General features: G+C 40.4%; 4 protein-coding genes and 1 long non-coding RNA gene across 11 annotated transcripts; 3 read left to right on the top strand and 2 right to left on the bottom strand.

Annotated features, from left to right (window-relative positions):
- Positions 1 to 2,489: 2,489 nt before the first annotated feature.
- On the top strand, positions 2,490 to 21,592 carry DHTKD1 (dehydrogenase E1 and transketolase domain containing 1). Its single transcript, XM_032985859.2, has 17 exons — positions 2,490 to 2,667; positions 4,395 to 4,550; positions 5,316 to 5,527; positions 7,308 to 7,502; positions 7,821 to 8,090; positions 9,966 to 10,137; positions 11,707 to 11,905; positions 12,803 to 13,115; positions 14,190 to 14,274; positions 14,934 to 15,073; positions 15,470 to 15,620; positions 16,871 to 16,977; positions 18,085 to 18,249; positions 18,661 to 18,743; positions 19,838 to 20,007; positions 20,493 to 20,578; positions 21,055 to 21,592. The coding sequence occupies exons 1-17, from the start codon at positions 2,514 to 2,516 to the stop codon at positions 21,154 to 21,156; spliced, it is 2,760 nt and encodes a 919-aa protein (XP_032841750.2). The 5' UTR covers positions 2,490 to 2,513; the 3' UTR covers positions 21,157 to 21,592.
- Positions 21,593 to 22,591: 999 nt separating this feature from the next.
- On the bottom strand, positions 22,592 to 27,462 carry LOC116959933. The gene is made up of 2 exons (XR_004406089.2): positions 27,076 to 27,462; positions 22,592 to 24,020 (listed from the first exon to the last, which is right to left on the bottom strand). It is a non-coding gene; the product is annotated as an uncharacterized LOC116959933 (long non-coding RNA).
- Positions 27,463 to 27,556: 94 nt separating this feature from the next.
- SEC61A2 (SEC61 translocon subunit alpha 2) lies at positions 27,557 to 44,607 on the top strand. 3 transcript variants are annotated; one of them, XR_006165259.1, is made up of 12 exons: positions 27,557 to 27,645; positions 28,843 to 28,910; positions 32,772 to 32,837; positions 34,638 to 34,716; positions 38,692 to 38,823; positions 38,968 to 39,077; positions 39,684 to 39,837; positions 40,747 to 40,907; positions 41,980 to 42,177; positions 42,397 to 42,588; positions 42,729 to 42,972; positions 43,077 to 43,483. XR_006165259.1 is itself a non-coding variant. In XM_042791889.1 (12 exons), exons 1-12 carry the CDS (start codon positions 27,639 to 27,641, stop codon positions 43,682 to 43,684), a joined length of 1,431 nt encoding a protein of 476 aa, XP_042647823.1. In that variant the 5' UTR covers positions 27,557 to 27,638; the 3' UTR covers positions 43,685 to 44,607. The 3 variants fall into 3 exon arrangements, 2 of the variants coding, with proteins under 2 accessions (XP_042647823.1, XP_042647824.1); XM_042791889.1 differs by lacking the exon at positions 43,077 to 43,483 and adding an exon at positions 43,498 to 44,607 and having other exon boundaries at positions 42,729 to 42,805; XM_042791890.1 differs by having other exon boundaries at positions 42,729 to 42,805; positions 43,077 to 43,482.
- Positions 44,608 to 45,453: 846 nt separating this feature from the next.
- On the bottom strand, positions 45,454 to 59,168 carry NUDT5 (nudix hydrolase 5). 5 transcript variants are annotated; one of them, XM_032985819.2, is made up of 11 exons: positions 58,911 to 59,168; positions 57,021 to 57,126; positions 54,722 to 54,830; positions 51,031 to 51,098; positions 49,820 to 49,872; positions 49,023 to 49,130; positions 48,386 to 48,481; positions 47,280 to 47,381; positions 46,853 to 46,861; positions 46,078 to 46,131; positions 45,454 to 45,796 (listed from the first exon to the last, which is right to left on the bottom strand). In XM_032985819.2, the coding sequence occupies exons 3-11, from the start codon at positions 54,782 to 54,784 to the stop codon at positions 45,687 to 45,689; spliced, it is 663 nt and encodes a 220-aa protein (XP_032841710.1). In that variant the 5' UTR covers positions 54,785 to 54,830; positions 57,021 to 57,126; positions 58,911 to 59,168; the 3' UTR covers positions 45,454 to 45,686. The 5 variants fall into 5 exon arrangements, with proteins under 5 accessions (XP_032841710.1, XP_032841711.1, XP_032841713.1 ...); XM_032985820.2 differs by having other exon boundaries at positions 58,954 to 59,168; XM_032985822.2 differs by having other exon boundaries at positions 58,979 to 59,168.
- Positions 59,169 to 59,196: 28 nt separating this feature from the next.
- CDC123 (cell division cycle 123) lies at positions 59,197 to 98,075 on the top strand. Its single transcript, XM_042791891.1, has 13 exons — positions 59,197 to 59,369; positions 60,633 to 60,704; positions 62,794 to 62,848; positions 63,664 to 63,696; positions 67,228 to 67,323; positions 68,020 to 68,126; positions 75,892 to 75,940; positions 78,330 to 78,405; positions 81,360 to 81,482; positions 85,170 to 85,198; positions 90,607 to 90,735; positions 92,533 to 92,670; positions 93,459 to 98,075. Exons 1-13 carry the CDS (start codon positions 59,296 to 59,298, stop codon positions 93,483 to 93,485), a joined length of 1,008 nt encoding a protein of 335 aa, XP_042647825.1. The 5' UTR covers positions 59,197 to 59,295; the 3' UTR covers positions 93,486 to 98,075.
- The last annotated feature ends 12,143 nt before the right edge of the window (positions 98,076 to 110,218 follow it).

Below are 110,218 nucleotides of genomic sequence, written 5' to 3'. Positions count from 1 at the left end.
CTTTTATTTTTCTCCCAAATTGGCTGTTATAAATCTGCATAAAACCAACCATACAGGCCTCAAGGAACACAAGTGGCCACTCTCCAAGAACTGTGAATATCATAAAATCCCTGGCCAACTGTGGTGTCATAACGGATTCAGTTGCAAAATCCAGCTCCACCTGTTCCAAAAGCATATAACCACAGTTTCATTTGAAAGAAAAAAATACTCTTCGATTTCCACATTGTAAAGGCAATCTAAAAAGTAGATTCATGGGCACAGCCAAGTCTGTGGAAAGATAACTTGCCAGCACCCCTCCTGCCTCCCAGGACTGCATTCACACAAAGTTTACAGAATCACAGAGCGGTTGAGGTTGGAAGGGACCTCTGGAGGTCATCCGGCCCATCCCTCCCTCCTCAGCCCGGGCTACCTAGAGGCAGTTGTCCAGACGGCTTCTGAATATCTCCAAGGATGGAGACTCCACAGCCTCCCTGGGTATCCTGTTCAAGCGCTTGGTTACCCTCACAGTAAAAAGATGTTTCCTGCTGTTCAGACGGAGCCTCCAGTGGTTCAGTTTGTGCCCATTGGTTCTGTCACTGGGCACCACTGAAAAGAGCCTGGCTCTGTCCTCTTTCCACGCTCCTTTCAGTTACTTACATACATTGATAAGATTCCCTTGAGCCTTCTCTTCTGCAGGCTGAGCAGTCCCAGCTATCTCAGCCTTTCCTTATATGTGAGGTGCTCCAGTCCCTTCATCATCTTCGTGGCCCTTCGTTGGACTCTCTCCAGTCTGTCCATTGTCTGTCTTGTACCGAGGAGCTCAGAACGGGACACACTACTCCAGGTGTGGCCTTACCACTGATGAGCAGAGGGGAAGGATCAGCTCCCTCAATCTGCTGGCAATACTTTATCTAATGCGGCCCAAGATACCATTAATCTTCTTTGCTGCAAGTGTACATTGCTGGCTCCTGTTCAACATGGTGTTTGCCAGGACCTCCAGGTCCTTTCCTGCCAAGCTGCTTTCCAGCTGGGCAGCCCCCAGCATGTACTGGTGCATGGAGTTGTTCCTCCTCAGGTGCAGGACTTTGCACTTCCCCTTGCTGAACTCCATGATATTCCTGTTGGTCCATTTCTCCAGCCTGTCTGGGACCCTCTGGATGGCTCTCTCATGAACAAGCCACTCCTCCCAGTTTGGTTGTCATCTGCAAACTTTCTGAGCGTACACTCTGCCTCATCATCCAAATCATTAATGAAGACATTAAACAGGACTGGCCCCAGTGTTGACCCCTGAGGTGCATTGCTAGTTACTGGCTTCCAACTAGACTTTGCAACGCTGATCACCAACCCCCGGACCCAGCCATTCAGCTTGTTTTCAACCCACCTCACTGTCCACTCACCCAGCCCACATGTTACCAGAAAGTGGGAATTAATTCACTCGCTAAGACTCAATAATGTGTGTGTGTGTGAAAACAAAACCAACAAGCATTTATATTACCTTAATCATACATATTAATTGCATTTTTATCATGTTCCTAACTTTTCTGGGAACTCATTAGCATATGTTAATATCTCTTGCACCTGTCTGTTGGAGTCTTCAGGTGGTCGTCAGGGGTCTTTAGATGAAGGCTCATAGTCTTCTTCACTGTGTTCGCCAGTTGACCCTTCCTTCTGCACAAACTCAGTCCTGTGGTCACATCTATCTTGTCCTCCAAGGATGGCCTGGTCTGGTTTTGTTTCTAATTTACAGTTTCCTTATCTTTATGTTTCTTTGCAACTGCTACTACAAGGCCAAACTGTCGCAAACAAGATTATTTATGAATTCCTCACCCTACATTCTAACTGTTCCTCAAAAGATCAGTATTTGTTCTGCAGCACAATGGTTAAATGGTTAAAACAGCTTAAAATGATCATAATAATTCTATTCCACAAATATCTATTTTCTAATAACCTTAGTTCACAGGTATCACACACATGAGCAGTTTGTGAGGGTCTTATGGAAGACAGTGTCAAAGGCCTTAGAAGTCCAGGTAGACATTATCCACTGCTCTCCCCTCATCTGCCAGTCCAGCCATATCATTGTTGAAGTTTATCAAGGTGGTCAAGCATGATTTCCCCTCGGTGCATCCATGCTGACTACTCCTGATGACTTTTTTTGTGCTTGACGTGCCTGGAAATGGTTCCCGAGTGCATAAAACTTCAGGGGAAGCTTTCAGATTTTGTTAAAACCTCGTTTCTCTGTAACTCATGTATTTTGGGGGTAGGTTTTCCAAAGGTGACGAGGTTACTGTGTCTTTCCCCAGCCTAACCACAACAAGGTTAAGCTTTGATCCTTTTCAGGAGGGGCTGTTTCATGGGAAATTTAGGCAGCTTTCCGCTCGGGAATACCAGAATACTGGCGCATACAGCAGAAGCGGCTGAGGGGAGCAGAGAAAGGCGCCGGGCGCCTCGGATCGAGAGGGCCACGCGCAGGGCCCGTCCGCGCCGCCACAGGGAGCGGCGGCCCCACCCCGCGCGGGGGAGGCAGCGGGGCGGCCATGGCGGCGGCGGGGGCTGCGCGCTGCGCGCTGTGGCGGGGCGGCCTGCGGCGCTGGTACCGCACCGAGCGCGGCGTCTACGGCTACAGGCCGCGGAAGGAGGCGAACGGGCGAGCCGCGGAGTCGCGCGGCGCCGGGGCGAGCGGTAAAGCAGGTCGGGCACCCCGCATTACACCCCCCCACCCCCCCACACCCCCACACCCCGGGCTGCGCTGCGCTGAGGGGAGGGCTGCTCGTCCCGCCGCGGCGGCCCTGCGGGCTCTGAGGGGCCGCAGCTCCCGGGTGTGTGGAAGCGTCGATCCGAGGCGCTTTGTGTTTTGCCTTCGTTGCCTTCCTGAGCGCCGGCCGGGGCCTCGGCGTCTCCTCGGGGCGCTCGGCTGGCGCGGGGCAGAGCTCGCCCGCTGTGCGCGGCGGGGGGGGGGGGGGGCTGCCGGCCGAGCGGGTCTCCGGGGAGCCGGCTGGTCCCTCCCAGCTCCGGGGGCTGCAGCGGCTCTGAGCGCATCGGCCGCCGAAGTGCTTTCAGTGATGTGCACTGATGGAGTTTTACTGCTCAGAAAAGCACCTGTGCCACACGCCTGTGATTTTCCTTTTTTTATATTATAGTGCTTGAACTAGCTGAGTACAGATAACTCTCCTGTAGCAATAACTGTGATTCTTTTAGCTCAATTTTATAGCGCAGAAAAACAATTTCAAGCAGAAAACACTTTGGGGTAAGAGTGTTATCCCTGCCATAACACCTCAGGAGACTCCAGTAGAAATTAAGCCCGTTGCACAGAAGCAGGAGTGAAAGCAGTTTGTTAGCTCCTGGACACCGATTCCCACCGCTAAGTAGCCTCCTTGTTACGCAAATAAAAAGTTAATGTATTTTTACGTTATACTTAAAAAATAGCTTTTAAATGGCTTTTATGCTGAGAGCGTTGTGGGAGATGTCAGGGTTATGTTCATCTGTTGTAGAACCCATTAGAGAAAAGGACCAGATTTCAGCTGAATGTAATAGCAGAGTGCCAGCAATGGAAATGCAAATGTCAGAGAAATAACTTTGTGAAATTGTCTCAGAAATTGGAAGATGAAAATCTTCAGACCTGAATATTGTCAGCACTATGTTTTTATAAGGGCAAATCCCCTCAGCTACATACATTATAAACTGGTTCATATCATTACTTTGTGGCAGACTCTGCTTGCAATATATCTTAGTTTACAGTTTGTCAGTCTGGTCTGTGGCATGTGTGGGAGGACAGTAATGTTGTGGGCATGACATTTCAGCTGGTCAAGTTTGGCTTATGTCAATTTTTTGACCTCAATGCAAAATGCCTGCAATAGCGTGTTGCTTGTATCTGTTGAAAAATGTGTTCAAACATTTGAATTTCTAGTATGTCTGGCTCAGCATGTGCATGTGTTGTTGTCTAGTGGCTCCTGCATACACAGATATTTTTTGAAGTTGTAGGACCCAAATTATTAAGACCCTATCTTCCTGTCATTCCAGAGAGGAACAGGGAAGCACAAGTGGTACGATTTGAGTTGACTGAGGAAATAAGATTTTGCACACTGGTACCGAGCCATTCTCGAGTTGGACATACCTGCTGTTGTAAAAAGATTCAAAGCTAAACGAAGTAGCTTTGCATATGTCAGCAGGAGCCTAACTGTGAAGGGAGCTGTGGGAGAAATACAGAGTCTACTTGCTTGAAAATTTGGTGGGTGAGAAGGTTTAGGAGTTTGGTGGTGAGAGCTGTTGTGGGGTGATATGGTAAAAACTGCTTAGAAAAATCACTATTCCAGCCAGAACCTTGATTACTATCAATGGACAGAATGCTTCTGTGTTGGTGCTGTAAATGTATTAAATGTGAGCGTGTGTGCGATACTGTTCTTTCTTTTTGTTTTTAGTTGACCATGCTCTTGCTCGTTTAATAACTGCATATGCTGAACATGGCCACAAAGCAGCCAAAATAAACCCACTGTTTGCTGGCCAAGCTGTTATGAACATGGTACCTGAAATCAAAGAGTTGGCAGAAGTTCTTCAAGGGCCTCTTGTTACTACAGGTAAATTCACAGCCTTATCACAGCCAATTGTCTTCATGGGTGATTTATTAAGAGGCTGTGTCCCTTGTGGAAGAGCCAAATATTGAGTGGTGGTTCAATCAGTAATGAACTGTTGGATGGTAAATTGTTAACTTCAGCCCACTTATATGTTTGTTGCAGAAGTCATTGTGTAATAAGTGGCTACCTTCTAGCATCTTTGGAAACCATGAAAATTTTTACTTGTGGTTACAGCTACGGAGGTTATACATTAATTTCTTGTATTGCTGTAATGTTCTGTGATTTAGCATAATGCTTAACACTGTAGTGAACCTGCCAGAGCACTGGGCCAGAAGTCAAGACTTGTCTTTGCTCAGATCTTGTAGACTCTCACTGTGGCCTTGAGCAAAGGCAGGTCTATATACTTTATTTTCTCAGTGTGCCAAACGGGTGCTTATTTACTTGTGATGCAGCTGGGATTGGAGCCCATCTTTCTGAGCCACAAGATATCAAGTGCTATACTGAGTCAAAAAACCAGCAACTTTGTGTTATTCATGGTAAAATCTTTCAAAAAGGCATTTTGAACACCTTACAAATAAGCATGAGACTCTCATATTAATAACAGTGAAGTGTGCTTATAAAAAATGTTCTTTAATTTTGTCTTTAAATGAAGGAAAAGACATTAATTTGTACTCTCAAAAGGCTAATGTAACTGCAAGATAACAGTTCAGGTCTTAAGTGCTTCCCAGTCCTCCTCCAAAGTGGCTAATAACATTTATTTTCCACCAGGGCTTCTAAACATGGGAAAAGAAGAGGCTTCCCTAGAGGATGTGTTGGCTTACCTTGACCATATATACTGCGAACATATTTCCATAGAAACAAGCCAGCTTCCAACTTTGGAGGAGAGAGAATGGTTTACTAAAAGGTTTGAAGAGCTAAAACAAGAAGCATTTACACCTGAAGAGAAAAAGCACTTGTGCAAACTGATGTTAGAGTCTCAGGTACCTTGTTCACTATTGTTTGACTGTACTAGTTGTGGAGTCTGTCATGAGCCCTTTACTACTACAGACATTATTCATGCAGAAAAAGAATGATCATTATCTTAAAAGGCTTTGACAGTGTGCAAGAGGAAGAAATACAAGGTTTTGCCTGAAAAAGTGCAATACACAAATGCATGAATCTCATCGGAGGTTGTTGATGAATTTACTTAGCAGCCATTATTCAAACAAGTAGTGATACTTTTTGGTTTGCATTGATTACTTTGGAAATTATTTCTAGGAAAGTGTTTCCAGCCAGTTCTAAACTCAAAAGGCTTTTAGAATTAATTAGAGCATAGATTGTGTGGTATGTATTCTTGTATATTCTTTATCATGTGGAGACACAAACAATAACCCTACAAATCCATGAGTAATCACTCTTCCAAAGTGAGATTCTCTTAGGCTAATGATCTGACAGCTTATATTAAGTGTTACTGATAGGAATGTGAGGTTGGGCAGAGCTCTGAAATTTTGTGCTCTGGTGCAGCTGTTCTGGGTTTTCCTTTCAACCTTGTGCTGATCTGTTTTACTAGCTTTACAAAACAGAGTTGGACTGAGGTGTTAGCCATGTAGCACTGGCAAATTTGCTGCTTTTCAGTGAAGTAACCTTTGTTCAATGCACTCTGTAAGGAAGTGAAAGATTTATGTACTTGCAAAATGTATAGAGAAAATTTATTTCAATACTTCTGTACTGTGAAAAAATGTCTTTTTTTTTTTTTTCCTTTTCTCCCTGTGTTATCCAGAAAGATTGAAAGGTAGAAGAGCAGGATCTGTGAAGGTGTCCCTGTTTCCAGTTTTCCAAGTGGAAGGAGTGTTAAATGGAATATTTAACAATGACTAAACAGAAGTATATGGCACATTTTGTATTTTTCTTGCCGTTTTGGCAGTTAGAGGAATTTGATAGTAACACAGAAGATTGAAGTCGAGACCTTGACATACCCTATTTTGATTTCAGTATAACCAGAAGTGTAGTTAGAGTGTAGAATTTAACCTTGACAGGAAAAACTACTTCTGTGTGTGATTAGTTTTGTCTACAATATTCCTTAGAACTAAATGTTGATGAACTAGAAGGTAGTGTTCAGCAGTTGGCTTGGATCTATGGCTGTGGCTCAGTCTTCCCTTCTCAGTTACAGACTGTTTATTTTCAGTCTTCAGTTGCAAAACACTACAGACACTTCCAGTGCTTCCAAAACTTTGTCACTTACGAGAGCTGTCTAGGAGTAGATGGAGTGAAGTGGGAGGAGTGAGAGGAAAATGAAATAAATATCAATTTGTTTATTTTCCTTCTCTCAAGCATTCTTCTACCTGTGTACTAAAGACTGTGTTTAATAATAATCAAAAAGAAATGCTGTGCTTCTGCAGCACTTTGCATCTCAGGATAGTTATGGTTTATACTGTAAAAGAACACCATTCCTTATTTTCCACCTAAAATAGGTAAGCTATCAAGGAATTTGCAAATTGTTCTGGTGTTATATTTCTTCATGCATCTCCTTCCATGTTTGATAGAGAGAGTTTGGTCCTCAGTTCAACATTTTTTTGCTTAAGAGGAGATAAGACCTGCTTTCTTGTAGTCATCATAGCTTCTGGTCTTAGACTGTGTGGGTGAAGAATGAGCTGGGACTTTCAAGGGGCATGCTTAGGTTTGTATGCCTTAAAGGTACAAGCATAAATTATATTTTAATTTTATGAACAGAAGACTGCTGCTTAAAATAGCCCAATACTCAACTTCTCCTGTTTTCAATAGGAATTTGATCATTTCTTAGCCACAAAGTTTGCCACAGTGAAGCGGTATGGTGGTGAGGGAGCAGAGAGTATGATGGGTTTCTTCCATGAGTTGTTCAAGATGTGCGCGTACAGCGGTGTGACGGATATCATTATTGGAATGCCTCATCGTGGAAGACTCAATCTTCTCACGGGTTTACTTCAGCTTCCACCCGAGGTAAGAGACTTAAAATCTTATTGGCAGTTGCTCTACAACTGGTTTATTTGCAATAAAATAAAACCCCAAAACTTTGTCATGTTGCAAATGCTAGAGTAATAAAAAAGTTACCTGCATGAGAGTTTTCCCCTCCTGTCAGCACTTCAGCCAAATGTCCCCAAGAAACTTTAAAAGAACTCTAATGCGGGGGTTTATGTGCTGTCATCAGAAGCATCCTCACAGTTTCGGGAGTAGGAGAGCATACAGTCTTGTGAATATTTTACTTTAAATGTGTTATTGAATCAGAAAGGGGTTTTAACCAAATTTGTTTCCATGCAGCTCATGTTCCGTAAGATGCGTGGTTTGAGTGAGTTTCCAGAGAATTCAGCAGCCATTGGGGATGTTCTCTCCCACCTGACATCATCTGTAGATCTCGACTTCGGTTCCCACAGGCCTGTGCATGTCACCTTGCTACCTAACCCCTCTCACTTAGAAGCAATCAATCCAGTGGCAGTGGGCAAGACACGAGGAAGGCAACAGACTCTTCTCGATGGAGATTACTCCCCAGAGAGCTCTGCACAGCCTGGAGACAAAGTTATTTGCCTGCAGGTATTTTGCTCACAACTTGTAACTGAGTGGTGTATATAGAAGTATCAAACAAAACTGAAATTAATATAGAATATCAAGAACTGGGATCCTCTTTATGGAGAGAGGAGGGCAAGGAAGATTTCCAGGAGACATGTGATGATACTGATATTTAAACAGTTCTAAGGTTCCTGAAGAATTGATTCTGATACCTTTCTTTATTTTAATAATACTCTGCATTGAGGACTATGTGTGCCTTTCTTCACAATCCAGTTTTGCATTTAAACCACCACCATTACCCTTCTTTTAAATTAAATGGGTTTGAAGAACAGCTATCAACTAGATTTCAAAATTTATGAGAATATTTAGAATTTTGTTGTTTTATCATGGTACTGTTGAAGAGTCTGCTGCAATTAGTTTTTACTCCCTGAACTGTCTTTTATAGCTGTGGAGGCAGTCCTAAATAGTTCCTTGATATAGTTTATTTTCTTGCATTGTATACAAGTGAGTCAGTCAGACACACTTTTAAAGCTGGGAGTAAAACTTAACTGGGGCAGAACTGTTCTCCTATAAAGAATAATAAACATGGAGGAAGCTACAGGTAGAAGTGAAAATGTATTTAAGTTAAATAAATGTTTTGCTTCCTTCCGGAGGTATGTGGATACTGAGAAAAGGCGGAAAGGAGAATATGAAATACTGAAAACTGGAGGCAAGCTGGGATTTTTATTGGGTTTTTTTTTTTTTTTTTTTTAATTAAAAAAAGAAGGCTTTGGGGCATGCAAGTGCAGGAGGAAAAGTTTCTTGTCCAATGCATCTTCTCCTCATCTTTCAGTGCAGTTATGTCAGTTAGTTTGGTAAGATATTATTGCTTCTCTGACTCTGTCTCATAATGTTAGGTCTTCACTGTGTAGTAATTAAACTACAATGACTCTTTAAACAAAGTTTTTTCAGGATAAATGGCCCCTCCCTATGCAAGAAAAAATGAACTTTCTATTTTTTGAAGGGGTAAGTGGTAGGGAGGGTTACGTAGTAGAGAAGAACAACATTTAACTCCAAGCTAGCCACATCCATGTTAGTAAACTGACTCAAAGTATTCCCAAAAGAAGGAAAATGTTTAATGTAGCGTGAACATCAGTACTCGTGATTGTGTCCTTAAGAGGTCCAAGAGTTAGATTAAAGGGGGGTGGGGGGAGCGGAAAGGCAAATTTTTAGAGTTGTGACTGTTAACTGATCATATTCAGCTAATTGAGAAGAAAGACGAAAACAGACACCTTCTCTTCTAGAATCTTGGTTTGGAAGTTTCTCTTCGGGCTTTCTGTTTTCATAGTGCTTTCTCTCCAGAAATGTAAGTGTAGAAACTCTGAACTGAGGTTTACTCTGGCATTTGTTCTATTCTTCCACAAGACTGAGTGCCAGAGCTTGAGGGTAAAAAGTAAAAATAACTGAAGGTGCCAGTGTCATTGGTGAGCCTAGTTGTCCAAGGTCTGAAGATCTTCTTTTCTGGAACTTCAGTGTTCTCAGAATATATGAAGACTGTAAAACTCTTTTTGATTAACTACCATGGACACTTCTGCAATGTTTAATTTTTCATCTCTGCTGAAGAGTGGCTTATTTTTCATCTTCTCACACACCTTAACTCTACTTCCTGAGCATCAGGCAACTACTGGCATTTACAGTTTGAACTGAAATCTGAGATGACCTTGTGTAAGTGAAAAGACTACATAGACTCTCAAATCATGAAAACAGTCAACTGAAAGGGGTTAAGAAGTGGATCTGGCTGAAACTGTATCTGTTCTACCTACTCAATTTAAACGGTCTTGCTTAATGAGGTATGGTTTTGATTTTGCTGTTCCTCCAGTGTTTTCTAATGAGACTTTTCCATCTTCTTCCCTAATGTAGGTTCATGGCGATGCTGCTTTCTCTGGGCAAGGGATTGTTCCTGAAACACTGACCCTGTCCAATCTACCACATTTCAGAGTGGGTGGGAGCATCCATTTGATAGTTAATAACCAGCTAGGCTATACCACTCCTCCAGAGCGAGGAAGATCATCTCTATACTGCAGTGATATTGGTATGTATAGTTGAATCAGAAGGAAGATTGTCTGTTGTGTCATAAAGGATTTTTAATTCCAGTGTGAACATATGCAATGCTATGGGCTTTTTATAGCAAGTGCCTATCAACTGTAGGGAGTTAGATTAATATATCTCCATTTTCATGACAGAGTAGAAATTAAAATTATTATTGATTATTACCTCCTACTAGCAAAAACTCAGATGCTAAAAATATGCCCTCCCCCATCTGCTTTGTGGCAAAGACTAAACATCAAGGGAAAATCTTGTCACATTTGCAGAATGTTATGAAATATTTGCAAGATTACTGTGAAGTCTTTATAACACACTTAATTTCTGCCATGTCATTGACAGCTTTTAAAAACATATGGTGATGGAATGTATAATAGATGTATTTTAAATGTAACAAGATATATTTAATCAAGATCATTCCAGCGTGTTTTCTGAGCAAGATTTATAAGTCAGATACTCCTTCATTTTTGTTTTGTTTTTTTGTCATGTGAGCTTGGTGAGCTTTTAACTGAAAGATGAGGCTCATGCCATTTCTAAGCTTAAACTAGAAGTCTTTTGTTTTGGACTGGTCTTTCTTAGCAATAAACAGATGTGTTATAATCAGCAAGAGCAGAGACACAGTAGTTAGTTCCCTTGTGTATGTCTCCTATAATTAAAAATGTATGTTTTTAAGACTTAACATCAAGTGTTTGTTTGCCTTATTCGTCAACCAAACAGGTAGATTCATTAAATCTGATCAGGTAGATAGCATATATTATTAATATATTTTCCCTATATTATTATTATTAATACATTTTCCCTGAGCTGGTTTTGTGTTGTGGACTTTTTTTTTTTTTTTTTTCCACTCCATCCTTAGTTTTCCTTTCTTCTTACCTCATCAGTGAGGAGGGGACGTTACCCATTTGAGCTTCAGGATTTTGCTAGGGAGGGAAACTTGATGTGGGTCAGGAATAGCTGAAGTATCTTAATTTCCCAGAATTTGGGCAGATAAAGTACAAGAGGAACACTGCTGGGAAGATTAGCAGCCAAATTGCCATACAGGAGAGGGTGTTAAGACATTTGAATTTTGTAGTGCTCTCTTTAATGAGGAGATCTTTCTGCCTGGAGGAGCCGTGGGTAGAATGACTAACAATGGAGAAGATAGTTTCTGGCCTGTATGAATTCATAGTAGTAATAGCTTAGGATGACAAGGAAACAAAACTCAGTTTTTCTTTGAAAGAGAATCAATCGAGTAGTTCTCTCCCATTCCCTGCAGACTTTGATTCAGATTAATAAGATGCAGGAACTGTGTATAGAAAGTCCTCTGGGAATTTAGTGCTGGTAAAGAAGTTGTGCTCAAACTGTGAGAAATAAACAGGCTGGGCTAATTGCACTTTCTCTCATGGAAGACTCCTACTCCTTACCCCAGCTCTCCTCACAAAGAGCATCTTCTATAGACTTGTTTTTGTTAAATACACTTCACATGAGTTGTCTGTAGTTTCAGCAGAGTAGGTATGTCTGCTTCCTTTGGAAGGGGTTGGGTGTGATTACTGTTGTTACGTTTTGAATCCCTGGGCAGGTAAAATTGTTGGATGTGCAGTTATCCATGTGAATGGGGATGATCCTGAAGAAGTTGTTCGTGCCACACGACTGGCTGTCGAGTACCAACGCCAGTTCCGCAGGGATGTGATAGTAGACTTGCTGTGCTACAGGCAGTGGGGCCACAATGAGCTTGATGAGCCGTTCTTCACCAACCCCAGCATGTACAAAATCATCAGGTAAGGGTAACACCACCTGATGGGGGGACCCAAAATGTACTTGTGTCTACACCAATTCAGTATTGCCTGCTACTGCAAGAAAAATCTCTATATAACGAAGATCCTTTGCCATGCCAATGAGTCTTTATGTAAGTGTAGCTAAGCTGTTCAGCAGCCCTTGACTAAGGTGAGTCTGATAATAAGATCTTAATGAAGGTAACCACTAGTGTTGGTTCTTGAATATGCGGCTTGATGCCTCTTGGAGAACAATCTTGCACATAGCCCTTGGGTTTCAAGTTCATGATCACTAGTAATCAGAAGGCAAAGTTGTCTTCTATGTGCCAGAGGGAAGTGTAGGTAATGTGGGAGAATGGGCAGGAAGCCAGTATGACATTTGTCTCATCTTCGCCTGGTCCTGCTGATTCCAGTGGGGACTCATCTTTATGAGCATTTAAATGTATTCAGATTCCATCCTTATCCCCAAAGAAAAATACACATTAAAATTTACTGGCAAATAAATTCTGGTATTTTAGGTGAAGCATTTATGGAATGAATGGCTTGGTTCTCAGATAATACTGAAAACCTACTGTCAACATGTTTGAAGAAAATATGCACGATAGCACAAAAGCAGTCTAACTGGGAATTTTTTTTTACTTGCTTTTACTTGTAACTGTCAACTATAGGCACTTTTTTATTTTTTTTTTTTTTTAAATAAAGGACTATAAAGCACTTATCAAAGATAATTGTTATCTTTTTGGAAGTGGCAGGAAAGCAAACTTGATGCAAATGAGTGTAATGCACCAGGACATCATTTATTTTAGTTTTCCATGGTACCTGACAGTAGTAAGGTGATATTTCCTTGTTCTGCAGTGACACTGTTTTCAGGCTTAATGACTATGGGGTTTCCCTCTCTGACAGATCCCGTAAGAGTATCCCAGACACCTACTCAGAACACCTAATAGCTGCTGGGCTCATGACAGAGACTGAAGTATCAGAGATAAAGACGACATACTATACTAAGCTGAACGATCATCTTGCCAACATGACTTTGTATAGTCCACCTCCTACCAACCTGCAGGCTCACTGGAAAGGCTTTGTCGAGCCTTCTGCTAAAATCACCACTTGGGACACAGGGATGCCAGTGCCACTTTTGCAGTTCATTGGAGTCAAGTCTGTAGAGGTGCCTGAAGAACTCCAGATGCACGGCCATCTTCTGAAGACCTACGCACAGGTCAGTAGAGCATAATGATGCTTCTAGTCCCATTGCTCAGAGATGTGACCTATTATAGGAGAGACCTCTAAAGACAGCAAGGCTGCCAGTTAGGGAATAGTATAGTGTTCTCTAGAAAAAACAGCTCGCTCTCTTCTTGAAGGCTGAGATAATGCCATTTTTCCTCTAGTTTTGAAGAAAGTCCTGTCCCCCAAATCTTACCGTATACTTAATTTTGTCATTTCAACAATATTTTGTTGTAATGAAGAAAAAAGCTTAGAGAAAATACAGTTTATTATTCTTAAAAGTGATAGAAACTATTATGATTAATTACTATCACTTATATGCTTTATGATTATAATGAGTACTTTGTGAGAGAATGAATGAGGCACTTGGTAATAGTGTACGCAGTTTTAAAGCCAGTAGTGAGTGTTTATGTTTTATGTATATAAGCATAAGCATCCACATGTGGCCATGTTTGACAGTTTTTGATAGCTCATAAGTTTGTGTGCAGTGATTTTATTGGTTTGGGTTTGTAAACATTTCCCTCTGATGAATGATGACCATGTGCAGGTGTCTGGTTGGAAGCCACAGAAAGGCCAGGAGTGGAATATTTTGGAAGACTGATGTCCTTGTCTTCCCAGCCTAAGGCAGGAACACCATAGCTGGGTGTGATCATTTGTCTGCAGTTCTGCAGGCCAGAACAGGGGAGAATTCTGGAGACCTGAAATACTTATGCCTGGTATCTTTCATCACTGCTAACCAGACAAACTAAAAGTCTGTTGAGTGTGCTCTGTGCTGTTCTAAGATTTTTAGTATTTTCAGTTTAAGATCCAATTTGTCAGTCCACAGGTTGTTGGCTGATAAGTGAATGAGTGAGTCAGCCATGGTTTGTGGTCCTCCGGGCAACCTTCTTCAGGATGTGCTGAAATAAGACTGTGTGTATTCCAAATCAACCTAAGCTGGCTGCAGGAATATAGCATTTCTCTATACAGTGTTTTTTTTTCTAGCTTCTAATATTTATCTGTGCCACCAAAAGAGCTACAGATGGAAAAAGGCAAAATAGTAACCTTTCCATGTTGTTTCCTTGTTTAGTCAAGAGTTCAAAAAATGGAGGAAGGAAAAAAGCTGGATTGGGCAACAGCTGAAACTTTAGCGTTTGGTTCCCTGTTGAGCCAAGGTAAGAGGCAACTCAACAGCAGACAATAAAATATTTCTGCTTTGATGTCAATAAAGTGTAATGTTAGACTCCTTAGGTGTTTCTAAGTCTAAAGATTGTTACGATGTATAAATTTGACAGTTTACATTTGCATGGCACTAAGAGAAGGTAAATATGTATCCCGTATGTCACTAATATTTGTAGATTGAGTACTAAATGTCTTCAAAGAATTGTTGCTCCCTCCCACTTCCCAAAAACATTCATGCGTAGAGCTAAACACGAGCAGTGCAGCTGACATCAGTGGGTCCTCACAAATAATTTTGGAGTGTGTTTCATGCTACTATTTCTTTTCCCTCCTTTAGCCTGAATTCATATCTCCATTTACATATGATACAGAAGACACATTTTTTGCTGTTTGCTTTAGTAAGTTGAACCATTTACCACAAAATAATCCTTAGCTGCAGAGAGGAGAAAAGAGCAATGTCTGAGCATCTCTGTGCTTGTGAGTTGGAGCTGCTGCTGGTTAAGAATTCTATCTCAGATTTGATGTTGCTGATGAGGGGAAGTTCAAGATGAGACAGAACAAGAGAAGTAATATTTTAGAAGTGGGGAGTTGTTGTCCTGCATGTTTTCTTTTTACATGACTTGCTAATCCAGTGTTTTGTTAACTGTTTGGCAAGGATTCAATATCAGACTAAGTGGACAAGATGTTGGCAGAGGAACCTTTAGCCAACGACATGCGATGTTGGTTTGCCAGGAGACAGATGATACCTACATTCCTCTGAACCATATGTCTCCAGACCAGAAAGGTTTCCTAGAGGTAGGTTCTGTGGTCCACAAGACAACCTTCTTCAAGTTGTGCTGAAATAGAATGCATATTTTAAAGCTGCTGAGTCATATGTAGGTAACCTGTGTATCCTGGCAGACACCAGATACAGAAACATAAAAACTGTCAGGGCATGTCCGTTCTTTGTAGTTACTCTCTTTACAAATTTAACAAAGGGTTTTCCTTTTCCTTGAGAGACCAGCTATTATTCTTTTCCCTTCAGTGTCTTTGTTCAAAAGCAAAAAAAAAAAAAAGAAGAGGTGACCATCAGTTGCCTTTAGAAGTGCACCTCCTCAGTGTGCCTAGCACTGATATGCCTGGTTCCAAAGGTTCTTAACCCTGGGTTATCTTCTTCCTCACCCACCCCTCCCAACAATTTCCTTTTGTTAGGTGAGTAACAGTCCCTTGTCTGAAGAAGCTGTGCTTGGTTTTGAATATGGAATGAGTATTGAGAGCCCTAAGTTACTGCCAATTTGGGAAGCCCAATTTGGAGACTTCTTTAATGGAGCCCAGATAATATTTGACACTTTCATCTCTGGAGGTGAGTGTGCAAGGAGCTAATATTCAAAAATGAATCATTTCTACTAAGCACATTTTTAGAGAATCCTTCATCTTTAAAGTAAAAGGGCAATGTCTTGAGAAAAGAATTCTGTTTTCTCAAGAAGTCTTGTGAGCTTTCCTGTGTGGTCCTGACTTCTTTGCAGCTTTTTTCTGAAGACAATCCATCTAAAATGAAAGACACCCCACCCTTGGCAGAAGACAGTCATTCCAAAGGACATGCCAAAGGACAGTTGAATATATTAATGGCCTTTCTTCCCTCCCTACTCCCTGCCCCCTTTTTTTCACTGTGTGTATATATAGTTCATAGCTTTTTAGGATGTACCTTTCCTTCATGAGGCATCTGAAAAATTCCTGAAGCAATACAGAAGGTAAATCATGATTACTTAAAACAAACAAACAAACCTACAACACCTTATAGCCAGCCTCTAAGTTTGACGCTAGCATGGTTTCTGAATGCTCAGATAAAAGACGTCTCTGAGCTGGAACATGATGAGAAGATGCTAAGATGGATTTCTGGAGTAGGATTCCTTGTATGTCAGCATCCAGATTTTTGGCATCTACCCTCATTTAGGCCTCTGCACTCCCCCTGTAATCATATATAGAAATTCAGAGTCCCTCTTATCCCACCCATCCTCAACATGCATTTGAGGTTGGGATGAATTACGTTCTGGATTCGACTGTAATCCCTTAAATAGTGCAGGAAGTTTGACAGAGCTCAGGGGAACTAGCCTGTGGCTAGCATTGCTGTGTTAGCTAGGGCTGGCTCACAGGGCGCTGCCTGGCTCACACCTGCAGAGGACCAGAGGACAAGGTATGCAGAAAATATGCAGTGAATTATGGTTAGGGGTTTTCTTACTGGAGAGTTACCTTTGAAGACCTCTGTTAGTCAGGAGGACAATTCCATTAAGAGGATTCTTACATACTGCGGTGATATTTTAGACTAAGTTTTAGAATCTTCACTGTGTCATGAGCTCCACGTGGAGGCTTAAGTCTTCTGGAAGCCCAAAGTTACATAATAATTTTAGAATCTTCAGATCATCTTATGTGTGCTGTTTCACTGTTGTGAATCTCATGGCAAAATGCCAGCAGAATGTTTCAGGCTTGTATTTAATGATGTGGAAGTTAGCTTTTATTTTTTTCCTGAGTAGTTTGTGCAAAGTAGTATGTGTTTTGGGGCTTTATGTTCTGTGGAAATCATTCTTTCCTTCCTCCTCCTTGTGTGTTTTTTAGGTGAGGCCAAATGGCTTCTGCAGAGTGGGATAGTAATTCTTCTCCCTCATGGCTATGATGGTGCAGGCCCTGAGCATTCGTCCTGCCGGATGGAACGGTTCTTACAGGTACCCCGCCACACCTCTTGGATTCACATATCCCCCATCACAGCACCGGTGGTCAGAGATCTGGGAGTCTTGCCGCAAAACACCCCATCCCTGGTGTACCCACTAGTGACTTCAGAAGCTGGAGATGTACCGAGGTGTACCAGGATCATGCCATCATGATGAGATAGGAACGGCCTGGGCTGAAAGTGGAGGAAGAAAGGGTGCTGCGGTGAGAAGGTGTAGGTCTAGAAGTGGTGAGGAAGCAGTTTTGGTTTAAACGCTGCCACAACATATCTGATGCAAGACTGTCATTGAACCTTGCAACAAATGCTTGCTGTTCCTGTCACATCTCTGTCACCTGCCCAAGTGGGTGTGTGGTAACATGCAGTTTCCTAACGTGAGATCTGCATAGGGCTTGCAGAGGCCCTGTGCCCTCTGCCAACAGCCCCAGTGGGACATGCTTCAGTCTTTTTTCTGATTGCTGCTCCTTGGCAATGCCACTGTACCACAGAATGAGTCCAGCAGCAAGACAGAATTGCTGAACTGCAAATAGCAGACCCCTAATGGACATTTCTTACAGAGAACAGTTTGGGGTTTGGCATCAGAAACAGTCAGCCACCCTCTTGTGAAAACCACTCACAGGAATATCCACTAGGCATAGAACATACAAACATAATTCTGGACACTATGAAATATCAGTTAGTAAATCTGTGGCACGTTTTTACCAAAAAAAAAACAAACCCAAAACAAAAAAATTCCACTGTTGTGCCCTTGTGACTGTAGTAAAAGAAAATGATTTCATCTGAGTAATGGCTTAAGGAGGGGTTTGCAACATATTTAGAGGGATGTGGCCACTCTGATAGTCATGACCTCTCCACTGTTGGAAAAACTGTCATGCTCTGGTTACAATGTGCTAGAAGGAGGCAGTTCTGACACAATCTTACCAGTTAAATGCTAAAGCCATTTCTTCTCTGAAGTTGTTCTTCCCTTGCAATCAATGTCTGAATTGGTATATTTGCTCTTCTATTCTTACACTAGTCAGCATGCCTTATGTGCCTGGATTCTCTCTTGCATATTTGGCTCACTGCTTGCTTCTTGACAATGTATTGCTGTGTTTCTCTTATATAGATGTGTGACAGCTCAGAAGAGGGAGTTGATGGGGACCAGGTCAACATGTCAGTTGTGCATCCCACCACCCCAGCACAGTATTTCCATTTACTCCGGCGGCAAATGGTCCGAAACTTCAGGAAACCTCTCATTGTTGCTTCTCCCAAAGTTTTACTGAGGCTCCCTGTAAGCTGAAAACTTTATTTTCTTTTTTCCTTCCCTCCTTTCCCCGCCCCCCCCCCCCCCCCCCCCCCCCTTCTGTGTTCCTTTCTTCTTTCTCTTTGTTTTTCCTCTGTGTGCTCCGATTTCTGTTTTGGGGCCAAATGGATGGAGTTTTCCCTGTTTGGGGCTGGATAGCTTGAGGATTAAAGCTGGGTGGAGGTATGCTAGAAGTAGCGTTGATTTTAGGTCTGGTGATGTTCTCAGAAATCTTGTCATCCTGCCTTTTTTCAGTGGGAGTGGGAATGGGAATATAAGGGAGTGGGAAGACTGTATCTTCTGTACTTACCAAAACCCTGTCTCTGTATCCTCTCCCCAACTCTGGTCTGAGGGGAAAAGGCAGCGAGGTTTGGTAACTTCCAGCTCTCCCCCATGTAGGCTGCTGTATCAAGTTTTGAAGAAATGGCCCCAAGGACAACATTCAAGCCTGTCATTGGTGACTCCTCTGTAGATCCTAAAAGGTAACTCTACTTTCTTAGAGGACAAGCTCAGAAAGGTTGTCCTCTCCCTTCCTCCTACATACAGCTTAAGTTTGAGGTGATAGTAAAGAGGTGAATTTGGGGGGAAAATGTTGTTTTTTGGTTGGTGACTTAGTTTTACTTGTTTTTCTCATTTTCTTCTGCTTACCTGTTGGTAGTTAACATATCTATCTCCATAATAGTAAAGTGCTCAGGCTTTCAGATCTTGCCCTCACAGGGAGGTTGTGACCACAGTTACTAATCTGATGGGTCTGTTCTGTGCCATGCCCATAAGCTAACAGTCACTGGGAGAGCAGCTGTTACATGAACTAGATGCAGAATTTTTTTTCTGGTGTTGGAACACCTGAGCTGATGAAGTAAAGTTAGGGCAATAATAAATCATTTGTGTGTGTATTTCCCTCCCTTCATATATTATAGAGAATCCTGTTCACAGTGGGCAATAATGGCCTTCATTTTTTTTCCCTCCTAAGGTTCTTATCTGGTCTTTGTCCCAGTAGTAGCCAAGTCTGACAGCATCCCTGATGTTTGTATCCTTACCCACAATCAAAAGGCTGGAAGTATCTTAGCGTCTTGTTTTCTTTTAAAGTGGGATGGTGAGGTTTATCTCCTTGCCTTTGTCCAGTAATATTAGGCAGCCAAGACCTCTCTGTTTGATGGAGAGTATTGCGTATCTCCAGCAGGCAGTTCCTCTTTGGCATGGGAGAGAATTCTCCTCTGGAGGTACTTCTCTCCCTCTCTGGTTTATTCTTTACAGAGAGCACATAGATGACTGCTTTGACTAGGTGTTTGTTTAATTTTTAGATAAAGGTAAGAGATGAATCCCATTGTAAGGTAACTTTCCCAGGATTACTGAAGAAGCAGGAATTCTGGGATCTGGCATACTGTGCCCAAAGGTTAGTTTGCTAACTGTTGGAGGGAAAGAAAGGCAAAGAGGAGAAAATATGGTCTAGGGTAGCAGTTTAGCTTCATAAAGTTGTCTTTGAAGATTGGCTGGTTGTTTTTGTTTGAACGTGTAAAACTGTTCTGCATAGTTTCTGTAAAATGCTAAACTTGGAAACATTCTTATTCTTCTTCAGTGTCACCCAAGTGGTGCTCTGTTCTGGTAAGCATTACTATGCTTTGGTGAAGCAAAGAGAGACACTAGGAGAGAAACAGCACAACACAGCCATTCTAAGACTTGAAGAACTGTGTCCTTTCCCCCTGGAAGCTCTACAGCAAGAGCTGAGCAAATACAGCCGTGCAAAAGGTCAGACATTTTTACCTTGTGTTTGTAGACTCTTTGAAGTACTGAACTAAATCTATCTCCTACCTTTTAGGAGGAAGAGTTGTAATGGCTTTTTCCTCTTTGCTCTTCCCCTTATCCATCTAGTGTTTCTGGAGTGGGATAATACCAATGTTTAATGCTTGTGCTAAAAGAACTTTTCTCTCTGCTATTGTTAGTTTCCATAAAGCATTTCTAAACATCAGAATGAACCATTTGGGGCAGTTTTTGCACTGGTCTTTGCAGTCCCGTCCTTTCAGTAGTTTTTGAAAATGGCAGTAGAAAAGCAGAAAATACCCACAGTATCCCTAATGGTGGATATACTTTTGGTTTGTCTTCAGCAAGCTGTGACCTGCAAGGTCAGAGATAGTGCTAAGACAAAAAGTGTAGAGGTGCTACAAAAGAAAAAACTCTGAGCTGCTGAAAAGATAAATAAGTGCATTTGTAATGTACTCTTATCCTTCATTTAGTCTTCATCTGGAGTCAGGAAGAACCACAGAACATGGGTCCATGGTCCTTTGTGTCACCACGGTTTGAAAAGCAGCTAGGGGTTAAGGTAAGATGTCACCATGGTGTTTTAGTCTTTAAAATGAAGTTTGAAGTTCTCCTTGAATGCAAAATTCTGTGGTACTTACACAGAAAACTAATGCTGGTGTCTAAACCAAATGTGCGTTGTAATTTAAGCTACTTACGCTCTTTATAGTGCCATTTATTGGTGATGAGCAGGACTGCAGCTTTCTTTTACCTGGTGTTTAGTAAAGTAGACATGATAATGAAAGATCTCAGGTAGGAAACAGTGTGCTTGAAGTCAGTTGGGAGGAGAATCCAAAGCTGCTCTTGGCTCTGGGCAGATTGTGCACTGTGATGTGCTTAGAGCCATGGTCTTTGGGAGGTGGAGGATAACTTCCTGCATTAGATCCAGCTGGGACGGCACAGTATCTGACAGTAGATATCACCATGGCATCAGAGGACCTCAGGATGCCATCCTGTGCTTGTGCTTCATTAATCATTTCCTCCTGACTCAAATTTCAGCTCCGCCTTGTGAGTAGACCTCCTTTACCTGCCCCAGCAGTTGGCATTGGAACCCTACACCACCAGCAGCAGGAAGACATTCTTGCCAACACCTTTATCTAAGTTTTCAATGGACTGACTACTTCTGCTGTCAATGTTTCGTGCCTCCTCCTGCGAAGAACAACAAAAGCCAGACCCTTAAGACTCTTAATTCTCCAAAATGGAAAAAAAGAATGGAATAAGTTCTGTAATGATGAAGTGTTTTTTTCATGTAGGGGAACACCTAGTGATGAGAGGTGATGCCTGTTACTCTAGATATACTTCTTGCTCTCTTGTAGTATTTTCTACAGAACATCTTTTTAAAGTTTTAAAAAAAAAATCCAGTCAGAGAGCAGATGGTGAGGTGTTTATAAAATACCTTGTATCAGGTTGCCTATCTGCACTTGACAGTTCCCTGGAATGGTGGATGTGTGGAAACAGTTTTTCTTTCCACAGAAGTGTTAGTGCTGACTGGTTGAATAAATGCTTCCCTGTGCCTGGGAATGGCGCCATTTCTATAGCAGTGTTGTAGATTTTCTCTTTTCTTTTCCTATGGGCCAGAAAGGAAATCTGTTGCAGCTGTTGGTGCTCTTCTCAACTTGTGACTTGGTAAAGTAGGATTCCTCAGTGGGACCTTGCAGCATGGCTCCAGAAGGCTTCAGGCACTACTATTTTTCTTGTCTGGAGAAGCAGTGCTTTCACATCAAGCTTGCAAAGTGGACGGCATGCTGCAGGGATCATGACATATTTCAGAACTGTATTTTGTAGAGGCCTAACCAATTTCTAGAGGCTAGCCTGAAGAGTGACACTACCTCCTACCTGAGAAATTCTTCTTGGTGTCCTGGCTTGGTTTGTTGTTGTTGTTTTTTTTTTTTTGTTTTGTTTTGTTTTTTTTTTTTTGTTGTTGTTGTTTTTTTTTTTTTTTAATTAACCCCAAGTTTGTACTGTTAAATTGATCCATTGGTTTAGTTGTTTGTGTTGACAAGGAGCGTGTAACTTCTCACTAGTAAAGCCAAAGGGAAGCACATTTAGGAAACTCTTTTTCAGTCCCAGGCTGCTGTGCTGTTTCACCAGTTCTCATGAATGTGGCACATTTTCAGGGGCTTACTTCTGCTCTGTTTCTTCCTTCAGTAGTCCTTAGTTCCCACACAAAATCTTGCTCATGCTGGAAGAAGTTGTGACCAAGTAAGAGCAACAGAAAAAGAGTCCAAAAATATGGCAAGCTAAACAGAAAAATGCAGTAAGGCAGGCTGCAAAGAGTTTGAGGGACAACTTGCTGAAAGGTGTAATAGTGAGACCTCTTTCAAATACATCAGAAGCTGGAAGGGCAAGAGGTGGGAGAATTAGGAGGATGAAGGGACTTAAAAAAAATCTGCTATAGCAAAACCCTCAAATGCCATGGCTTTTTATGGTTTTGTTTTCCTGTTGGGGGAGTGTTATGACCTAGACTGGGAGCCTAGGGAGTTGTATAGGTTTTGTGATTCCTTTGGGTTAAATTAAGGTGAAACAACACCAAACAACCAGTTAAAATGTTTTACTTGCTGTAGAAACAAACTTGGAAAGAATAGTGAGCGATGTGGCCCCTTACTGAAAAATCTGTAAGAAAGAAAAGAAAGGAAATGTAAGGAGAGAAAGAGAGTCAAAGAATCTGGATCACCATCCCAGGTTTCAGCGTTGCCTTAGGGTCCGGTAATCCTGGGTGGTGGGTGCACACCCAGCAACATTCTTTGTCAATTTTTAAGTTTGTCTTATCTGCTGATTTGCCTATTAGACAAAGAGAGGCAGGTTCTCTACAAACTCATTCGCATGAGAGTCGAGGAAAAGGTGGATCATGGTTTTCTGTGCATGTGTTGAGGGGGGACAGGGCGCATTAACCCTTTCATCCAGTTGAGTTGGTGATTGTGATCTGCCCCTACCACCTTTACCTTTTCCCCAGTTCTTGCTCCTTGGGCAACCATCCAGTCTTTGGCTCCATCTGGTGCTGGTTGTTCCCTCTTATTTGTCTTTTAGCTCTTCTTCAAGGGTATAGTCCTTAGCAAGGCCTGCATCATTTATGCCAAGTATCGGGCTTATACAACAGAGCCAATGTTTAGCAGTCTTCCTCAGAAGATCAGGGCAGCACATTTGATAACTCAGCAATACAACTTCAAGGAAGTGGAGCCGTGCACCCTTCAAGGTGTTCTGTGCTTCCTTAGGCAAACAGTTTGTTCCTTTGATGAATGTTTGAGGCATTAACTCCTTCAGTTCCTCAGAGGGAGTTCCTCATCTGGAGGCTTGTTGGAAATTTCCTAGGCAGAAAACTTTGCAGTGTAGCTATCGCAGACTTTGTCTTGAATAGACATGTTAATAAATCAGAACATAGAAGAAATCAGTGAAAGGAAGAGCAGCAAATGACAAAACAGGAGGGTAATCAGCCAGGTTTTCTGAAGGAGCTCAAACAGATACAGGTATTCCAGCCATTTGAAGAAGTTTCCAAAATGCACCTTTGCTCTGGCAGCAAGACAAGGTGAGCAGGAGAGGGCAGTGACTCTAAGGAGTTCAGCTGGAGCCCTCACAAGCAAGGAGTGACCACAGGTCTTCCCCTTCTTGCAGCTTCTCCTCAGGGCCCTGGGAGGGCTTCTACTAAATCTTATCTTCTCCTTCTAGCAAGAAAAATTCTTCTTCCCTCCACAGTGTGTGGGAGCTCTGCTTCCATTTAGAGGACTAGCATATCAACTATAGCTCCAGAAGGAATCTCTTAGGGCGCCCAGAGGCTTTGTTACACCACTGCTGTTGCCTTTCTGCTCGTGTGGCTTTTCCAGCTAAACGTATTTGGAAGAAATGCAAAAAAAGCCCTTTAACCTCCATTCCCAACTGCTGAGACATTTCTGTAGCCACATGCTCTGTATCCCAGCATCCAGCTCCTGGACAGAAAGCCCTGGCAGTTCCTGCCGGAGGGTTTCTGTCATCTGGGGAAAGGAAAGAAATCAGTCTTTATTGTGAAGCAAAGGATAAATGACCAAAATATTAAGGTTAAGCAGGAGAATAATGAAGCCACAGGGCAGAGGGAGGTAAAAGTTGCCCAGGCAGACCCCAGTGTTGCTGCCCTCCTGCTACCCCACGGCAGCTCTCCCATCACTGTGGGATTTTTCCCAGCATTTTAAGTTTTTTTGGTCTAATTGTCAGTGTGAAGTTGGCACCTACCTAATCCTCTCAAAATTATCTGGAGGAGCATGCTTGAATAAACCAAACCCACCACAAACCAAAGACCTTTTTGAAAAGAAACAAGTGGCGTTTAACCAAATCCAGCAATTCCAGATGGAAAGTCATGGTAGGTGAGGAAGGGCAGCTCACAGGTAGGGTGTGCATTCACCTGGGGAAATGGCTCCCAAAAGCATCTCTGAAGCCTGCTTTGGTATTTTATCCTTATTAATTCACACATCCATCCATTAACTCTACATGACTCAGAAGTAACCTCTGTAATCTATGTTCTGTAGTCTGTTTCATATGACTGCTTTAGCACATTCATCACAGTGAAAAGAAACCATGTTTCTTCCACTTTGCCCTAGCAAACTTCACAACTTGTTATGTGTTCTGAACAGCTTTTTCTAATCAAGACCTATTCCAGTTTAAATTTCTGCTCTGAGATTTCCAACGATTTCTTGCCATGCTCCCTGGGCAGTAGACTCTTCCAGGTTGAAATCACCCTTCCTGAGAATGGCTGGAGCTCTTCTTGTCCTTTACTGTTTCTAACCATGAATCTTGTCTAGTAACAGCAGCTGCTCTTTCACAGAGATACGATTACATTTTGTTTGGATATAATACTTGGGGTGCGTACTTCAGCTCATTAGAACTTTGCCCAAACAGGCACTTGTGTCACACACTGTACTTTTGGTACCATTTATCTCCCAATGCTCTGCTGATGATGAACCTCTGCACTGGTAAGTTGAAAAAGGAGGCTGAAGGGTAACACTGCTTTGGCTGCAGCTGTAGCTAAGGAAGTTGTGGAGAACAGTCATCAGCCTTGACTCCAACCTGACAATTACATAAAACCACATTTTTTTCACTATCATTATACGTACAAGGGAAGAACAGACCAAGTATTTTGAGTTTCACATGGCCTGAACCTGACCCTGTTACACACCACTCCCACACAGGCTGTGCAGGTTTGATTGTCTAGCCAAGTAAAGGATGTTGGAGCATTCAGAGTCTATTTTATCCTCCTGCTGGGAGACACAGCCATTGCTGTAGTGCTGCTCAGCTGAATGTCCCCAGCCCGGTGTTGCTGTGCCCTGGAGCCCCCAGGGATGCCGGGGTAAAGAAGGGAGAGCTTCAGCACAGCTCTCCTTGGCATGGCTGCTGCAGGTTGCCCGCAGAACACTTCTCTGCCACGACAGCTGCCAGCAGTGAGACAAAGCACTTGCTGAGGTAGGAGTTAACGCTGTTTCTCCCACCACTTTTGGATGCCCATAAGGCTGTTTTCAGTTTGCGTGCCTTGTGCTGCTCTGCACGCAGACTTGCCTCTCCCTGCATGAGTGCTGGATTGTTTCTGCAAAAAAGCATTTTGGAAAAGAAAAGCAGAAATGGCAAAAGCCCCAGAGGAGGGTGCTGCTTGGCAAGGGGAGCCAGTTTCCTCTGTGTGCTGGAAACTTAAATCAGGAAAATGACAGATTAAATAGTATAAAAGTTGGGTGAGTGGGTAAGAGAACAGGTTCCAGACCTTGGACAGGAGAACTCTGTGGGTCACTAACACAAGCAGAAGTGAAGCTTTATGTGCTGCTAGATAGACAAAACAGTAACTAGAAAGAGAGGAAGCGTTATGGCACTTGTGCATTGTGGCATGTTCAGGATTTTCACGGAAGTGCAAAACTAGAATTAAAGAAGTAAAGACCCTGAAGGAATGAGATGTAAAGACCCTGAAGGAATGAGATGTTAGGTTGAGCAGTTCATTAAAGACAGCAGTAACTGGCTGACAAGAAGAGCACACATCAGGAAATCAAATATTTTAAACCAAGTATTTTAATGTTATTTTATATATATTACATTATATAAATAACATAAAAATGATATTTAAAGTGATGTTATTTTAGATTTTTAAAGAAAATCTGCGCCTTCAAAATTCAGGCTAAAGTTTTGAACACAACAGTATTCGTTTGGAATGAGTAAAGGAAATAATACTGCATTTTTATTTTTGTACTTCCCTCACTGAGAACTCATTCATCGGTGACCCAGTAACATTTATTCAGCACACTTGTAGTGGTGCATCTATGTTAGTGTGGGTTGAGGAAACCTCCTGGACCTTTATCAATCACCAAAACATGGGGCAGCAATTTACAGATAGGATACAGATCACAAGCAAGCTAACAAGACCTGTAATTTAAGGGACTTGTAAGGTAAGTGCAGATAAAAATCTGAACAAAAGGTAATTACAAGAAACTTCCTTAAGTTTAGCTATTAACGAAGCTATGAATTTGTAGATTATAATCTACAACTAAGATACCAGGACAATTAATTATGGGCATTTGTCAGACTATTCCGGAATCTAGGTGAAAGTAACTTCTGAAGGGTAACTCCTTAGTATTTGTAAAATTATGGCTATACAAACTGTTAGAAAAAGCCTTTCCTCAGTGATTTCAGATGAGGGAGGCTATTGAACAAAATTCTTTAAAGATATTGTAGCAAGGTCTTGGTAAAGAGGATTTCTTAGGGAATGCAGAATAAAATCCAGTATATAGGTTCGAGGCTGGGGAGGAGCCGTAATCCTTCACGTCTCATATTCTTTCTTGGTAACTTTGTCTAAAACAGGAACTGTACAAGCCTATGTGTAATTCAGAATAAATACTATTTTAAATTATCATATATAAATCCTACGCTAACTTCTGGTAGCCCTGATTTTACGGACCATTGCCCGTTGGAACGGAGAGCTTTGAAAGTGGTTTGATAGCGGTTGGGGATACCCGTTCTCAAGCCAGGCACTCTACCAGCTTCTCTCCTCCCCCGGACCTCTGATTTTTATCAAATTACCTGTGAAATCGTCACATCCCTCCAGCGGCACGGGCGGGTGGAGGGTGCTAGTAACACGCACCGCTAAACTTGTGCTCTTCAAATCGATACTAATGCATCGACGGCGTTAGGGATGCCTACTCCGAGCCCCTGAAAGCTAAGGAGAACGAACCGAGGCTGCGGTTCGGGGTGCTTGAGGGGCGCTTCCCCCTCTCCGCGCCCGCCGAAACGAGCCGGCAGGCCGGGCACGGCGCCACCCCCGCGCGCAGAGCACGCTGGGAGGGCGGTGGGCCCTTCGCCGCTGCGGCTGCCCGCCGGCAGCCTGACCGACCCGGCTGTTCCCCTCACCCTCCAGCGCCGATCCCCTTCCCCTCGCCTGTGCGGCAAGATCGCTTGCTTTTTTTTTTTTTTTTTTTTTTTTTAATTATTCCCCGCCGCGGTAAGCTCTGTCCCTTGATGTTAGAGATAGTCGTCCGGAGCGATGCCTGCGTGGAAGGGGAGGGGGCGGTGCTACGTGAGGGCGCCGGGCGGCTGTGAGGGGCGCGGCGCCGGCAGCGGCGGAGGCAGGCGGGTGGCCCGCCGCCATGGGCAGTGAGTACGGGCGGCCGGGGCTGGAGCGGCGGCATGGCGGGAGCGGGGAGCTCCCCGGGCAGCGGGGTCGCTGCCCGTGTGAGGGCGGGACGCCGCTGCTCGCCGCCACCGTGAGCTGAGGTGCCCGAACCGGGGGGGTGCGGCGGCAGTGGGGCACCCTCCAACCGAGCAGGGTTCCCTGCAGCCGGGCGGAGGGCGTGAGGCGAGTCACCCCTTGGCACCGCTTTGTGCCGGGGGTTTTTTCTTTTCCTCCCCCCCCCTACCCTTCCCTCCATATTTTAGTAATTTAACGCGGGAGATGTGCCGCCTTCTGCGGAGCAAGGTTGGACCTTCTGAGCAGGCTGAGGGCTTGAAGTAAATAAAGGAGAAATATGTCAAAGTAAACATGACATTTCGACCAAAATTTGACTTAACTTTCAGTGTAATAGATGCGTTTTCTTTGAGGAGGTACTGATTGTTTTCTGTGGCTCTCTGAATACGTTGGGGCTGAGAATAATGTTCAAATTTTGGAGGACAAATTGCCCACCAAACACACGTGCTTTGATTTTTTTTTTTTTTTAATTTTTCTGTTTTTCCAGGAAAACAGCTCAAACTGTTGAGCTTTTCTTTGTTTTTAAAGGAGAAAACATGGAGAGATATATCAAAAGTTAAAATAAAATCCCTGAAGTTCTGATCAGAATAAGTGTTGCAGTGATTTAAATTAACATTTCTAAATATGTTTTAGAGTTAGAATTATTTTTCTCAGTTAAATACTTACTTAGAACACAAGATGTTATCCCTACATGGATACTTTTTGATGTTGATATGTGTTGCTTCTGTGTTTAACTAGCACAGACTGATACTAGGTCACTTATTTTTAGATGGAGTACAATTTAGTTCACTTATGGTGATACATACAGTGTTGGTTCTCATCTAAAATTATTCCAGCTGTGGAAAAAAAGAGTGGGCCAAATCTGATTAGAACAAGTATTGTCTTTAACACTTTTGCCCTGTTTTCAGCTGCTTTAAGAAGAGGGCATTAGTTTCCAGACATTGAATTAGAATGTGTGGTGATGAAATAATTCACTTACAAAGTATTACTTGCACTTTATTTCCCCTATAGAAGTTAAATAAAGTTGTACGAAGCTTTATAAATTCATAAAGGTTCATTAACTTTTTTTTTTTTCTCTTTTGTGTGTGTGTGTTTTTCTGGAACAGTAAAATTTTTAGAAGTTATTAAGCCGTTCTGTGCAGTGTTACCTGAAATCCAGAAACCGGAAAGAAAAGTGAGTGCCAAATTATTTTCTTTGGTTTATAGGCTAAAAGATAAGAGAATATTCTGATATTTAAGTCCATGCTCCAATATAAATACAGACAGTGGGCCCTAAAGTAGGGTGTATCCTATGAAGGAGAGGGAGCCTGTGTTAAGGTAAAATATTACCATGACAGTGAATTCTTAACAGCCTTCTGATAAGTTGTCCACTTGGTAATTATGATAACTAATTTTTGTTAAAAAGTCCCGTCTCTACACTAAGTTTATTTAGTTTTAGCTCTGTATAGTTGGATCTATTTGTATATAGTAGAACAGAGTTTTCAAGGTTTTTTTCCCCTGTGGATACCACCGTTGGCTTTGAGCACTGGTCACAGCTCTGGGCTTTGAGCTGGCTTGTATGTTACTTTGAAAAGGCTTGTGCTGTAATTCAGGAACCACAAATTCAGTTCTTCCTTCTCCACTCCCATAGCCATGATTCAGCTTGAAGAGGGAAAGTGATCTGTGATATAGTTCAGATAATTTCTCCCTGTTCTCCTACTGGATGTGACACTTTTTGTTTTGAAATCAGTGAATTGGATAAATTTACATCTGATCTCTCTATTCCCCTAGCCGTAGAAGCTCCTCCCATTCATTGGCACATTTTCTAGATTAAAATTAGTTTATTTCTGCAGATCAGGAAGAGGCCTGCCTTGTCAAAAAAAAAAAAAAGCACCATTGTTTTTTACTTCCAAAACTCAAGTAACCACATATCACCTAGGTGACAAAGGTTCTAATTAGAGTAATAAATTTACCTAATACTCATTGTCATGACTGTCATGAAAATTCCTTAAGAGCTAAATGTTGATTTTTAGGTTCTTAAAAGGAAATACATAGCTAGGAACATGACACTATCCAAGAGAATCCTCTTTTGTTGATGAGAGATTACTGAAGGTTAAGATTGAATGCAGAGACGTTTGTGCCAGAAACCATAGATAAGCCTGCTGGATTGGATGGAGAAGATACAGTAAAAACTGCTGATTATTCCCCTCTGGGATTGACTTTTAAAAAAATAGGGAACTCCATCTGTCTTTCCTTGTTGCTTTCCTGCATCTTTCCTTCTTGGGACAGGTTTACAAACAAATTATTTAGGTCAGAAAAAGGCATCTTCAGGGCGGGAATCTCCAGAGCCAGACCCTGTGCTAAGGTCTAGATGTTCCAGGTGTGGGTGGAAGGTATCCCCCTTCATTTCTGCAGCTGTGAAGCCTTAGTGCATTCTTCTGGTGTTGATTTATGGCATATCTGTGATTAGTTGGTTACATCCATCTCATTTTTGTCTAGTGCAGTGGAAGAAGCAGCTAAGACAAATCTACTAATACTGATGTTTCTGTAAAGCTCATCGACAGTTGTGATTTTTCTCTTGTTTTTTTTCCTCCTCCCTTTCTATTTGCCAGAGAGGAAGAGGGGCTTAATCTGTCCATGTCCTCCTCCAGCAGGTGAAGGATGCCTAGAGGGGTGCTGAGATTCCCGTTCTCTCTATTTGGGTCACTTTGTCTTTATTACTATCTAGGTCGCTGTCTAGGCAATGACTGTCAGTTGCTAGCTTTGTACAAATATGAAGTGAACATATAATTGGGAACATCTTTCCTAGACTGAAGAGCCCTTTGACCATTTTCAGTTATGTTCCTTGCTTGTGTGTAGTTTATCAAGTGACGTAGGTCATTCTATATAACTGTAATTCTTTGTTATTTACTGTTTTCTTGCAAGCTGTCACTGGCAGACATCATTAGTAATGGTCTTAGCAGATTGGTTAAGGCTGGTACAAGAAATGAAGATAACAAAATAGAGAAAGAAATCTGTTTTCTCTAAACTTGTTTAAGTGAAGATGAAATTTTGATTCAGTTGGGTTTTCAGTGAATCATTTTGCTATTACTGTTGATGAGGGAAGTGGTATTTCTCTGTCATTAGGGAGTGTTGCTTTTGTGTTTTGGCCAACTTGATTAACAGAAGCAATCTCTACTTTTGTAGTTAGTAGTATCAGTTAATATTTCCATCATATGCACAGATTTTTCTAAGTAGAACACACTGTTCAGAACACCAAGAGGATGATGCTTATGTCCCTTCATTTTCACAGGTTTTAAGCAAAATGTCAAAGAAATAAAATGTCCAATTGAATCTGATCAGATGATGAAATGTGCTGTCCCTGTGCTTGTTATCGTTAGTGGCTGGAATATTTTGGTAGCAATTTGTATTTTCCTGTTGCTGACATACGGACTTGGATGACTCCTTTTTCTTTTTTGTCTTTTTGAGTCATAGAAACTGTTTTCCTTGTGAATAACTGTGATTTGGGTGATGCAGAGTTTTTCTAATGTTCATATTCACTGTGGTTACAGAAAGAGCCAGAGCAGTTGTAAAGCTTGATGGATGCCTCAAAAACGAAGGTTAACGGTTGGGCTGCAGAGATAATTTGGTTAAGCATTTTTCTTTTTAAAAGTCTATACTTAAAATCTGAATTCTGGAATTCAAACAGCACCTGGTAAAGTGGGTCAGCACTACATAAAGTCTAACACAAGATACTGTTTGGATTTATTTGCTGCTGTCACTATTTTTCTTTTTTTTTGTCTTTGTACTGTAAGTATTTTTAGCATCTGTTCTCTGAGAAAGAGTGGGGCAGTATCAATAAATAAATTACTGGGATTACTTCTAAGTAAGTGCATGTTTTCACTTATAAAGGTACAGACTACTTCTGGGTTTTCTTTTGCTTGAGAAGCTGTGCTGCTGCATCGGTTTGTAGTTTTTTGTTTGTGGGTGTTCAGTACTTATCAAATCAGCCACCAATCCTTGTTACCTCTCTACAGGCAGATTCAGTGACTGGAGGCAGAAAGCTAGTATTTCTGTTGTATCTGTCTTACATGTTAGTTCATGTTGTGTTTTAGTAGCTGCTGTACTTTTGCCTACAGTGAACACACTTTTCCTGATGTTTATGGTCCATGGAGGAGAGGTGGGAACTTGAATATAATGCTGCATGTTATCTCTTACTAGTCTCTTCAAATGCGTTTCTTTCAATCTCATGCTTTGACTAATCATCTGGTTCAAGATTAAATGTTGTGATTCTTCTCTTGCACCTTGAACTAGTTACAGTTGCCTCAAATGCTCTGACCCTGAGATTCTCTTCAATTTGTTAGTGACTAATGATCATTGATCTGACATTCTTTTTAAAGTAATGTATAATCTGCATCGATAAAAATATTTTGGAAGGGAAAAAAAAAGTCTTTAAAAATTATTTTCTGGTCTGTGTCCATGAGCGTAATGGTGAATTTAAGCTTCAGCTAACATGCTATGAATAATTTAATTCTAAATATTTTGGATTGCTATCCAGAACTCACGGTTCTTCTGGTCTTTATCACTTGTATTCACAGCAGTTTAATTTATTTGAAAACTTTACAGTGCTTTTGTTTAATAAGTTCCAGCCTTACAAAACAGTGCCTCCAATCTGTTGAAGCCTAGAGCACTAATCACTGAAGATAAATTGTTGAGGCTTTTTTGCGTTAATCTTTCATGATTGTTCTGGTATGCTCATGTTTTTAGCCATACTGTTGCTCTTCTGTAAATACCCATTGTGTTAGAATACTATATATAAAAACATTCTACTGACTGAATGTCAGCTATGCTGTCTGCCAGGTCTCATGTAAGCTTTCTTTAACTACACAGAAGTCCATGACCGTCTCTCTCTAAAATCTGAAGTCATATTAAAACTATGTTCTAATGAGAAATGATGCCTTCTGGTTCAATATCTTCTCATTAAATTCTGAATAATATAGCATTTAGTACTAATGTGAGAGTACAGTGAAAATTGTACATACAATGAACACATTAATCTCTACAATCTATTCTGTAGATCCAGTTCAGAGAGAAGGTACTATGGACGGCTATCACGCTCTTCATTTTCTTAGTATGCTGCCAGGTAGGTATTGATGCTTTCTCCATTCAGAAAATCTGTGATCTCTACATTTAAAATATAATGCAAAAAGTGTGAGAAGTTCTTGTTTCATGTTGACCTACCAGTTTCAGTTACGTGGTTTTGTGCTTAAGTATTTAAAGTTCAGTTAAAGCAACTTGGTTCTCTGAAGCAGTCTTTATTACTGATTGTATATGTTTTCAGAACCTAATACTTCCTATTTAGTCTAAAATACATAATGTTTTTTCTTGTTATGTGAAGGGTCCTATCCAATGATGATACTGGCTGCAGGGTAAACAGCTGAGCAAATGATTCATCGAGTAGTATAAACAAACTGAGCAATTTTATGTGTTCTTTACCCTCTGTTCATAACTAAATTTAAATTTTAGCAGTGACAAGTTTGAAAGTGAAGTAGAAGTGACTGTTTTTACCTGATTCCTCTTGAACAAGCTGATTCATTGTAAAGGTTGCAGGAAAATTATTTTCTGAGGTGTTTATGCTGACATTTAGAACTAGTTTTTCATGAACATACTGGCAAAGATGTTAGCTAAAACCTCTTTAAAATACAGGTGGTTGTGAACAGATAGTTGTTTTGTTTTTTTTTTTTTTTTTAAGACTACTTAGGTATTGCAGAAAATGAGAATCCATTTATTACTTGATATTGTTTTAGAACTTGTAGACCTCTTAGAAGATTTAAAATTAACCATACATCTTCAGAATCAAGCTTTTTATGTTATATTTATTAACTTACCCATCCAGACTTTGGAGCAGTAGTTGAATAATTTTTGTTTACAACTCTGAAGAACTGTTGAAAGGCTAAAACCCAGCTGTTGTACTTACCTTTTTTTTTGGAAGGACGAGGTAGGAATGATACTAGAACAAGGGGAACGTGTGGTTCATCCATGTTTCCTAGCTGCTGGATATAGGCCTAATTAAGGTTTTGAATCTATACAAAAGATTATAGTAATTGAATAAGAAAATCAGATTGTGCAGACTGCAGTTTTCAGGAATTAATCTATAAGATTTCCTGGATTCCCAGTCTACTGTTTTTGTGATTAAGAAGAGTTTTAAAGAGCTAAAAATCCCTCAGTATTGGCAATGGAAGGTTTTGTATAAACTTGGCTAACTATGACAGTTCCATATGGGATATTTTAAAACATATTCCCAGCTGTAGAATTTGAATATTTAAACTTGATGGAGGAAGATATTTCCATAGTAGTTTATGCCATGTCTTTTAATTTGTACTGAAAATAAATTCTGTTTAGGACCATTTTAAAAAAAAAATAGAAACCTGCTTTCCTCTGTCTTCTCAAAGGTATTTTGCTTCAGGTTTTTTTTTTTTTAACTCAAAATTGATGCAAAAATTTTGGTGAAATAAATAATGAAATATCATCTAGTATTTTTTCCCTGTTCTATTACTGACTTGTGGTGGCTAACCTATTTATTTTATGCTTTTTCTGTTCTTATGGGGGGGTTGTAGTAGTCTGGAACCACATATGTCAGGCATTTACATCTTCAACTTCAGTCATCTAGTTTATGTACACTGACTCTTCTTTCTAGGGGTTTCTGCTTTTTCCTGTAAAAGGGTCTTAGTTTATACAGTTCATGAGTCATACCCCAGTTGAAGGATTAAAATAGATGGTGCCAGTATCTCTGTTATTGTATGCTCTGGTTTAATTAAAAAAAAAAAAAGTTGGAATAAATTCTATTAAACAGTGTAACAGCTGAATTGTTACACGTGAAGCTTTTTGGATTAATGCAAGCTTTCTTTGTATACCTGCTTAATACCACGGTGCACTTTGACAGATACCTTTGTTTGGAATCATGTCATCAGATTCTGCGGATCCGTTCTATTGGATGCGAGTCATTCTTGCATCAAACAGAGGTTAGTATAGTAATTTCCTTTCACTCTGTTTTGTAGTGGTATAAACAGACCAGGAGAAAAATGGCTGGCTGTTAAATTTCATACCACCCAAATGTCATCTTGAAACATTTTGTAAAGTTCTTAACACAGATGTAATTAAAATTGACTGATATTTGAGGGTTATTTCATTTTAGGAATGGGGTTTCCTTTGATGTGCAGATGAGATTAATCTTGATTCTTAAGTTTTGGGATGATTCTGTTTCAAATTGTAGAGCAGTCTCTGATTAATATATGAGACAGAGAATCTTCTGCCCTCCTAGTTGCGAACAGCACTAATGTGTAATGTGAGAGTGTTGACTAGAAAATACCTTGTGTGCAAGTCAGTTACGCCTCATAATGTTTTGGCAGTGTTATGAGTGAGTAATTTTACAGGTGGGAAAGCTAAGGGCAGAGATGATTAGGCTTATAGTTTATCAAAGCCAAACTAATTTATTTTAGAACAGACAAGTAGATCCCAACCAAATGTGTAAGAAGATTTCAATGCTAGAAGTCTAAAACTTAAGATGTGTGAGCTGGCATGCATGAATCTAAATGAGGACACTGACCTCATCTGCATCTTGGAAAATTGGCTGCAAGTAAGAAAATCAGTGGAACCCTTTAATGTGAAGGTACAAATCACTTCGGAATGGCAGATTTTGTCACACCAGTGAAGATAATAAATTAAGGTAAATAAGGTACCTGTTTCAAACTCTCCCGCTGAATTTGCATATAAAATTCTGTGTCTCACTAGCAGCATATGATCCTAAATATGCTTTCCACTACTGTTGTGGTTTAAACCTGGCTGGGGCGGGTGAGCGAGCAGCCAACCACCACGCAGCTGCTCGCTCACCCTCCCCGCAACCTGGGAGATGGGGGAGAGAATTGGAGGGGTAAAGGTAAGGAGGCTCGTAGGTTGAGATAAAGACAATTGAATATTTTAAATGAAATAAAATTAAAATAATAATGATTTTAATAATAGTCTATACAAACAAGTGATGCGCAGTGCAATTGCTCACCACCCACCGACTGATGCCCAGCCTGTTCCCAGCTAGCAATCCCAGAGGAAGGAGAATCCTGAAACTGCAATCCCAGGGGAGAGAAAGGGGCCAGCTTCCTGGCCAACCTTCATCTATATACTGAGCCTGCCATCATATGGTGTGGAATATTCCATTGGCCAGTTGGGGTCTGGTGCTCTGGCTTCCAGCTTCTTGTACACCCAAACACTGGCAGGACATGGGAAGTTGAAAAGTCCTTGATTTCTTAGCAACAACTAAAAACATCGATGTATTATCAACATGCTTCTCATACCAAATCCCTTACTGAATTCAAAGCACAGCACTATTCTGGCTACTAAGAAGGACAATTAACTCTATCCCAGCCAAAACCAGGGCAGCTACTCAGTCAGAATGGTACCAGAGGCCAAGACAAGACTAGAGAGACTGTGAAGGCAATAAAAAGCAGGAGTGGGAAAGTTAATTTTCACTTACATCCACTGACTGGATGTCATCAGAGGATGTGAGGTAAAGATGAAACATTTTGACATCCTAATTTTCTTGCTGTTGGAGAAGCAGAGATTTTTGAGAGAGAGGACATATTTAACACGGTACTGAACAGTGTGCAGACTCTAGGATGCAAGTATGAAAGAACCACATTATTACAATGACTTTAGTGCTTTCACACTTCCAGTAGCAAGGAAAGCACTGAAAAAAATAATTTTTTTTTTTTTTTAAAAAAAGCTTAAAAATTTTAAAAATGCAATAATGATTAACATTTAAAAAGAAATAGAACTGAAATGGGGACTCTGGCAGTTAGGCAGAAAAGAAGACTCCAGACAATAGGGGAGGTGCTCAAAACCCCTTCGTTAAATTCAGATTACTTATTAAAGGCTCTTTAGGAAGTTAAGCTGTTGCAGGGTAAAAGGGAAGACCTAGTAGCTTAAAAACTGGTTGTAAAGATCAGAAGAAATGTCTGTACAAATCTGTAAGGTGCCACAAATTGAATATTGCATGCAGTTTTAATCTACCATGCTACGTGGGATATAGTGGAACTAGAAAAATACTCAGGAAAAGGCACCAGGGAAAATTTAAGGTAGATAGCAATATATAGAAAGATCTTAAAAATAAGGATTCTTTGCCATGAAACGTGCATATCCCAAATGTCTTTTAAGTCTTCATCTCTGGGAAAAAAGTGGATAGGGAATGGATAGTCACTTTTTCCTTATACTGTAAGAGGGAAGGGGCAGCCAATGGTATTATTAAGCAGCACGTGTAACTCCAAGTTTCTGAATAAATTACTGGCAAGAGTTGCCAGAAGTAGTTTCTGATAAATGACTGTTATATAGGAAAAAGGAAATCCAGAATGATACTTCCCCCAAAGAAGGGGCCCCTTTCGGAGACAGGGTGTGAGGATAGATTAGCTTCTAGGCTGATCAGCTATGGATATACTGTTACCACTAATTTTCATCTTCCATATGACTTTACAGACCATGCTTCGCTGTCGCTGGTTCTTGTTGAGACTTTACAAGCCCACAGTGGCTAAACAGGTTTTTTTATTAATTTTCATGGTATTTTTATGATGGAACACCACTGTACTAGATATGAGAGCAGTGACAGTTCCACTTAAATGTACAGAATTAAAAAGAATTGTAAACTGATTCTCTTTTAAATCTCCCTGGTGGATATTGTGACTTAACAGCAGAAGAAATGTGCATTATTTAAGTCCCTTGAGTGACCATGTAAAAGATGGTGATGAAGTAATTTGATGTGGCTTAACTGAATACTAAACTTATAAAATGTGTCCTTACCCAAACTTCTTTTCTTTAAGGTCCCAGCTTGGGAAATATAGAAACTTCTGGTACTTCCAGTTTCCTAATTTTCATCCAAATTTTCAACATTTTGTTTTTTTAAGCTTTCATCATCTTCAGACAGGAGAAAATTTTCTGGTATTAGCTGAAGGACAAATTAAATTTCAGAAAGCAATATCTCTATTATGCCGTTGCTCAAAAAAAATTATGTGGAAGAATGTTTCTGTATTGAAATGGGAGAATATATTGGACAGGCAAGAGGCAGGCTGTTTTCTTGAGTTTAATTGCTTTGTGTACATCCAGTTGTTCTCCCATACTGCATTATACTGTAACTCAATCAGGTGTCAGTACTCGATCAAGACCTTGCTGAGAATATTTCTCAATTAAGAGTATCGGGTGGTAGTTCTGGTTTTGCAGGTGCTTGATTCTGAGGATACAAGCAAAGTGAGTGATGCCTCGCTTTTTATTACACCAGATTAAGTGACCGGGAGAGAAAACCAGGCAGGTTTTCTGGCAGATACACCCATTTGGTGCAGCAGTGGTGTTTTATGAAGTTACATCACCCTGTTTGAGTTGTATACAATTGGAAGTTGGTACTTCGGTGACATTGGCAGAGTAGACCATCTTAATGTGTTTGTTTTGTTAAGAACTAGATTAATCCTGAACTTCTGTGCTCTTAACTAGAGCCAGTGATTCAGAGGGTTGTATTATCAGCCATTGTGGATCTGCACCATCTTTATTGTCATCTTCAAAATTAAATTTTTTGAAAATGTGATGTTGAAGCACTGAGAAAATAAACAACCAGGGGCAAGATGCTTTCCAGCGAAATGTTCCTTGATATAATATGCCAAAATGCTGAGCTTCAGTGTGCATTGACTTTTCATGTTAGCATGGTTTCACAAAAATGTTTGAAGTGAAAAGCTCCATAGGTTTTTCAAGCAGCCTTTAAAATTACAGATTTGAACACAGCAGCCTTCTTTTGGGTGGAGATAACGGCCTTTGTTTTGATCATACCTGCACTGGAATATATATGTTTAAAGGGTTATAGAAAATGTTCCTTATAGGCCAGAAACCTTTGAACAGACCTGGTATCTTTATGTATAATTCTTTGTGAGATGCTCAAATGGCAATTACTTATTTTTCTTCCTGTTTAGGTACTTTGATGGAATTAGGTATCTCACCCATTGTGACATCTGGTTTGATCATGCAGTTGCTAGCTGGGGCGAAGATCATTGAAGTTGGTGATACTCCAAAAGACAGAGCCTTGTTCAATGGAGCTCAGAAATGTAAGCACTGTTCCAATTAAAAATTAATAAGCACATCTTTATTCTTGGGAAAGCAGCCTGCCTAAGAGATATTAGATGTGAGATTTCTTTGGTAGGTGATTTCAGCAGATTTTTTTAAAGGATTTGCTTTCTCTCTTGTTTTAGTATTTGGGATGATTATTACCATTGGGCAAGCCATTGTGTATGTTATGACTGGAATGTATGGAGATCCTGCTGAAATGGGTGCTGGAATTTGTCTTCTTATTATAATTCAGGTTTGTAATGAGCTATTTTGTGTGTAACAGACCGGTTAGATACAGTATAGCTGGAAGGAAGAATCCTATGTCTGGTTGCCTTTTATTCATTTATTTTTAATGCTATAAAGCATTATCTTTGTCTAAATATAAGATATTCTAAATATTCCATAAAGGAGGAGAAAGTTGGGATAGTTAATATAAAAGATGTTTTGGATAGGAGTGGCTGTCTAATTCGAAATACGGGATTTGGCAGACTTTGAAAGCAGTAGGTGCTGCTCAGTACCATGGAGGACTTCTCACTAAATGGCACAGATGCAGCTTTGAGATGTTATCCTGTACAGCAAAACAGAAAAAATATACAAAGTTAAATACTTTTTTGAAAAAAGTGATTACTGAGTAATCTGTTTGCTAGCGTCAGTGTGGAAAAGTCACAGAGATTATTGCCAGGTGGGATGCGCAGGTGTCTGTCTGTATGTGAGAGGGCAGAAAGACTGCATGAATGATAGGTGACAAATTTAATGCTCACTCTCCAGCATGATGAAAATACTGAAGCAGGGAATTAATACGCAAGTCTTGACTTGATTTATTCTTGCTTCTGCTCAGTTTTGTTTCTTTTTCCCACAGCTCTTTGTTGCTGGTTTGATTGTGTTGCTGTTAGATGAGTTGCTACAGAAAGGTTATGGCTTGGGGTCTGGTATTTCCCTGTTTATTGCTACCAATATCTGTGAAACCATTGTTTGGAAGGCTTTTAGTCCCACTACCATCAACACTGGCAGAGGTACGTGTGCAATTACAATTCCTAATAATGTGTTTCAGTGGATGTGTGCTATATATAAACTATCAGATGTTTATCAGGTGGATATTAAAAAAATGTTTTAATGTGTAATGATTAACTTTGGAAGTCAATTGTCTAACATTGAAGATGAAAATGTTGTCTGATTTACGTGAAGATTAATAACATACAAGTTTGCTATTGCTGATTTGAATTGCAGTAGTTGAAATGGGACTTGAAGCCCCTTGACTGAAGATTTTTGGATCTCCAAACAGAAACAATCTGGTTTTTAGCATCATTTAGTTGATGGAAACAGAGAAGATAAGAAGTTCTGTATGTTCAGAGGAATTTTTTATGATCCAGCTGTATTATAGGATACTTTTAGAGTTGGTGCCTGCAAATTACTTAAGGCAGTTCAGTTCTTCAGGAACTACCGTATCTTCCTTCCTCAGCTAGTCTTTGATGTCTGGTTGTCCTGAGCTCTGGAAATACCAAGTTACGATATACCCTAGCCTGTTTGCATCAAGAAGCTAACTAATTTAATGCATACATTTGAAATCCTGAGACATGTTTTTAGTGGGCTTTCATTTTCACCTGATTCTTAGTAGTTCTGCCTATTGCATTTTATTACTGCTTTTCTGAAGCTGTTTTTCTCCTTGTTTATTATTTATTCCTTTCAATCATCCCTCTGCCCCCAGAGAAGAAAGAAAAAGAGTATTCTTTCATGTGTGACTTGGTTTTCTTTTTTTTTTTTTTTTGTTGGTTTGGTTTGGTTTTTTTTTATTTAAAACCAGGAATAATGCTTGGGTAAATTTGATTTTTATATGTGTCAAAAATTCCAAAAGATAGATACAATTTTTTAAAATGTTTTTATTTTACAGATTAAAATCTATTTTACTTTTTTACTTTGTGCAGGAACAGAGTTTGAGGGTGCTGTGATTGCATTATTTCATCTGCTGGCTACACGAACTGACAAAGTCCGGGCTTTGCGGGAGGCTTTTTACCGACAGAATTTGCCCAATCTCATGAATCTGATTGCTACAGTATTTGTATTTGCTGTAGTTATATATTTTCAGGTAAAATGAGAAATTTCTCATAGTAGCTCTTCAGCTGCATAGGTAGAAGTGCGTGGACCTTAGACGCTGCAGTCACTGGGAAAAAAATGCAGAAGTTAAACTAGACTAACTGAAGTATCTTAGCTTTGAGTAAGAAACTCTTTTTATTTCAATAATGTTATTTCAGTAACATACCTCTGTGACAGTACAGCTGTTAAATTTTATGGCCAGATGTATTTGTACTCAGTGATGTAATCTCGCATTCCGTTAAATGCCGTACACGTTATGAGAGTATTTTTACTAAAAATGGATTCTTGAACTGCAGTGGTTGTATCACACAAATAATGTTTCATATTCATAGTTATCTTAAAAGAATATCTCTGTACAGAGCTAAAGATCCTTGTTTCTTTGGGGTGTGCATGAGACAGATTTGTTCTAGAAAACAGCTGTGTGATTAATGCATAGCTAACTTTTTTCCCTAATTTTCTTGAAATACTTGGCTAGTATTTCCTTTTAAATCTAAGTATTTACTAAAATGGACACTAAAGGAGATCCATATGGTGATTTTTTTTTTCTTGTGTGATTGTTTTTCTGTGTGTATGGCTAAAACTTTTTTGTTGTTTTTTTTTTGTTGTTGTTTTTTAAGCTGTTGAGTCAGTGCTAGCAAAAAAATGAATTCTCTGATTTTCAAATCCATGTCACTTTTCTTGGGGCTCCTCAGATAGGAGCCTGCCCCACAAAGCAGAGGGCTGGGCATACTACACAAAAATCTGCTGTTTAATGGCTTTTAACTTAACTAGCCAGTTAAGGCTTTTATCAAACCCTATTCTATAAAGTTTTAGAGGAATATCATTTAGCAGATGAGAGGTAATGCTTATGTAAAAAGAATGTAATACAACCAAGCAGGAACACTTATAAATCTTTAAAATTTGTAATCCAGGCTGCAGCAGAAAACCTTTGGGTTTTAGTGTCTCAGACCTTGTGCTCCTTGGTTACCTAGCAAGAACTCTACGATCAGGATTAGCTTTTAAGCATCCTCGGAACACCTTCTGACTTGGAAATTAACTCAGTGCATTTGTGTTCTTTCCCATAGGGATTTCGTGTTGATTTACCTATCAAGTCTGCACGATACCGTGGACAGTACAGTAGCTATCCTATCAAGCTCTTTTATACCTCCAACATTCCCATCATTCTGCAGTCTGCCTTAGTTTCAAACCTCTATGTTATTTCCCAGATGTTGTCTGTTCGTTTTAGTGGCAACTTTTTGGTGAACTTATTAGGACAGTGGGCAGTAAGTATTTTACCACCTTTTTAACGGCATAAAATTACTTGTATATATTACTTAATTGTGAAGCTTTAGTATTTAACCAGGAGAAAACTGGAATACTTTTTAATATTTGTGCACGAAAGCTGTTTTAAACGCTGAAAAGGAATTCCTTTCTAAGTACAGGATAGGAATGTGAGAGATCTGTGAGAAATTACTAATTACCTTTTTCTCCCCCTCTCCTAGGATGTCAGTGGCGGTGGCCCTGCTCGCTCTTACCCTGTTGGTGGCCTGTGCTACTACTTGTCCCCTCCAGAATCCATGGGTGCAATATTTGAGGATCCTGTCCATGTAATAGTTTATATAATATTTATGTTGGGATCCTGCGCGTTCTTCTCAAAGACTTGGATTGAGGTGTCTGGCTCATCAGCAAAAGATGTAGGTGTTCTGATAAATGTGCCTTAATGTTTTCAAACACTGCCTCTAATTTAGAACTGACTAGCTACTAACCCATCGGTTGTTACTGTCAGGTGACTCTGAAACACCCTAGCACTTCCATAAAATTGTGGTTTTTGCAGGTTGCCAAGCAACTGAAAGAACAGCAAATGGTGATGAGAGGCCACAGGGATACTTCAATGGTTCACGAGCTTAACAGGTAAGGAAATGCCGACTTCCAGCTGGATGGCTAAGAGTGCTGGGGAGGTGGCAGCTAGAGCAGATATTCTTGGAACAATTTGAGACCTGCTTCCACTGCAAACGGCAAGATTCCTCCCCTTCAGCTGTCGCCTTTCCTAGTAACGCAGAAGATGTTTATAGCAGTAGGTAAGAGATTAACTTGTAGTGTCTCTTGTTTAAGCGGCATAATGAGGGAATTTGGGTTGAATCTCTTCTGTGTTTGTAAAAGGAAGATACCTTGATTTTTACAGGTGTTTAATTTACCATTACTGAACTAAGATGACACTACAAAAGCGGTATTTTATGCAGTATGCAAAGCCTGCAGATCTATACTGAAAGGTAGATTCATCCCTACGTATTTAAGTTGAAGCAGTTATTCTTGGTCCTGTGGAGGTCACATAGCATGCGTATACATAAAATTACTGTATTTTTAATTGAAAAGCTTTGCCAGTGTTCAGTTACTCACACAGCTTTCCTAGTAGTAAATATTTATTTCAGTTTCTACTTTGTGCAAGTATGGAAGATAGTAAGCTAATGGCAGAGTTGCATTTGCAACGCTACGTTTGTTGCTCAATATTCTAGTTGGTTACTGTAGTAATAGATGTATTGTTAGAATTGTCAGATGAAAATTCAGGATTATGAATACTTTTTTTTTTTTTTTCATTGGTACAGGTATATCCCTACAGCAGCTGCATTTGGTGGTTTGTGCATTGGTGCCCTTTCAGTATTGGCTGACTTTCTAGGAGCCATTGGGTCTGGCACTGGTATTCTGCTTGCAGTCACTATTATTTATCAGTATTTTGAAATATTTGTAAAAGAACAGGCTGAAGTTGGAGGAGTAGGTGCATTATTTTTCTAGATGTCCAAATATTTCATGGTTTGTGTGAAAGGGAAAGTATTTTGACAACATGTGTCATTTAGTCCAATAATGCTATTTTCTTTTTACTTATTTTAAAGTGCTACGTGTCCCATTACTGTAATGGGCATTGAGCAATGCCTGTGTGCAGCATTAGTACCAGCTGCCTTAAGAATAAAGTTTACATTATCTTGATTAAGTATTATCTAGTGTTGCCTGTAATGCTGGAAACCAATTCATCTACCTTGCTGTTCAAACACTACTGTGAGATGGTAAAATGTATCAGTTTGAAACCGGTAAACACTTTTGCCCACAGCATTAAACTGTTAAATTTATTTCCATATCCTTAATAGGAAAAAAAATAAAATCTGAGTTCAGATTGCCACGTGCCAGTATTCTTGACAAAACTTATTTGTAGCTTGTATTCTACATTAATTTTTTTATACTTTTTTAACTTGCATTTCCCCATCATTGAACTCAGCACTCCTTATTCCTTTGTGGTGTCTCCACCCAGACACCCTTCTCTTAGCTCTAAGGGTGGACAAGCAAATGTTTTACCGGAGACTGATACTCATCTCACCTGTGAACTGGTTCTGTGGTGGATTTGCTGCATCGTGGGGCTGGGGGCATTTCAGTTTCTTGCCCGGGGCCTCCCGTGCGACAGTGTGGTAGCTGCTGTCATGCTAGCAAGTCAGCCCTGTAGTTTCGTTTAAACATGTACCTGTGAAAACTGTGCCACTGAAACTTCATGTCCACTTTGCTTTTGTGAGTCTAAAGAACCAGGCCTGGTCCCTAAAGCAGTGTTCATAGAAGGGAAGGGGGGGGGGGGGAACGAGTTGTTCCTGCTGAAAATTTATTTATGTTGTCGCGCTTCACAGCGGCAATGTAACAACTGTAAATGTTAGACAATAAACTTATTTAATTAAGCTCTCTCCTGTGTCTTCTCTGTGCAAGATGTAATTCATATGCAGTTTTTGATAATTTCTAACATGCTTTGTTAGTGAGGTAGGTCTGGAAGGCTCCCTTTTTTCTCTTCATCCTTTCTAGAATGTAATTCTGATCAGTTTTTAGCAGCCTTAATTAAAAAACAAATCTCGAGATTCCCCCCTTAAAATCACTGAGCTTTTCTGCTCAGCTGTAATCAGTTCCTTTTTCCTTTTGATCTCTTCTGTCTTTTCTCATGCTTCACTTGAAAGTGATTTTGTGTTGTTTATGAAAGAAAATGTTAAACAAACTTTCTGCTTTATTTCTAAGCTAGGAGAGTCTTCCTAATTATGCATGCTCATCCAGATTTATTTCAGAGGCAAAACTTTGATATTACTTATTTGCTTATGACAACTCTTAGAACCTAACCTTTCAGCAGTGGTGGCGGCTTGCATAATCAGAAGCAGTTGACTGCCTGCAGATACACTGAAGGTTTGTTTGGCAGAAGATTTACCTAGAGGAAGCAATGACACTGAAGGAAGGTGCAGCCTGGGGGGAGGGAGAGCTGCAAGGCTGTGCCAGCTCAGGGCACAGAATCCCCCTGGCTGGGTCCCGCTCTGTTCTGGTTTGCACTAGTGGCTGTTTTGTTACTGTCATCATCGTTGCTTAGTCTGTTTTTTCTTAAATCAAACAAACCAATTTTGTCTTTTCAGGTAGTTCAGTTAGTGCTGGGAAAAGGAAGCAACCTCGTTCTGAACAGGTGGTGTTATACCACCAACTACAGTTATGCATCTTCCTTACACTGAAACCTGTGTGCAATGATGAATAGGGGGAGAAATGAGCCATTCTGAAAATTAAACAGCATTTTTATTATGATTATTCTGTCAAGGCTTGATAGACAGAGCAGTTAGAAGGAATGCTTTTTGTCAGTCACATAATTCCAGATAAAATATCAGAATCATTCCTACAAATACTTCTGTTTGCTCCACAAGCAAAGCAACAGACCTTTAATACAAGAAGAGTTACCTTTCTAAACTATCTGAATTGGGTAGTTTTCACCTAAATTTCTCATTGTCTAGTTTCAGAACTTCATAAAAGGAACTTGGAGCGGTTTCTCTGCTGCACGCTTCAGGGCCAACGCGTAAGTGTAAACCCTGGCATCCACTGCAATATGTTCTTCTGCTACTAGTTCTGGAAATAAATAAATAAAAAAAAAAAGTTATAAGATGCTGTTAAAACTTCTCATCTACAGAAATTTAAGTCCCTTACTGAAATGAAGATGTATAGCATTCCAGACATGAATTCTTAATGCTAACACCCTGTGCTACCACTGCTACCCAGCCAAGCTTCTTGCACCTTTTTGTTTAAGATACAGTATTCTAGGCTGAGAAATGCCATGAGAAGCTACGAGAAGAGAAGCTAAGGGTTTCTTGAAGCTTGCATTAGTTCATTTAATGTCAGAAAGCTCTTACCATCAATTCTTTGCAGTAGATCGTTCTTTGGAAGTGAAATAACTTCCACAAATTCTAGGAGAGAAGAAAAAAGAATTTTACACATCTTTAAATTACTGAACAGTAAAGGAAGTTACCTCAGAGTACTGTGTCTTACAATTTAGAAGGGGAAACGACTTAATGCTCATCACCCTCCAAAAGCTGTAAGCGTTCATTATCACAAAAAGGCTGATTAAATGGGGGGGAGGCAGTGAGTGGGGTCATTATAAAGCAGGTTTGACAGAAAGAAACTGGGAAAAACAGTGTAGCTGACAGCTGTGGAGGATAAGAATATTTCTAAAAGGTGACCACCTTCCTTCTGAGAATGGAAAATACACTGTTGAAGTGGACTTTTGTTTGGCTTATACTGGTACATTAATGGTTTGTAGATGTGCTTGAAGACCAAAACAGCACAAAGAGGAAAGGCTTGTTCCTAATGAATTTGTGTTGGCTTTCACCTCCCCTGTCTATCTGAACTAGTTGTCTTTGGGGCTTGACCTACAGCTGTTGTGGATTCAGTAATTTGTATTTCCTGAGATACTGGTGCTATAGGTGCAATACTTGAAGGTAATTGATGCTATAATGCCACACAGGAATTTTCTAGGCCAAAGTCAATCTCAGGTGTGTTTGATTCGGGTCAGGAGCTTAACCAAGCCCAAATGAAAAACAGTTTCAACTGGCATGTTCCAAGTAAAACTTGCCATACGAAGATCACACTTGACCTTACTGTCAATGGGAGTGCAGCTACGTAACATACCTCCATCATCTGCAAGTAAAAAAAAAAAAAAAAAAAAAAAAGGTTAAGGATTTTGAAATACACTGGAGTTTACAGCTAAAAAGCATTTTGATAGCTGACTGATCATGAGTGACACTGTAGTTACTTCCAGGGTCAAGCCCCAGCTAACAGGACTATCTAGGTTCACAAGTGCTTATTGCCTGCACTGATGTTTGGCACCAGAATTTCTCATTCTGGGTGTGCCAACACCTGACACTGAACATCCAGGCCTCCCCAGTGAATTTGGCAGAGAAACAGCTCTGCTTATCTAGACTGCAGGACGTGATTTGAAGGATGTACAGCACCTACATCAGCTGGGACAGAAGAGATGCACTGGTGGGGATAGGTCTTTTAAACCCATTCTTTAGTTATCTTCTCACAATTTTAAAATAAATGGTGCAAAACTCACCAAGTTTTTGCTTAGGTCTTGTATTCTCAGCCTCATCTCCATTAATGGTGACGCTCACAATGTGTGTCGTGCTGTTTGACAAACCTGGGTCCAGGCAGAGAGCTGCCAACAAGCACAGGTGGAAGTTCATTGTTCAAAAGCAGAAGTCAGGCATTTTGACATTTTAACAAAAATATTCACAGAAACGTATCTGATACAACAGGAGAACATATATTCGGCATACGTTCATGCTGGAAGAGTTGTGAAAAGTTCATTTTCATGTGTTGTAAAAAGTAACGTTTCTGTAACTCTCAGCTCTTTTACAGATTCCCTGTAAGCCTTGTTTTCAGCAGCTAGGTTTACTTTCCATTCCACAGACAAGATTAAGCTGTAAATTCCAATTCCCTTACAGACTTCTTCAGCCTGTTAGAGTCCAATTTTGCCATCACTTGTCTCCCTCTCTCAGTCCCCAGCACGCAGTTGTACCCGATAATCAAGAGCTGAGTCTCAACTGTATGGACATTTACTTGAAATCATATGTAAGTTGCCTCACCTTTCTAAGTTCTTAAGTTTTATTTATGATCCTCAATTTGCCTTCATTTTGGTTTATGTAGGAAGCGCTAGATTTCCAACAATCACATTCCAAAGGCTCTCTGGATTTTCTCCAGTTATTCTTGCCTTCCTTCTTTCCTGTTGGAGAACCTGAGTGCTGTCAGCTCCCCACAGCTGCCATGAGTGTGACCTTCCACTCAGGCTGCATCATGCAGCTATTTTTTATTCCTGAAGTTCATGGATGCCATTCCCATTAAGTCCAGCAATTTAGACCTTTATACTAAAATGCCAAATCACGACTTGAATAATCGGGTTTTGTGTAAAGAATCTCAGTCAATAGCAAAGTTTTCCCCTATAGACATCAAACTTTTACTTTAGTCCTGTATGTTTAACAGAAGTTCAGCAACTGACTCATCAAGGACCAAAGTCTCATTGGTACAGCTGTGGGTTACGACTCTCTGCTAATCTGCATAGACTTTTCTGCACGGCTCTTTCCTTTTGAGGATTTTAGACATTTAGAGTACATCAAAAACAGAATTAGCTTTGGGTGGGAAAATAAAAAAAAAAGCAAAGACCTGGAGTACATTCAACGACTTCCCCCTTGTACCCAGTTTCTTCCTCCAACTCTCGCAATGCAGCGCTTTCTGCAGTCTCATTTTCCTCAATGAGGCCTGCGGGATAAGTAATACACAAGAACAACTGAAAAGCTAGCACTTAACCCCAATACCCATCCCGAGATCTAACCCAGCTTTATGGAAAAGGCGAAATGTCCTCACTGCCCTATTTTTACAAAGGGATAAAATGAAGAGTTAGGGAGGATTCGAGTTCCTGGATTCATCATGCTGCTGCCCATGTCTTCAACGGATTTCTACAACTTATTTTGACTACAGAAGCATGCTGCCTTCCCACGAAGTGGCATTAATATTCTCATGAGGGAGAGAAGGCAAATCCTTTGACTCTTAGAGAAGTGAGGAGTGGAGGGAAATGCAATACTCTACTACCAGACCACTTTGCAAAATGTCTTCAATCTGCTCAAATGAACTTCCTTTGTATTCTTACCAAATATTCCTATTTCTGAATAGCACACTGAGCTACAGAGCTCACCACGATTTTCTGGTGAGAGCTACTTCATGGAGGTTGACACTCCAAGCACATCTAAGCACACTTAACCGCCATCTTTATGTGACTCATCTTAATGTTTCAGTCACTTACCTGCAGGAAATTCCAAGCAATAGCTGTTAATTGGGGGCCTGAACTGTTTCACTAGGACAATGCAGTCGTAGTGGAGAGTTCTCTGTAGTACCGCTATCACTGCTACACCTACAGACAGCAATGGATGACACAAGTATATAGAATTTGAGTATAGCAGAAAGTGAGTATTACTGGATCTGGAAAGGAACCCAAGTATTGTTACTCTGAGCATTAAACGTACAGATGCCTGCTCCAGAATCCTGAACAATGAATTTAAGCAACTTACATGTTGCTGAGAGAAAAAAAAACCCAAATGGGATCTTCAGAGTTGCCCAGTGAACGAGAGGCCCAGGTACCCAGCAAGAGTGAACCTCAGTGCACCAGCCTCTCGGGAAGGGCTCTCTTGCCTGCAGAGACGGTTTGCAAGCCATAGTATGGAACCCTCTCCTACAGTCCTTTAATGGCTCGGTTATGTCCTTTTTGCCCAAAGAGAACCATTTCCCTGGCCCCTAACAGCAAACCCAATTCACCAGTCTGTGAGCTACTCTGAAACAGGGCATCATGTTGTCTTTGAAATTGTTCCACTGTTTTAAAGTGAATACAATAATCTTGGGAAAACACTCCTACCAGTAAGGTTCTGATTCTTCAGCACTTCAGTTAGCATTTCATTAGTTCAGGGGTACAGCAAACTCTGCTGAGCTACTTGTTCTGCATCTTCATTCATTCAGAAACAGATCGTCTCTAAGTCTGCACTGTGAGTTTATCAGGAGAACTTTCACAGGAAAAAATGCAAACAAAAAATGCCAACAATGTCTTACCATCAGCTGAAACACCCTTTTTGTTGCCAGTACGCTTTACAGTTTCCCAAGTTCTGTGTAACACAGAGAAAAGAACAAAGGAATACATGAGTCATCTTTCTACCCTTGCTACTTTAATTTAAAAGCAAAATATACCATCATGCATTTCGGCTGCATAAGAAAGCAGCTGGCCCTAGGCAGGCCCTGTCATATACCCGCACTATAAAATGTCTGTAGTATATAATTTTGTTTTGCCTACTTAAAGAAAGGAGAGAGAAAGTAGTTAACTAACGATTAAGATCACTAAAAATAAGGAAAGACATAAATGTTTGTCACAGAACGGGCAAGTCTTATAAAAGTGATCCTGGAAAAGTGCAAAATAAAGCAATTTATATATAAAGCATGTCAGATTTTGAAAGGCAGTTTTGTAACATGACCACACGCATTCTTTTATCTTGCTTTTGCATAAGGTTTGTAGCTAAGTTATTGTCAACTCTCAGCTCAGTTACTTGAGCACAGAAGGAACACACAGGCAAGGAAGTCCAAAGCTTCTCTCTCTCAAAATAAGCAATGAGATGAGTAAAAACAAAAAATCCACCACCGATAAAAATCCTTTCACCAAAGCTCCAATCTTCACTGTTTTTTAAAAGGATAATTTGCTGATGAACCCAGAGGCACTAGAGAAAGCAATCAGTACAGAATCTAACACATTAATGGGAGGGACGTAAAGCCATGTTGTCACATCTAGATCAATACAGCAAAACTAAAGCATACTAAAGAATTGGACAGGTGTGATAACACACAAGAGACAGTAATTTGTCAGTACTGTGCAAGATCTAGTACCATCAGCAGGGAAAAAGGAGCCCTTAATGAAGAACCAGAAAAGCCACAGGACGGACTCTCTGATCGTCCCAGTCTAGTTGCATGGCCAGAACTTGCTTCTGCAAAGTGTCTTTACAAGGAACAGAAAATATAAGGTGAACCAGGGTCCAAGGTTCCCAGAAGGATTTAGGAGCCAAATTTGATCCCAGTGCCAGCACATCTGGTAAAGAATTTTTTTTTTTCTCTGAACAGTACAAATCATAAAGGAGTTGCACAATGAATAGATCTCATCTTGTGTTGAGTAATAGGTTTGTAAGGCTCATATTCTCTAGCCTGGGGCTAGTCCATACAATTGGGAACATTATAGGAATGCCTGTAGGAATTATCTGAAACGCCAGAGAGGCATTTACCTGGTTTTACCAAACGGATCAGTATAAGTTGTTTCTTCAAGCTTCAACCATTTCCTTTCTACAATTACCTAAAATAAAGAATATTTTGTTAAATACATTATAAGATTAATCCTAAAGATTTGGGGGCTATAGGGAGAAACAACTGTTTTTGGATTCTTTTGAAGACAAAATCTCGGCATCAGAATACACATAGGAACATGCAACAACATTCCTGTAGCTAATATGGAAAATCCCATTTACTCTAAGTTCTCAAACAGGAATTGAAAATAAGTCCAGTAACTCTTCTTAACGTGACTTTTATAACAAAGTTTCCCTGAATCCAGTGGGATTTTATGTACTGGAAAGTCCTCATCTTTTTAGAAGGATTTTGCAAAGTTCATGTTTCAGCTGAAAAAGAAAAAAGGGTCACTGGTCTGCACAGGCTTCAGCTACGCTGGTCATCACGAGTGCCCACTTATCAGAGAGCATGGCCTAACAGCTAAGCATGCAAGACTGAAACCCAAACTATTTTGAAACTTTTCTTGCCCTGATCTCAGACTGTGGCCTTGTGTAGCTGCTGGTTTCTGTAACTATGAGCAGTGATACATACCTGCGCTTTTAGCATTTCTGAGAGTTGCTGACTGAGTGATTGGCATTAACATTATTACAAAATGTCTTTTCTGAGCTAAATGAGGTTATTTGCCCTGTGAATTTCTCTCATCTTTTATGTAATTCCTTTAAAAGGGAAAAATCCCTAGGTATTAGCCCAGCACTTTACTTTTAATGTAACTTGTATTTTAAGCTTTGCTAAAGGTATAGGCAGACAAGAAGCTTGTCTCCAGAATTTTGTACCAAGTTGGCCACAGGATTGACCACAGAAATCAGAAGCAATCAGTAAGATGAACAGATCACTTCCTATTGTCTAATGAGATACACTGCTGACAGCAACAGAGCAAGTGTAAGCAAGGGGAAAAAAGGATTGGGGAAAAAACCCACAACATTAAATTATAATGAAGTCTGAGAGGTCATTCATGTGGTTGGCACACTATGATCCTCCAGTGCAGGACAAAGGGCAAATAGAGCCTGTGTGGCCATGTAGATTTTGAACCTCAAAGTGAGAACTTCACCAACTTAAAATACAGAGAAATTAAATGTAGTGTATGATGCAGCTCTAATCAGAGTACAGCATCAGCCGGAGGCAGAAGGCAAATCAGAAGTGATTCAGGTATCCAGTAAACTGTAACTGCGCTGGAGGGACTCATGTAGTTCTTAAAATATGTTCTTCAGAACAACTGCACTGATAGGCAACTGAAGTAACAATAGCACTCCTATGGCTGTAAACATGGCTACACGTATTTTCCATGTAGTAGTTCTGGCATTTATTTTGGAAAGTATAATATTTCCATGTAACAGGAATTGGAGAGCTATGTGCTTTCAAAAGGGCCTTCTAATGGCTTTGTGGTTACAAAAACAGCAGGAAAGGAGAAGATGAAGTATATTATGCTCATTACAGGTTCAAGAAGTAATTCCATTTGGAAGCACTGAGGTATATTTTAAATAGTTTTGTATTCACTCCTAAATCACTGCAGAACTACAGTACAGTAAGATCCAAAGGAGAAACAGATGAAAATCATGTTCCATTGGTTGTCCAAGGAGAGGAATATATATACTTCAGTTAAGTAAACACAGCCAAATGTTTTGTGTTAATGATTTTTTGTAAACATTGCAGAGAACACAAAGGCCTAGATTATTGATTGTGGTCCCATTTTGCTGCAGCACTCAACAGAACTGGCAGATCATTACCTCTGTCACCAAGCTACTATCTGCTAAGCAGAAAGGGGAAAATGGTTCAATGGTTCAAATCAGAGGTGTCCCCAGGAATCTTAGAAGAAAAAGAAATCCCTAGTCTGTAAGAAACTAGACCTTTCCAAGCTCCAAAAATACAAAAAAAAAAAAAAAAAAAAAAAAAAAAAGAAGAAGAAAGAACTAGGTTTTACGTGTATAAAACAAACAACGTCAAACAAAGTGTCTTGTTTTTAATCAAGTATTCTTACGTACAGCTTTTGGCCTCTACCGTCAAGGAGCAATAGTTAAAAAGTACCATAAGACATGTAGCATAAATATTTACAATGGAAGTTGTTCCACAATCCTCTAAAGTTAGGTAAACCCCCTTGCTGCTAACAGCCTACCAGGGTTAGAAAACTGAAAGCTGCCAGCTTTCACTGGAAGAAAAGAGAATTTTGTCACCTGCCTTGTCAGGTGCACAGTTAAGACCTGTGGAAGCTGGCCCGGAAGCATAACTTCTGCTTTGCTAAATCCCCTATTTAGGGCCTAAGAACACTGCAAGTTGTGTTGCATTACCATACTTAGTTTCAGAATGAGTTATTTTTATTGCTTTACCTATTACTTTGATGGGCAAATAACATCTGCTTTCATCTACAACAGCCTGACTGTGGGTTCCCAGAAATAGGAAGAAGGAAATAAGATCAGCTGCTACTTTCATGAAATATATTCCAACATCAGACCATGTAGTTACTGAAGAGTTACAGACCCACTTTTAGTATAAGGTCCACTGACCGAGCCACGGTAAATACTCTCCTACATTAATCCCACAAAAAGACTGAAAAAACTAAGCAGCTTAAAATATGTAAGATCTAATTACAGACAATCAATGACACCAAAGAGTACAATATTCCAAAGGAGAAGAACTGAGAGGCATTATGAAAAAAAAAAAAAAAAAAAGATAAAATGAAAATGTTATCTGCAAAAACACAGGTCTTAATAGAAAACCCAAAGCCTACAAAAATGAAACTCCTTCTGCCTGAGAAATATTCATATTAAAAAACTACCCAAGGGGAAGAGCCATAAGTATATCCCAACAATGTGAGTCTCATCTTTCCCGAAAAAGTTTTGCACCTTGAAACCTAAAGAAATTACAAGACTGTTAATTCCAAGAAAGGAACACTGGATAAAATAAACTGTATCTGTGTTATAACAACAGCATGACGCTGTTGCCAAACCTGCCTTTGACACCAAAGATTAACTTTTAAGAATTCACTTAAAAGATAACAGAAACAAATATAGGCACTGTTTAAATTAGGGTGAAAGTGCTCCTAATAAGCATCCAGAAGCACCTCCAAATTCCTCCTCAGAACCTGATACTTTCTGATGCTGTGAAGATGCAAGCACAGTATTTTTGCAAAAATCTTACTACCTCCTTACTGATGTCTGTGGAACAGCAATTACCTAAATTAAAACCCTTTCAGAAAGCACCATGGAAGGTACAACCCTAAATGATAAGGCAAGTCTTTGCTGTTCATCATCTTAAATGAACAGAATACAAGGCTGAGTTTCATGATCCACCAATTTGCAAAGTCTCTCAGAGGTATCACCATTATTTCTGAATATTGAAAACAGTCTGAACAGATAATAGCAGAAATAGCTGCAAAATCTGAAAAAAAGAAGCTTAAAATAATGCAACACTGTAGAATTCTCCCTCCCCATTGATAATTTCTATGATTATTTCAATAAATAGAAATGCCACCTTTTTTAAACATTCTGACCATCAGGAAGAAGTGGTTAGTCTATTGAATAGATTTTTACAAACATAGCGAATCTATAGCATTTCTTACTCTGCACTCACAAACACTCTGATCAGTCTCAAACAATTGTTATTTAACAACAGAATGTGTCAAAACCAAGCATGTTATACCTCTTCTTTAAGGACGAATTGTTTAGCAGTTTTTGGAACTTCTGTGGATGTGTCAGCTGCCATTTTCAGGAATGTCAGGCTTTTCTCCTCCTGTACAAAGTCCAGATTACTAGGAAACAAAGTCAATATTTGCTTTCAGAGTAAAGTTAAAAGGTTCATTTTTGCATTCTAAATTAACAAATAATACCTGCTAGAGAAAGTTAGGGACATGTGATGACAAGTACAATTCACATTTTCAGCTCCTCCTGATGGTTTCAGAGTCAAATAATTCAAAGGAGAAGCGGAAGTTTGGGTCAAATCCCTGACTTCCATAGTTGTAACAGTCCTATCAGCTGCCGAGCAGCTACGCTGGCTGAAGACACTCTCACTAACTATTCAAAGGTTGAACACACACAGAGACAAAATTGGTCCTTTTCAGTCAAATTGTTTCATTCTGATCTGGGTGAAGTGCTCTGTCAACACAGCCTGGCCACAACGGGACTACGCACTCCACTGCGAAAGTGGGAAAAACCTTATACCCAGAGGACTTCCGTGGTAAAAATCGCCTGCTATTGAGAAAGGATCAGAACTAGAACCTGCCTCCACCTTACACACATCACAAATAAGCATGTAAATGACTCAAGCCTTCCCCCAAAAAACAAGGTCAAAAAGTCACCCATATGTTGCAAGTCTAGGTGGCACGTGGAGTTAGTGTGACCAAAGCAGGTCAGTTTCTATTACTAGGAATGATGTGGCTGGCACCATGCAAAAGGCAGTTTAATATATGCCCAAAGCAAGGCTGCACCTGCAGCAAAATGCCTCAGCCTGCATCGTAATGCTCCCTGGAAGGCTAAGATTGTCCACTCACTCTCAGTCCAGCTCTAGCAGAAAGGCACACCAGGCAGCAGAGATTCACCATTAGTTCCCTGTCTCACTGCAGAGCTACAGGGCACTTTCAGCACAGAAACTTATTCCACGGAAGCTCGTCTCTGATATTAAATTGTAATATTGAAGTCCTGAAAATCAGCATGAATCATAAGCAAAAAGACAGTGCAAAGAAGCAAACCAGTTTAAACACCAGGAGAGACAAGATAATCTTAAAGATCTCTATCATTCTTAGCTATGATGGTTGTAAACTTTCCATGAAGTCAACAGGAATCTTTCCACTGATTTGAACTAGGGTTTAATAAGCCTCTGTGGAGTCTCTAGCAATCAACACTACCAGAAATGAATGATGACCTTCTCTGTCATACCCCATTTTAGCACTTCCACTTTTTACTTCATTTTTATCTTTTTATGACAACATCTACTGCACGTTTGTGAAACATTTAAGAGCATGCAGCAACAGTCAGCTTTCTTACGTATTAGATTTGCATTTAATTCCACAAAGTAGTTAAAATAAATAGGCAATACAAAACATTTCTGGTCAGCAGGGGATTAAAACTAATGTGCATAAATCCATTTTCTCAGTATGTACAGAGGGCAGGCTTTTCCTTAAGTCTTAAGACAGTTTTGTTGGATGAAGTAGGTCATAGTGGCCAAGCATTTAAATTGGTTTTATGTAACATAAGTTCCGAAACGGAACTCTGACCTATTAAACTCAATTCTGTTCTTACAAAAATATGTTCTATAATCCCTTAGAGCAGTGAAGCTCTGTCTTAAAACTACGTAGGTTTACTATCTACCTTACTATTTGTGTGAAAAACTGTTCTAGAACCTCACTTGCTTATCTCCCAATTTCTATCCCACGTTAGTTCAGTTAGCTGTTACTCGTTTTTTCTGAAGCCCGCAATGTCTCAAACTCTCTTCACACAGTATTTAAGAGCTGTAGCTGGACAGTGGTAATGGTCTCTTGCTGTGACCCTAAATTACAAGATCAGGCTTTCCACCAAACACACAAGAAGCGCAGCCCAGCATAGTAGTTCCAAGAAGTTCCAGGTCATCCAGAGGAAACAAAGGAGGCTCTGTATCATGCCCAAAGTATACAGCTTTAAAAATATAAAAACCTCACATACACAGCTACAATAAATTCACCTCCTATGTTTGGAAGGAATTATATCCTTTTTTACTGACAATATAAACTTATCAAAAGAGTAGAGAGCGAGCCATATCCTTGTTAAACTCTTTTTTTGATCAAGCTGAATAAGTCTTCCTCTTGTAGTCTCCCCTCACACAAAATCCTGTTTCATTGATCATACTAATCCTTGTACATAAGCTTGCAAGTATCAGTGTATCTTTCTGAAATGTGGATTACCACAATTGCGCCCTAAATCCCACAAGCAGCTACAGTAATGGTTTGTACAGCAGCTTTAATACTTACCTATATCAATTATAAATACATACTAGAACCTCATTTCATGGCAGAAGCTCTTTTCAACACAGCTTGCTCTCTTCTGCAGTGGACAGATTCAAGGGTGGCTTGAAACCTAAAATGGCAAAAAATTATACAGCTTCATTGGTTTGAATTATCACTAAAATAGGTGAAAATGAGAGAGGACTCATCAGCTTCTGTAGTTTTGATCTCCTCCACAAGTGGGTGCAATAACTCCATATATAAGTGACATTTTAAAAAGTTCCACCAAAAAATTTTTTCCAAAATCAGTTGACCGTACAGAAGTGAGAATTTCTGCTGTTAGAAAGCTAAAATACCATTTGGTTAAATGAAGACTGCAATTCTGGTATCTCACATTAGTCATACTGTCAAGGGTGGCAATGCTCTTTGTTCATAAACAAAATTAGCTGCAACTGAAAATTAACACTACAATGTTAGATTTCAGAATAGACCTGATCCAGCAGCCCTCAGACAGGAAAGTTCTCCTATCTCATAAAATTACAACTGTATCATTTGAGTTAAAAATGCAAAAGAGTTTGCCCAGCAGCCTGGGAATCTGACTACCTGACTTATAATTACATTAACTCTATAAACTTTTAATAATTATCAGTGCAATCTTAAGAGTATGTCAAAGTGTCCACATTTATCAATCTGATAATCAACAGCACCTGAACTACAAATTATGGGGGGGAAAAAAAAAAAAAGTTTGGCCTGCTTCTACCTTCTGTAATGACTTTTGAGGCTAGTTTTACAGGCTACTGCTGGCAAATCATACTACTTGTTCCATTTATTTCATGTGGAAGTCAAACTCAAACCTGAAAAAAGGCATACAATTTATAAAAGGTATAACTTTATTCCCATTGCTTATTCCCTTTGTCTACCCTTGTCTTGAAAGGAGTGCCTTCCTTTCAAGGCAACATCTAACCATTCTAGTTTCCAAATTACGCTTCCCAGGACTTAAAGCCTTAAACCAACTGAGGCCTGTGAATGAGTTTAGCAAGTAGCTAAGCTGTTGAGGCTTTACATTAACCTATCAGAGTCACAATAGGTGCATTTGCTTTTCTAAATGACTTTTCAAAATCTGTTCTCTGATCCAAACTACACATCCAAGCAGACAGCAACCAGATTTAATGGAAGCTCCGCAACAGCATCCTATGGCAAGCTAAAGATAAAACAAAATACAGGGCTTCTTATAAAGAATGTGCAAAAGGGACACTAGCAGTGTTTTATGCACGATTTACCCAACAGCACATTGAGATACATGTGCTGAAGATCACTGCAAGCTCCTAAGTCACTTTAAACTTGTTACCATCAGTCAGCACGCTTGCATTTCAGCAGTATGATTTGAGTAACAAAGCCAATAACTAGCATAAGTTGATAGGAGAGAGGAAAAAGACGGGGAAAATGTTTTATTTTTGTCATGGTATTTAGCAGTGTGGATGACCTGCTCAGCACCAAATGAAATATGGAAAAAATAAGTGGTTCTCGCCCTGCAGAACACACAACAAAGGCTACCTTGCATAAACAGAAGAGGGTTAGCAGCATCTCGACATTGTTATAAACCTTCCAGACAACTGGTGTGTGAGAGGGCTTCGACAGACAGCCTCAAACGGCAGATGCAAGAGCATCGCACAGAAACGACTCGGCTCTCCGTGCAGGGGACATGCAGGCACAGAGACAGCAGAACCACGGGGCTTAAAAAGAACTTATTACTCGGTTATTACTTGACTCTTCCCCATATGAAACGAAACGCAGCCCTGCTTGAGAGAAAGCCCTGTCGCCGCAGAAGCTCCGTTACAACGCTGGAGAGATGAAACCTCACGCAAGCACACGCAGAGCAAGGAAGCAAAGCCTGCGAGGCGGGAAGAACACCCGCACCTTCCCTAAGGCCAAGGTTTTCAATGGAACCGCCTGGAAATACCCTGTCTCGGGCCACGCAGACGTACGAGGCTGGGAGAGCGGCCCGGCAGCTGAGGGGAGTCGCGGGCAGGCGGCAGCGGGACCGAGCAGCGCTGAGGTGAAGGCGGAGGTTGAAGCGGAGGCGAAAACTGAGGTGAAGGCGGAGGTTGAAGCGGAGGTGAAGGCGGAGGTTGAAGCGAGGCGGCAGGCGGTCGCGGCCCTGAGGCGGGGCCTGTTGCCGCCACGCCCGGTGCGCCGCTAATGGCGGGCCGGGTGGCGCCGAGAGCGACGGGGCGGTGGGGTGGGAGGTTCCGGGCGGAGCGGGAGCTTCCGGGAGCACAGTCGGGCCGGGTCCGGGTTGAGGATGAAGAAGGAGCAGGTGGTGCATTGCCAGTTCTCCGTGTGGTACCCGCTGTTCCGCGCTGTCACCATCCGCAGGTGAGGGGAGCGGTGCGGGGCTGGGGGCCGGTGGGGCCTGGTGGTGTGGGGCTGCGCGGGGTGTAGGCCCGGGCGCGGCGAAGGGCTGGGAGAAGCGGGTGTGGGGCTGAAGACGGGCGGGTGTGTTGGGTTGGGTTGGAAGTGGGTTTGTGTTGGGACAGGGTGAGATCTAGGGGAACTGCGTGGGGCAGAGTGGGGGTGGAGGTGGGGAAGGCTTGATCGAGCTGGGCGTCTCATCCGTGCACCCCGAGGGGGTGTTTGGGGTAGGCCAGGCACCCCGAGGGGGTGTTTGGGGCAGGCCGGGCACCCCGAGGGGGTGTTTGGGGCAGGCCGGGCACCCCGAGGGGGTGTTTGGGGCAGGCCGGGCACCCCGAGGGGGTGTTTGGGGGTGTTTGGGGCAGGCCGGGCACCCCGAGGGGGTGTTTGGGGGTGTTTGGGGCAGGCCGGGCACCCCGAGGGGGTGTTTGGGGCACGCTGTTTCTATAGCTGACCCCTGTGCTCCCTGCTGTTCTGGTGGGACCCCGCACTGAGCACCGCTGATAGCCACATCACTGCTGTTCCCACCTGGTTGCTCCAAAAAGCTGAGGCTGAATACACCCAAGCCAAGTGGCTGGCTTCGTGTTTTGCTGTGTTTCTGGAAGCTGGAGCAAAGTCAGTGGTTTTTAAGGTGCTGCTGCAGGTCACCAGGTGGTTATGAGAACTACCAGTAACTCAGGAAAGTCAAGCTCAGGGCAGTTGCGTTGTTGGATCAAAAAGCGCTGACATCAGGCTTTTAGTAATCAAAGCATTTAATCTTTGATGATTTTTGCTGTTTAGAACATGCATATTTTTGGTAGCTTTAGTGATAGTCCTTCATTTTTGGAACATTCAGGTGGTATAGGCAAATTTTGGTTTGGATGTCAGACGGGAAACCTTTAGTTTGAGCAACATGTTGTCTCCTCACTGGCCACACGCTTTCATTGAATTTCTTAGAGCTTTGAATGAGTGGGGCATTTTTGTGCATTTTATCTAAAATTTTTGCCTCTTTCTCCTCTACTTCCCTGGAGAGAAAATGAGCATTGCTTTTGGGAAAGGAAGAGAGGGGAGAAAGAGAAATGTTATGGTTTTTGTTTTTTTTTTTTTTTTTCAGTGTTAGAGAATAAAACATACTGTTATTGAGGTATACTCGATTAAAAACCAAATTCTTTTTATTCAACTTTTGTTATTATTTTAACAAGTAATATTAATAATAAATTATTAAAGAAATTCTCCTGTTTCTTCCAGTGTTATACTTCCCCTACCAGAGAATGTGAAAGAATATTTGCTGGATGATGGAACACTTGTGGTTTCTGGAAGGTAAAGAGTGTTTTCCCCCCACCCTCCAAATATTAATACTATTTTATACGCACAGCACTGTTTTGTATACACAGATTATATTTTGCATAATGAGTTTTTTTAATTTGACCCGTCTGGCTGCAGTAAACCTCTTACTGTATGAGCATGTCAATGGACTGTTGCTGCTAGTAGAACTTGACTTGCTGGTGCTTGATGCGGATCCTAAAATCCATTTAATACACTTGAATCTAGACCAAGTAGGGGCAGTTCTTTCATTCTGTACTTGCAGAGTCCACCAGTCTCTCGGGTGCACGGTCAGCTGGTTTGTGGTTTGGTTGCTTTGGTACAGTTAGCTCCAGTTCAGAGGCTTGACCCATCCCATGCCACTCACATGCCTGCTGCCTTAGCCAGGGGTGAAGTGACATTACCTGAGTTTAATTCTTAATAAAATAAGCTATATGTAGAATCTTAGTGATTATTGAGTTTGTATAATCATTTGCATATTTATAATCAGTGCATATGACAGGGCCGTATGTCTTGTATGTTATACTTATGCCAAGATTTTTGGATGGAGAAGAATGAGGTGGATAGATATAAGAAACAGTTGGTAAGAACCCAATTTTTGTTCTTTGTTTTCTGCTCAGAATCTCACTGTATGGCTTCCTTGTAAAATGATTATTGCATCCATACATCTTGTTGGTGATCAGACTCAGAAATCAGTCCACACTCCATCATTTCCCAACTGGTAGTTTGCCTCACACAGAGCAACCAGTTAGGCTGTGAGTGTAAGGGAGCTATGTCTAATTTTTCAGGAATCAATTTGTGTGAAATTGAAGGTGTTTAAACACCGTGTAAAGATGAAAGGTTGTCTTCTTTTTTTTTTTTTTTTTTTTTAATAAAAGGCATCCAGAAAATTATAATTGTTTTTTAAACCATTTTGGATAAGAAGTAATACTGTCACCTGCTTTTGCAGAACTGTGCAATTTATTTAGCAGCAGCCATTTATTTTTTAATAAGCCTTCAGAAAAGCTGAAACAGAGTTTGATGCTATACAGCTGTTATACAAACAATTTCTCTTGTCTTCAATGGAATAATAGAGAGCTCTACAATTGACTTAAATTATATATTTTTAAGATGTTTCCAATTTAAAATCCCTTTTAGAAACCATTTTTTCTCTGAGTTGAACTTTCTTAGCTAAAACTAAATGTGATCTTCTTGCTATCAAGGCCAAGATTGCTTTTAATCTTCAGTGAACCTCTAGATGTCAAAAACTGAATTGATAATTTAATCCCTACGGAAGTTCATTAAGGGACTGCAGAGGCTTAGCTTGTTGAAGAGTTGACTTTTGGCAGGGATGTACATTTGCATTTAACCTGTTTGCTACTCTGACTTGCTGTGAATAAGTCTTCTTCAAGAGCTTGGTCTTTTCCTTTAAGATCTTCACACTCAGTTATATTGGCTAAAGAACTTCAAAAGTCACCTAAAACTTCAAGGGAATATTTGCAGTCAAGTGCTTTCTCCCAGATATTCTAGTGTTTAAAACAGCAGATTTCACCTGTGTAGAAAAAGGAACTTTACAGGAAGAAGCTAATGACTGTGTATCCACTTTCTGTAGGATCTTCTTTCCTATGTGCGGAGTGTGAGGACATTTCCTTTTCAGAACCAGAAATTCACAGGTCAACATCTGAAACTCAAGTTTTATAAGTTTTTACTTGGAAAAGGAGTATGGAGGCAAAGCATAATTTAAATTGAACGTGTTTAAAAGAAAAGGTTTGTTTAATTTTGCTTCCGTCAGAGTACAGTAAAGTTGGAAAATAATGATTCAAAGGGTGTTGAAAAGCTTCAATTATGACATTTTCAGAGCCGAAACTGATCTTCTACTTTGAAAGAAGCAAAGTGTTTTGGGTAGGGCCCAAGTCTAATGCCAGAGTGCTTGGTCTTCAGTTTTCTGTACTGTCTTGCTCTGATTTTACTCTGCCAGGGGTTTTGATGCCTAATCTTACAAAAGCATTTTGAGATCAACAGCTGCTAGATGTTGTGGAAATTTAATGTATATGGTCAAGTCAAACTCCAGTGCTTAATTTTTTTTCCTGGTAATTTTTTGTTTTAGAGAAGATCCACCAAGTCATGCTCAGGAGGGGAGCGATGATGCAGAGGAAATACAGGTCAGTATAAAATGCAACTTAATGTCAAGTCTCTTGGGAAAAATACAAATGTGTAACCTTTTCTGCATAATTTATAGGTGAGGAGAGTACTTCACAAAAATAATAATCACATGGTAGTTGCCTTGAAAAACCTAAAACCATCATTATTTGTACTGTGACATATGTGCTCTTTCACAGGAGACTTTTTTTTTTTATTTTATTTTTTGATAATTACATTTGTAATAATGAGTAGGGAATATTGAAGCATGTTGAAATTTAACTTAATGCTGTTTAATGCCCTGAAAAATTAGAAGGAAGACTACATTCAGAGGAGATTCAAGAAATTCAAGTTATTTCAAGAAACAATTAAAGTTTCTGAGGACATAATAGCTCAGAAGGGTATTCTAGAAGAGAAACACTGAAAAATGTTGTCAGTGCAAGGTGACAAGGTACAGAAAGGAAATGAAAAAAGAAATATAAGTGAAACTAATGGATCATGGGTGTAAGGGTGGAAGCGCTGGAGCTGGACATAAGCTTTAGACAGGGAAGACTGAGTTCTGAAATGTCCAAGTTTGTGGTATAAATCACAATTAAGATATATGGGTGTCATCTTTTATCCCAACTTTAGAGTAGTACTTCTGCTGAATATACAGTACTTTTCCTGTCTTAATTTACAGCCGTAATAATTAGAGGATGGTGATAATATGCTACAGGAGCTCCAGGGCAATGATTTGATCTACTGGTTGTAAGAAGCTGTATGAATTCTGTTGTTCTCGTAAATTATAAAGGATGTCTCAGGAAACCAGTAACCTTTGATTTGTGCTTATTTTTAACAGTGGTCGGATGATGAGAATACTACAACACTTAAGGTAAGATCCTGTCAAAGTCTAATGTGGGTTTGTCAGCAGCATCCTTCCTGCAAACCTGTGATATAAATTTGTTGCCAGTTAGAGATACATTTTTCAGACCATTCTAGACAGATGGTAGTGTAGATGTCTGTAACTTTAAAAAAGTTTTGCTGGCTTAATTTTATTTAACTAAAAATAAAATGCTTTTCTTTATCCCCAACAATCACACACTTGTTAGACTATAGGAAATGAACTGAAGTACGGCTCTAAATATAGCTGTCTTTCATTTTCACCACTTTGAATATCTCCCAGTTACTTAATCAGACTGGATGCAGAAGAAATGAAGCCCCTGCAGCTCAATTTTCACAGCTCTTCTCTTACACCTGTGCCATTATTTCTTTCTAAGTGCATTTCTTTGTCATCCTCTTTTTTTTTTTTTTTTTTCTTTTTTCCCCTGTCTTTCTGCCATTCTTGCACTGTGCCTCTCTTAGAATCAGCATCATGATGGATACGAACCAGGCTTTCTTGACCTTTTTTTACATCTTTGTTGAAACTTGCTGTTGCCCTATCAGTGTTAGAGTTGATACATTTGTGTCACTTGTCTGCCATTGATACTATTACTTCAGTCCTGTTAGCTCCCTAATGCTCAAGGTAGTGTTGAATGGCTCACACTGAATTAGGTGCAATATAAGCACAGCTCTGCTTTGAGTTGTGCTTATGCTAGCACAGATTTTATAGCCTAGATTTTAAAACTAATACGTGCCATATTTCCACACACTAATAGCTTCAGTTCAAATATCTAAGCTTTCATAAAGTAGATGCCTTAAATTGTAAATTATTCAGAACAAGGATTTTGGTATCCATCTTTTACAAAGCTCATGTTAATGTTGCTAAAGAAATAATATCAGACTTCTGAATCAGGTTTCATTATAGTGTACAACACAATAAGGAAATATATAATCAAGAGGTATGATACCCATTAGAAGGGTATAGGCCAAGTGCCTTCAGTTTATCTAGGTAAGCACTGTGTAGAGGTTGCAGCTTTACAACTGACATTTTACCAGACCTGGGTGGGATGGAGTTAACTTTCAGCTGTGGGCTGAACAGTGCTTAGAGAGCATCAAGGCTTTCTCTTTTCCCAGTCTGCCCCATGCCCCTCCCCAGTGACTAGGCTAGAGGTGGGCAAGAGAAGGAGAGGGGACAGAGCCAGGACAGCTGATTCAAACTCTCTGAAGGGATATTGCATACCATATAGCATCATGCTCATTAATAAAAGCAGGGGTAGAGAAAGGTGTTTTGGCCTCCAAAGTGGCTCTTGTTCAGAGACTGGTAGGGCTTTGTTTTTTACCAAACCTGGAACTTTGAAAATGGTTGATAATGAACATGGTTTGTGCCTGTGGCTAGTGCCTACAAAAATACACCTATGTTTAGACAAAGAGGCTCTAAAAGTAGAATTTCACAATGAGCTCCTTACCATCTTGTAAATTTGGTAGGTGATTGCTCTTAAGACTCCATCCATGGCAAACACATTTTCTCTGCCTGAAAACTGGACTGCTCTGAGGCCAGTGAGTGAATGGAAATAGTCTTGTGCTTTTAAGCGTTGCCTGTTACCACTTTGACAGCAATGAAGAGAGGGAAGCAGCAGCCTATGTAGAGTACAGAAGGGTGGGGAGCTGCATCTGGAGTTACCGCAAGAGATAAGAATGTAGTAGTGATGTGGCAGCTGAACAGGGAGACACTGGGGAATTTAATGGGTAGAGAATAGTAGTACTGGCTGGAGACTGCTATTGTACATTCACTGTCAGCCTCGGGCATTTGTATCTTACTAACAATAAATCCCAGGTTATAATTCTCTGTTGGTTTCTTGTCTCAGGGAGCAATAAGGTGGGCTGTGGCTGTGATTACTCTGATTTGATGACCTGCCTGAGTCATCATGTAGAACTTGTTTCCTTTGCCCCTTCTATATTCTGAAGAATAATTAGAATATAGGGTTATAGAAAATTCTGTGTTTAAAAAAATGTGCATTAATATTGATGATTGCGAAGTTAGGCATTCAGAATTTAGGAGATGTTAGAATCTCACCTGTTTATGCAGCCTCAGAGCTATTCTCCTGTGTATAATTCTTCACTTGTATTAATCAAATGACATGATGATAACATTTCCCCAGGGAGGCTTAGTATGTGCAGGTATTACATATATAGTATGGCTCCTGACTTCTGTCAAAACAAGAGGAGATTGGATCAGAATTCAGTGGATGAAGAGTTTCAGTTCTTGCAGGAACAATTTCTAGAATCGACTGAAGCTCTAAAAGTAAAGTAAAATAAGAGAAGTGCTTTTTCAATTTTTCAAATGTAGTTTCCCATGGAGACTAGGTAACATACTAAGGAAAGATTCAGAATGTTTAAAGTTCAGTCTGGGTCACTGTGCTAAAATGTGAGAGGTTTTTTTTAAGTGTTTGCATTTGAGGGGGCTGCAGAAAGGAGATGCCAGAATGTATGAACTTTTTTTGATCACTTGTGTGGCTGAGAGGGCTTTGTTTTTTTAGAGACATCAATTAGCTCTAGCCTAGAAGTTATCTTTGAGTTGAGTTGAAAAATACTTGGGCACAAAGAGTGTTCTTATACAATTTTTACTATAAATTCTATTACATGAAAAATCTTTGACATATGCCTGAAATCCTTTCGTATTATTTTAAAGGTCAGCAATCTGTTTTTTATTATTGCACCTAATTCTGAGTGGAGTTTATAGAATTCTGAGGAGGTTTTTTTCACCTCTCATGTTTCCAACATTGACAATGTTCTTTACAAGACAAGGTTTTCTAGTCCAACCCATACCTTCGCAGTGTGTCTGTCCTCTAGTTTGATGCAACGTATTGAAAGGAGTTACTTTAAGAGCTGATTAGTTAAAGTATTACTAACAATAACAACATTTTGTTAAACTGAAGCTTAAATGAGGTGGTGTCACTCAAATTGCTTATGAATTGATTTATTTACTTTTGCTCTCTTACTGTGCTCCTAAAAGCAACTAGAGAGCTATTACAAAACAGAACTGATCTCTTTCTGCCTTTTAATACTATGGCAGAATGCTACAATATTTGTATTTTAGAATTTTTAAAGAGATGCTTAATTCTAAACAAACTATTTTTGAATGTTTGTTTGGTCTAAAATCTTCTTGGATCTTATTTATATACAATACCAACAAGTATAAAACAACAGCAATGTATTTAAGGTCTGTTTGACTTGCACATTTGCCAACTGTTGCAGCTTTCATGATGAACTTTATGAAGTTTCAGGTTTTCATCAATTCATGAACTCTTGCTAGCAATGAGAGTGAGAACTGGAAACGTATTTTCAATTTTATCTGGTTAAAAGAATGTCAGGGTTGATTCTGATTTATTTCTACAAATACATTATTTTTATGGGGTTCTTGGTTCCTGATTTTGGACATGTTTGTTCCTTCTATAACATGTATTTCTAATGGTATTTAGAAGATGGTTACATTTCACTGTTAAATATATTGAAATTTATATTTTTGTTGTTGTTCTTTGTTCAGGCACCAGAATTTCCTGAGTTCACAGCTAAAGTTCAAGAAGCAATAAGTTCCTTGGGTGGCAGTGTTTTTCCTAAACTTAACTGGAGTGCTCCAAGGGTAAGAATGCTGACTCCCAAAACTTGCAACAGATGTTACCGTAAGGATTTTTTGTTTGTTTTATATTAATGCGTTGGAAAGTAGAAGAGACTAGTGGTTCTGATGAAGGAAGATGTGATAAACAAGGTTTCAGTGAAGTATGATAGAGCAGATTGTTGTGGTGGATTAGAGCTGGATGGTGAGGCTGATGCAAGACAGCACTGGTTGGCTTACATAAAACCCTGTGTCCTTGTCACAGATAACAGTACAGTGGTCAGACTTGTCTCATGTAGGATACTAGTTGAAAACTTTGCCTGGGATAAATATTAAAACCCCCACATTTTTAAAAAAAGCAATAAACTTCCCTCTAGGTATTTTTAGATACTCTTAACTATACTCTAAGGAGGGGTGCACCCAAATTTTTTTGTATCATATTCTTAAGAGAAACTTGTGTTCAGTGGAGCATCCCAAGAAAATGCCTTGAATCAGTAAGGCAAAAACTTTGTTTTTTTAATGGATTTGCTCTGCTTTCAACAAGAGTATTCACAAGAAAAGCAATAACTATTGTGTCTCTAATAATAGCTAATGAAGTTTTCCTCAAAATAAAAAAATAATTTTCTGTATTTCAAATGTGGCATAATATTTAGACAGATCTGCAGCTTGCATTCCTTTCTGCTAGTAAAGGTGCATTTTTGGACAATCTCCTTTTTTGCTTAGGATGCCTACTGGATAGCAATGAACAGCTCTCTGAAATGTAAAGCTCTCAGTGATATCTTCCTCCTCTTCAAGAGTTCAGACTTCATTACTCGTGACCTCACTCAGCCGTAAGTAGATTTCTAGTAGACAAACTTATTTCTACCCAGTCAAAAAAACCCCAACCCTCTGAGGGTAAATTTTCAGTTCTTTTGAAAGATCTTACTCTTTACTGTACAGCATCAATAAATATCTGATACAAAAATACATATTTGTATATAAAAATTGTTCAGGTATGGTAATACAAGTTTCAGGTACAGTAATAAGTTAGTTGGGTTTTGAAGCTCTCCCCACGCCTTCCCTCCTTCATCTCCCTCCACCATGCAAGAATAAATGCCGTGTCCAATTTAGTGCAGAGAATTGCAAGGTAAATTATCTTCATTGTTACTGTGAGTGAGTCTTTCCTAGTAAACCAGAATTGTTTACCTAGCTTCAGTCAACAAGAGAGGAGCAGCCACCATTTTATTATATTAATTCTCTTGTTTGTGGTATGCTAATGAATGAAAAGCAAAACAGGAAGACATGATGTTAAAGTAGTACATGCAAAATGGCAGTATGGACTAAGGTAATTTTTACTGAGTTGATTTCCAGAACAAGTGATGTTTTAATCCTGGGGGTTTTTTGCCTTTCCACTCCTCTTGGCATTTACTTGTTGCTACCCACCTTATTGTTGCCACTTCTCGTGGTAACACAGCTTGACTTTACTATGTCCCTTTCAAATTTTAAAGCTGTTGAAGTTTGTGTGACTGCCTGGAAGATACCTGAGACTTCTGATAGCATAATCCTAGAGCTCCTTCTGAGCCCAAGTTCTTGTAGCTCTTGAACAAATGCATTCCAGGAACTGTGGCTAGGGATAACACTTACAGATAAAATTACATATATGATGTGCTTGGGATTTATTTTATCTGTTCACATGATGAGAGTACTTAATTGTATAGAAACAGTTTTCTCCTGTAGTACCTGCTTCTGATTCATGTTACTCATTTCTAAAATACAGCCTTTTTCTGAAAGAAAATAAAACTACTATAATTTAATTTGCTTGTTACTATTATTACTATTATTCTTTTCAGGAATGCAGAATTTCAAAGAAAAAGGTCAATCCATGGCTTGGTATCTGAGAGAGTGTTTACCAGTAATTATTCAATGTTTATTTATATTACTACAGTATTTAGGAGACTCAATCTTGGCCCTTGTTCTAGGTGCTTTATAGAGGGTTACCAAGCATGATAGTCCTGTGGTTAAGTAGCTTATGACTGGATAAGAATTGTCTTGTCTAAAATACAAAACCAGTTGCATTAATGCTGTGCAACTGCCTTCTTTTTTATTGCTGCAACTTTAATAACACTCTCTTCCCCCCAGTTTGTTGGTACATTAAAGAAATGATAGGTAGCAACATCCTCATCCTTATCTCTCTGCATTTATGGAGTGCTAGCAATGCTGCCAGTCCAATTCTGATGCTAGATTTTACATTATGTCTAACCTACAACATTATGAGGTGCAGGGGAAGAGACTGAGGGGGAGGGGAGAAGATGTTGGAGTGAGAAGACAGTTTGGAAAATATGTTGGACTAAGGAAACAATTGTGAACATTGAGAATTCATGATTCTGGGGCCAAAGAGAATGAAACGGGTGGGGGAAATGAGAAATCTATAGTTTACATTTCATAGGTGAGTGAATAGTGATTCTTGGAACACTTTGGTGCCTTACCAAGGAGCTTTTTTTCATGATCTCCCCTAATGGGAGGTGAGGTGACTCAGCCAGATGTCTTGAGGATGGTTTGCTCAGAGGGTTGAGCATTAACATTTAATGTGTCCTTTGTTGTGACTGCTTTCAGGTCTGAGTCTTATGGGTCTGAAAAGAACTGTACACTTTGTGTCATCCTTCTGTGAATATTAAATAATACAGTTTTTCTCTTCTACTATCCTCATGTATAAAGAGGTTCAGCAAAAAGTACCCTGAGCTCCTTGGAGAATTCCTGTTTGGTTAACCACTTTCTAATGAGTTTGGGACACAAGTGTTTATCAAGCACCACTTGAATTTAGAAGATGTGGCAACTCTGTGTGTGAATTTGTGCTCCCAGTTTATGCCAATTTTATGGTAGAATGAGTTGGTTTGACCACCTTCAACTGAGACTGAAACCAGTGCATCTTTTGTCAGGTTTTATCTTGTCTCAGGTAAAGTTAGTGCCTCAGCTATTCACCTTTTCCTCTGCAGACAGCACTGACTTAGTGATAGAGGTAATGAATGCATTTGAGCTCCTGTGTTGTGAGGTTTCACAGCATGGGTGTTAACTTGAACCATCAGTAATTTCACCTCAAGTTCACACTAAGAACGGTAGTGGCTGAGCAGCCTGTAGCAGGCACGCTGTCTTCTACTGATCCTGCTATAGAAGAATAACCTCTAGCAGAAAGGCAACACTTCAAATTGCAGTACTCCAATCCATTTAGACTCCTTTTCCAGAGTGGTAAGACCACACACCCTGCTGGATAGCACAGCTCAGCTAGTGGGTGGTAAATAAGCAACTCTTGTGGCATGATTGTGGATCTTCACCTAATCTAAAGGTTAAGTTTAATTTGGGAAGTGTTGTATCTATTTCCCTTCCTATAAAGTCTAATCTAATGTAAGTATAAATTTGGGATATGTTTGTTTGTTTGTTTTTGTCAGAACAGGCTTTGTTGTTTTGGTAAGGTAGAGTTAATATGGGCAGTGCAGCCTTGCAGTTTCCATAAATTTGAATGTAAGATGTACTTGCGACTAGGGGAATGTGTGTAATGTGTAAAATCGTTTTGGTCTCTATGTATCTTATATTTCATTAATATGTTGTACTTGATTAAAACACATACTATTGTCCAGTCTGTGCATGGTATTTCTAAATTACGAAGTTATTTGTACAAAATGTCCCCAACCAAACAGTGAAATGATTATTGCTGAATCAGAACAGTGGTCTTCCTTAATTATACTGTTGATTAGCTGCCAGTTCCCTAGTCCTTAGCAAGCAGAAATTAAAAATGTAGCTGGCATAAGAACCTGAAGTTCTGAACAAATGAAAAATAGAAACATAATATATCCAAATCCATTGGAAGGGCTATTCAGAGGGAGCATAAATGCACTATATTTCTATTTCTTTCACTGATACTCAGTATGGTCTAAATTTTTTTGCCTTGCATAAGTAACAGCTGAAATGCTGTATACCCTTTTTTGTTTAGTTTTTCTTTTCTGTTCAATTGTATTAACTTAAAAATCCACTTAATGGGTCATAATATGGAAAAGGTTTTGCAATGGGAATTTGAAGATCTGTTTCTTAATCCAGCTTTGCCAGTGATGTGGGACTTAAGGCAAACCACTTTCTTTGCCTCTTCCTTCCTCTCTCATTTTCTATATGCTTACCTGTTATTGATCTATACATTGTTCAGGTCAGGGAACTGCCCCTGATGTAATTCTCAACTGTCTCAAGTTCTGAGAAAACTTCAGCTATGCAGTACTTCAATACAAACCATTAAAAAATATGGCCTTAGTGCAAATATACTGGGCATGAGTAGATAAGCTTTGACTATTTTAAATGTTTAGATTCTCTCATGATGTTGACACTTTGTTTAGCTGAAAAGTTCACAGTAATGAGTTAACTTTCCTCCTTGTTAATTTTGTATAAATTAACAAAGACTTCAGAGTGATGCGCTCATTAATGTAGAGTCGATGTTTCTGCTTCAAAATAATCATTGCATTTTACTTAGCTGAGTTCACAAAAAAACTTGTGGGTGGTGTGATCCTTAACTTTTCAGGTTTTAATGTAGGCTTACAAAAACTTAGTGTTGTGGATATGTGATTTAAAGAAAATCCCTTTTTAATTGGGATTTCTATTAAGTGGTTAAAACTCCTCTTTTGAACAAAAATCCTTTTAAAGTCCTGTTGAGTGTATTGGTTTAGAACACAGTTTTCTTCTTTATTGTTAGAATGTGTGGACTATATTTTGTTAAGACATGGTTGCCCACCTTGAGAATGGTATAAATATTAGCAATAGTTCTAATTATACGATAATGCCCTTTCAATTATAAGATAAGGTGGTTGTTACATCATGCTTGTTAATAAACATTGGAAATTTTGTCAAACTTTGGGTTTCATTCCTGTTGTACAGAGCAATATTGTATGTTTTAAATCTGCAGATGCTACTATTGGGATTTTGAACGCTAAAGTGTTCTTGTTTTTCCAGTTTAATAATCAAAACGATAGAGGTGAGATAAGTTCAACCATATTGAAAAGCAGCCTAATGCAGAGGACATCTTTTGCAGCGATTGCCATTTGATTTATTATAGAGGGGCAGTATGAGTCACATGCAGGAATGACAGTTTTCTGATGTGCGCTTCCGTGTTGTAAATTGACTCTCAGTATTTTATTGGGCAAGCTGTTGCTTTGGTCCTGTTACTTCCAGAAGTTCATTAACCTAAACTTTTCAAGAGGCTGGTTAGGCAGGTGAAGTAGGGTCTAAAAGTAGCCACTCAACCCTGCCAAAGCCAAGGAAACAAAGTGAAGGGACCATCTATGCCACATTTAGTAGGTATTTTTTACCTACTAGCTTAACAGAGCAGGTGAAACAACTCCCACTGGGCCAAGGAAAAGTTTTCAAATGTATTAATGTTCAAGATAGAAAGGAACGTGAGGGGAGATGCATCTTTTTTTTTTATTTAGGTGTTTATAAGGGGGCTTGATTAAAATTTAAGTGTTTGTTTGTGAGAACAGTTGAGAGAGTCTACTTTTGAGTGAAGTTTAGCCAATCAGGCTCCTAAGCACACTTTAAAACCTAGCAGATGTTTCAGACCTTTTTGTTTTTAAACTAGCATTCTGGATACATTTTTTGATACCAAACTTAATGCTTCTAAATATTGAATTACAAATATAAAGAAATTATAATTTTTTTTCTGAGATTTGGAGGAATAACAGCCTGTGTTCTCCTAACAGAACATAGGAGGCAGTGTTGGCTCATAAAGATGTGACTTGGCACTCAGGATACCTTTTTACAAGAACAGAAGCTGTTGGTTTAGGCTTTAGTATAACCTACTCCAAGGTAGGCAGTTCTACACGAGAGGATGTAGAAAGTAAGGCCTTTGATTTTTTTTTTTTTCTTAAGGTTTTATTCACATCCCATTTTTCCTCGCAATTTCCAGTGTAGTACAAGATCCTCTTTTGAATGGTGTGTGAATTTTCTATTTCTTTTAGTCCTTTAAGTTCCAGCAAGGTTCGGTATTCAAGAAATAAAGATGCAGTTCAAAGGCTGTTAGAAGTTTCTTCTTGATTTTTTTTTTTAAATTCAGGTTTTAAAATAAACTATGAGATAATAGCAGGGGAACTGTCAGAAGCAAAGTAACTTTTAGAAGTTTCATTATATTCATAATACTTTATTATCCACAGAATAATCTCAGTGATTTGCAAATGAGCTCATGGTTATCTTAGTAGGATAGGTACTGGAGGTCTTAGAAACCTTCTTAAATTGCTTTCTCACTGTTGAAAACTGAACTGCATAATGTCTTCATCTCACGTGACCTGTTGTCAGGTATATGCATTTGGAGATGAACACGCAGCTGCTACATATGAAGAGACCTTGATGCTTCTGTTCTTGACATCCAAGTATAAATCTGTAAACAAGTTGTTGACCACAGCACAAGGCCTATAAACAGTAGAGTTTAATTCCTTTACCCTTAGTAGTATTCAAAATGACAATTTTCAAAGGCTTCAGAAAAGAGCCCACACATCTCTCAATTTTGGGTTCCTGAAGTCTTTCTTACTGTTCTTTCAAGTACTTCCAAACATGAATAGGATGCAAATTAAAGAAATCCCACTTAGCCTTCTGCTTCTTACAATCAAAAGGCCATACATAATAGATGAATTCAGCTTGGTCTGAACAATTAATGCTTCAATAAGTTTGTAAAAAATACAAAATTGCAACTACCTCAAGTCGCCCAAAGTTTACCTCGCCCCCAAAAAGGGGTGTTAGTAATATCCTTTTGTTGACAGAAACTTATTATACTATTTAGAATGAAAACGAGACTACAGAAAACTGAGTTTAATTTTGTCTTTTGCTGTGTTCTCCCATATTTTCCTCATTTGTACTCAGTCCTGTGTCATTAAGGCTCAAGAAAAATAACGTTACTGCATCTTGCAATATTTTTGTCTGTATTCATCATTTTGCCTGTTTGCTTGATCTGGCAGCAGTACCTGAGCAGTCTGTGTGGCTTGGGGTGGCATCCAAAGATTTAATTTTCTGACTTACAAGGAAAGAGGAAGTATATTTCACCACATAGTTCTCACCCAAAATATTTGAGGGTTGAGCAGGGGATAATTTTGATTGTTTATAAGGCTATATTTGACTGCTGGAAAAGACTGCATGTTACTGGAATTAAGCTGATTTCAGGTACCCTGATCTCAGATATGGAAGTCTGTGAGAAGTAATACAGGTCCTAGTGTGCAGGGACTGTAAAATTCCACGTGCTGTACTTCAGATGCCTTTTTATATGTAGTTTATGATTGTTGGGGGTGAGGGTGGATATTTTCTTGAACACGGCAGGCATATATGCTAGTAAGAGAGGAATTTTGAGTCTAGCAAAACTGCAGGCTCTCATGAAATTTTCTATTGCCTTGACAGATCTTAAATTGTGGGGAATATGACATTACAGATATGTATGATCTCTTTGGTTACACTACTTCTAGAAACCATGCCTGCTATCACCCTTCTTTTCTGTGTGTAGTGGATATTAAAACCTAAACTAAAATGTGTGAAATTTATTTCTCCTGGCAGCATACTGAATGAACTCTTATGATAGCTCATCGCTTCAAACCAAAGGCTGGGCAGCCTTGTCTTACAGATGCAGTGCTTAAATTTGAGATGTTAGACTTTTGGATTGCTTAACTTAAGTTCAGTGCCAAAGGGAGATAGTATAAATGCTGCCATTTAAGACTATTGCTCAACGGTGACCCTTTACACAGTTCTGTGCATCAAAGTAGTCTGTTGCCAGTAAGGTCAGGGAGTACACTTGGAAGAAAAATGCATGTTCTTTTGTTAATTCCCTTTGAAAGTTACAGGACTTATTGCAAGGTTTGCTGTAAAATGACAAAAAGGTAGATAGAAGTTGTCTTGGGTATACCTGCCTCCATTCTTCATAGTTCCTGAAAGGTGACACACACTGAGCTACTCACAAGGGACAAAACCTTGACATCTGCTTGTGGTTATAGAAATAGTTTTGTTTATTCCCACTCTCAAGAGATTTGTAAGAGTATTTCTTAAGGCTCTTAATTTAGAAAGATACCATGCTGTGGAATCAGAAGTGCCGAGTGGTGCTGTTTTGCATCCCTTATTCATGGAAATGAGCTGCTGTAAGGCATGATGATGTGTCTCTGTTTTGTGGCTTAGGAAGTTAAACATTAAAAGTACTAGGGAAAACATACTGCAATGAAACTAGATTAGATTGCTCAAGTTTATCTGGTTCTTTGAGAATCTAGTTATGCCAACATAACAATAAAAAGGAAAGGAGCAGCACTGTTGATTCAAACAAAAAAAACGTCAACAATGAATAAACACATTTAACCGCATCCCTGTCCAAATTTAAGTGCTTCCAAATTATACTAGATAAAAAGAGGAGATCTTTTTTTTTTCTTTCTCCACATTCCCCCCCCCCAATAGCTGTCGAAAGGAGGTTTGTTACTGATGTATTGAATTTTCTTGGTTTGTATGTCTTAGAGGTAATTTAACAGTAGCTTTTGTGATTCACAGTTCAGAGTTATTTTTCTCACTATGACTGAAATCTTATACGTAAAAGCAGATTTTGATGCCTCTGCCTTACTTTCCCAGATTTATCCACTGTACTGATGATTCCCCTGATCCTTCCTTGGACTATGAGGTAAGACTTTTTTCATGATTTCTAGGTACTTTAAATGAATTGCCCACAGGCAGGCTGCCATTTGTGCTTGGGTATGTGCCCACAAAATTTGTTTGTTTTAATTGTGTTGCTTAGGCAATGTGGGGAAGCCTGGTTAAGTGCTACAGATCATAAGGAGTTCAATTAATTGCACATCGGAGATGAGCTAAAGTTCAAACTTCCGAAGCTTCCTTGCAGTTTCCTCTCATGTCTGTCAGGTTTTGCCAGAAAGGACAAGTTCAATAGCTGAAAGTCATATATTCTTGACAGTATACTGCTTGTGTATATCACAACTGAGGTTGCTAAGAGAGAAGCTAGCTGTAGTGGCTGGGGATATCCTGAACAGTAGTAGTCTATTGTATCTTGTTTCATATGCTCATTACCAAATTAAAATGTTAAGTTAGTGATGTAGATATTAACAATGCTTTAAACTGTTCACGTGGTGCTATTACTTTTATGTTAGCATCTAGTCTTGTCTCCAATAACAAATTTTATATAAATGTAACATTTGTCATCCTGTGGGCTTAAAGGGCTCTAGAAAAGTGAACGAACCTTGTCTTTTTTTTTTTTAAGTGCTATCTTAACGTGCTTTAAAAAGACAGGACATCTGAAAGTTGGAACAAAGAGTTTCGTGTTTACCCTGTAGTTAGGAGAGTCACCTCTGATTACTGAGGTTTTTCTACTGTGGTTGATAGGTGTTGGGAATTTCTAGTAGCTATGAGCAGCAATTGAGGCCCTCAAAATAATGCATCGATCTGAATGTGACTGGGGTCACAACAACCCCATGCAACACCTGGAGCAGAGTGGCAGACAGGGACCTGGGGGTGTTGGTTGACAGCCAGCTGAATATGAGCCAGCAGTGTGCCCAGGTGGCCAAGAAGGCCGATGGCATCCTGGCTTGTATCAGAAAGAGTGTGGCCAGCAGGACTAGGGAAGTGATTGTCCCCCTGTACTCGGCACTGGTGAGGCCACACCTTGAATACTGGGTTCAGTTTTGGGCCCCTCACTACACGAAAGACATTGAGGTGCTGGAGCATGTCCAGAGAAGGGCAACGAAGCTGGTGAAGGGTCTGGAGCACAAGTCTTATGAGGAGCAGCTGAGGGAACTGGGGTTGTTTAGCCTGGAGAAAAGGAGGCTGAGGGGAGACCTTATCGCTACCTGAAAGGAGGTTGTGGCGAGGTGGGTGTTGGTCTCTTCTCCCAAGTAACAAGCCGTAACACAAGAGGAAGTGGTCTCAAGTTGCACCAGGAGAAGTTTGGATTGGATAGTGGGAAAAATTTCTGCACTGAAAGGGTTGTCAGGCACCAGAACAGGCTGCGGGGGGGGGGGGGGGGGGGGGGGGGGGGGGGGGGGTGGGGAAGTGGTTGAGTCACCATCCCTGGAGGTATTTCAAATACGTGTAGATGTGGTGCTTAGGGACACGGTTTAGTGGTGGGTTTGGCAGTGCCAGGTTAATGACTGGACTCAATGATTTTAAAGGTCTTTTCCAACCTAAATGATTATATGAATACTTCAGCTTAGGAAATGCAGAAACTTGAATAACTGCCAGAGTTATATATGCTTTAATTACCAGGCAGTCTGTCCTATTGATTATAATAGTTTGGTTGCTATTTCTATCCAGTGTCCTTATTTTAACTGGTTTGCGCCTTCAAAGGCATCACAGAATTCTGCTTGGGTGTATACCAGAATAGAGGTTAATTTGGTTAAATTTAATTCTGCTCATCAGCTCTTTTGACTAGGGAGCAACTTTCTGCCAATTCCATGACAAATTTGTTGTGCTCTGCAGCAGGGTTTTTTTTTTTTGTTTTCCATGCTTTATCATTAATGTAACTTTGAAGTTGTTTCATAAATAACTTAACAGTTATACATGCTGTACAAAGTGTAAGATAATTAAGTTGGGAAGGGGCTTCAGGAGGTCTCTAGTCCATTCACATGCTCAAAGCTGTTTAAGTGATGAGGTCAAATCAGGTTACCTGGCATTTTATCAAATCTGGTCTGAAAACATCAGTGGGTGGAGGCTGCGCAACCTTGATGAGGGAGCTGTTCCAATGTTGGACAGTCCTCATGGTGAAAAAGCTTCTTATGTCCAGTGTGAAACCTTTCTGCTTTAAATTAGTTTGGACTAGATAGTCTTTAAAGGTGCCTTTCAACCAAAAGCATTCTGTGATTCTGTGAAATTAATATTAAGTCTACTTGCTTTGAAGTATTTGCTAAGTTAATTATGTGAACTGCAGGATAAGATTGCTTTGTTTTCTTGTATCAGGAATAACTTCAGAGGCAAAACTGTGGATCTAGGAGGTATACCCGCTGACAAAAAGTTATCTGTTACCTTTCTGAAACAATATTTTATCATTTGTTTTTCCTCTATAGCTTGTTCTTCGCAAATGGTGTGAACTAATCCCTGGTGCAGAATTCAGATGCTTTGTCAAGGAAAACAAACTTATAGGTGAGGATTTTTGTAAGGATAAAATTATTAGGTGAAGTTCTGAGGAGTTTCTCTGATTCCTTGAATCAGCACTAAATATGAAGACAGTTCTTTCTTAATACACCTTATTTCTGGAATTAATGTTTTCTCCTTTCTGTAATTTAAAATGTGGTGTGCCGCATTTTTCTTTCCACTATATTTGAAAGCCTGATGACATAGCATGTTCAGTATTACAGTGGGAATATTCTTAATTCCAATTGCTAATTCAGAAACTTCGCCCAAAGGCTGTTTTGTAAGTGATTCTTTTATATTCAGGAGCAAATTGTATCATCTCCAACTTGCAGAATGAATAGAGAGGTAGTAGGGTGTTATGCTGATAAAACGTGACCACATGTGGATATTGTATGCAGAAAGTTAGAGAGGTCAGAACATGTCCACATGTATACGAGGTGTCTGAGCTCATATTATGTTCAGTGTAGCTTAGTCAGAAAACCTGTTGATCTCTGGTTCAAAATCCTAAATGTAAAACATTTCAAGTGGTGCTGAACAGCTAGGGTATTCACAGCATACAAAGAGCTGGTGGGTGCATCAGGAGATTTGTTACAGCTGGAGGACAGGCAGATTGTGCTAGAGCATGTATTTTAGGCAGTTCTAGGGTAAATTTAGATGAACTATACTCCTCTGAATGCACTGACTATGCTGATTATAACAGAAGTTTAGACATCTAGTGCACATACAGGTGCTTGAATCAAGGCATTTAATTTCAGGCTAAATACTATTTTGGAATTTGAATTTGTTTTTGATGTGCTCTACCATGGACTCTTTAAAGTTGAACAGAAATGCGGATAGCACAGGATTGGTACACATTTGTCCTTAACCAGATCGAATTATTCTGTCTAAACTCTTATGACAAGGAACTGTTATAGCAGTGATGTAGCAAGGCTCTATTCCAGACTTCATAGGAAGGAAGGCAATTTTTTGCTTTAAAATAAAACCAACTTTGCTCATTCTGTCTGTGTCATACCTACATACACACATCTTGGTGCTTGTAAGTATCCAAGTGGTTGGTCCAGGATTCCTTGTGATGATAGGGAAGGGATGTTAGTTGTCTAGTCTTCATTGTTTCTCCTGGCTGCTCCTCAGCATGGTGACCGTGTGGTTGTTTTGGATGTGCTTCTTTGTACCTGTTAGGAGCTGTCAGCAATTTGTTGCTCCATCCTGTCCCACCCCCGAATCCTTAGGAACATACTCCCTGTTCTTTGTTTCCTGATCTGGGTGTCCTGTGGAGGTGCACATTGATGTTTTGGGGTGTGCTAATCTAGGTGCTGTCAACACATACCATTCTCATAGCTTTTTTATTTGGCTGTTCCTTCTGGTGCTTGTATGTTTATCTTTTCTTTCTCTCCATTCATGCCAGTTGCGTTTTTTTTTTTAGTTCTCTATAACAGATTTTATTTTGCTAATAGCAGAGATTCTTGATTAAGCTGGTATTGTTTAATGGCTACTCAAATAGCTTTTTGAAGGGGGGAAGAGCTGAATTCTGTCCTTTTGTGTTCTGCTGGAACACCACAACTGCCAGAGATATGCATCACTGTAAGAACGTCTAAAACATTTGAAAATAGATTTATTATAGAAAATATATGTAGTGATACTTACTTTCAAATACCTCAAAGCGTTTGTACACTGGCTAATTAAACACTCTGTATGTTTCATTACTAGGTTTTGAAACCTAATAGACCTACTAGTATGAGGAGTTTTTAGCTAGCTCTCCAGCTGCATTTCTGAAGACAGTTCCAAGATTTTTCACAGCATGTTCCCATGCTCTTAAAATTAATAAGCCTGTCAGTCAAACTAAGGAGTGATACTTGCACAGTGTAGTGAATGATTTTCCAGTTACATATCTGCATCCCCTGAGATGCCACCATCTCTTGGTTTTTGTTTTTAGACGAGTTAAGCTTTGCGGTGGTATTAATTCAAAGTTCTGCTGACATAAACTTTATATGAGCTTTTTTAAACTTTGGAGGTAGTCAGCATTGTCTTACAGTAAAACTTAATCTCTGTGTTTTGTATATGATTAAAACGACAAACTGCCATCATTGATGCATCTTTCCTGGGGGTTTCTGGATTTTTCTTTCCCTAAATAGCATGAGTTATGTGTTCTGCAGTGATGGGGCAGATCTTGATTCAATATTTGTCCAGCAGGGTATTGCAGTGACTTATGTTGACACATCCTGTATGAGAATTTCTGTCACTTAAGATGCATGCAAGTGTATAATCCTGTTGATGTCAACTTAAACTATTACCTTGCAGACAAAGAAATGTCTGAAATTAAGACCTTATGATGTAGCTGGGATAGTTTATTTAATGTCAGATATGTAAGACCTCAAGGGGGCAAATGGCAGAAATATGGTACTAGACTGCATGCATCTTGTTGATTTTAGGATTTAAGTTTTCACCTGTAGTGACTTATCAGAGAGGTACACATTATTCCACACTGGAAAAATCAGTTAAGTGAAAATCTTTATGGTACGCTAGGAACTATCATCTTGGCTAATGTGCAAGCTACTTCTTTCATTTCATGGTTCCACATACTGGTTTCTATATCAGTTGTGCAGAACAGAAATGTTTTTTGAGCACAGTAACCAGAGGAAATAAAACTGAAAGGAAAGACGGGAACTGGAAACATAAACACAGGCAAAGGCTTCTCCTAAAATTCACTTAAAATAGTCAAATCATGTACATATAAAATGAGGTTCATAAAATGTATGACAGAACTGTTCAAGGAAAAGATTCCTAATGGAAGTACTTTAAGCATAGGAGAAAAAAGGCAGTGTATCACTGGTAACAGTTGAAACTTGGGAGAACCCTGTTTTCTGAAATAGAAATTATAACATGCATGTCTCTGCTACATTTTGTCTGGTTGTTTTTTTTTTGCATGCCTGAAGCTCTTCATAATCAACTAAAATTATTGACAGGTATATCACAGAGGGACTACACTCAATATTATGATCATATCTCCAAGCAGCATGAGGAGATCTGTAGATCAATACAGGAGTTTTTCAAGAAACACATACAGTATAAATTCCTGGATGAAGACTGTAAGTATCTTAAGGCTTCAATTAGCATGGGGAGCATAGGGGAGGGAAAGAGGGTGTTTATGAAGGTTTTTAAATACTTATTGCATGCATAGTTACAAAGATTTAAAAATAGAAATGAAGGGTCTACCTCTTTGAAGTTTTCTTGCAGGGTACTGGGAGGTTTGAAGTTGACAGGGCTTGCAGGGTAAACTCCACAGAAATGAGATCTGTCCTCCTGCCCCCTTGCTGCTGAGCCGGCCTCATTTCCTCCACACTGCACCTAGTTGCAGTGTGCTAAATTCCAATTTTCTGCTGGAGATCAGTGTTAAAACAGGTACTTCTCAATAATTAATGACATCCCCAATATTTTAAGTCTGTGGATATGCACTGCTCTCTTCATAACTATTGCTTTCACAGGGCTTGGTTCTTTTTAACTTGGGCGTCTTGTAGCTCTTATGGCTAGAGCATGCAAAGCAATGTAGGTTTTGAATGACTATAAAGTTGGCAACAAAAAAACCCTGGAGGAATAGGCTGGAGCTTTTCAGGAAAACGATGCATGAGTGAAAGATCCCTTCAGAAGCCATAATGAATTATTTTCTTTTTTTAGGGCTTTTTTCCCCTTACACTTGTTTTTAATTAAGAAAAGTTCTAAACCTGAGAAGTGAGGTAAGAAAACAAAAGGCATTCAGTAGTAAGAAGAATACTTGTTTATATAGATGTTGTCAGATGTTTGCTGCTAGACTATTGATGTATTCCTTGAAGAGATCATTTGTAAGTTTCTTTTCAAGAAGTTACAATAATTTCTCCTAGAATATCATTGCACAGCAGTTTTGCTGCTGAAACTTTTGAATGAAGGCTGTGGTATTTGATACACCTAAGCAGCCCAAGTAAATAGTCTTATTCTTTAAATGTGGAGTCCTTTGCAAATTTTATTGGAAATAGTTGCCTGGCCTGGTTTAGTGAGAATTGAACAGTATTCCATTGTGATGGATGATCAGTAGTGGTGAAAAATACGATGAAGAAATTTTAAATTGGGTCTGGCATGGACCAAACCTCAGTTTAGTAATATACATAAGCATAAGAATTGTCTGGCAGTTGTACTGTCTTCTATAAAGCTTTGAAAACTCAACCCTTAGGTAAGTTTTGAACATGGTTAATTATTTTGCTGAGCCGCCAGATCAGTCAAATATATCTGTCCTGTCTGACTTTCTGAAAAGTTACCTTCTAATGCCAGTCTCTGTTACATTAAAATTCTTAATAATTTGACTCTGCACAGTTCCTTTATTTCAGTCCAGAGAGGTTCTGAAGGACCACTGCTTGAAGAAGACTAGCAGCCTGGAAATTAGTATACTAATTTAATTAGGTCCATAGCCCTAGTGTTTTGAAGTAAGATCAGTCATATAGATCTGACATTCTGATTGCTGTCTTTTAATTTTCCTCTGTGTTCCAATGTAATTTTAGCTGGTATGTAATCAACTGATAGATGAGAATTCAGGTCGCTATTTTTGGAAATTGATGCCTGGATTTAGGCTCTGAAACTGCTGTCTGGTGAACTGAAAGGTCTGAAGTGTCATCTTATGTAAAGGATGTAGAACCTATTCCATCTGGGTTACCTTCTGGGAAGAAGGAGGTTTCAGGGTGACCTTCTGGGATGAAGGTTTGTGAACCTTTTGTTCTTAGGCACTAAATGCCTAAAAGCTGGTGACTTGTCCATCTGCAGAGAAGTGCCATGCAGAAAATATTTTTACCACCTTTCATCCATCCGCCATCATATCCCTTGACCCACCATCTGGTAGCATATGTGTTGTTAACAATAAAAATCTGGGTTTGCTTGTTTGTTTGCTTTTAAAAGGGAAGGTATTATAGCTTTTTTCTTGACTTCTTGTTTCGTTGGGGGTTTTGATGATGTTTGCTCTGCGTTTTCCAGTTGGTCTGGTAGGATCTCCAGATGGAAGAGTTGAGTCAGAGCAGTAGGATAACAGATGGGTTGAATGCTTTATAAATACTTCTAAATGTTGTTAGAACCTTCTAAATACTTTTCATAAGAGCCCGGTAAGAAGAGTATTCTGGATGTATCAATACTTTCTATGGAGTTAAGCCTTGGTTTACCCTCCATTTTGAGCAGTTGCTGGTAAAGTTTTACTCATCTTGCTGGCACATGACACTCCTGCTCTGAGGTGGTCCCGAAGAAGAGGGAACAGTTCAGGTTTTCATCTCTGTTCAGTGTTTGTGATTGTCCTGAACTAGTCACCAGTGAGCAATCAGTCTTAATGGGGATGTAAATCTCACTAAATGCTGTTAGCCTCAATGATTGCCATAGGCTTGCTTTAAGCTGACAGGCACCATTTTTATTATAAAACTCGGATGCAAATTTTCCATTAATAGGATATGACTAATTAGAGTACATGGTACTGGCAACAAGTTCAGTTGAACAGCTGGAGAAGAAATCTAGGGTTGCTCTACTCCTCTTTGCATTGATGACTGACTTAGCCACTGAGGGCTTGTCTTCCCGAGAAAACATAGCACTTAATTCCAGAGTGACATTTTAAATTGACGTAACTAAGCTTGTGCAAAAAGCTGTGTGGATTTTTAAGCTATATGATCAAAACCAGTTTTGACTGGCTTTGGTGCTGTTGAGTTGTGGTTTGCCCTTAGCCCAGCCAATTTCGCATGAAATGTTAGATTAAGCTTTCCATGCATAGATGTGATCTATCAACATCCCTGTTACTGACAGGCAGCTTCCTGAGTAGTCGCTGTGGCTCAAGTGTTCTTCAGTGATATCCTGAGTTTAGTTTATCCTGCATGTATTGGGAAATCTCTTAGCTGAAATATTCCCTTCCTTATTAGTGAAGGAAGTGACAATACAGCATTTGTCTGAGGCTTTTCTAATTTTGGCTTTTTTTTTTTTTTTTTCCCTCCCTTTTCTTTCTGCTAAGCTGGTACAACTTCTGCATGTAGTCATGCCTGAATGCTTATCTGTCCGTTTCCCTAGCTGAATAGAAAGACAAAGATTTGTTTAACCATACAGAACAGAAGCTAATAGAAAGATGCATATACAAAGATTCACGCTTAATTAAGTCACGGGGAGCAACAACAATGAAGCTATGCAAGGCAGCTTTGCGTCAATCACGGAGTAGCAAAGGGTCTGTTTGAAGAGCTGTTGATAATCAGTAGGTGGGCTGTATCTGCTCTGAGTTGCATTAAACAGCCATTTCACTGCCACCCTCCTCAGCACACCCACTGACCCTTTTGTTCCTACAACCTGTTTGTCTTGTTATCCGCTGAAGTCTTAATCTCCTTCAAGCAGGAACTTTCTCTTATTAAATGTTTGTGCAATGTCTAGCAGAGTGGAGTCGCGCTCCTTCCTTGAAACTCCTCCGCTCTGCTGTAAACCGAACAGCAGTAATGTGGAAGATAAGCTTCTCTCTGTGCTAAGAGTTTATCAAATGTTCTTCATTTGGGGGAGGGAAATTAACAGAAGAAACCAGCATTAAATGGAAAAACCTGGCAGCTGATCTCTCAGTACATTAACAATAGTTCTTGAAATGTTTCAGCTCCCTCTTGGAAATTAACCTGATTCTGGCTTGCAGTTCTTTAGACATACTGACTTTGCAGATTGTGCTGTGTACACAAATATCTATTCAGATTTAGGCATCGTCTGTGAAACTGTACATCTTTTAAGATTAACATTTTTTTTTTCCTTTACAGTTGTTTTTGATGTGTACAGAGACAGCAGGGTAAGTGAACAATAGGTTGTATATAATTGTTTATTTTGTGGAAACTCTTCCTGAAATGCTACAGAGATGAAGCAAAAGTAGCTTCATTTTCTTAGAAGTGGTCCTGGCAGAAAACAAACAAACAAAAAACCCCTACTTCATATTATTGTTCCATTGCCCGGGTCTTTTTCTATGCTAGACACTATCCACAGTAGGAGAATAATAGGATTAGGGGTGTAAATATGTCTGTGCCAGTGCTGTAATTATTTAGTAAATACATTCTAGAGAAATAGTCTGTCTTAAAGCATGTAACTTTGGCTTCAGCTGCAATTCTGCCAGTTCTATGAATCTACTGAAGGCAATTTAGTTTTCTTTTAAAATGGGTACTTAATCAGTATCATGAAACATTATTAAATTGTTTTAACAATTCTTTCAGCTCTAAATATTCAGCTTGGAGAAGCTTGTTTTTTGATATGGTTGTGAATGAGAGCACTACCTGTTGCAAAGGTTCCCTCTGCATAGTGCTCACTCGGTGCTTTTGACTGAAATGTATCTGAACATTCAGCCCAATTGGCTGGGATATTTTCCTAAAATAAGGCAGGGGTGATATTTTGCTCACTAAAAAAAATATTTGGGGGACTCTTACCACTTTTTCTTCAAAAAAATAATTCCTTGGACTGACTTTTTTTCCCCGTGATATTTTTCCCCTATAGCATCTGAACTCATCAAAACTAATCCTTTCTTCAGATAATCCTTGTGAGGTTGGAAAATGATAACTTGTACTTCATGTGCAGAAGTCTAGGGCATGAAGAGATAATTGTCAAAAGAGTATATGAATGTGGTGTGCCCAGTTTGAGACAGATGGAGGCTAATTTTTTTCCTTTTCAAACTTCTCTGGCTGTGGTTCTGAGTGCTCAGCAGATCAGAACCTTGAACATCCAGATAGTGACAGAGTGGGGAGGAATGTCCCATCTGAACTTCACTTGCCAATATCCAAGTTAGTCACCTTGACCTCTCCTAGTGTCAGTAGAGGGAAATAGGTCAGGTGGATTGTGCTTGAAAGGTACATATGTATTGTTTTAAAAGGAACCACAACCAAAAATGCATTATGTAGCCTTAAATCTCAAAACCTGATTTTGGGAATCACATTAGTGCATGAGAAGTAACTCTTCGTTTTAGCTTCAATTTCTTTCTAAATCCTAAACCAGAAATTACAAAAAAAAAAAAAAAAAAGCGCCATATATTTTTGCTGTATACACTTACAAGTCTCACTGTTTGACTCATTTACAGTTATAGGATTGGAGAAGGCCTTTATTTGAGATGAGTTGGAATTATTTGTAGTAAGTTCTGATTCTGACTTTGAATGTCACTAAAGTATTTTGTAATTGTGTAATAGTAAATTGTGTCATAGTTTGCAAAACAGAAACTAAACAGGAATGTGTGTCATATGGAAAACAACTGTTGTACTGTTGCTCAGCACAACGTATAATATAGCCTAAAATCAGGCTACGGACTAAAACCAGCCATGCTGAACGGTAATGGAGATTCTCTGCCCAGGCTCAGATCATCATACTTGAGAATTCTGTCAGGTAAAATGAGGAGCAACACTAGAGCATTGAACCAGGTTCTGTAGTTGGGTACTCTGCCTCACAGCTGAGGCATGAAGACAGATTGTTTAAGTAAAAGGTTTCAGTCTGTGTGATCTCAAATGAGCAGTGTTTCTTCATCTGTCAAGATAAAATATATCTGTTTGTAGATATCTCTGGGTGCCTTCTACCCTCAGGTCTTGTAAACTGCCAGATAGCCCTTTGTGTGTCAGATCCTCCTCCTTTCACACATACTTTGTGGTTTGCAACTGTATTATTCATCCTTACCTTTGCATGTGGGTTACAGGCAGCAAAAGAATATTGAGTGTTGCCGAGTGTGATTAATTTTCAGAGCCTGTGCTCCTCATCGGGCTGGTTGCACGGCAACCTCACCTACAGAAGGAGAGAAATGTCCAGTGTTTGCTTATTTTAAATTCTTTCAGCTCTAAATATTCAGCTTGGAGAAGCTTGTTTTTTGATATGGTTGTGAATGAGAGCAACCCCCTCTCTCTGCTTGCTTTAGTTACTTGAGAGACTGTACGGAGCAGGCTGCCACAGGTCCTGCTCATTGGGTTGGAGGGTTGCATAGAAGCAGCAGTGGCCTGGTTGAGAACAAGCTTTTATGTGTCTGCCTTTCCTGTTACACTCTCTTCAACGCTCTCATCTGAGCTAGTGCCTGACTTTTCAGACAAGTCATTTTTAAGGGAGAAATGCTGCTGTACGGTCATCCAAGCTGGATGATCTGGAGACCTAAACCTGAGGAGGTTTTGTTGCAGGACTGGTGGCCTGTTTTCATTTGGATCCGGTTCTTTTGCTGCCAGCAGTTCACAATCGTTGTGCAACAGCTGACAAACCTGAGAATCGGCTCTGCTGTTGTTCTTTGCGTATCTCCCAGATGTTAAAAACTCGTAACCATGTTCAAGACAAGTCACTGTGGTAAGACAAGGAAATGCAGTGAGTGGCTCCAGACCACAGCTGCTCCTGTGAACATGCAAACTGGTGCTTGTGTCTCTGCATTGTGAGCATTGTCACTGCATGAAGGTGCAGCTGGAGTTAGGGAAATGTAACAGTTCAGTTTGCATTTTATCTATCTTTTAACTTCCTTTAAACAGTCTTTGTCTTAGGCACTTCCTTTCAGCAGCATGTTGCTTAATGCTTTAGTAAAACAAAGTGTGAAGCTGACATGATATGGGAAATCTATTGGTTCCTGTTTTCTTATTACATAAGAAGAAAATCTTATGTAATACAGGCTGGGTTTTTTTTTCCCTCCAGATAAGCACAATTTTGCTTTCCTGTCTTGTTCATTTCTGTGCTCTCATATGACAAAGATTACTAATACCAGAAGGTGTCAGATAAATAGCTTTACTACTGCTCAGTAGATACACAGTGCAAGTCACCTGAAACTGCATTTAAATCATGACATTGAATATAAGACTTGAAAGAGCATTTTATCTTAAGAAAAAACAGTTTGGTTACTGACCCAGAGTTATATATCCTCCCTTTAATGAGCCCTGAAAAAGGATATTTAGTTTGTTTTGCCACTTCTCATCAATTTGCAGCTACCAAAGCTCAGTGCAGATTTAAGACCATCTCAAGGCAACAGTTGGTGTTGTAGATGGTGTACTGCTGTCTTCAGGGAGGGAGAAATACTGCTGGGTGCTCATAAAAACCAGGTGTTGCTTTCAGTAGTCTCAAAAGGAGTTTTTGTTGTTGTTTTTTTTCGATTTTTTTTTCCCCAGGGTACTTTTCTTCTCTAGACAAGTGATCTTCAGTTCCTGTGAAAAGGCTGAGTTTAATGTATTTGGAGTGAGGAGTCGTCTCTGTGAAAGCCTTTCATAGGGAAGTCCTTTATGAAGTATAAACATTTCTGATGCAAGGAAAGATTCTCTGATCTGTTGAATGAACTTTACCAGCCATTGCTTCTGTCTGTGATTAAATTGGTTCTTTAGCTTGTTTTTCTAGTGTGATAGAATGAATCTAAAATTACAGATTCTTTCTCCTGCTGCCTTGGAGCTAAGAAGATGTCCCCATTAGCAAAAGTAAAACATGGCTTATAATGAGAATTTGTGACTGCCTTTTGAAGAGGAACAGGGATGGAATGTGATAGCAGAGCTTGCCCCTGGTTGCTCGCTGACCAATGGTGTCAGTGCAGAGGTGTTGCAACTTAGCCACGCGTATTTGTGCTTCTTCATCTTTCCAAAACAAGTAAGAAACCACTCAGGTCTGTGTCCCTGCAATTCTCAGTTTTTTCTGTAGCCATCTGGTTTCAGGACCGCTGTTGCGGTGCATTGGCTTCTCAAAATGTGCCCTGCGAGAGCTGCACCCCGTGGCTCTGCCCTGGACCTGTGAAAGCCTGCGTGCAACCACACACTCACAGGTTGGGGAGCTGGCTCAGTTACAGTTCACAAGTAATATCACTGGCTTTGTGCTGGGACTGCCCCCACCTGCATGAGTAACTCGTTATAGATGATGGCAGACCAGCCAGAGCATTTCTGTTCTCTGTTGTATGGGTTTCCATACGTTTTCTATTCTATAGTGCGTTTAGTGCCTGTGGGGGTGGTTCAGGTAGTGTGGGTGGGAGAGGAAGTCTCCATGTTACTCTGTGACTAAAAGCTTCAAAAGCATCTTTGTAAGTTAGAAACCAGATGGCTGTAGTGTAAATCGTTGAAGATATTTGCTGTTTGTATCAGGATAGGGAAAGAAGGAAGACCCATCAGGAATGAGGGAAGGAAAGAGAAAGCAAAATAAATTTTTAGTAGCTACACAGTCTTCAGGTTTGGTTTCCAATTCCAGTTGATCTTTAATAAACACAATAAAACCTTTCAGTCCTGCTTATGTTACAGCAACCTTTTTCTTTTTGTATTTGATAGATCTGTTTTCTTGCAGATGTAGTACTTGTTCTGCAAATTCTTACTAGCAGTTGTAGTCATATTTCATTATAATTTATTATGATGTTTTGTTTTATTAGACTAGATGACACTTTCTTGGGTAAGAAAAGATGGCCCTGTGCTGGGGGGTTGTATCTTGAGATGACTTGAGGAACACAAACTATTTCTTGCTCCCCTGCAGATGTCTCTGTTACCTTTAATATGTTTTGTTAGTCTCTCTGCTTTAATTTTTCAGTTGTAAAACAGGTATGCTGTTGTGCATACTACCAGAACTGTTTTGAACACAAATGTATTAAAGATGAGGCAGGGGAAACTAGTCTGGACTATTATTAATGGCTATATTAAAAATGCTTTTAAGTTATTCTGTATTTATCTATATCTGTGCAGCACTTTTCAACTTTCATGATGTCCACTAGCATTTTTCAGACCCTGCTCTGTATTTTTAGAGTCCCTTCTGAGACCAAGAACAGCAGTGCTTGTAGACTGCTGTACAGCAGTGCTGAGGTGGCTTTTGATGGAAAGCAAAATCCCTGTTTGGGTGGGGGTTTTTTGTTTGGTTTGTTTTTTTTCCATTCCTTGTTCATGCTGTCTGAGGATCTTGGAGGACTATGGGGATTAGACGGAACCTCTGTGGTCTCATCTGAAAGCACCTTGCATAGAACTGAATTCATTTTATTTGAGCTCTGTCTGATCTTCTGTTTAAAAAAAAAAAGAAATAAATTAGTAAGTCATAGCTTGCTCTGTTTTAAAACAGACTGTCTAATGTGTCTAATGTGAAGGATGTTAAAATATTTTAAGTGCCTAAAACCAGGTGATTTCAATTTTGACATCTTTTTGTCTAAAGACCAAGGATACTGCAGTAAAATAAGTATATGTGTATTCCTATATTTGTTTGGTTTGTTTTTGTTGTTTTAATTTTGTAGCTTGTTTTAACTGTTCTGTTGTTTCACTGCAGGGTAAGACTTGGTTAATAGATTTTAACCCATTTGGTGAAGTAACGGACTCCCTGCTGTTTACGTGGGAAGAACTGACCTCTGGGAAAAACTTGAAAGGAGACCAGAGTGAAGGGGAAGCAACAGAACAGGTACAGCCCTATGGTGAGGGAGGCTGGCTAATATATCCAACAGATGTTATGACTTTTTTTTTCTTTCTTTCTTGTAATCAAATTGTGATGTGAATCCAGCTAAGTAAATGAATGTCCTTAACTTATGAAATGTAAACTCTCTGTAAATAAAATCTACCTTATTTTAGACAATAGTTAATATCAGCAAATATCTGTGCTAGTTCTAGATGCCTGCAAGGGAATTTTTAGTTCAAACAGTACAAGCCCACTGACCACATTGTGAAGAAGATGCCCTGAAACTTGCTTTTATGCAGTTTTGATGTGCTCTTTTCAATTTCTCTTAAAATCTCTTACTTTTCTATTTAATCACTTAAAGTTCTGCTTTGTTCCTAATATCTGTCATACCATTTCCCAGAGCTCCAGATTTATGTTTGGGGGTTGGCAAAAAGCAGCTTAACTTCTGTCTCTTCCTCATATCAGATACCCTCAGGGAAGCCTTGTCCTCTGATTGAACTCCCTGGACTTGCAGAGCAGGGCTTTTCTATCCCTCTTCCAAGCTGCATTGCCTCCGTAAAAACAAATAACTTCCCCTTAATACAGAGCGGGAGTAATAGTCTTCATTTATTTGTCCTCCAGATTTTTTTCTCACTGCATGCTTGAGACTGATCACATCTTAATGAGTCCTTGGACAGCTGGATAGAAGATATAAATTAGCATGTTACTTGATCTTGGGGAAACCCTTGGGAGTTGTCTGAGGAGAGATAGCTAGTCAGATAGAATAGGCTTTTCTTTATTTTCTAGCTGTTAAACTGCATTGGAGGTAACTGAAATGACATGCTCTATTGAGCTGATTTTAACATTTGAGCTTCGCTTTAGTTCTGTCACCATTTTCATAACACACTGAAAGGGAAATGCACCACTCTACAGGCTATCTATCATTCGTGCCATTTTCTCTTAGTCTCACCATGTGGCCATTGTTGTATGAAAACCCATTCAATGAACCTTCCTGCTAAAAGCTGTGTCTGCTTTGTTAAAACACACTCCCAATTCTTGAGCTGTCCATGGGACATCTGAATCTTGTTGTGAGGATTTCTTTTTCTCAGTGCCAGATGCTTTACAGAGTTTTCTCTGGTGTAAGCCTGGATGAAAAGTAGAATGATTTCTCTTCGTGCTTCAGTTTACATCCAATCACAGAATCTGGTGTGAAGTTTCTGAATTTCTGTCTTTAAAATGAAGCGGCTTATTGCCATACAGTGGGCAAGTACATTGCATGTCAATATCTTGAACTGAAAACTATGTAAAGTTACCCAAAACCTTTTGCTACAATTGAGTGTTTAGAGATACTTTTTTTATTCAGTAAGTAAATTGGTTGGAAAGTTTAGATCATAATTTCAGTAAGGTTATATTTGCAAACATGGTTTAAACAAGTAACCTGTGAAGACAAGTTTAGGGATCCCATTGTAAAGTTTTTCTTTATCTACATATTTATGTAGGTATTATTGCCCAAAGTTCATTATAGTTCCATTATTACAGCACTCTTATAAGCCTATCTCTATTAAATGCATTAATAATTGGTACACTGTAGAAACTTAAAGGAATTGATTCCTTTACATTTAACTGTTGCTAACGTTTTAACTTTTGCTTTGAAGTGGGCAGAGATTTTAATAAGAAAATTACAATTTTTAGAAAAAGCAGGTTTAGTTGAATGATTGCCAAAAAAATTTATTGTCCAAGTGACTCAGACAGTCTCACGGAGGAATTGAACAAACATTGCTAGCTTTATTCACGTACACTGTTTATTCAATATCTTTTCCAAAGGACTATCCAGTTTTTCGTTGTACGAACAGTAAAGTTACTGTCCAGCCTAGTCCATACCTGAGTTACCGACTGCCGAAAGATTTTGTGGACCTTTCTACAGGAGAAGATGTTCACAAATTAATTGACTTTCTTAAACTGGTAAGAAGTAGTGAAACAATTTCTGATCTTTGTGAAATGGCAGCATCAAAGTGCCTGGAATTGTGCTTTTGATAATTAACATAGGTTACATAATTATAGAGAAAGTAATGTATGAAGCCATCATACAATGTATAGTTGGGTTGCTAATTTTTTTTTTTTAAAAGTGATAAAGAGCAAGCTTTCATACTGATCTCACTTCAGTTAATTAATTTTATCTTTATGGGAAGCAGTGAATGTAGTTTGACAAACCTTACTGAAGGACCTAGCTGTTTTTTTTCTTATTTAAATGTAAATGTAGTAAAAATGCAAATGTATTTTTGAACAGCTGAAGCTAATGCTTTTAAGAATGTCTTTAAAAGTTAGAAGATAAGTATGTTAGGAAAAAAACCTTAAACACTTGTTCCTTTTTCAATACAATTTATTTGTTCCTTTGAATAGTGGCATGAAAACATGACATGTTTGTAAGCTAGGGAAGGGAGGGCCTTCATCTAGACTTCTGACCTCTGCTACCACCATCACGTTTTCTGGTTCTTATATATTCTGTTGGTTAACATACAGGACAAATCTTGTTCTTTACTGAAAATAAAGTCCTATAGGATGGGGGAGAGGGTTGCTATTGCTCTGTTCCATTTGCTGGAAGCATTACCTCTTACTATGCAAAAAATGGCTTAGAAATGCAGTCGTTGTCTAATATCCATTGTATCTGGAAACACTTGTCATGATTTATTAGTGATCTTACTTCAGATAACTGTGTCCTAACATTATGAACTCTCCTGTTCCATTCACAGAAAAGAAATCAGCAAGATGATGACTGAGGTATCAAGAAGCATTACTCTGCATTACATGCAAGAAATGTCGTAAAAGCTATATTTAACATAACTATTAAGCTATTGATTTAAAGAAACCTGCTTTTTATAGTCAGTGAAAGAACTGAAGAGATGTTCATCTTGTGTGTCTTCTGGCTTATATAAAAACGCAGAAAAGATTTTTCAAGGAAACATGAAAAGTCAGGGTGAGTTTTCACTGGATTCCAGGTTAAATGCAATTATACCATGGTGCAAGCAAGCAACAATCTGAGTGCAACTGAACAACTGCTTTCCCATCTCATAATGTGAAGATTGATGCCACTGAAGTATGCCATCGGACTCTACAGTGATAAATATGACAACATTTAATGCTTGTGCAGTTAAAACATTCTCTGAATCTAGGCACGGCCTTGCTTAAAATATAATATAGTCACAAGGAAAGAAAGGAATGTATGTTTTTTGCTGTAGTAGCCTTTTAAAATTGTAAATTGACTTCTGTTTTGGGAGCAATTCTTATCCTTCCTTTATGTAAAATAAGAAAAGAAAAAATAAAAGTGGAGAAGGGATTTTTTTTTTTTCTTTTTTATGAGGGCTAACACTTCATTTCAGAGAAGAGCTATATCTATAGTAGACTACTTAAATTTTGCATTTCTGGAGTTTGAAATTATGAATGCATTTCAAGTAAAGTAATATTTGCACAGTAGCTAAAGCTATGAATTTTGTTAAACTTCACCAAATTTCAATTAATTTTCATAGTAAAGCTTTCTTGAAACTTACTTTTTAACATGATTACATACTAGATGTCATCCGTGGCTTTAATATAAATAGTTAAACATAACATCAACCTGTAATTCTATATGTGGACTCAAGCTTGTTTCTTTTGTATCACATCTCTGGTTTCGTAAGAAAACTCTTTCAGCTCTTAAAATTCAGTATTCATTTGGTACTTCATGTTTTTTGTATAAAAGGAAGCATGGCTAAATTTGGGGAAACAGAAGCTCTTGTTACCAATTGCTGTTGTTTGGGAGGTGGGGGGGAGGACAGTTTCAAAGAACCAACTAACTTTTGGATATAGGTGTTTGCATGGCATCAGTAATTTGTTAACAGTGTGCACAATTCCTAATGAAACAAAAGGACACTTGGAAGTGCTCATAGTCCCCTGGAAATTGGTTTCTATTTCAAACCAGTTATGTGATACTTTATGTGTGCATATAAAGCTGTTCATGTTTCTTTGCCTTGCTTTTGCTGTCAAATTGATATGGTGCTCGGTTACAATCTGTTCTTAGATGTTAAATTATTACTTACCATCTTTATTTAGCTTCAGTTTTGAATGAATACTTACTCTAGTTAAAGGTAAGGCAGATTAAGAATCCAATTCTACCAAATACATTGATGAAACATCACAGATTAAAGCTCCTGGAGTCTGAGAGTACAAGATCTGCCCTACCCTTGAAGCAATGGAATCTCCTTCTCAATAGGTTTTTGTACACAAATTAGATGATCATTAACTCAGGGCTGGTCTATACCTAATCCTGCCATACTGCAGGACTTTGGATGAGTTTTTCTCACCCTTATCAGAGGGATTTTTTGAGTATAAATGTCTCTAAGGTAGGAACTTCAAAATGTGAAAAATAAATAAAGCTTTCCTTTTTTTTTAAAGTTTCTAGCCATAACTTAAGCTATTGTGATGATCTGACTGCACTTCCTTTACACAGATAAGGAATGGAATGGAATGGAATGGAATGGAATGGCATGGCATTTCCAGCAGGTTCATAAATGCTTCTGAACTACAGAGTGTTGTCTTTAAAAAATACCATACCATGATTTAAAGCTGCAAGATAGTTTCCTGGATCTTTTTTATGGGCTCCACTAATTAATTAAGCATTATCACAGCTTTCTGTGCTGAATATTCACCAGAACATATATGGTGTCAAGACTAGTTTGGTGGGACCATATGCACTCTAGAATGTCCCTTCAGGTGAGTAGGTTGGAGCAGAAACCTTTTAACAGTCCTTTGCTTCTTGACATTATTATTTATCCTGAAAGTGGCATCACCAAGTGAACTGACCATAATCAGTGCAGAACACTTAGACTTGCTGGCAGCTTTTGTATGTTTGCAAGAACTACAGTCTTCTGTGCGTGCTCTGTGTTTATAGTTGAGCTCTTTTAGGGCAAATCACAGTGGAATTGGGCACTGGCCCAGCATCTGGCTCCCTAAACAGCTTTGCTTGTGGCTAGCCTGTGCTGGTCCTCTAGTTAAAGGACCACCATAATGACATGCTGTGTCGCTCCTGTCTCCCACCCAGTGTCCTCTGGCACAGCTTACCCCTCCATCCCTCATCAGTTTCAACAGCTGTTTAACACACTTGAAGACTTCTCTTTACAGTCATATGCTTGTGATAAGTGAATTCAAAACTTGTTTTTCTCCCCTATGATTTGCTAACAGATGACCAGTCTGAATTAACAGGGTGCTCAGCCAAGCAATCAAACACTGATAACTAAGTTCATTGCAGAGTTGCAGGAACTTATGCCACTTCCTCTGGGCTTAGTCTTAATGAAGAACCATAAAGGGTAGCAGAGCAAAAATACTAGTCCCATGTTCAGGTCCTCATACAGAAAAAGCCCCCACTATAAAAATCTGTTCTACATAATCAGATTACCCAAGATATCATATCCTTATAATTTAAATATGTACTTTATATTTGCTTCAACTTCAGGTAACCAGATGTTGAATTTTTGTCTGCTAGATTAAGGATTCCTTTTCTAAAAGAATTTTTATCCCATATGACCTTTTGATCTGTAAGGATAATTAACAAACATATTCTTCTTGGGGAGGTAAGGAAGCTAATATTGATACATTAAAAGTGCTTCCGATCAGTTTTAAACTGAATAGTATATGACACTGTTTTAATTCTATTTCAGGTCATCATAAAATCAGTTTCTGCCCCTAACCATCATACAGAAATTTGAAAATACAGAATTCTAATTGTTAGATCCTTGTTCATGTGATTCAATGATACGATCACCATTTGCTGAGTAAGTGCTAACTATATACTATATATTCTTAGTTATATGCTTAAAACATTATCTAAAGGTACTTGTAATCTCACCTAGATGACAAACATGAGAAGGGAGGTAGCATGCAGTTGTTTTATACAGATCATATGCTTGTCAAACTCTTGAGGAGTCTGGCTGTATCCAATGGCTCAAGGGTAGTGAAGCTCACTTCTTAGACTGCAGCTCTGCCAGGAGGGCCAAAGAAAAGTCTTTGTTTCACAGCCGATGCTTGTGATATTAAATCTCCCAGACGGATAGTGGGGACGAGGACTCCAGTAACCCCATAAGCAGTAGTTGTTAACATGTACTGGCTTAGTTCAGGATTTGGAATAATGCTCCTGTACTTCTGGGCTGTGGACTGTCCATTCTGTTTGTATTCCTTTGACTTTTCTTTTTCCAGTGTTGTCCACATCTTTCCTGACCCACTGATCTAATATTTTTGTGAATATTAAGATTAGAATAAGCAACAGCATGGATAATGCTGATCTGCATTTTTAAAACCTCTCTCTGTCCACTTTTTCTTCCTCCTTAGAAAGTGATTGTTTTGAGTGGTGTTTTGTAATATCTGAAAAAAAAAAAAACCACACAACAAAACAAACAAACAAACAACAACAACAACAAAAAACAAACAAACAAACAAACAAACAAACTAAAAGTAGGGGAATAATAGCCAGCTCCAAGTCTTGGCAAAATTAATACCACTTGTTGGATTCTGGTCACAGTGTATGGCTTGTAAAAATCCCAACTGAATAGCAATTTCATGTATCTCATTCTTACACGCTTACCTGTTGCTGATGTCCGGGATGTAGTGCTGCCCAGAAAAGAGTACACAGTGAGATGAGGTTCAGATGCCCAATTAAGCAACATTAGACTAAACCTTCAAGGTTTCAGGCTTCCAAGAGAGCGTTGCCAGATGAAAGGATTTCAAAATAGATCAGTGGTAGTGTGGAGGTGGGTAATAGCATGGCACAAACCTGCATAAAAGTAATTCTGGTACCTTTGTGCACAACTAAGTTAATTGAGCTTTCACAAATTGTCCCAAATCTGAAGTGTTGAACAGCTGGAGAAGACCGTGGGATATGTCAGTGAGTATAAATAGGCAAATCAGCTTGGCAACTAGTAAATAATTTCAACCTTAGAGGCCAAGAGTATACAGTTCAGGTTGTGCTTGGATACCACTTCAAGAAATAATACTGAACTAAGACACATACCTTTGGCTAAAAGAAGATGGGCCTTCAAGTGTACAACAGAAACAGACTGTAGTGGTTTTGATTCATGGTGGATACTTGGTAATGCTGATATTTAGAGGCTTAATAAATCTGTCTTAACAAAAGTTTGCCTGGATGTTGAGTTAAGTGTCTTTATTTTTGTTTGAATTTGATGATGCCTGTAAAGAGAAAGTCTCCAGCTTGTGGTCATCCTGAAATTGTATAGATTATATGGGTATTTTGTGCAGACCTGAAGCTTTCTGAAATGTACAGAGACCTTAAGGAGTAATGTGTCATTATAGATTTTTATACTAATAAAAACATTGGCACTGCAGTAACAGGAGTGGGTTTTTTTGGGGAAGAGAGGGGCTGGGGGGGACCTGCTATATTTCTGTGTGGAAGCTATTGTAGCAATGTACTCTCGGGTAACTGAGAGTGTTTTGACTGCTCTAAGGTCCTCTTAGTAGCTGACCAGTCTTCTTCCAACAATGTGTTTTAGCAGGTTCTAGGGAAGGATTGGTTGGCTAGTCAGTCAAAAACACTGACTTCTCAGAACCTTTCTTCATGGAAGCATGCCAGTTAAATAAATAAACTTTCAGGATAGATTTGTGACTCCTAAATAGCATTTCTAGCCAAGAGAAATAAAACAATCAATACTTGTTATTTTTGGTCTTCAGGGCTCAAATCCAGATGGCAGAAGGGCTTGGAATTTTGTTTTTTGTCTTAGCTTCTGCCATGAAACTGTGTGTCCTGATGGACTGTTGCACTTAATTGCTGTAAATGAAATTCATTGGAGCTGGGACTGTAAGAAGCAAGAGAGAGAATGAAGCAACATGTTAAGCTAAAACGTATGTGCACAGGTACGAAGAATACACAGGAGAAACTCCATGTCAACATATGTCAAAAATGTTTGATGGGCATTGCAGAGACTTTGGGAGGTAAACTACAGCACTGGGATGGAAACACCTGTAGTTCAGGAAAGGCTGGAGGCATGATGCTGAACATCAACAATGTCTGTATTTCCAAACCTTTCACAGAAGGGTTTCGGTTGGGAGGGACCTTTTGAAGATCATCTACTCTAAACCCTGTGGTCAGGGACATCTTCTGCTACATGAGATTGCTCAAAGCCCTGTCCAACCTGATCTTGAACGCTTCCAGTGATGGGGCATCCACAACTTCTCTGGACAACCTGTTCCTGTGTCTCGCCAACTTCACCATGAAAAATTACTTCCTTAATGTCAATCTAAACTGACCCTCTTTCAGTTTAAAACTGTTGCCCCTCGTCCTGTCACTATAGGCCCTGGTAAAGTTTTTCTTCATTTTTCTTTAAGCCCCCTTTAAGTACTGGAAGGTCACTCTAAGGTCTTCCTGGAGCCTTCTCAGGCTGAACACCCCCAACTCTCTCAGCCTGTTTTCACAAGGGACGTGCTCCAGGTCCCCAAGCTTCTTCATGGCCTCCTCTGGACCTGCTCCAACGTCTGTCTTGTACTGGAGACCCCCGAGCTGGCCCCAGCACTGCAGGGGGGTCTCCCCAGAGCGGAGCAGAGGGGGGGAATCCCCTCCCTGGCCCTGCTGCCCCCCCTGCTCTGGCTGCAGCCCAGGATAACGGTTGGCTTTCTGGGCTGTGAGTGCACATTGCTGGGTCATGTCCAGCTTTTCACCCACCAGAACCCCTCAATTATGAAGTCTGGTGGAAATGGAAGATATTTGCTACTTTCTATTGTGAATGTAACATGGGAAGACTTGAAAAGACAAAGAGTTAATGTTTTTGGTTTTGTTTTTTTTTTTTTTCCAATGGACAGAGTTTTTATTTCAGAATGTACAGTGTGTTATTCTAGAATTGGCTGTTCTGGATTACAGGCAGACTTATTAGAAGTTGTTAAAAATCTTAGAGGTAATTCAAATGAAGGTGGCTGTGGAGCTGGCATTTGGTGCTCTTGAGGAAGCAGGGAGATATGAGGAGTAGAATAAAGACCTCAGAAGGCAGTTTTGGTAAGTGTGGGTGTTGGTGCCTGGGTCTGTTTGGGAGATGATGGGTGGGACAAGTGAAGAGAGGTGTTTTTTTTAATGGTCCAGCAGCAATCTCTTAATGTGAAGGAAAAATGGCATAGGAAGGACTTGTTAGGATCAATCAAAATGAAACTACAGGAATTGGAAGGAAAGGCACATGATTAAGTGTGAAAAGATGAGAGGATGGAGAAAAAATGATGGATGATTCAGAGGAAACTCATGCATTTAATGTTTTCTTTGCCTCACTATATCCTTTTTACAAGCAAAAGAAGGAAATGAACTAAATTATCACAGTGTAGCAGAAAAATTGCACTTGAAATAGTTATTGGTATTTAGCCAGAGAGGGTATTTTGAGTGAGACTGCTATACATTTTATTGTAGTGCCTGTATTTTTCTGTAACTCCATTAATGACTGGAGCGGTGAAATAAATAGCCCATGTAAAAATCTACGGTTGTCACCAACTTGAGAATATACGCAGGCACTTTCCAGGGCTGTATCAGAATTTGAAATGGCCATAATATGCAGGAAAAATGGTCTGAAATAGGAAGAAATTTGACAAAGGTGAGTGCAAAGTACTGTAGTTAGAAGGAGAAATCAGACATTCAAGTACAAAATAGGGAAAGAGCTGGCAGAGCAGCAGTACAGTGGGAGTGGATAAGTTACAGTAGAGACCATTAACTGCAAGGCGATAATAAGCTGTTGGGGGAGGAAAAAGGCAGGTGTCATTCTGGGCTAGCAGGAGAGAGGGATGGAAGAAATGAGAGAGATTATTTTGTTTGATGTGGGGATGGTATACTGCAATGTGTCATTTTAGGCACAATATTGCAAGAAATACATCGGTCATTGGCGAGCAGCCGAAGATTGAATCAGAATATCTCAAGTTGGAAGGGACCCATAAGGATCATGGAGTCCAACTCCCTGCTCCTTGCAGGACTACCTAAAACTAAACCATATGACTAATAGCATTGTCCAGACCCTCCTTGAACTCTATCAGGCTTGGTGCTGTGACCACTTCCCTGGGGACCCTGTTCCAGTGACCGACCACCGGCTCGGTGTCGTGGTTTAGGCCTGATTGACAGCCAACCACAATGCAGCAGCTCTCTCTCCCTTCCCCTCCGGCAATGAGAAGGGACAGAGAGCCAGGCTTGGGGTTCAAGATAGGACTGGGATGGGGGAAAATCCCCCTTTTATGATCACGAGCAAAAGGCAGACTCGTTAGGGGAAGAAAAAAAACCATACATTTATTACAGACACTAACAACACATAACAGAGTAGGACAGTGAGAAGCATTGCCACATCTTGAGAACACCTTCCCCCCACCCCTCCCTTCTTCCTGGGCTCAGCTCTGTTCCCGATATCTCTACCTCCTCCCCCAGTGGCGCAGGGGCAGGGAATGGGGGGTGCAGTCAGCGCTGCCACCTCCTTCATGTTCGGTGAGGGGAGTGTCCAAAACTTGTTCCCCCCTGCTCCATCGTGGTCCCCCTCTCGCAGGAGACAGTCCTCCACAAACTTTCTCCGACTTGAATTCCTCCCATGGGCCGCAGCGTTCCCCACACTGCTCCGTCACGGGTCACTAACTTCCTCCGACTGGATTCCCTCCCACGGCTGCAGCCCTTCCCGAGCTGCTCCGGCGTGGGACTCCCCCGCAGGCTGCAATCCTCCCAGCACTGAATTACAGCAGCGGGGCTACCTTTTCCCATGAGAGCCCGGCCTTCTTCGGGCACAGAACCTTGATCATCTGAGCAGGAACAACAGGCTGTAAATCAATGTCTGCTCCACCGTAGATCTTCATGGGTGGCAGGGGGGGGCCGCCCTGCCGTCTCACCACAGGATACAGGGGGGTCTCTGCTCCAGCACACCTCCCCCCTCCTTTCTTCCTCCGTTCCTCCACTGACCTTGGTGTTCATGCAGCTGCAGCAACTCCTCCTCACAAGTCCCACTGCCCGTCACCACGTCCCTTCTTAAATACGTTATCGCAGAGGCGCAGCCGATTGGCTCAATTTCCCAAACAGAAGTGGAGCTGACGTGGAGCTGGGGGAGCTTCGAGAAGCTTCTCACAGGGGGCCGCCCCGATAGCCCCCTCCCCTGCCACCAAAAAACTCCACCACTCACTCAACCCAGGACACTCGGTGAAGAACCTTTTCCTGATGTCCAGTCTGAACTTCTCATGCAGCTTCATTCCATTTCCTCACGTCCTATCGCTGGTCAACAGAGAAAAGAGATCAGCACCTCCCCCTCCACTGCCCCTCTTGAGGAAGGTGTAGACTGCAATGAGGACACCCTTCAGCCTGCTCTTCTCCAAGCTGAACAATTCAAGGGACCTCAACTGCTCCTTGTAAGTCTTGCTCTGGAGACCTTTCACTATCTTGGTCATCTTCCTCAGGACTCTAATAGTTTGATGTCCTTGTATTGAGGCAACCAAAACTACACACAGTTCTTGAGGTGGGGCTGCACCAGTGCAGTGGAGAGGGGGACAATCACCTCCCCTGACCAGCTAGCTCTGCTGTGCTTGGTGCAGCCCAGGACATGGTTGGCCCTTTTGGCTGCCAGGGCACACTGTTGACTCATATTCAACTTGCCATAGTTGTAGACATTGATGAGATCCCCTCTGAGCCTTCTCTTCTCCAGGTGCAACACTCCCAGCTCTCTCTGCCTTTCCTCACAGGAGAGATGCTCCAGTCCCAGACAGACTACTCCAAGGGGCACCTCAGAGATGGAGGACAGCTGTGAACTCTAAAAGCTTAGAGAAAACTACTGCAGGCATGAAACATGCTTTTTGAACTTCAGTGAATGCTAGAAGGAACAACTTGGCCTGTCATACCATCTTTGAAGTCCAGTGCAAGGTAGAAGGTGGAAAAGGGGCTGACCTCCCTTCTCAGGCTGGCTTTTCTTCCCAAGAAGAAGCCCAAGGCTGGCTTCACCCCAAGGTCTCAGCTGGATCTGCAGCATGAATTTTCAGTGCAGTGGCACGTGCTGTAATGTGTTGGCTGAAGTGCTGCACTGAAGTGTAGCAGCTCTCCTTGTGCCAGAGGCGCTGGCTGAGCCCCTCCTGCAGAAGCTTAGGCCGTGGCCATTGCTCGGGAAACTGACTCTGCTGAGGTGTGAGGCAGGACAGCGATGGATAAAAGGAGCATCCTCCCCTGCCCCACCACCAGCCTGCCAGGCCGTGCCATCAAGACAGAGCTGGCCAGGGGCTGCCCCACGGTGTGGGAGAGGACATCTTTGAGGGGCCAGTGGGATTAGTTAGAGGGGCTGAAAGGGAAAGATTTGAGGCTGGATGAGGCTGCTGGAGGTTCTCTGCTGCAATCCCAGTTCCTGGCAGGGCCGCTGCCAAAGTTACATCTGCTGGATGGAAATTCTGCTTCATCCTTCCTTCAGGAAACGGAGACAAGCTCCTGGGGAGATGAGAAATGCCACAAACACCTGGAGGTGTCCAAGGCTGTCAAGCCTTTTCCACTGGATAGCAGTAGCAAAGGTTGGCTTGGTGGCTTGCCAAGACCACGGGAACACTTTGGCACTTGAGGAGCACTGCAGAGCTCACCGTCCTCATCCCCTGCAGAGCCAATGCCGCTAAGGAATGGGCTACAAAGATGTTGCAAGGATATCAGTGTCAGCACCTTCTCCCAGTGCTCTGGAGCACCCACTGGTGTCCTGCTGGGCAAGGGAAGGATTCTGTCCCCCAAGATCCATCCGGCCAGGGGCTTTTTGCCCCTCTTGGGAGTCCCTGAGATGTTCCGGGTTGTGGGAGGGAAGGGGTTGGGCGCTGGCGGCATCCCTGGTAGGTGTGACCACCCCGTGGGGCTGGGAGGCATGTCATGCTTAGGCGATCAGGGATCAGCCTGATCACCAGCTCCGGGGTCAGGAAGGAATTTTTTCACACCGGGGCAGATTGGCACTGGTCCCTGGGGGATTTTTGCCTTCCTCTGCTGCGTTGAGCCCTTGCCAGGGCTCCTCTGGGCCATTTTGGGCTAAGTGACCACCTGCTGCTCTTGCAGCACCAAGATGCCACTGGTGCCCTTTGTCTGTGATCAGAAAGGACTTTTTTTCCCTTGGGGAGATTGGCACTGGTCCCCAGGGGTTTTCTTCATTCATCTGCAGCACTGAGCAGAGCCCCTTGCCAGGGCTTCTCTGGGGCATTTTGGAGAAGTTCCTGCCTGCTGCTCTTGAAGCAATTAGATGCTTCTTTTTCAGCATGAAGATGCCACAGGTGCCCTGGTCTGGGGTCAGGAAGGAGTTTTTTTCCCCAAGGCAGATTGGCACTGGATCCCAGGGGAGATTTGCCTTATTTTGCTGCATTGAGCACAGAGTATTTTTAGGCCATTTTGGCTAATTAATGAATTAATTTAGCTTTTGCAGCATGAAGACACCACTTATGCCCTGGGCCTAAGGTCAGGAAGGACTGTTTTTCCCCCAAGGGTTTTTCATCTTTCTTGGCCACATTTAGCACAGCCCTTTGCCAGGGATCCTCTGGGATATTTTGGCTAAGTGCCTGCCTGCTGTTCTTGCAGCACGAAGACACCACGAGTGCCCTGACTCCCCTGGAGATGCCACTTTTCAGCTGTCCCTGCATTTGATAAAAATGGAGTTTTCTCCTTGATCTGCATTCGTGCCCTGTGCTAGTTTCAGCCCAGGATCCTCGTCCAGCAGTTGTGCTGTTGGCAAAGGCACGTGCGCTAGCGCCATGGGTCTGGCGGGGCAAAGCCAGGAGGGTTGGTTGGTTGCCCCAGCTGAGCCTAGGTCAAAGCGTCTCAGCAGCCCGAGTGTAAGGCATGGTCAGCCACTGCTTCCTGGCCACTCAAGCTCAGCCTCAGGGACATGCTAAGAACTGCCTTTAAGTGAATATTTTATGGGACAGTTCACTGTTATTACAAGAAAACATGATTCATTAGAAAAATCTGAATCCTTCAATATGGGAAAAGGTGATGAGCTATGTGTTGTTTCTAAAAGCAATCAGCTCATATGTAGCAAAGATGAGCAGGGAGAGATCTCAGAGGAAAAAATATTCTAATCGCAGTTCTATGAGTAGAGTCTGGGGAACCTGCAGAAGTAATATTGCTTATGCTCAGTCTTACTTGAGACCCTTCCTCACCCTACTCCTTCAAGATACGGTGAAAATTTCTGCCTTATCCAGTGAGACAACCCCCCCCTCAAACTTAAAATCTCACCTGTGGATGCCACGTGCCCTCTCAAAGTTGTAACCATGCTTGTTTTCACTGATTTCAGATGGAAGCGCTCGGTGTTTTCCTATGCGCATGTGGCTGTCACCACCTCTTTTGGGAACATGGTGGTCCAGACCTTCTCAGCACAAGGGGATGAAGAGGAGGGCGAATCCAGCTCCAGTACTGGGTTTGGATTTGGGTTTTCTCCCTTTTCCAGGAGGCGATGATCCACTCCAAGTAGTGAAGTCAGACAGAATCCAGGAATAGCAGTTAGTCTCTCATAGAAACCATTTGATTGGCATCACTGAGTTGCAAAAAGACCTGGTGGGCTTGGTGATAGATTTTGATTGCCTGGAGATAGGATTTTTTTCTCTGATCTCACAGCAAGGGGAAGAAAACTCATTTGGTATATTTTGTACTTGCATACATCTGGGAAAGGTATAGTGGATCTTTTGAAGAGGACATGCAGAATAGGATCAGGCACATAAAAAGGAAGAAAGCTTTGTGTTGGAAGTCCTCTGTCTCAAAAGGTTTACCTTGCAGCATTGCATGTTCTTCAGAGTGTGAACATTCTTAGTAAGGATCAATAAAAAGGCATTAATATTATTTGCTGGTAATTTTTAATTGTAGAAAAATCATGTGTGATGATGCTCCGTGTGTGTGTGTTTACTGATCAACTCCTCTCCATTTTTAACATAATTTGATCAAGAGTTTTCTTAAAAATATTAAATATAATGAAAATAGGCAACTAGATGGAGAGACAGGCAAGAGTGAGATACTCTGAAAGCCCCCTCCTGAAGTAAAGGCTGCAGTAGTGGTGTCTCTAACAGTCAGTAATGAATCCATGAGAATAATCTATCATAGGCAGGAAAACCTTCATCACAAGTTTCTTTGATCAGTCACTGTAGACACAAATCCCAAAACCTAAGTCTGCACAAGCCTTGCCTACATTCTGCTACCTAGCAGATAAACTTCAAATGAGTTTGAGTCAGAAATGTTAGACTATCGGAGAATTTTGATTAATCTGGACACTTTCAACTTGCTTTTAATGACCCTTTTCCATAAAGGAGACTTGAAAATAAATACTAATGAGTTTTAATTGCTGCTTTTTGACCAGTGAGGCTTGCATGGCTCTAAGTAGTGATTGGTGATGACTCCTTCCATCTCAGAGTGTGTGAGATTTATTTCCTGCATTAGTCATTAGGGAAGCGGCATGGGTTTCTAAATAAAATACCCAACATCTTAAATACCTTGGCCATCAGTAAAAGAACCACCTTTTACTTCTCGCTTCCCAGATCATGCTTAGCATGCTTCCCTGTGCTTTTGGGAGAAGGGCCTTTTCCATAAACCCATGAAATCGGAGACGGTCGCTGCACACAGCCTCCGCCGTGCTCATTCGAGGGAGGAAGCGGAGCACTGCCCACGGATGGTGGCTGCTCCACGCTGGGTTCTCAGGCAGGAGCACAGAAACTGGCATGTAATATTTGGGTGCCTCATTCTCACTTTTCTTCTTCAGCCAGAGATTATTCTAGGTATGGAAACAGTTACTCCACTTGATGTTAATTTCCTAAGTAAAAAATTATTTGCTTCTCTTTCATACGGACATATAATTTCTTAACTTCAATTATGTTGTTTTAATACACATAGCAAAGATAATTCTCCTTAATTATTACCTTGAGCACATGGCTGCAGATGCTGTTTACAGATTTTTTTTTTTTCAGTAGGAAATCTGCATTAGTCCTAAATATTGAAGTGTTTTTCATTATCAAGGGTGCTAATAAGTTATTCAGCCTACAGCTTTCATGTGCCAGGAGATAAGGGCTGTAGTGACTTCATGGTTGCAAAGCCCTCCTTAAAATTAACGTAGGGGAAAAATAGGACCCAACCCTGAAATAAATTAACTGGAGTCATTCCAGACACTTGCAACTGCCACGTGTAACCATCAGTCTTGCGGCTGACATTTATAGCTAGAGAAACAGGTTTCTGTTTGGAATGGCATTAACCAGCTACTAGGAACCTCTGAAGCCTGAGAACAGCATTGTGTGCTGCTGCCAGGGACGCATTTTCTTCTGAGGTTTCTCCAGCAAGGACTTCTGACTGCAAAGGTCCTCCCTGGGCAGGAGGTTCTCCCTCGTGCTGTGCCCACCATAGGGATGTCCTTCAGCAACAGGAGCCTCCCCAAGTTGTTTTCTCCCATCCATCTTGAGGCTGGAAGTAGAGCGGGGAAGGGGAGGAGGCATGTTGTCAGGATGAGTGTGTTACGCTGAGATTCAGGTCTCCAGGCCTAAAGAGGCTGCTGTAAAACCAGGGAAAATAGTGGCTTTCGGCCTTTCTCAGTTTGGAGAAGCTTCTCCAGCAGAAGTGCAGAAGCTCGGGTGAGAAGTCTTGCCTTCCTCGCCTCTTACAGGCACCTAAGTGTGCATCCATGACCTCCAGGGGCTCCGTGGTGATGGGCTGAAAGCCACAGCCAGAATCAAGGAGGAGGAGGCCTTCCCTAGCAGGATTTTCCTTTGTAGCTCGCTCTTCTCTCCTGCAGTAACCCATTATGGGAGTCAGGACTTCCAGCACACACACACTTTGCACCCACAGCACTCCAAGCTGTGCAGGGAGAGGATCTTCCTGGGGAAGAACTGCATGTCTGCTCAATCCCTGTGGGAAAAAGACCAGAAGGAGCTGAAGAAGAGGCTAAACCAAATAAACACAGTAAATTGTTCTGCAAACAGTAGGAAACCTAAGTCTGGTTTCCAAAAGCTTCACATCCCCTCTGCCTACACAGGCTTCCTTGCATTAGGCTCATGTCCCTCCCATGTGCCCTTTTCATCCTCAGACTTCTCTCTAGTGCTCCTCAGCCATGGGCAAGGCAAGACACAACCTCCCAGGGCTAATTTTGAGCTGTGCCCAGGCTAACCAGCTCGTGGGCTATCCGGTCAGCCAGAAGAACTAAGAACAGATAACTGTTGCACTTACACTGTTACTTATTAGGGAAGGCACTAATTTCAAACTTTCCTTTTCCTCTACCCAACAATTGTTTTTCACAAAACATGCAGCTATTTCATATCTTTGAACTTTACCTGTCAAAGTTTGTAGAAATTGGCCACTGGACTACTTGTGGGGACAGATGGAGAGAGAGCAACCACAGAAACCCTTGCACCTTAAGGAAATCAGGCTAAAAGAAGGAGTGTGTTTTGCATCTCAACATCTGTACACATCTTTCCTCCGTCCCTGGCTCCTGCTAGAGTGGCATCCATCATGCTGCCCGCAGTCCTGCATGCATGGAGGCTGTGCTCAGCCCATAATTTTTCACAACGTTTTCCATGAGCCTCCAACAGCTTGTTAAACAAGATAATCCTGGCTGCATACTTCCTACAAATGTTTCCATTCATAGATCCAGCACTTGCTTCTACTTAAAGCCAACACTCCCAGTTTGGAAATATTTTGTCATCAATAAAGTGAAGGGCATCTTTAAATTAAATAAGAAACACAAAATACTACTAGTATGAGATAATAACACACCTGATAACTTTTTAAAGTTGTTTTCCCACTCTAATTAAAACACAATTGATAAAATTTAGCTCATAGCTTATACTTTTTTCCTTCCTGTTTGATGATCTTTCTTATAATATGATTCAGGTCTATTTAAAAAAAAAAAATAATAATTTTTGGTTAAATATTTACCTAAGAGCATCTTTTGGCAAAGGTAAATATAATGATTTTTGTGGAAAATGTGACTTAACGCTGAATTTTGTCTAATGTCAGATTTCAGTAAATTCTATTAGTTGAAATTCAGATGTTGTTTATTAGGTTTGGGAGGGACTATACAGGAGAAATAGAAAATAAGGAGCAGAAAATTACTAATGTGAAATATAGGGGTAAAAATGGAGAGCAGAACAAGAGACAGGTGGTTACTTTGATCCAACCAATATTTGCATGTAGGTTAAGCCTGTTCAGGATTTCCATTGTACTGGATCCTGTTGTAGACGATGACACGGTGCTCTTTGCAGTGATGAATTTGTTTATATTGAGCTGAACCTTTCCAACAGTGAGACTCCTTGCAAGTTGAACACAAACTTAAGTATTCCAGGTCTGGTACTTTGACATAAAAAATTTAAAAAGGAATCATTAAATATGCCTCATTGTCTGTATACTTGTAATTATATATCTCTAGGGTAGTGTAAGATGACTCTTTGTTCCAGCTTGAGTGGTTTGGGTATGTGAGTGGAGATGCTTTATGAATGTGTGTTTAGCTTTGTGCACAGTTATGCAAGAGCATGTCTCCTAAGTAGAGGAATCCTGGGAAACACAGAGAGATTGCAGCCCCCCCATCATCCTGGAGCACCAAAAGCCTCCACAGAACCCTCACACCTTCTCTAAGGTTCAGCCCCAAGGGAGAACAAGGAAAAGGCAGCAGATTTACATTTACACTACATGGTGTTGATGAAAATTGCAGTAATCCAATTTATTTCCAACAGCTGGAGGGGCTGTCCATGACATGGCATCATCCAGTCTAAAGACTCTGGGACCTGACCTGTCCTTGAGGTTGAGGGAAAACAAGCTAAAAAGGTGGTTCCTGGTGTAGAAGCCAAAGCAAAACTCAGCATGATGGAGCCCCCCAACAAGCTGGTCCTCGAAACTTGTTTTTGAGAGTGTGGGTTATTTAAGCCCAAAAAACCCCAAAGCAAAACATGAAAAGCAAGCAAACAAGCAAAGTATATTTTCAGTCTAGATTGATAGGATGAGACCAAGGGATTGATTTGGCTTTCAGAACATCATCTGTTCTTGATCAGGAGAATTAGGTGTGTGTGGAGCCAACTTCTGCTCTGGACAGCGGTGAGAGAGGAAGCAGAAGGAGCCAGAAAACCTGATGCTCAGGTTACAGAAATGAAGGCCAGCTAAGCAATTAGCTAAATCCCATCAGTCTGTTCTGTGCTGGAAGAGGCTTCCAAAGAAAATATGCTAAGGGGATGTGTTCTGAACCTTTTTCTGCAGCTTTCAGCAGTAGATGTCAGAGCTCCTGGCTTGGACTGGCCCAGGAGCCATCTGCAGTGTATTTTTGGGGAGGACATCAGAGTCTGGATCCAAGCTTGCTCCACAGCGAGATGACTCCAGCATTTTGGACATCTCACATAGGTTTGTCATCCCTACAGAGTCAGGTGTGGGATGTGCCCCTCAATCCAAGGTGTTGCAGTGTGGCTGCTCACATCAGAGCAAGGCAAACCACATCATTCTGGAGTAAAGCCGCACTCTTGGCACAGTCTACTTATCTGTGGCTTCCTCTTCAGCATCAGACCAGCTTTTCACCTTTACCAT

Source organism: Tyto alba, unplaced genomic scaffold, assembly GCF_018691265.1.
Source record: "Tyto alba isolate M040663 unplaced genomic scaffold, T.alba_DEE_v4.0 Super-Scaffold_2, whole genome shotgun sequence".
NCBI classification, from domain to species: Eukaryota; Metazoa; Chordata; class Aves; order Strigiformes; family Tytonidae; genus Tyto; species Tyto alba.
This window is presented reverse-complemented; position numbering and strand designations above follow the sequence as displayed.

Coding starts and splice junctions, on each gene's coding strand:
- DHTKD1 (XM_032985859.2), top strand. CDS start 2,514: ATGGCGGCGGCGGGGGCTGCGCGCTGCGCGCTGTGGCGGGGCGGCCTG. Junction 5,528..7,307: donor AACTGATGTTAGAGTCTCAG/GTACCTTGTTCA, acceptor TGTTTTCAATAG/GAATTTGATCATTTCTTAGC. Junction 15,621..16,870: donor TGACACTTTCATCTCTGGAG/GTGAGTGTGCAA, acceptor TGTGTTTTTTAG/GTGAGGCCAAATGGCTTCTG.
- SEC61A2 (XM_042791889.1), top strand. Junction 28,911..32,771: donor TCCAGAAACCGGAAAGAAAA/GTGAGTGCCAAA, acceptor TCTATTCTGTAG/ATCCAGTTCAGAGAGAAGGT. Junction 39,838..40,746: donor TACCATCAACACTGGCAGAG/GTACGTGTGCAA, acceptor TACTTTGTGCAG/GAACAGAGTTTGAGGGTGCT.
- NUDT5 (XM_032985819.2), bottom strand. CDS start 54,784: ATGGCAGCTGACACATCCACAGAAGTTCCAAAAACTGCTAAACAATTC. Junction 47,382..48,385: donor AGTCGTTGAATGTACTCCAG/GTCTTTGCTTTT, acceptor GCTTGTTGGCAG/CTCTCTGCCTGGACCCAGGT. Junction 45,797..46,077: donor TCTACTGCAAAGAATTGATG/GTAAGAGCTTTC, acceptor ATTTATTTCCAG/AACTAGTAGCAGAAGAACAT.
- CDC123 (XM_042791891.1), top strand. CDS start 59,296: ATGAAGAAGGAGCAGGTGGTGCATTGCCAGTTCTCCGTGTGGTACCCG. Junction 62,849..63,663: donor ATGATGCAGAGGAAATACAG/GTCAGTATAAAA, acceptor TATTTTTAACAG/TGGTCGGATGATGAGAATAC. Junction 75,941..78,329: donor ATCCTTCCTTGGACTATGAG/GTAAGACTTTTT, acceptor TTTCCTCTATAG/CTTGTTCTTCGCAAATGGTG.